This window comes from Ixodes scapularis, unplaced genomic scaffold (assembly GCF_016920785.2).
Source record: "Ixodes scapularis isolate PalLabHiFi unplaced genomic scaffold, ASM1692078v2 PGA_scaffold8__174_contigs__length_109621045, whole genome shotgun sequence".
Lineage (NCBI taxonomy): Eukaryota > Metazoa > Arthropoda > Arachnida > Ixodida > Ixodidae > Ixodes > Ixodes scapularis.
In genome coordinates this window covers 2890259-3026386 of record NW_024609883.1, presented here as the reverse complement: position 1 = coordinate 3026386, position 136128 = coordinate 2890259, and the positions used below count along the sequence as shown (strand labels likewise).

At 46.9% G+C, this 136128-nt stretch overlaps 2 protein-coding genes and 1 long non-coding RNA gene across 3 annotated transcripts; 1 reads left to right on the top strand and 2 right to left on the bottom strand.

Annotated features, from left to right (window-relative positions):
• Positions 1-35485: 35485 nt before the first annotated feature.
• On the bottom strand, positions 35486-69256 carry LOC115319155 (G2/mitotic-specific cyclin-B). Its single transcript, XM_029978993.3, has 8 exons — positions 69055-69256; positions 68682-68834; positions 62800-62907; positions 60389-60562; positions 58608-58769; positions 50546-50782; positions 43853-44095; positions 35486-35693 (listed from the first exon to the last, which is right to left on the bottom strand). Exons 1-8 carry the CDS (start codon positions 69082-69084, stop codon positions 35595-35597), a joined length of 1206 nt encoding a protein of 401 aa, XP_029834853.1. The 5' UTR covers positions 69085-69256; the 3' UTR covers positions 35486-35594.
• Positions 69257-69417: 161 nt separating this feature from the next.
• LOC8029053 (mitochondrial dimethyladenosine transferase 1) lies at positions 69418-114380 on the top strand. Its single transcript, XM_002402871.5, has 5 exons — positions 69418-69867; positions 78912-78994; positions 84353-84624; positions 86441-86594; positions 110999-114380. Exons 1-5 carry the CDS (start codon positions 69586-69588, stop codon positions 111183-111185), a joined length of 978 nt encoding a protein of 325 aa, XP_002402915.3. The 5' UTR covers positions 69418-69585; the 3' UTR covers positions 111186-114380.
• A 12313-nt stretch (positions 114381-126693) lies between these two features.
• On the bottom strand, positions 126694-130814 carry LOC115319162. Its single transcript, XR_005798484.2, has 2 exons — positions 128354-130814; positions 126694-127537 (listed from the first exon to the last, which is right to left on the bottom strand). It is a non-coding gene; the product is annotated as an uncharacterized LOC115319162 (long non-coding RNA).
• Between the last annotated feature and the right edge of the window lie 5314 nt (positions 130815-136128).

The following is a 136128-nucleotide window of genomic DNA, read 5'->3' as shown; positions in this document are numbered from 1 at the left end:
GACGTTTCAAACTCAGCTACGTTAATTGCTTCTATGAATCCTCATACACCCAGAAATCTGAGGCCGACTACAGCCATTTTTGAACTTCCATAAAGAGAACTACACTTACAACAAAATCACAGGTTACTAGATATTGAACACACTTTTGTATCCCGAACATTGGTCACTTAAACGACACACAAAAATTAACGAACGCTTCCAACCTTCACAAGGAACCACTTGTAGTTTTTGAAGACTGACCTTCCAAAAAGCATACCCTCTCCCTCACTTCTTGGTATTGTGGAGAGCAATATTGAGAAGCAACTGATGTAAAATTCGAACAAGGGACTTCGCTAGATTGAAACGTGTGAGGTTGTTGTAAAACGCTCGTGCAATGTGGGGTAACAGTAGATGCGGCTTGTCTGAATCGTTCATCAGAAACATGAATCTGATTAAAAGCTGAGATTTTTAAACTTGAATATATCAACAAATAAAACCTTGATTCCGCTCTTGCTTTCTTCTCCTGGTGCCCTTCCATCACGACCTATAAATTTGTATGTTCCCATTAGATGGGACAGATAAAAAAAACTGCCTGATCTAATCGAATATGGTATTCAGAAAAATACAAATGTAACGTATATGTAACGAAACGTTCCATTTTTTTAACTGTAACGGGATCCTTTCTCACAAATGGAACTTGTAACGGGAACGCGTTCCAAAATTCAGAAGGAACGAGGAACGAGCTGTCGTTCCTTTTTTTGAGGAACGTGTACAACACTGGGTATGTGTGTGTGTTTGGGGGAGGGAGGGAGTAGGGGAGGGATTCGCGAGCAGCACTTTAACACGCGAAGAGCCGCATGCGGCTCGCGAGCCGCAGCTTGGCTACCCCTGCACTAGAGCGACAGAGACAAAAGACAGCGACAAGCCTCAAACCCACGCAGCATGCTCGCGATGGTATCTTTGACAGTCGTTCGGTGCTCGTGAAGTAAGCACGAGCGATTGCAAGCCTGCCAAAGATACCCTCGCGTGCATGATGCCCGTGTCTGAGCATAGCTAGAGCCACTCTATATGGCAGCGTAGCTGCCAGAGTAGCGACACGACGCAAAATTATCTAGATACACGACGTCAGAAGCGCCTATAGTGATCTCCATTTTGGGCCTGGGAGGTTTCTATGGAAACCGTACTGCTAGCGACGCCGGGCGGCAACCTTTATCTAGTTGATATCTCCATTCGTTAATTGCAAAGTGGTAAAAGACCTAAAAGGCGCTTTGCATGGCGGTACGGCACGGGCCTCTGGAGGGGCGGTGTCTGTTTCTTCTGTGAAATGAGACGATTTGCAGCGTGCGCGGACAAGGCGAGTGGTTTTCCGCGCCGCCGGGATGGCGGCGGCTTCGTGGGACGAACGTACCGTCCTTGCACTTTCGGACTTCGCTCCTATGGAACAAAATCCGATTACGCCGCTCACGACAGGACGATCGCCTTGGGACATGAGTGCTGCTCGACTGCCCCATAGTAAGAGAATGTATGCTTAGCACCATAGTTCTTCAAGACCCAATCATTCATTCAAGATGAGATTATCTCACCGACTGGCGGGGAGCGACGTCGACGACGGGATCACCCTCGTTTCGGGCCGATGAACAGTCGACGGGGTTAAACCAAGAAGGACAGCACGGTGGTCTACAGAGGATTGTTAACGCCATCAAAAGAGACGGACGTCGGATATGAGGTGTTCCTGTCGACAGACCAAGTGGTCGTCAGGAAGTTTACCGGCATGCAAAATGTCAATATTTTTATCTGGTGTAGCACGTATACCCGTGTTAAAGGGGCCATGAAATGATTCTTTAACTTCTTCTTTCTTAGCTTAAATCCTCAACTCAAAAGAGAACTGTGGAACCACGCGGTCGTGACATGCTAGGGCACCGGTGGGATGACCCCAAGCTTCCACCGTGCTTTTTAAGCACACCATAGAACTTGTCATTCGCAAGTGCACTCATGTGCACTCATTGGCCACGAACGCGAATTCAAATATTCATCGACGAATTGATTGTTGACGAGCGCATACGTCCGAGTGACGCAGTTTTCGTGTCAAATGCGTGAGCTGTGGTAGGCTGGCGTCATTTTGGCTTCTGTAGGCATTGCAAAGAGCATATTTAGAACCATACACACATGATGATAGCATCATGGCACACGGACATTAATGAGTACCAAACGGGCCCAGCTACAGAGAATAAATACTACATTCGCGAAAAATAATTGTCTGTAACTTGTTAATTACAAAGACGAACACACCTCTGAGCATATAAAATTAATAGTGCGTGATGATGCATTCTTATAGAGCAGGTCATTTCATATACGTCATTTGAGCAAACGCCTGCTTGTCACTTGAAAAAAAAAAAAGCAAAAAAAACCACTGCGATCAAATGCAAGCTATTGCAAAGAAAGGACGTTTATCAAAGTCTTCAGAACTGTCAATTCGTAAAATCGTCGATTAGTAAAAAAGGTAAAAGGTCGTAGGCGCTTCCTCGCTTAAAGTTGTTGTGATTATTCGGTGACCCAGGGCTGAAACAACTTCCCCTAGGCCCTACACACGACGTATACCTTTCGTTTCGATTCTCAGAAATTCGAACATTCAAAGGAAGCTAGAAAATGTGAAAATGTTATCCTAAAAGCTATATCGTAAGATCGTTGATTAGTACAAGACGTAAAGATCGCAGGAGGTTCCTCGCTAAAAGTTTGTGATTATGCGGTTACCTGGGGCTGAAACAACTTCCCCAAGGTCCAACATGCGACGCATACAATTGGCATTGATTCTCAGACATTCTAACGTTCAAACAAGGCTAGGAGTATGCGAAAATTGCATGCAAAATGTCTTATCGATCCTCGAACACATCCAGGAATACGAGCACCGCTACGGCGATATGACTGATGCTGTCGCACAGGTGTAATATCCAGAGCGATCTTGCACAGAAAAGGTATAAAGTCACATTCTTTCAGATCTTCACGTTATACCTGCTTCAGAGAGCATGAAGAAGTTCGAAATCGTCGGCAAGCAGCGGCACATTACGACTACCGCGCACCGAACAAACTCGTATCCACCAGCTCTGGGCGCTACCGGTGACATCGCGGCTCTTGCGAGGTCACGTGACGACTAGTCACTCGGTTGCTAAGGAAACCGAGCCAGCTCAGCTCGTTGCTATGGTACCGCGTGTGACCAATCACGGTGAGAGGCGGCACAGGGAAAAGCGTGGCGCTACTCTGGCAGCTACGCTGCCATATCGAGTGGCTCTAAGCATAGCCTCCTTTATTCTGCGAAGCATCTCAAATCGCGAAAGACTGGTTTGAGGCTTGTCGTTGTCTTTTGTTTCTGTATGTCGCTCTCGTGGGACACGGCCAGGCAGTCGGGTCCTAACGCAGTTCTCGTGCCCAATCCATGAGCCCCGCTCGACTGTCGTCAGGTGGCTTCGATCCCACGATTACGTCATCAAGCTTTGCGAATGCAAGACTGAAAGAAATAGTCCCCTTTTATCCTCGCAGTTTCACCGCGACAAAGAAGCTTCTGAATCAGTGGCGTCTACATTACTTGAAGTACATCACCTAGCATTTACTTTGTACTCTAAGTATTTTCAGGTGTGCCCGAGTATTTACAAGTATTGTCTACAGTCTCTCTTGAGCATGCAGTTTCAGCAGGGACTGGAAGACGGCAAAAATAATCCCATTACATACATTTCTCTCGGATTGGAACACAGCATGAAACTTCGGACCCATTTCCTTAAAAGCTAAGCTGTTTTGTATTTGAATAAAAACACCTTCATTCAGCCACCAGGATCACGGATATCGAGATTATCTTTCAATTTGGTGCACGGAGGCTGCAGAAAATCATTTTCAAAGTATCGCTGAAGCTCCCGCTTCCCGGAGCGTTACGACATGTTTGTGTCGTAACGTTTTCAGAATCTCCGCCCTCGCGCATCTTTTCAGCGCCAAAGATATCTGCATACAAACCCCTGCCAGTGGCGTACCAACTTGTTTGTGTGTGTGTGTGCGGGGGGGGGGGGGGGGGGGTGCCCTTGGTATTCCTTGGGCACCGCCGGCCAGTGTCTGCCATGACCAGTGGCGGCTGTTTTAGTGGGAGAGAGGGGAAAAACACATGCCTTGCCCCCCCCCCCCCCCACTAACTGCGAGGGGGGGGAGGAGCGGCCCCCCTGCCCCCCCCCCCCCACCCGGTTGGTACGCTCATGCACTCCTGTTGTTTTCATAAAGGTCAGAAAAAGGCGTCTCGACTGGTGTCAGTGCGGCGGAATATAGACGCCTTGCAGCAGCTGTGCATGGACGCCGCCATAACTGACCTTCAGTTTTTGTTCCCTCTTATTTTGTTTATTTCACTTCATCTTTAGTATAGCAGGTCAGGTTATTGCCACATTAGATTCAACTGTGTCCCTTTCTAAAGCATCGGCCTTTGTAGAGGATCGTCAACTACCGTTTCAGTTGCTCGGCATCTCGGTAAGACAAGAGAAGGTCAGCAATGGCGGCTGTAATTTGGCGCGTGTGTAAAGCGTCTATTCCTGGCAAGCTTGCCAGCGCACGCGCTGCTCACACGAGCGGCACACGAGCGGCGCGGAAAGAACCTTTTATGATGTAACGACTGGTCGGAAGTTTTTCGTGTTTTCTCGCGTTTAGTTACATCTTCGAGGAAAGCGAACGTGATATTCAGATTCACGGGGTAAAAAATACTCTAAAATATACCTCTAACTCGTTTTTTTAAAGACGCTATTCAACTAAAAAAACATACACTAAAATTTGCAAAACAACATTTTTTCTAAAGGGTTTAGATAAGACATGTAATTTGAAAAAACACACACACACACACTAACGACAAAAAGAAACAATGTTTACGCCGTTAGAAGCAGTTTAGGTGGAAGAGTTGGAGGTCGAGGCCTGGCACCGTGATTGAACTGTGTTTACATCTCGTATTGGCTGGAGAGATGATTGATATGTGAACTGTTGCTTACAAAATTGTTTCTCCGTGCCGTAATATTATTTTATTGGACAATATTTTATGTTTGAGAAACAAATTATCCCGATAGGGTCATGGAACATTCATATAGTGCACGTAATTAGCGATGTTAACCGGATGCTCGGCTTTGGAGAAATTTTCATTTTGTTCCCTCGTTCCGAAAGCTCCTCCTCTAGAAATCCCAGGTTCGATCGAAGCTTGCGTACGCAGCCTCCGTCCGTCATACGTCATTCAGTCGCTAGAATCGATTCGAAACAAATCTGCACGATCTATTCTTTCTGACTATCATCGCACCGATAGTGTAGCCTCTATGAAGCTACCCTTATCTTTGCCTTATCTCGCTTTACGCAGACAGCTTTCTCACTTGTGTCCTTTTCATAAAATGTACCATCATTCTGCGCCCCGTGAAAACTTGCTAACATCCCCGTCATATATTTCCCGTCAATCAGATTATCGACCTAAGTTTGGCTTCTTGGATGGATGGGGTGCTATTCTGGGGTGCTATTCTGGTCACAAACGGTCACGTTCGTGTTTCTCGAAAACTCCTCCCCCCTACGAACCGCGCGCTCCTATTGGCAGTACAGCCCGCGTGATACTTCCACGCGGTTCCCATGGGAACGTTCGCGAAATACGAAAGCAACTGTTTGCCGTAACTGTCACTCTTCGAGCTCGGACCGTGACGACAAAGTGACGTATGACCACGTCCGACCTACGTAGCACATAGCGGAAGTCGCGCAACTAGATTAACTGCGGTATTACTCGACCCACCCTACTCTGTGTTTCACTATGAGTGCGAGCTATAGTAGGTTGCAAGCTAAGAAAAAACCGGAAATGCCTCTCAGAGGAAAATGTAATCCTACGCCGAGAAACGCCAGCCAATTGTTTTCATGACGTCACGATTCTGTGGACCAATCGCGATCCTTTTGAAAAAAAAAAAAGCTCAACATGGCTGCTGGCCTTAGCAACGCGATGCTATAGTTTCTCGTGACAATTATTCTGCTTTTTTGCACCGTGTTTTACGTGCCCGAGGTTACGCCACGAAATCTTGATGGTATCGGCTTGCGTTTGCAGCAGTTTTTGCGCGACAACGTGAGAATCCAGCGACGCTATCGCCAACGAAAATTTCGAAGCGGGCGCGAGGCTTCGCACTGCTGAGAGGTATGTTAGACGGTATGTTAGACAGTATCATGGACAGAAAATGAATTGGGAAGACGGTACATTGGACATGACTTTCTTTCTTTATTAAACAGCTATTTCGTTGACAAAAACGTATTCTAACTTATTTAAATGTCCTGAATGAATTAAATAAATATTGTAGTAGTTTAAGACAGGTTTCCTGGATAAAGAAAAAGCAACGTTGCTAGCGAACTATTTTCTCGACGGCGAAGGCACTTCAGATGGGCGCAATGCGCTTGTGGGTGGAGCTAAAAGATTGTTCTTAGGTTGCAACCGACTATAGTGCGGGTGTAGGAGCTACAAGAACGTGCTCCGGGCTTTCAACGTCCCTGTCGAGCAGGCGCGCTTGCGCAGTGCAAACCAACGTTCGTGCAAGCATCGTTTGGGGTGATGTGCTCGTGCTTTTAACTTCTGTTTCTATTGCACGAAGGGGAACAAGCTTTGGGCAGGATTCTAGAGCGTAGAAAATGGCGACGGTGCTTGTTGCGCAACGATGGCTCGATTAACGCGTACAATGACGGGTTTTCCGCGAGCACCCGGGTAGCCTTCGCGATGCACGACGACTGTTTATTTTTTTGTTTTTTTTTGGTTCTTATCATTCATTTTTTATTTGCCGGCGTCTTTCCGGCTCGCTTTCAGAATGAGCAAGATGAACTTCTTGAGGCTTCTAGAAGTATTACTGCAGAAACTTTATACATTTTACAAATGTCGCTGTAAATATAACGCGCAAAAGCTCGGGGTTTCGCATATTATAAGATACTATAGCTGGGAAATTTGAAATATTAAAGAGTGCGAAAATTGAATTGAATTGAATTGAATGAATGTTTATTTTTCTGGAACCAACCGAAATGGAGACAGAGACTAAAGGCTCAAAGCCTGACAAAGGTCTCTGTCCCCAAAGCAGCACTTTCCAGCAGCACACAGTTTACAAAGTTAACGCTTAGTATTAAACACTATATTCATTTTTTGAATATACCAGAAAAACAACTAGTTATTACATGCAAATACAAATAATAAGGGGTTATCACTGCCCACCATGAGTGTCCTGAGATCCCTTTTAAATTGACTAAAATTGTTATTAAAATTTATGTTGTCTTTAATGTTATTCAGAGCTTTACTGACTTGATATTCCATTGTTTGTGTTCCATAATTTGTACGGGTCTGAGGGGGCCGCCTATATCTGTGTCGAAGAGGGTATGCATGCGTTACGTCACTTAAATCCGTCACATATAGTTTTTGTCTGTGAATCAGTTGTAATAATTTAAAATAATATATCTGATTGACCTGAAGAATGCCATATTTTTTAAAAAGTGGTGCAGTATGCAGGTCTTGTATTTTACCCTTATAATTATCAAGTAAGCGCAACATTTTTTTCTGCAGTGGGAGCAACGAGTTATAGTTTGTGGTCGATGTCGTGCCCCACACTAGAAGACAATAACAGAGCCTAGAGTAAAAGAGCGAATAATATAAGTTTTTCTTTAGTCATGTTGGTATAAGGTTCCCTATTTTATATAGACATCCAACCGACCGTGAAAGCTCGGAACTTAATTTATTCACGTGTGTGTTCCAATTTAGCTCTTGATTAAGCCAAACTCCCAAATATTTTTGTTCGTGGACTTGTTCTATAATTTCATCTTTAAAATGTATAACTAAGTTGATACTGTCGCGTTTGTTTTTAGGTGCAAATAGTATATACTTGGTTTTTTTCGTATTTAAATTTAGCTTGTTTGCTTGAAGCCATGTAGCTAGGTCGGCAAAAAAGCTATTTGTCAATAGTTCTAACTGGGCTTTGGATGAGTCTGCAAAAAATACGCTGGTGTCATCCGCATACAAAATAAGCTCATGAGATCCCGTGATTGCTGTAATATCGTTTATATATAGAAGAAAAAGAAGGGGACATTACCGCTTGTCGAAAAGCACCGTGTGATCGCAGTGTGACCAGCTGCGCGACGAGAGACGGCGACGATGAGAGATGATGATCGTCGAGCAGCAGCAGACTAATTGAATCGCACTGGGATTTTTCGCAACGGGGAACTACAAGGGCGCGGTTACCCCCGATGATGACATAGCTAATGCCCAGTGGATGGTGATCAGAGCCGTGACGGCCGTCGTGAGTATCGCTGTCAACCGGCTGGGAAGAGGCGGTTGGGTCGACAAAACCCCGGACCGAGGCAGCTGAGGCATGTGCGAAAGAAGGCTTTCGTCGCCACCATAACAAGCACACCGACGTCGTCGGGTGCGTTGACTAAACGTAGACTCTAACTAAACCTTCGTCACCGTCATCATCGGTCTGAAGGAGACCGTCACCATTCTGAAGGACTCCAACACTTTGCCGCAAACACCATTTTGCCATTAACAACATGGCGGTAAGTTGACGTTTAAACTTCAGGGTTTCTACCGCTTCGAAGTTAATGCACGCTTAGTACCTATGTCTTCAGTTGACAATTTGTTGCAGTCTGTAGCTACTCTCAATCACGCAATAAAATCTGGATGGGTTGCTGATGGCATTTTGTTGTATCAATTAGATATTTTACCTTTTCACGCCAAGCTGCTGGAATTGCAAGTCAGTCATCGGAAAGTCATAAGAACACTTTTCGATGCCCTGCAATAAACTACCAACAGGTCTGTCCTAAAATGAATCGTTGCTTGTCTAGACAGCAGCAGTTTAGTCTGACAGAGTATGGTAACATTGTTACCGACTGTAGACGAGAAATTTAGCCAGTGTCTTGTGGATGGTTGTCATCTTCGTGACCAAGAAAAACAATAAAAATAGAATTGTCCTACGTTCAACACACGTGTGTTTAATGTAAAGGTTATTATAGCAATTAAATAGATTGTCGTTTCAAAAGTGACAGTAACTCATTGAAATTAAAGAGTAGTGTGAGCTGGATTTTTGAAATTTGCCTGTGATGCAGAGCAAACACGCACTGCTGGCTTATCACCATCAAGCATAAACGACCAGCGGAGGCAGAGTAGATGTGTGAAGGAAAAGCGAGCATATGTACTAAAGAAGGAACTGCTACGTAACGTGAAGAATGTCAGCAACTATCTTGCCATTGTGGTACGAGCTCAGTGGCTATGCACATGCTTATAGCAGCCTGTGAATGTAGGATGCTCCCCTTATGTGGCAAAGCCAGGGGGGGGGGGGGGGGGGGGTGTTTATGGGGCTTCGCTCCTTCCCTCCCCAAATCCGGCGGGCCCTAGAATATACACACAAATTCCGACACCATCCCCCCCCGCACCCCAAGTCATGAACATCCCAGCCACCTCAACCCCCCTCCATCCTCACCCCCTTAGAAGTTCCTGGCTACGCCACTACTATCAACAGCACTCAATAGATAGTCAACATTATCAAGATAAACGAAATTTATTTTATTTTATGCACCATATAGGCAGTGTTTTTTGTCTTTATATGCATGCAGCCAAAGCACACACTGTAGAAAACACTTGTCTGAAGCCTGCGTTCACAATGCGGTCCCCGTCAAACTTTCAAGGCGTTAACGAATTCCACAAATAAAATTTTCAACGAAACGAATTCGTTTTGCAAAACGCTGGCAAACTTACGTTGCGTTTTACATCATTCACCTTTGTCGTCCGATGAATCAGTACTCAGCACTACACAAACCTCAATGAGCTTGTCGCTTGTTTTCTTGCCGTTGGGGCGATCGCTGGCGGTCGTGGCGGCGGCACAACTCTTTCTCAGACCGTTGGCTGCTGCATCCGTGCCACGGTGGAAGAAATAAATTTAGGTGGTGACGCTGGCCGCTCTTCACGCGGGAAGTATTAGCCCCGAGAAGTTCGCCTGGCGCCCCCTTACGGCGAACCGGGGTGACGTCACGGCGAGGAGAGAATTTTTCCCCGACTCGCCCCGCTCGCCCTGTGGAGGCTATGACGACGCTAGCTGTCGGCGCGCTCGTTTTTATTTAATTTCTTTTTGCGTGTTTTTCGTAGGAAGTGTACATTGTTATATATGCCTTTATTGAGGTATGGCCTGTAGCTACAGGCGAAACTTCAACGAACATTTTAAGGATGGCTGACAGGCCAGGCAACGCATGAACCACAGCTGGTATGTGAAAATAAAGAAATATGGCCACAATTGCAGGGGCATCACTACAGATTTACATCTCGCACAATAAACGCTGCTGATGGTCCGAATGAATTGGCAAATTATGTATACTATTTTTTGTTTTTGTATCTCTGATCGCCGAAGCAGAAAAGCTGCATGCTGCTCGAGCAACGTGCTAAATACAGTCTCGACCATGGGGAGAGAATCACAAGTAAGACAGCCCAAGTGCAGGGGCAAAGTAAAAAAAAAAAAAACAAGGAACATTTATTATACACATTGCTCGCACTTAAAGGGCCCATGAAACGATTTTTGGGTTGGGATAAATCATTTTAGATTGGGATTTTACTAATAGCACATCGTTCAGTGGACCAAAAGAAAAAAGGTAGAAAGTCAAAAGCCTGACTTTCAGTGCGAAAATTTGAAAACAGAGCGGACTATTTCGTACCTCCTCCCCTTCGCAACCTTTCTGCCTTTTGACTGTGATACATCCGCGGTCCCAAAAGCGCGTTATCGGGTCCAAACTGACGTCACACGCAACCGGACCTCACTTATTCCCTTCACCCCTAAGCTGACATTGTGGTGGAAGCTACGCGCTTGCCGGACCAATCGGCCGCCTGCCTTTCATCACCTGCCTTCATTCTCTGCAGCCACATTTGCCACGCTCACGTGGCAAGTGTGGCTGGCCCAACGAGCACGTAGCTTCAACAGCACTGTCGGCTTCGAAATGAACGGGGTGGGGAAAGGAACTTTTGTCTGAATTTTGAGCGACGGGCTAATCTTCTAGGGGGAGAATGGATGTGTCCGGGATTACACAAACGAGAGTGCGAGCAAGAGGGGACTCCCCCTTTTCGTCTTTTTTAACTGTTTGGTGGAATGCGCGATTTATGAGTTGAGGAGGAAAGCGAAACAGGAAAAAGTTGGAAAAGCGTTTCATGACCCCTTTAACCTTTGCTGGATTCGGATAGCATTTCAATGGACTACACGGGTGGTATCTGTGGACTTGTTTATATCAATCCTCAAGTAATATATAGCAAACGTAAGTTAAGGTGTCTAGCTCGTTATTAGTCCATTAAGCCCTAAATTGAGATTTTACTTAAATCGAATTGTCCTGAAGCTAAAGTACCAGAAGCTTTTCTCACGCAGACTGCATGCGCCCTTAACAGGTTCCACATTTTCTGCTATCAGTGCTATATCTACCACTGGACAGACGTTCGAATGCTTGCTTTTACTCCTGTTTTCCTCTGTTGTCAGAGAGTCCAGTTGCAGGGAGTTTGGAGGCTGAGGAAGCTTTTGGGGACCTGCGGCAGTGACTCTTAAATGGAAATGACAATTCAGACTAAACGGCGTATTTTCCGAATACCAAAGGCTGGAATAAAAAATGTCAGGAAAAAGTATAAACATTCCAAATTACGGCACTATTGCTGTGCATATTTTGGGCAGTTTACTACATATCATAGAGGCAACTGGGGGAAATTCGTCCGTTTTTGCTGCAACCATACAAACTAATTTCCAGTAATTGTGAATCCTCTAAGAAATATGCCTGCATACGCGTATAAACTATATAATTAATTCAGGAAGAAGCTACATTTATGTAAAACAACCCTGTTCCATGAGCACTACAAAGATCATCAGACGCAGGGCCTTTGAAACATCTGCAAACCAGCGCATGCAGAGTGGCAGCGCAGAGTCGGGGTCGCGAGCTAATTTGCCGACCACCGAAAGGCCCATGATATAAAGGCCGCTTCAGATGCCTTGAAAGCGGGATGTAATATCGTCCTAAATCATAAACATGCAAGGAACAGAATTCCAGCGTCTGAAACACTTGTGTCACCGCTTCACCAACCCCTTTCAAGATTGCCCTGCGTCGCGTGGACGGACGGGGCGGTTCATCGGCGTAATTGCCTCCGCCGATAGTTTTCGGGATTTGTAACCCAATTTTAAAGGTAAAAGGGACAAGCAGGCTTATAAAATGTACGGAAGCACGTTAATATCGGCCTAACTCAACGTCTTGTACACCGGGTAAACGAAGTCCGGCTCCTCGAAGAGCTTGCGGCACACAACGCCAAACCAGGAAACCGGTGCTGGGAAGCGAGCCGATGCGAGATCGCGGAGCGGGGTACTCGCCCTGACGTTACGGTACACCTCACCCAATCAGGGCGCGGCGACCGCAGCGACGCTTGTGTTCGCTCTCGGGGCTAATAGCTCCGCCCACAAGCGTAAAGCGCCGCTTGAAATGCCTACGCCGTCAAAGAAAATAGCTCCCTAGCAACGCCGTTTTATCCCTCTCAAAGAAACGTCTTCTAGGCCAATACATAAATAATTTAGTTTATTCACGATACTTAAAGAAGTTGAGATACGTTATTGTCCACGCACGGGTTCAGTATTAATGGACAGGGATCATGTCTAATGTTTCGCCTTCTAACTGACTTCCTGTCTAAATAGCTGTCTGAACTTCTGTCTTCCAGTGGTTTCGGTTTCGGTAGTCGAGAACCAGACTTTTTTGAAAAACTAAAAAAAAAAAGAAAGGACATTATTATTTCGTAACTAATGCAAATTACCTTATTTTTCTTAGTTTTATATACTTTATAGATGAATAGTGTATGTTTAGTTGATTTGTTGAATAGAAAATCTTTTGCGTTTCCGGTTTCGACGAATTCGTGATTTGGAAACATAGAGTTATTACAATAAACGCTAGAGGCTCAGCTGGCGCTAGTGTCTATGGGACTTCCGGTTGCAAATTGAAGCAGACAGCATGCAGTCTACTTTTCCAGTCTTCCTGTGTATTCCTATGGGAAAACGCGCGCAAGTTTTGTCTCGTCACCGAAAAATAACATGAATAACTTTTGTTATTTCGGTTGTACCGGGTAGTATGTACCTTTATTAATATTGTGAAAGTGTAATTGCTTTAGTTACAGCACTTTTCCTTTACCACTGAACGATGCTAAACTTCGCTATATTTGAGGCCCAAACCTCTGTTCCAAGGCAGGTACGTAGAAAGGAGCGACGATTCTAAGCAAAATAACAATCGAAAGGAATGTAGAGTGTGTTCAAAGTTCGCCAGCAGTCCGTTGGTGCTTATATATTATTAATATGCCTGTCCTCTCACTATATGAAAATGACCCCGTCGTGCATCCTTACGAGTGGTTAAAAAAAACGTTCGAAACGTAAAGAATAAAGTACGTGGGCTACGAAAGGTGTGCTTTCTTATTATTTCTGATGTTGGCAGTTTTTATCGCGCACCTGTCCTCTGGCTTCCCGCTATTTGGGAATATTTGGAGCGTGCGGGTGATGATTTGAACACAGAACAAGCATCTTCGCACATATTCATGAGCAGAAAGAATAAAGCAGTACTTATTTATTGCAAATTGGACTATATTACGTGACTTTCAACTTATTTTGGTCGTCTGCAAGCACAAGGAGTTACTTACCCAGTGTTACTGCGTAGTTTTTGCCGTCTCTCTTGGTTTTCCACATGTCGTTCGTTCGTTTGGCACGTATATCCCCCATGCTGGAAAGCGTCGACGCCGTGTTCGCGCTAACAGTGTCCGACAGTGCACATAAATGCAGGTACGAAGCGGTTTTAACACCGTTTTTAATGCCGCGAACTTCAAATAAAAATGCTGCAACTGACCAATTATTTCGTCTGCGTAACTGAGAAATGTTCTGATGTGCCTTGTACGTAAAACTTATTTGTGATATATTTGCTCTTATAATCGAGCGCAGAGAGAAAATGCACTCGCTTTTTCCCATAGAAATGCATTACCGGAAGTCAATTTCTGACTGCTCGCTGTCTGCTTCAAAATGCAACAGCACACTAGAGACAGCTGAGCCTCTAGCGTTTATTGTAATAACTCTATGTTTGGAAAGTCGTTCCCCGGTTGTGTGTTCCACATGTTTTCCGTCATGGATCCCAACGAGGAAGCTGCGGAAAGTGATTCTTCGGATTCTTCTTGGTCGAGAGACCTACCGTCTACGCCAAAACGCTGGTTCAAGAAGCACAAGAGCGGCCACATCTTGAACAGCGGCCAACGAGAGCTCCTTCTGATCATGTACGTTCGGATGCGGCATACGGAGCCCGACCTCGACGTGATTGAGGCCTGCAAGGCAGTCAGCAAACTGGCAGGTGTCAGCGTGTCCAGTGTGCTTGCAATCAAGAAGGAGGCAAGTGCGAATGATGGGCAACTCGCGTCACCCTCTCGGAAGCGCCCAACAAATGCAGGCAAGAAGCGGCGTACTGTCAAGTACGGTGACCTCGTGCTGTGTGCCTTAAAGGGTAACTGCAAAGAAAAAAAAGTTTTTTTTTTAAATAGCCTAATTGGGACAAGCATGTCAAAAAACAATTTTTCCGCGAGAAAAATATTTTTAACAGCAATATTTATTGCGTGAGACTCGTTTTAGTTTGCGGCTATTTCGTCTGTTTTAAATCGCGCGCCACGAAGTTGTGATTATGTGACGTCAATCCCAAAAGGTTCTCATTGGCTAAGAGTTTGATTGACAGCTTAGGTCTTGGTTGTTAAACCTTTGTTATATGTTGCAATTTCCTTTTGAGCGGCATATTTTTACGTTTAAAGAATAACCCATGTGATGAGAGTTATTATTCTTTACAAAAGGTTTACAAGACGGGCACTTCCGTTTGGATTCATACAAACAAAAGCTTCGCCATTCTTTCATGGCCGCCGAAGTCTGCTCCCGCCTGTCTCGCCTACCTCGACTAATCGTTTCGCCGAAGTGATCAGTGTTTCGTCGTTTCGTGCTGACCCAGGTGCTTGAGTGAGACTTCTTGAAGTGAAGTAGTGTGTGTTTAGCAGCTGTCGCAGGTGTTAGTGATAGGAAGCGACGCGGGGTTTTGGCATTCATAGCGCGGTTCTTGCGTTTTCCTCTTTGCTTGCTTAGCGTGCTTTTTTTTTTTTTTTTTTTTTTGCTTGTTTGTGCGTGCAAATGCTGACTTTTCGGAGATGTCAGATGCGTGATCCCGACAGTGAGCCTTCCAGCAGCCATGTCGCCCCGAAAGGAATGCTATTTGGCTGGAGGCAACCGGGCGTTCGCGTAGCGACCAACGTGTCTAGTTCTCGTCATATCGCTCTGGAGGCCGTCGAGATTCGCCCCGTGTGCACCTAACGTCCGCGACTAGACAGAAAATAAAAAAAGCACTATGCCCACTACATAAAAATGGTCTCAGTTCATGCATCTGTAGGCAGGTACGAAATCGTGCCCAAATTTATTCACACCGCAAGATGCAACACGTCGCTGTGCAAACGCAGTCCAACACGAAGCATAAAAACGGCAGATTTAGGACAACAATGCGGAGTCCATTGTTCAATTAAAACGACGTAATTTTGTGAAAACGCCCGCAGCTTTTTACTCACGGTATGCGTCGGGAAACTTCCACATTTTGAAACAGAACGAGGCAGATTTACTTTTAAAAACGCTCCCAGCGTCCTCCCGGACCAATTTGACTGGATCAGCTGACGACGACGGGACTTAACTGGTTGAACGTCAACCCCACAACAACCAATTTGCGCTCCGTGTTAGCACCGCATTACACACACCACAAACGTTTCAGCTCTGTCGCATCGCCGTGTTGCACCAAACAGAACGAGATTGCCGAAACCAACGCAGCGCTGTCGTGAACCTTGGCTCGTGGTTGCGCACTCGTGGATTCTGTGACTCCCTTCGCTTTCAAAGCGCGCACGACGATTACGAACGATACTTTCCATCTTCCGGGAACATCACAGGGGCACTTCTCCGGTCACGTCTTCGCTACATGTGTTCCACCCTACCACTGTGAGTTCAACCCAATTGAACTCATCTGGGCACAGATCAAGAATCGTGTCGCAGCCCGAAACACAATGTTCAAGATTGGCGACGTTGAGAGACTCCTCAAAGAAGAAGCTGAGCAGGTCACGGCTAGTAACTGGTGCAACGCTGTGAGGCATGTCGTCGAAGTGGAAGAAAGCTTCAAACAAGGAGGAACGACAAGTGCTCACATCGAGCCAATCGTCATCGCTCTTAATGAAGGTGACACTTCTTCTGAGAGTGACATGTCCAGTGTGGGGCCCCTCGACGACCCGTGATGTCAACATCAAGGGGGATCAACCCTAAAAACAAAACGGTCCTTTTAAGGACCACTCATATGCTGTAAAATCGGATGCGTGTCGTACACGTCTCCCGTGTCTCATGTTGTTGACGTGATGTTGTGCTTCATTACCTCATTGCACTGGTCAAGGCTTTTTGAGGTCTTTAAGGTCTGCCTTACATATTCCACTGGGCCGTAAGTGAGCAGCATAGAGTTTCCAATCCCTCAGCACTGTTCCACTTCCTCGAATCGGCTGGCCCAAAGGCTTAGAAGGTGCAACTCAGAGCTTGGAGTTCCTCCATGCACCTCGACCAACTGCACTCTAAGAAAAAAGGGAGGAGAAAGGTAGCAAAAGCGACTGTTCCTCCTTGTTGCGGACAAGTTGCCCAGAGAAGGGAGGAACGCAGGTTCAGATGAAAGGAGGAGGGCAAGTTCCTCCTTGTTCAGTTGGCGCAGGGGTAAAACATCGCGCTAAAGGTTCGATCCCCAAGGAGCGGTTTTTTTTTTGGTTGTTTTTTTTTTTTTTTCGTAAATTATTATTATTATTTTTTTTATTATTTTATTTACCAAAACACGCATAAACAAACCCAGACCGATGAAAGGAAAATTAAAGTCCTTATTATTCTCAGAGACGTTTTCCTCCTCCAGGCAGACCGGAGAAAGCTTTCACCCTCCCGACCCATCTTCTTTCGGTTTCGGTTTTCGAGCACATCGCGCACGTTGTTTAATAAATTAATGTTGAGTTGATTGAGCTTCAGCGGCAGTGAAGGCCGCCTGTAATTCCGTCTTCTAGTCCAAACGTGCAGAACATTTCGGTTGCATTGACGTTTTTACCACTAATTTTATCAAACGAGCTAACGAAGCCGCTACAAACAGCGAAGTTCCGGAGCAGTGCCAGCAGCGCTACATACACTGGGTAAGACGGCCGTCTCCAATTTGCGGGACACACGCGGAACTACAGCAGCGAAACCACGAGGAACTGTTTCGACGTTTTCGACGTTATGGAAGTCGCGGGAACTGCGTCCAAGGAAGGCAGGTTTTCCTGCCGGCTGCCTGGGTGCCTTCCGTGCTGAGTTCGGTTCCGTTGTCTTATGCCGAGTGCCAACCGGCGTTCAACGTGATTCTTCTGCGTGTCAGCAACATCGTCAACGTGGTTCTGTATTTCTTCGTGTCAGCGACATCGTGATGGCAGTGTTGTGGGTTGTGAACAGAAGACTGAAATTATCGCCGATGTGACCGTGTGTTCGCGTATCAGTGGTGTAACAACAAGATGAGATGACGTAAACTGTCGGGCATTGATACCGCTGGTCGGGCCGTTATCGGAGGGGCCGGGGTGTCGCAGGATGACATTCCGCTTTACATTAAAGAGTCTAAAACCACTTGAGGGATTAGGTGCAGTCGATCGACGTGTGGATAGTCATGTTGGAACGCTGGTCTGAACGGTAAGCTCCTATCGTACAGTGGCCAATGTGACTGTCGGTCCCCGAGAGCGATTGCGCTCTGGGGAAAAGACAACACTACGAAAGTATGACGGAAAGTACGTATATTTATAATGGAAGTTTAGCATAAAAAAAAAAAGACAGGCAAAATCGAAAAAAACAAACAAAAAACGCTATCCTTTATTTTACTGTTTAAATATATTACGGTTCCTGTAGAAACTGCCCTCTAAGTGGCGCGCTGGGATGAGCGCTAGAAGTTTTCGAGCTCGCAACGGCGCAGCTCCGTACACTTAACAGTTGTCGCCAGTCGCGGCTTTGACTGCATTCAAGTTGATCGAAAAGCGATTTCTGTGCCCGTGAAGCATCACTTCCAGCTGAGTGGATATCCGCTCTACAGAGATTAATTCAAGACGGCAATTGCAGCTTTGCGCGAACAGCACAAATAGAAAAACGAACACTACAATATAAATACTGGCTACGAAGGGCCATGCGGGAAAACAAACTCATGGCTTGGAACCACATTGGAGCGGCTCGATTTATTGGCTTTCAAATAATTATGGCATGATCGAGCGTCTTCTTTTTAATAAGAGATTCATCCCCTGAGCCATTAAAAATAGCCTCAGATGTATGACATTGCTGGAAAAAAATGAACATGTTCGGAATATTTTTTTTTGCTTAGGGAGTCACCGAAAAATTCCGTACGTTCAAAACGACCACTATAAAAGACGGGAACGCAGGGCTCGGTAGTAGTTAGGGGATCGGGGTAGTGTGCTGTTGTATTGATGTTTGTATGTGCGATGCCTGTGTATGCGTTCGATATATGTTGACCTGATGTTTGTAGTGTGCGCAACGTGTCTACATGTGTTAGAGATTCCGAAGTAAAGGAAACGCAATTGTGGCGTAAGGAAATAAAAATATTTTTTTGTAAAACATGAATTGGGCGGTACCTAGCGCCACCTAGCCTAGCTACGTGCGATTACTCTACTTGACCCTGCCATCTGGTGGCAAGCGATTTAACATCCTTTACGCTACGCGGCTACGCCATAATTTCGTGTTACCGTGCTGAGCTAAGCCAAGAGGTTGCTTCGGATTTGCTTTTTTTTTAGAGTGGCTTTTGGTTTTGTGGGCGAATGATTTTCACTCCTCCGTGATGTGCGGTTGACGCAACGGTTGACGAAGGAATTGTGGCTCGAGGAATAGCAAAGGTAGGACATAAAGTGCGCGAACTGAGTGCCGGTTGTCTCCGTTGAACATCGCAGTGCTGACGATGAGAAAACTGAGTGACTGCATGCTTTCGAAACGTAAGTTTCTTTACCTGCAGGGGTAAAGAAACTTCGGAAATAAATACAGTTCGCGGAAAGGTCGTGTTACGTTTTTATTTCCTGCTCCTCTCGCTTCGTGCAATAGACTTGGTGTTCTCGTTAAGCCTTACCGAGCTCGATTTGCTCGATTCGTGGCCGCCATAATGAGATGCAGTCGACGGAGGAACTTTTCCTCCCCTGCTTAAGGGACGAAAGTTTCTCCCTTTCTGAAGGAACGTATGTGTCAAGAGCGTTCCTCCCTTTAGGGAGGACTATACTGACCCTTTTTTCTAAGAGTGTGGGTCACCGCCTGTGGTAAGCGCAGTTAGAACGGAAACGGAGAGTCCGTATTGATATCTGTATGGATATCACCCCAATTCACAAATTGTGCGGTGCAATAGGGAGGCTGAGCTTACAGGGCTTGCCTACAACCTCGGTCTCCTACTATCATGCCGAGTTTTATGGTTTACATTCTCGTAATGCCGAGCATTACGAGAACAGCGACTCGTGTTAGAAATGGGGAGAGTTAACTTTAACTTGCCAAGATTCGCGCTATTTAACAAGCTTTGCACTTTGTCTGTTTACTTCTATAGCTCGTTTCTTTTAGTACTGTTAATGTTTTATAGCTCTCTCGGATGAGCGTTAACACAAAGAATGTCAGTTCAAACGACACCGGGAAAAGGTAGGTATCGTGCATACCACTGGTTTTATCCTCCCTACATGCAATCGAAGGTGCAAAGGAGGCCGCTATAGCAATCGTCACTTACCATTTGATTGATAGCGACGAAAACTTGGCAGGAGTTGCACGGTTCACAACTGAGTGAATGACGCCGTACAACGTCGTTTCAGTAGTTGCACTTCGTTTATTTATCCACCGTTGCAAGCGAGGGCGCAGGTAATGCCTAGCAAAGGAACCCGGTGCTGGGGGTGCCGGCAGTTCACTCGTGCTGCTAATCTCGCTCATACATACTGTTGTTATCACTGGATGATGAGCGCTGCATTTTCATCTCGCCCCACGGAGTCCACAGGGAAGAAAAACGGCGATACCGGCACTGTATTGACAGGCGACTCGAGGCAGGGAACGCAGACCTCCAACGAGAGGAAAAAAAGAAGACGACGTCAGACGGGGAGGCACTCACTTGATCGAATGACGTTTTAGCGAACGCCCACGTTTCATCGAACGACACTTTAGCGAATAGTCGGACGCCGCGAAGCGGCGTTTTCGGGTGGGCCAAGTGAGTTCATATTTTTGTAATGAGTTGCCGTAGACTGTCGCCGCGAAGCGGCGTAAAGCGCAGCGCGACGGATGGGTTAACGCGCGCCCCCGTTATTCGCTAAAACGACCATTCGCTCAAATGTCGCCGTTCGCTAAAATGTCATTCGCTCTTGTGATATGGACCCGTCAGACGAGCGGCCCAGCGATGCTAAGCCTTGCGTCCGCTTCGAACTTTCCGATGGCGATACCATCGCCGGATCATCACGTCGTCGCACAAAAGCTACTGCGAACGCAAGTCGTTACCGTTGAGACTTCGCGGCATGGCCTAGCGTTAGTAAAATACCGTGGCAAGACCAGCATATTCGCTGAAAAATGCTGGTGTCCTGTTGCTAGGTCCAGGCTGCCATGTTGGAAGCTTTCGTCCGGAAAAAAATCAGGATTGGTCCGCAGAGGCCGTGACGTCACGAGGACGCTCGGGCGCGATTGGCGGTAAGTTGACGGCGGATGAATACATATCGATGTGCAGCTTTTTTTCTTAACCTGTAACTGACTATAGCCTCGAACAAGGAGTATACTCTGTTTCATTTTATAATGTACCGAAGGAAAGGCTACAAGCGCGAGCTCCTTGCTCTGGGGCACATCCCGGCGGCACAAGTTCTCGTGGCTTAAAGGGCCCATGACACGATTTTTGGGTTGGGATAAATCATTTTAGATTGGGATTTTACTAATAGCACATCGTTCAGTGGACCAAAAGAAAAAGGTAGAAAGTCAAAAGCCTGACTTTCAGTGCGAAAATTTGAAAACAGAGCGGACTATTTCGTACCTCCTCCCCTTCGCAACCTCTCTGCCTTTTCACTGTGATACAACCGCGGTCCCAAAAGCGCGTTATCGGGTCCAAACTGACGTCACACGCAACCGGACCTCACTTATTCCCTTCACCCCTAAGCTGACATTGTGGTGGAAGCTACGCGTTTGCCGGACCAATCAACCGCCTCCCTTTCATCACCTGACTTCATTCTCTGCAGCCACATTTGGCACGCTCACGTGGCAAGTGTGGCTGGCCCAACGAGCACGTAGCTTCAACAGCACTGTCAGCTTCGGAATGAACGGGGTGGGGAAAGCAACTTTTGTCTGAATTTTGAGCGACGGGCTAATCTTCTAGGGGGAGAATGGATGTGTCCGGGATTACACAAACGAGAGTGCGAGCAAGAGGGGACTCCCCCTTTTCGTCTTCTTTAACTGTTTGGTGGAATGCGCGATTTATGAGTTGAGGAGGAAAGCGAAACAGGAAAAAGTTGGAAAAGCGTTTCATGACCCCTTTAAGCGCAGCTGCTAACGCTATGAGCTCGCGCTTCTAGCCTTCGCTGCGGTACAACATAAGGTGAAAATAGGTGTGGTTGTTCCGCGCCGCCGCGGAGGGCGCTGAGGTGTGAGCACCGTGGGTGGAAGGTCTCTCCTCGGCGGCCACGGTGTCGGGGGCGTAGCTGGCCCGCCTTTTTCGCAGTGTGGTGGTGGTGAGCGGTCAGTGGCTGGCCTCATGTTTTGCTTTGGTGCTGTGTCAATCACCGGTGCCACCATCGTGCACGAAGATGAGCCTTAACCCGAAGAAGTTATGCTATAAGAATGGGGAAGACGTGCTTCGTTCCCAACTGCAATTCGGGGTACCGGAACTGCGCAGAGCGAGTATCCTTGTTTAAAGCTCCATCGAATGGCGCTCGCCTAGAGCAATGGCGTCGTGCAATCCCGAGGGCCGATCGCAAGTTACTACCTAGTCTCCTCAACTCGTTTACCAAGTGAAGACCAAGCTTGACAGTCTAATTTCTGTCGAAGACTGGGAATACGAAGATGTCTGGACAGAAAAGGCTCAAGAAACCAAGGCTGTGGACTGCATGCTATCTTATATAACTGGGTTTTTAAGCGTGAAAATAAAAAAAAGCTACACGCTGCTCTGCATGCCGATCAGCTTTCAGCATCGACAAGAACACTTCCACTGAAGCAGCCCTGACAAACGTGAAGAGAGCAAGCCTTATACACAAGAACCTTTTCCAGCTACTGAAGAAAGTGGAACAGTTCTTCGTGGAAAACAAAAGCTACCAGACTGTCTACTGGGACACAATCGACAGTGTTCTTCACACATCCACAATAGCGTTTCCATGCGCTGAACACAAAGAAGAAACAACTGCCCAGCTGCTCCACTACTACTTCAGCATGCGAATGCGACAACACTGTAAGCATATTACGATGAGTATTAACAAACAAGCTCAAGAAATAAAGAAATCAGCAAAGCAGCGCTCTTCTTATTTTAAGGGTATGGGCGAGAAACACAGGATATAGGAGGTGGCGTTCTTCGGTACTATGCAGTGAATTCAGCTTTTATGTACATTTTAAAGCAAAAATACTTGTCAGGTATATTTTTACCTGTAAGACGGGGTGCCACCATATTGTGAGAGTATAGATAAAAAGTGATTTATGTCTTATAACCGCTACTATTGTTTGACTTTCAGTTACTGTGTCATCAGGTCAATCAGTATGTCATCATACTGTGTCATCGTTTCAGTCACTATGTCGTCATATATAGGATTTTTTTCTGCTCACAAGGTTTGTATGTTCCATGTTTATATTATGTATAAAGTTAAATCATTTGTAACGCTAAAACCTTTATGCGCATGTAAGGAATTATTTAGGCCCCACTATGTAACATTATTAGAATTTTGTTTTTTTCAATAAGGCAGGAGCAGGGGGAAAAATCATCCGACCTCATATAAAGCCACGCAATGTGTGTAAACAAGTTACGGAACTGTTACCAAAGATGTTGATTGACAAAACATGCTAGTACGACCCAGGTGTTTACTCTAAATTACTCTAAATTATTGAAGGCCTAGTAGATTATGCCGGGAAGTTTTTTATTTATACGAGTATTTTTGTCACGTTGAGTCATCATCGGAATGTTCTTGTTAAAAAAAAAAAAAAAAAACTGGAACCGCATGGCGAAAAGGCATTCAGTGCCAGTGCGCCAACATAAATCCATCATTTCACTACACAGGGACCGAGGAAAGAATGCATAATTTCCTTCACAAGCCCTCATACACGCCTTCACAAGCCCCTCTATACTTGGGCGCCATCTATCCCCGTGCGCGTGAAGCGCGCTCGGTGCGCCGAACATAATGGGGTCACCGCGCGAAACAGAGAGTCATCACTTAAATGCATTTCTTCCACCGTGCTCCGTGCTCGCGGAAACGTGGTTCCTTTTGTGTCAAGGTGAGGTTTTGAATCTTAATGCACGGCAACGCTGAATAAAGGTCTATCACCGTCTTCATAATCTCAGCAACGCTACCGTACGAGCCACAACAACACCACCACTTTCAAGCTTCATAACAACGGCACAAATAGAAGCCAAGTCTTGCATCTCGCCAAGCGTTACATCGGAGACGTTAAACGCCAGCTCACTGTGCTCTTCGACCCGGTCCTGCCGCCGAATGGGCTCATCCAACAGCACGAAAGTATTCGTGTGCGCGTTGATCAAGTGACCGATCGCATGTCAAACCCCAGCCGCGGTCGATCCGACGAGCATCGCGGCCATGTTCTTTCGAGTTTAACTCGCCAAGGGTACGGTTGTCGAGTTAAAACAATGCAAACAGTCCCGTGCATTTTTGTTCTTACGTCATTTTGTCGTCACAACCCGAACTCGAAAAATGACTGTTAGCGGCAAACAGAGGCTTTCTAGTTTCACGAACGTTTCCATGGCAAATGGCGTTGAATCGCCACGCGCAATGAAGCCAATGGGAAAGCGAGGTACCTATGTAGGGACGTGTAAAAACGTAAAAGCCGTTTTTTTTTTTTTTTTGCACGAGCTATTCTGCAAATAAAAATAAGTAAAAAAGACTGCCCGAGATTATGCCGTCGCGTGCATTTCTTCAGCGCCGAAAGAGAAGAGCATGGCTTATGGAGATTATACCGGCATAATCACTGCAATGAGCAAAGGAGCAAAGCATTATTAAAACTGCCCGAAGAAACTTTCCTGCATCATCCACAGAATGCTCACAACCGTTGCACTCTGCGTCGATCTCATGATTTGTCATATACTACCATAGAGTCGTCGTCAGCTCTGCATCCATTTGAAGTCTCCTTCACAGGCAAACAGGAAATTTCATTTGCAGCTTATGTTCACGGCGGCTTCACAAAGGATGATCGGTGTCGCAGCGCACCTTCACGTAATATTTTTTTTTCTCGTAATGTCATCCGTATCGTGCAGAAACAGGGAAAGCAACCACGCAAGCGAGACACAAACAACACAAGGTCGTTACCGCGGTTTTCGCCATGTTTGTTTTCAAAGACCGTAGCGAAAGACTTTGAGAAAAAAAAAAAAAGCTGAGATATCTTAGCTAAATTTACTTTACGTCATAATTATTGAAATAATCTTTCGTATTTTATAAAAGGATAATAGTATTTTTCTCTGTTTCCTTCCATTTTCCGGAAGGTAGCCTTTTTTCCGTTATTCGCTCGTTCTAAGTCCCGGAGGAAAGGAAGAAGATAACAAAAAGAACAGGGGGAAATGCAGGGATTTCTTCGCCCCAACTGGGTGGACACGTCACCGCGACGTAGGGCATCGTCAGATTCTAGCTGACCGCGTGCGTGAACCCGAACGTTGGGGTGGAGCCTCAAACAAGAATCATTCTAGTTTGAGGCTCCGCCCCTTCTCTCTCGATACGTCCCAACTCGAAAGGTTCCGTTTGCGACCAGAGTAGCACCCTTGCTGTCTTACTGAAACTTGGCACACTTCTTGCAGAAACTTAGTGGACATCTCACTCGCCTCCAATATCATCGTTGCAGCAGTCCTACGTTTACAGCCACGAGCGAAATAAATTTCCCACTCAAAGCAGTTATGGTGGCGGCCATCTTGCTTTCCGGAAAATTGCTCCAACTCCTTTTTTTGGCCGCAACTAGAGAAATTCCCCCGAATAACGATTAAAACTCAATATATAAGAAGAGGAGAACAGCTAAATGCCCTTCTTAGGTCTGCCCCAGCATTCATGCAACGTCACCCTCAACGTATCGGCTCAAAAAGCAAAAGTTCCGTCCGTGCGCGCTTCCGCCGCCACAGCTTGGCATGCCAAAAAGGCGCCGCAGGCTGCTGAACGCGCCTCACGGTCGAACGCCAGCTCCTCCGCTAGCGGCGCTGCGCGCGTTTTTCAAAGCGCCCCCTATAGTTCATGCACGGAGTGTATACCGACAGCGATTTCGTTATTTTTGTTCCTCAAGTTAAAGTTTATTTTCCTTACAAAATAAAGTTCGAATATGTCTTTGCGCTTGCATACAAAAAAATAAAACTAACCTTTTAGATAAAAAAAAACAAAAAAACGTTGATTGGACACGGTTGTTTGATCCTATCTGAAAACGCCCCAATGCAGACAATCTCAGTCGATCGAAATTCTTTTTTCTTTTAAAGGGCAACTCCGCTTCATTTTTGATATTTAGAAAACTATGTAGCCCTCTTCAGTATCATATAGGAAGACCCCATGTCAAATATTACGATCTAATTCCGTCTATATATTTAATAAACTGGCCAGCAAACCTTCAAGTGAGCCAAGTCGCCGAAATCTGCCAACTCTAGCGTGCGACGCGAGGCGCATTCGTCAGCGCAGTCAATGCGACGGAGTTGAAGCGGCAAACGTTGAGCCACTACGTCAGAGGCATGTGTACGTCATTCTCACGCTTTGCTTGTTTTTACTTCTCAGAGCGAAATTGAACGATGACGTCATGAGTTTCTCCTCCCGGTGTTGGCTGACCGGGCGTTCACGTGGTCACCGCTACGCGGATGCGCTAGTTTGCGCTGCCCTGCGCGCTTATCGGTCTGTTTCTCCGCTCCCTTTCTCTTTCGTCTTCTCCCCTTCCCCCTCTCCCCCGGGCCGTCACCGTCCACGCCACGCGACCTGCGTGCGTCGCGTGTCCTGTCCCTCGCCCCATTCCCGAGCGTCACAAGACCACGTGGTTCGACGTGACGTGCCCATGACTGACCACACGAGACCAATGTTGCCTGACGCAACCGAATTTTCAGTTTCGTTATCAGCTGGTGTTTAAATTAGGATTACACAAATAATATTTCACATTTCGCGAATCCGGAGACGCAGAGTTGTTTAGTAGTGCTTTGTGAAATGGAATCACATGTAAGCCTAAATTTTTCGGAAGTGAGCGGAGTTGCCCTTTAAGTATTTTTATTTTCTAAGCGTTGTGCAGTCACAGGCGGCGCAGGTTCAGGTTCTGCCGTGCCCTACCTCCTATATCATGTTACTGCCAAGGGTGTAGGTTGATATGTTTGCAGAGTCGCTCTCGTTGCTTCCTTTAGGTCGTGTAGACGGAAACAGGTACAGCGAAGCATGTTACAGGGTGGCGCACTTCGATCGCTCGGGCCCATGGGTCGGTTGTACGAAAATGTATTAGGAATTTTCCCTTCAAAACTACCGCCCACCTCTGTGCTGTCAGTTTGTCTTTTCCTGACCACCACGTAGCGTTTTTACGTTTTTCTTTTTTTTTTAATAATAATGATTGTGAAAAATTGGTATGTGCATGCCCCACTGATCTCAATGACAATTGCTGGATCGCGCTTGCCGCTCCCGCAAGTGAAGCCACCGGGCTTCACTCGCTTGGGATACGATTTGCCGTTTTTGCTAGCCTTTGCTGCGGTTTTCCAGCGTGCTGACGACACGTTTTCTACTCGTTCGTCGTCATTCGCCGAAGAAGTTTTTTGAAGACTCTGTGTATTGTTGAGACTTGCCGTTGTGAACACGTGGAAAATTTTACGAAAGTGTAGTGTCGCAGGAAAAAGGCACAACGCGTCGAAAGGAAGGGCTGGCGGCGTGTTCAAAGCTTCCTTGGCACGCCGAAGTGCCGTGTCTCTGTGCCTTCGCGCGCTTGGATACCGACCAAGAACCGACGCCGTGTGAATGTGTTTAGCGAGTGCAATGTGCGTGAAGCCGTATCAAAAGGTACAACTCGTCGAAAACGTGTCGCCGGTGTCGCGGCGTGATCAAAGCTTCCTTGGCACGCCGAGTGATGCATCTTTGTGCCTTCGCACGCTTGGATACCGGTCAAGAATTGACGCCGCGCCAAAGTTCTGAACGTGTGTCGCGCGTAGATGCCTTTAGATCATTTATATATATCGGCCACGGAGTTCTGGATCGTCCAGCTGTTCCGGTGAGTTGCTATCAATAAAAGGGGGAGATCTGTACGTGTTCTTATGTACTATATTAACCATGGCTATGTCCCAAATCTACTCTAATAGATTCCGTGGGAGCACGAATAGGGCAACGTTGTGGAGCCAGGGGGGTTTTCGAAAGCAAAAGTACAAGACGGCGAGAATGAAAATCTTTGAAGCGCGGCCGATATGGTCGTGTGCAATCTGTTGTTGACCAATTACAATTAGGCGAGCCGCGCTCAAACGTCAAGTGCAATTAAGTAGGTTGATAATAAGCCAGCACTGATCAGTGATGAGGAGCTGTTGTGCACGGTATTGTGTAAATCGTCTAAAGACGAAAAAAAGACGTACCTTCTCCCCATCTTCCGTCGCTAGTGGACGCTGGATTAAGCTCGTTCCTAAACCGCGAGGGGAAAAGATGTTGATCCAGAGGCACGAACAGCTTCACGCACATTGCACTCGCTGAACACATACACACGGCGTCGGTTCTTGGTCGGTATCCAAACGTGCGAAGGCACAGAGACACGGCAGTTCGGCGTGCCAAGGAAGTTTTGAACACGCCGCCAGCCCTTCCTTTCGACGCGTTGTGCCTTTTTCCTGCGACACTGCACTTTCGTAAAATTTTCCACGTGTTCACAACGGCAAGTCTCAACAATACACAGAGTCTTCAAAAAACTTCTTCGGCGAATGACGACGAACGAGTAGAAAACGTGTCGTCAGCACGCTGGAAAACCGCAGCAAAGGCTAGCAAAAACGGCAAATCGTATCCCAAGCGAGTGAAGCCCGGCGGCTTCACTTGCGCTGCAGCGAACAAGCGGGAAAGCGCGATCCAGCAATTGTCATAGAGATCAGTGGCATGCCCCATTTATGGCAACAGCGTTAGCATCAGTTTGGTCATATTTCTCGCTTTATAACTTCAAAGCCACACAAATATTGCATTATGTTTTTAGAGCGCAGCTCTTAGGGGCCCGTTCCTGGCTTGAGCGGCGTCGGCGTCGGCGTAACCAAGGTCACCCCAAGGTCACGTGACCCCCAAGGTCACGTGACCCCCAAGGTCATCCCAAGGTCACGTGACCCCTCCCCCCGAGGTCACGTGACCCCTCCCCCCGAAGTCACGTGCCCCCCTCCTTCAAGGTCACGTGACCCCCCCCTCCCCGAAGTCACGTGACACCCCCCGAGGTCACGTGACGTCCCCGATGACGTCATCGTCACTGATGACGTCACCGGCATCCTCATCATCACTGATGACGTCATCAGTGACGTCACTGACGACGTCACCGGCATCCGCATCGTCATCATCAATGATGACGTCCCCGGCATCCGCATCGTCATCATCACTGATGACGTCACCGGCATCCGCATCGTCATCAACACGGATGACGTCACTGATGACGTCATCGGAATCCGCATCGTCATCGTCACTGATGACGTCATCAGTGACGTCACTGATGGCATCATCGGCATCGTCACGTGACCCCCCCAGGTCACTTGACTCCCCCCCCCTAGTACCCTTCCCTCCTCCTCCTCAAGAGCTGCGCTCTAATTCGGTGTTACAGGGAGTTGTAAACGGCTTTCACTTTTTTTGCAGATTCTGTTAGTACATATTATAAATGATAATTTCGGAGTTAAAAAAAATCAAAGATTTTTTCAATGATTTTCAAATGTGTGAGCAATTCTTGTAAATTTCTCCCGCTAACCAGGACATATTTCATGCCAAGATGAACTATATACAGGGCAACAGACTGGCAAACTTTTAAGGCCTTAGCTTTTATAGATACGGAGAAAAAATATCGTTAATCCAGAGCGTTATTGCGCAATGTGCAGTGTTTGCAATTTTTTTTCTTAAAATAACGACCCTAATAATTGGTGACTAATACTTTCTGTGCCTAATTTGTCATTGAATATTTCAAGACCCGTAGCCAGAACAGTTGTTTTAGGGAAGCCGCCCGAAATGTGAACATCGCGCGATACGCAAAACGCGCACTTGACTGAGAGTGTGCTTACAAATGTTTTTCGCAAAGACAATTGTTTTTTTTCGAAAACAAGGATTGGTTTTATTTTTTTGGGCATAACGTTAGCAAAATATTTTTTTTTCATCAAAATTAAAATTGGTTACCGGACATGGTTGTTGGGTCTTATCTAAAACAAGGATTGATTTTATTTTTCTGGGCACGACGTTAACAAAATATTTTTTTAATCAAAATTAAAATTGATTACTGGACATGGTTATTCAATCTTATCTGAAAACACCCTTGGGCATTTTCCCTTCAAAACTACCGTCCAGCCCTGTGCTGTCAATTTTTCTTTCCCTGATTACCTCATAGGATTTTTATGCTTTGTAAAAATAATAAAATTGTGAAGATTGGGCAACCGCATTAGCGTCAATTTGGCCAGATTTTTCGTTTTAGAACTTCAAAGCCACATATATATTGAACCATGCATGTTCTTGCAAATTCTGTTATAGTACATATTATAAACATTCATTTCGGAGAGTCTAAAGATTATTGAACAACCTTTTACTTTAAATATTTTTTTTTTCAAAATAATGCATATTTAGTCCAATGCCTGCATGAGCAATTTTCGCAAATTTCTCCCGCTAACTAGGACAATATTTTATGCAAAGATGAACTAAATACAGGGCAACACACTGGCAGATTTTGAAGGCCTTATCTTTTACCGGTATGGGGAAAACTAGGGATGTCGCGAACCACCCTAGGTTCGATATCGAAAACTTTCAATATTTTTGTACTTGTATTTTTGTTTCGAATTCGAAAAGTTCGAAGCTTTCACGGTTTCTAAAATTTCGGATTCAAATATTTTTTTACTTCAGGTTCGATAAATTCAAAGATTTCAAAATTCTTTGGAAATAAAATTAGAAAATTTCGAACGCTTCGAATTTTTATAGAGATGAGGTTCGAACGATTCGAAGATTTTGAATTTCTTTCAGCATAAAGTTAGAAAAATCGAAGGTTTCGATTCTCTTTTACGCTAAATTCGAAAAAAAAATAAAATAAAAACAACTTCGAAGATTTTGAATTTCTTTCTAGTCCAAGTTTCAAAGTTTGAAGTCCGGTTTTCAAGTTCCTCCACAGTTTCAGTTTAAAATGACGTTTTCACAAAATCAAGTTTAGAACAGTTAGGGTGTGATATCTATATTCTGTGAAGTTGGTCAGGCAATTAAATAAGACAACGATGGTTTTGGAGTGTCAGGAGGCACTACTCGTCACATACTTAGTGGTTCGGAAGTTCAAAGCTGTCTTTTCGACCTAAATACCTGTGCCAATAATAAAAAAAAAACAAGCAAAAAAAAAAAAAAAAAAAAAAAAAGATAAAATGCGGGGATAAAAAGCTGGAGAAAAAAAAACTATCAAGAATTCGCCGGCAGTGTCGTATTCTTGCATATTCAGAGGTTCAGAACTTCGAAACAAGTTTTTTTTACCAAAATGTCTACAGGCTAAAAGAAACACGTCCCAAGAATGTGAAGCGAAAAAAAAAAAAGTTTTCTTTTAATGACGTGCTTAACTTGAACCACTATTAGAAATCTTCTCCCACGAGTTAATTTATTCCTTAACGAGAAAAAACAATAAATACATTTTGTATTCTGCAGATGGCAATGAAATGTACTGTCTGTGGTGTTAATTTAAATGCGATACCTCAAACAACTTCGACGAAAATAAATATCAAGTTTAGCGCATAATTGCATGTAGATACATGTTTGAAAATTTATTCGAAACTCACGTTGAATAACAATAATCACATCTTAAGACGGCACTTACCTAGGCTATACATAGATCATTCTTAAAGGGCAACTCCGCTTCATTTTTAGTTTGGTTTTGAAAAAACAATGCAGTCCTCTTCAGTATCGCCTAGGAAGACCACACGTGAAATGTTGCGACGCAGTTCTGTCTCAATGTTTCTTAAACGGTCCGGCAAACTTTGCAACTCGTCAAGTTGCAGAAATTGGCTGACTTGAGCGGGCGAATTCAGGCGCAACCAACAGAGCAGTCAAGGCTACGGCATGGGCGGAGCCAACATTGAGCTAAACATCATAACCATGGCCCCCTTTTGCTTGTTTTCACTTCTCTGGGCGAGCGTAGCGCACGACGTCAGCAACGTTGCCTCTCGGCGCTCAGCAGTGTCCACGTGATTGGTGTAACGCGCCTGCGCAGTGCGTTTCTTGGGAGCCGTCCGGCCGCCCGCCGTGGTCCCGCCGTCTTCCGCGTCACAACCGCCGTCATCGTCTCACCGACTGTGATTATTGCCTCTCGGAGTTTCGTCCACACTACGGACACCACGTGTGCAGACTTATGCTGCAGTTGTGCAGACGTCGTCGAATGCCGTAGACACCAAAACGCGGCGAAGAGTGTGGTGCAGACGACACTTGCGCCTGCCACCATGCCCGCCCCAATCCCGCCCGTCGTTCGGCCGAGGATCACGTGACATCTCGTACCACGTGATGCCCACGTACTTGGCGACCCGAGGCCAATGTTGCCGGGCGGAGCCGAAGTTTCGGTTTCGATTTCCGCTCGTGTTTAAAATTAGATTTAAAAATATACATTTCATTTTTCGCGAAGCAAACGACGTAGTGTGTTTTACTAGGGCTTTTTAATTCGAAATCAATCATTATCTTGAAATCTTCGGAATTGAGCGGAGTTGCCCTTTAAAAAGTATAACATCTCTACCATAAATAGCTTCGGCTACAGCGTGCTTTAAATATGGCACAAACGATAATCGTCAAAAACCCGTCGTCCTTCCTAGCCCCTTCGGGAATTTATTTCTAAAAATTTATTTCTAAAAGCATGCCAGAACATTGAAATAAACGGCATCGTCTTTCGTAAGGAACGCAGCACCGCGTGTAAAAGCTCGAGAAAAAAAAAACGAATGTACCTCACTACTTGAATTCAAATGAAACCATCCGCCGGTCTTCCGTCAACCTTTCGGTTGGTTTCGGTTGAAAGGTTGACTTTCAGTCAACCTTCCGGTTGACTGAAAGGGTACTTGCAAAATTTGTTTCGCCAAGAATTTTTTTGTTTTTATTTTTAAACATGGATTGGTTTTATTTTTCTAGGCACGGTGAGCAAAATATTTTTTATCAAAAAAAAAAATTGTCGCCGGACATGGTTGTTCGATCTTGTCTGAAAACGCCCACTGTCCATGATGATGTAGATGGTTGAACGGTGTTGGTTTCTAATTTACAACAAGAGGGAAATTGAAGACAAACAGAAGAGACAGGCTTTCCAAGAAAGCCTGTAACTGACGATGCCTGCGCGTTTGTGAAACTGCTAGGAAGCAGCGTCTCCGCAGGGGATGGGAGGATTAGGTAAAATTTTAGAGACAGAGGTCGGAGAGGATAATTGGAGAAAGAGGGCAGTGTGGGGACAAAAGGTGGCAGCAAATTCCTCGCCGCCCGCCGCCGTGGAAGAACCCGATTCCAGCCCTAGAAGACTCACTCTCTCCTTCGCTTTGGACAGTTGTGAGGGTTCTCAATGCAGTGCCACTCTGTCCGTGTAACATTTGCGCCCTTCCAAGATGAACCCATACCAAAGCCCAGTAATCCCGTCTCCGATGCAGCAGATCCGAACGGGCAACACTAGGCCTACATGAGAAACCTCAAGAGCTTCCTTGTGAAGTTCAAAGTACCTACAACATAAGCAGATATAACCGAGTTGTTTACTGCAACATAGGCAGTTATTTTAAATTTGTTCCACTTTCTGTTTAGCGTTTTAAGCGATTCTTTGAGTACCAAAGTGAAGACCTCATTGTTGTTTTCGGGCACAGAAGAGATATTATAATAAATGGCCCCTCTAAATTACAGTAGTCCCTCGTTATAAAGAAATGAACGGGACTGCAAAAAAGTTAGATTGAAGCGGTAATTCAATAAAAGCAATGGAGCCGAGAAAGCTTCAAAGGTGAATGGAAACACTGCAGAACACCCCGACCATGTATTTAATTGAACAAACTGTTACGAACATCTTACAACAGCTTTACCGAAAAAAGTAATAAATTGGAGTTTGCCGATAATTTCATCCGGGCACGAGTTCTCAAACTACTCCAGGCATCGCAGGAACACTGCACCTCAGGAAACGCCTTCCGCGTTTCCCGATGTGCCACTCGGAGGTTGCTTGGCGTTTACCCTGGCCGCACTCCAAGTCAACGGTCGCACCATCTGTGGCCGAAGCACCAACGGGAACGTCCGCATCGACAAGCGAGAACGAATCAAAGTTACGCTCGGTGGCTTTTCCAACATGCTTGCACGCACGTCTGTAGAGATCGTTGCAGCTGTGGAAATTGTGCACCGGCTCGGCAACCATGCTTGCGAGGAAATCGGACGCGAACAAAACGGTTGGCGATGTTGCAGGAGTACTTTCTCTTGCATGAGAAACTTCTCTAACCCGTCCAATATGCCTCGCTTGTTCCGCAAAATGGTGGACAGTGTCCGACAGCTGATGCCGGAATATCGAATTCTTTGGCGATTTGGGACTTGGGCCGGCCACTTTTCTCAACATCAAGCGACTTTTGGTAATTTCCATATGACGCACGTGTGCATGTGTAGTATATTGCAGGTTAAGAAGGTAGGACGAGGGAAAGGAAGGTGGGAGAGGACGAAGCAATGCCGGTTAGAGGAGGGGGTTTCCCCTTGCCAGCTTTGCATTCATGTCCTCCTCTCCCGCCTCTTTCCCTTACCCTACCTTCTTGAGTTGGCAACTATTGTATGCCGCAGGTGTGCGCCTCTGGGCTCACGAAGGGATGATCTCCAGACTACATTAGCCCCTTGACCTGATTCCGGCAGGAGTCTGGCAGAGTCAGCCGCGGGTGCCGTAAGTAGTGTCGGAACGTCGATGCTGCTCCCTGCCCGCGTTGAGGCATTGGAAGCGGCGCTCTGCCAGCTCTGTGCGCTCGGCCCTCCGCCTTCCTCCGTGGAGAAGGGGCAGGGATGCCAGGGCCTCCCGTCTGCCTCCGTTTAAGCTTGCCTACTTTTAGCGCTGCGGCCTTCGTCATATGCCCGGTCGGCTGCCGATGTACCAAGAATAATCCGGTTAAAAATGTGCACATTTTGGTCTGGACCACGTCAAACTTCGATAAAAGTGATAACTAAAAAAAATTTATTTTGTTGTAACGAGGGATTACTACAGTCTAAGACGGGAAAATACGCGACTAAGGAGAGGCTTAGGAAATATGGGAGCTCTGCGCAGATGTCTACTCGGGCCGACATTTAGAACTCCGTCCCACTGTCTCTCGGGCCCGGACCTCCCCACGGTCCGCTATTCATTTCCAACAGCCAACCCAACCCAACGCTAATTTTCGGGGCCCGCCGAGGCCCGCTCGATTTAGCTCCCAAGTTGTGTGGCATGGCAGCTCGCTTGCCACTGCTACACGCGTTGATTACAATACCCGATAGTCTATGCTAACGCTGGCCAGGCTGGCCCGGCCCAAGAGCCGCAAACAAAACCCCGAAACGTCCAAGAGCCGCGGGGGGGGGGGGGTCGGGGGAAGGGAGCGTGCAAACTTTTGTCCATAGCAATAAACGAAACTTGAACTACTTTCAATCTATCCGAGTCAAATGCAGTCCAAGTGTACGTAAGGTAGCAGTAGCACAAGACTACCAAACCGGAACCAGTCTTTCGATTTAAAACGCGTTCCATTTCTCTTATTTTTTTTTTGTGGGGCGGAGTTGCGAGCCGCACTTTATTGCGCAAAGAGCTGCAGTTTGGCCACGCCTGGTCTATGCAGTAAAAATCCCTTTTTTGCTATTATCAGTCGGACCCATCTGCGGGCTAGGCAGTTCGTTAAAAAATATTGCCCATTTGCGACCAAACCCGCGTATCGGAAAGGAAGGAAACAAAAATGATAAATAGCAGTAAAACAAATCATGTGTCAAAGTTGAAAATGAAGAGAAACATCGCAACGGGTACGGACAAAACATGGACAAAGTTCTAAATTGCCCAGCCCAGCTGCATACAAAAAGGCATTATATTCGAGTAAAGTATGTATCGCCAAGACCATCAATGGTGCTCAAAGAGGGCGGAGGTTGGAGCCCCCAACCGACAGGGGTCTAAAAGCAGTTTATACACGTAGTTGTACAAAATGATGCTAAAAGCTCTGGCATTGAGTTGAAGGTGCAACCCGACGGTCCGAGCTCAGGTGCGTCCTGCAATCTTCTGGAGGGCTGCACTGCGCAACAGTGCCAGGGTGCTGACCGCCTCCAGCCGGCTGCTCTTGAACTTCTGGTAAGTGGTCTGCGAGGAGGAGACCAGAGGGTTGAGCGCAATGCTGGTCCCAACGTAGTTAAAGGGACACTGACAGGGTATTTATGCTCGCCGAGGTTTTTAGTTGTATGTGACATATGAGAGCTCAACTACCCAGAACAGAATTTGCGGCTCGAAATTCGGTTTCTTTCCGCCCGAAAACCGCCGATCAAGAACTGGCCGGTTCGAGTCTCGCTCAATCTCTTTTTCGCGGTCACGGGCCGTTTTCTAAGGTATCGATGCGATTACCAAATTTAATCAAAGTCGTGCGTCACTGAAGGCACACACTCAATATTAGAAATAGAAAAAATTATGAAACCCATTTTTTTGTGGCTTCTAAAAAGCTGTAAATACATTGATTGAAAAAAAAAAGTTCCACAGACAACCGGAAGCATTCTGTGCGTTTGTCGTTTCGCGTATCGTGGGACTCGCGGGGACGGCGATGGCAGCGGACGACGGGCGTGGGACCTATTTCAGAACTGTCGTTTGCGGTACCGGCGAATTCTGTCTACCGTTAAAAAAGAAATTTGGGACTGATCAAAAGAATTGGTATTCATCCCGTACGACACGCCCGGCCACCAAGCCGATTTGCGCGAAGACGTCGCCGAGCCGTCACTCCCTTCTCGTGGCTGAAGACATCGCGCACGCAAACGTCAAGCACGACGTGTCTACTTCGAGTTGAATATGCACGCGTACGATTTCTTTACTAGGTGCGAATGTCCCCAAAGCATGGTGCTTCCCGTGTTCGACCCGGGAAAGCTTTTACTAGAGAAAAATCGACAGCAAACTTTCCAACTTACAGTTTACCGGCTAAATTATTACTAAGCAAAGAGATCCACCTTAAAAGAGATGCCCCAGTAGCTCAGTGGGAAAGACGTCCGGTTCACATGCGGTAGGTCCGGGTTCGATCCCCCGTGAAGCTCTTCTTTTTTTCCCAACATTTTCCGATGTTTACATATCTTTTTATTTTTTTACAATCATCACTGAAGAAACAAACAAAAAAATAACAAACATATGTTGTGAATTAAATGGTATGGGATTTCCGTTTTGACACCTGCGAACTCAATGTAATCACTTTCCACAAAATGCAAGGAGCATATAAATCAGGTAGCGTCCGCTTTCCGAGGTGCCCGCAAATGTTCTACAGGAATTGCAACCAGCCATTGGTCCCGATCCCGCTGATCTTTCGGAAACTCTGTCGCACAATGCCACTTCTGTTTCGGATGCAGGACATGTAAGCCAGCTCTTCACGCAACATCTTGGGTGTATTCTTTTCGGAGCCGATCAAAATTCACCACGAGCACTCACTACTCATCTCCAACTCCTCAATGTACAAAACAACTCATCTTGGAGTACATAACAACGAGCGGAACAAACATAACTGCAAAAGTATCGCACGGCGAGCAGTTCCTGCACGCCGCATGTCGTGTCGTCTGCTACGGAGAGGAGAACTAAAAAAAAACAAAAAACGCACGGTCGGGTGTAGCCACGTGACTTCCGCCACTCACTCTCTTCTCTCCCCTTCACCGACATCAGTCGGGTTTCGGTTTCGAGCAGTTGCGTCTTTTGGCTTTATTAAAAAAATACGCTACTCTGTTGCAAAATATTGATTGGGTAGTCCCCCGACACCCTAATAAAGCGCCTGGCAAAAAATAAAAAAAATTTTTTGAAGGGTGTCAGTGTCCCTTTAAAGTGCCTTATGCAGATACTCCCGTTATGATCATAACTATCCATGGGCATCCTAAAACCCCCGAAATTACACTCGTGCGCGGCTGATTTGCTCATTAAAGGGTAACTGCAAAGAAAAAAAAAAGTGTTTTTTTAAACAGCCTAATTGGGACAAGCATGTCACAAAAGAAATGTTCCGCAAAAAAAAAACAACCTTTTTAGCAATATTTACGCCACAGGACGTAATTTAGTCAGAGTCGGAACATCTTAACATTTGAAACTCCCGCTCTTTCGACCCCCGCGGAGGAGGACTACGCCCCACCCTTCACTCTTGGATTTGTCTTGGGTTGACCTGGCTGCGGAGGTGAATGACGCAGCGTCTCGACTTCCGGTAACATCTGGCAACAATGCGCGCTAAAGGGAAGCTACGGAGCTTCCTGAAAAAAAATGAGTTAGCAGTGAATTGTAGTGTAAATTTACCCCGTGAACCCACATACCCAAACCATTTTCTGCGCAAGTATTGTAGAACGCAAGAAACCGCGAAAGACAGTCGCTGTACGTGACGTCATCGACGGATCTTTTGGCTGCTCAAGGCTAGGGAGGCGGGGCCTCAGCCCTATTTTGAAATTGCCCTTGCAGCTCTCCGGCGCGTCGCATTGAAACATAATTGGGATATCTGTTATTCCAACGGCCAAGGGAACACAATTCAAGTGTTTTTTCTCAAATGCAGAATCGCCCCATCTTTCCTTTAAACATGGTGCCGGCATTGTTTCGGTTTGACGGAACACGAGAAGCTGCGCGGTTTGCAAGCGCATAGCGAAGACGTGACCGGAGAAGTGCCCCTGTGATATTCCAGGAAGACGGAAAGGGGAGGCACTCACTTGATCGAATGACGTTTTAGCGAACGCCCACAATTCATCGAATGACACTTTAGCGAATAGTCGGACGCCGCGAAGCGGCGTAAAGCGCAGCGCGACGGATGGGTTAACGCGCGCCCCCGTTATTCGCTAAAACGACCATTCGCTCAAATGTCATTCGCTCTTGTGATATGGACCCGACGGAAAGTACTATTCGTAATCGTCATGCGTGCTTTGAAAGCGAAGGGAGTCACAGGGTCCACGAGTGTGCAACCACAAGCCAACGTTCACGACAGCGCTGTGTTGACTTCGGCGATCTCGTTCTGTTTGGTGCAACACGGCGATGCGACAAAGAACTGAAACGTTTGTGGTGTGTGTGGTGCAGTGCTTGGAAGTAGACACCCAACACTGAGCGCAAATTGGCTGTTGTGGGGTTGAGGTTCAACGGGTTCAGTCCCGTCGTCGTCAGCTGATCCGGTCAAGCTGGTCTGGGAGGACGCAGCGAACGTTTTTAAAAGTAAATCTTCCTTCTTTCCGTTTCAAAATGTTGAAGATTCCCAACGCTTACAGCGAGTAAAAAGCTGCGGGCGTTTTCAACAAAATTACTCCGTTTCAATTGAACAATGAATTCCGAATTGTTGCTCTAAATCTGCTGTTTTTACGCTTCGTGTTGTTGGACTGTTTGCACAGTGACGTGTTGCGCTCATCGTGCGGTGTAAATAAATTTGGGCAAGACTTCCTACCTGCTCACAGATGCATGAACTGAGACCATTTTTCACGTGGTGAACATAAGTTGTATCTTTTTTTTTGGGGGGGGGGGGGGGGGGGGGGGGGGGAAGAGGCGTTGTGCATTTATTAAGGTACAATCACTTGAGAGTTCAGAAATTGGGGAGGGTGAGCAAGCTTTTCGAACTTTGTCTTTGCTCTCTGGCACTGCCCCTAGTTTCAAGTTCCAGTTTCAGTAGACATACCTACTAGCACCTAGCAGGTACAAACTGCTCTTAGGCAGGTTGAAGACTGGGAAGCCGGGACGGTACGAACTTCGTGTTTCGCGCTTTTCGCAAGGTACGCGGAATATGCAACAGATTTTTCCATGCTCGTTGTTTTCGTCTCTCCAACAAAATTAATTATTTCTACAAAGGCGTAATCACAAGCCAAGATTTACGATAACAGTACACATTCATTCCAGCAACTTTACATAAGATGGTTCGGAAGCGGAGAAAAAAAATCTGTCGGCTAACGCAGAATTTGGACGTCCGAAGGCTTCTGTGGACAGCCATTACGTAATAACCTGGCTGTGCCAGGTTTTTTTACGTAACAGCTGTGTCTAGTCGCGGACGTTCGATGCACCCGGTGCGAATTTCGACGGCCTCCGGAGCGCTATGACGAGAACGTAACTGGACACGTTTGTCGCTACGCGAATGCCCGATAGCCTCCAGCGAAATAGCATTCCATTCGGGGCGTCATGGCTGCTGGAAGGCTAGCTGTCGGGATCACTCATCTGAAATCTCCGAAAACTAGGCATTTGCATGTACAAACAAACAAGAAAAAAAGCACGCTAAGCAAGCAAAGAGGAAAACGAAAGAATTGCGTTATGAAAGCGAAAACCCCGCATCGCTTCCTATCACTAACACCTGTGACAGCTGCTAAACACACACCACTTCACTTCAAGAAGTCTCACTCAAGCACCTGGGTCAGCACGAAACACTGATCACTTCGGCGAAACGATTAGTCGAGGTAGGCGAGACAGACGGGAGCAGAGACTTCGGCGGCCATGAAAGAATGGCGAAGCATTTGTTATGGTATGAATCCAAACGGAAGTTGTATAAGCGTTTTGTAAAGAATAATAACTTTCATCACATGGTTTATTCTTTAAACGTAAAAATATGCCGCTCAAAAGGAACTTGCTACATATAACAAAGGTTTAACAACCAAGATCTAAGCTGTCGATCTCTCAGCCAATGAGAAGTATAGCAGCCAATCAGCGCTAAACGTCACGGAACCCCAACTATGTGTGCATGAGATTTAAAACGAACAAAATAACCGCAAACTTAAATCAGTATCATGTAATAAATATAACTGTAAAAAATTTTTTTTCTCACGGAAAAATTGTTTTTTTGGCATGCTTGTCCAAATTAGGCTGTTTAAAAAATCTTTTTCTTTGCAGTTACCCCTGAAAAAAGCGATGAAAGGTTTCAACACTTGCTGTTGGTGTAGAGCCACAGATGGTGCTTCGAACCTTGCTGAATATGGTCGAACGACGGACGGCGGTCTCCACGTGGACGAGAGGCCTATCGCGGACTGGTTGGCCGTCCGCCGTTCAACCATATTCAGCAATGTTCAATAGCACCATCGGTGGTTCTGCACTAACGCTCGCTTTTCAGGGGTGAAGCACCTTAGGGGCTAGCCATGTCCGTATGTCCATCCACCCTCGGGTGCACGTGCTCTGGCTCGTGAGCTCACGCGCTCAGGAGCACGTGCTCCCGTGCTCGTGCAAAACAAAAAACAAAAAACAGCCGCATCTTCACATGGTGAATGATGTTGATTGGGGTGAAGCTCTGGTAGTGCTTGTCTGCGTAGACGCTCAGCCGCAGCATGCCGAGCCTTTCGTTCGTTTTCATCCATATAGGAAAGAGAATGTGCGATATGAAACGTGGTTATATACGCATTTGACCGCAGCGTGACACGGATGAAAACGAACGAAAGGCTCGGCCAGCGTGCCAGAAATTTCAAGCGCAGATTAGCGGATTTTGATATGCAAGTTATCGTATAATGCTATGCTCAATAAATATTAAATAATAAAAAAAATAAACAGTTGAATTACGACGTTACCTGCACGCAAATAAAAAAGAAATGGAATAACTGTGTCAAAGCAGCCGGTTGCTCCAGCAAAAAGTAAATCCGGTTGCTGTAGCCATTTTACTACACAAAGGTTGTACCGGTGTAGGCCTTATGCGGAATGAGTGGAAATCGGGAATAATAAATAAAAACGTGCTCTCCTAGTGCAATAGACACAGTGGTTGAGGTGCTGGCCGACTCTACTGCGATTGAAGTAACTGAACAAAGATACGCTAGTTGACCATCTACTGAAATAAAACAACAGAGCTCTAAAGGCTGATTTTGGAGTAGCCATAACCACTGGAACCACTTCATAAAAATGCCAGCCATGAGCGAGAGTTCGATGTTCGTTACAGCCCAAAGATGGAGAACGGCAACCTCCTGGTTTGTTGTCTGCTAGCCGAGTCAGGCGCTTGCCCTCTGGGGGGGAGACAGGTCAAACAGATTTTGGAGCAGAAAAATCTGGATTTTGAAGCAATGTAAGCGCACAAAATTCTAGTTTTGGAGCAGCAGTTTATGCATTTTGGAGCAACTTCAAAGCACAAAAGTCTACAGTATGAAGCAGATAATGTTAGAGCAGCTTATCAGCAATTTAAATCATAAAAAATCTGCTTTAAATCACATGTCCGATTCTTCTTTTTTAATCCTTATTTTTTGTCCATCCTGGTTTTAACAAGTCATCAGCGCCGATATGCACCGAGATGAAAGTTAAAAGAAGAAAAAACAAAACGGAAAAGGCATAGATGAGGACAGGAAATGCAGACTTGCTGCAAAGTCTGCACCAGGTACCTCAAGCTTATATGAACTGGTGCCAAAGCGCAGTTGTAGTGCAAAATTTTCTGAAGCGGTGATTCGAGAACATGAACAGGGAAGCACAATTTACCAGAACCAGACATCGATCGAACGCTCGTAGAAAGCATGTGCAGATAGAAAAACTCCACACAAAAGTGAGCCGCAAGGTAAATAGTGAATTGGTGGAAAAACTGAGCTTTTTGGAAATGTTGCATAAAATTAAGGGGTGACCTAAATAGCGACTAGAAAGTTTCGACCTACATTTGCGACCCAATTTCAGGATGTTAGTGGGTGCATGGAGCCATCCAGTCATCGAGCTGACTTTGCCGAAAGCTTTTGGTGTTTTGCCCCCTCCCTCTCTCCCTTGCGGATGTGCACTAAAGAAAACAATACGGAGGTTACTTTTGCTTCTTGCGATGTTGGTTGCGTCTTTGTATGTCATCTCTGGTCGCTTCTCTCCACCCTCTTTTGTATCTTGGTGTCATTTTGCGAGGGTGGCAGTGAGGTTTTATTGCAAATTTGTGAGGATGTTGATGAAGCTGACAAAGCTTCCGATGACCATGACATTTCCGGAAGTTCCGACGACGATTGCAAGAGTGCCATTAATAAAGGTTAGTTTCTTTCTTTTGCCCAAACTTGTTCTTTCACAAAAAAAATGAAAGGTCAACCTGTTTTTTTTTTATTATATATTGTTTTTATTCTCTGCGAGTTTAATATAAAGGCATCGACCTTATTGATGGTCGACTTATATTCGAGTACATACGACATGTGTCTCAATCACGCTCAATTGGTTCGCTGGCACGTGTTGAATCCAAATAAAGATGATGGTTTCCGTGAAAGCAGCCCCGTAGCCCCGCGAATTGTGCAACCATGGTTGCGTTACCCAGAAGATACCCATGCAGCTAAGAATTTGAGAGCCATTTCGGCCCAAGGCAATCGGGCGTTCGGCTTGCATCGAGGCCGTCCGGGTATGTCCCAGTCATTTCGCTTCGAAAGGCACGCATAGCTCAAGTTTTGCGGTGTACCTGGCCTGCCAAAGCAAACATCTTTAGGTCACGTTTCAATTGCGCCTTACGACGCTCACCCAGCTTGCTCGCAGGTGTCACGTGAAAATATAACGATCGTAGAAGCCACGCGAAAAATATAACGAGAATGTAGGAGCTGAAAGGATTACACATTTGTTTTGCCATTTTTTTTTTTTAGACCTCTCCGTCGCTTTTTACTGCGCATCGACAGACGGCAACAGATGTTTGTATTGGACCGTCGCTCGGGCACAATGAAACTCTAGGATGCTGCTTTTGTGGTCGGGTCTGACGAGCAGCAGAAAAGTTTATAGATGGGGGCGGAGTAGCAGACGAACCGAGGCAAGAATGGACGCCAACGCATAGCGTGTCTGCCTCCTACGGGCATTGCAGACGATAAGCGGCGGCGAAATAGCGGACAATGCTGGAGGCTACAGCGCCCACACTCGTGCAACTTGCCAGCGGCTGTCGCACTCCAATCTAAACGTTGCAAAAGGGAGACACTAGGCTTCTTCGCTTGTTTGGCCGAGCAGCCAAGCCCATCCAGTAGCAATGGGCGGGGCAACTCATTTGTGGGGGGGAGGGGCTTAGAGTGCGCTGTGACCACCGCAGAAACTGCGTTGAGCGGCGTAAATGTTATGCAACATTTTTCCTTTGGAGAAAAATTTAGAGAACAAAATGAGCTGTCCCGCGTAGGCCCATTAAAAAGAGGATTCTTTCATTGCAGTGTCCCTTCAATTTGCAGCTGATGATAGCCTATTTATAACCGATCAAACAGCGTCAAAAGCGCAACATCATGGCATTGGTCATACTTGCCCTTTTATCGGCTAGACCAACCAGGTGCAGCGAATGACCTGTGCTTTCGTTGTGGGTGTGTTCGAGCATTTGACTGTGGTCTTACCAACTACTAGAAAAAACTGTTATAAAGGCAAATGTGTGAATGTAGTTCCCCGTAAGAGCGGAAGAGACCCACCGTGTGCTTTCCCTTGTCGGCGTCCAGCATGAGGGCGGCCATTTTGGCCACGGTGGGCGCCAGTTGGGCCTGGCTGAAGCGGCCGTAGTGGGTCAGGGTGGGGTCCCAGGCCTTGCCGTCCAGCTGCAGGGCCAGGCAGAGAGCCGCCGCAGCCTGTTCCGAGGGACGCACCCAGGACAGCTCGTAGCACAGCAGGGACAGCTCCAGGGCATACTTGGCCAGGGAGTGCTCCACTATGTCCACCTGTGCAGAGAGGGCCTTCAGTATCCACTCTGGAGCGCACATTCTCTCTTCTCAACAAGGACCAAACTGCTACCTACCAAGAAACTGTCATTGAGGCTACAACAAAAAGAGCATTCTGCTGGAAATATGAGGGGTCCAATCTGAGTTTCATCGTTAACGCTCCAACAAACCAAAAGTAGACATAATTAGACACACTAATTTTCCGAAGTAACAGCCATGGGTGAGGGAGAAGGTTCATATATTCCAATTCTTTTTTATTTGTTGTTTTTTAATCTGACCCCCAAGGATTTTTCGGACTCCCATAATTCGGACCTGAAGGAGGAACCGTGACTTAACCCATCAAAGGAGTGTATATTCACGACCAATGTATCGGACAGCTCGAAGTCAGAAAGTTTGATTATTTGGACAAAATCGTCGCGAGCAATCGGAGGGAAACAGCATTGAGAAGCGGCCATTTTTAATTCCACGGTGGCTGCATACAAATTGGCGTGGCAACGCGACTTGAGTACTGCCGAGTCTTAACGCAAGGTGACGCTATGCTAACCCTTTTTTTCCATTTAGCCGCACGTCATCATCATCATCATCATTTTGCTTTGTTTCCTTTCACTTACACATCGCCCTTTCGCGCTCGTGGATTTGCGCCTCCGATCTCGTTCCTCGCATCAGCAGAAAATGAGACTCCGACGACTACTACTGCCCGCAGCCATTGACAGCGGACATCACAAACGCATTAACATTGCTATTGGATGTGTACGACGAGAACACGACGCTCGCCCAAATGCAAGCAGACGTCATCGCGAGCAGGCGTAACATGAAGCAAGCAACTTGACGGATTTTTAAATCCTGCTTGGGCGTAATAAAGGCAAGTTTTTTCACCTGCCGAATTTTCGGACTGCTTGATTATTTGGACCGTTTCGGGGGTCCCCTCCAAGTCCGAATAATCGGTCGGTGATTGTACTTTTAAAAGTTTTGGTGTTTATGCGCCTTCTGCAGTAACATCGCATTTTCAAAAAATCAAATTTCATTTTTTTTTACATTGTGCTAACTTTTGTTTAATTTGAAGGAAAAACAAATTGGCCACATTTTTATGCGTCATATTGCACGACAGGCAAAGTATCTAGGAAAATAAAAGCGTTTGGGCGGATCCTTCGAAATTTGGCACTTTCCCTGAGGTCAGGAAAGCGTTAAGACCACTGCGATAGAAATACTTCAGGTGGCGTAACGCTGCGCCTCCACCGAAGAGCCGTGGCGTCAAAGATCGGCATGCGATTCTCTCCCCTTCCGCCAGGACGTGCCACCGACACGGAGGTTGGCCGTTGCCGTCCTTGGTGAGCAATAGCGTGCGCCGGGCTCATTGTTGCACAGTTTATCGCTTTGTTTCCGGTCGGTCTCGGCTACCAAAAGTTGACGGCAATGGAAAAAACGTGTTTCGTGCCATGGTGCAACGCAGGATATAAAACATGCACAAAAGAAGACTACCGTCTGAAGGTATGGCGTCACGCGATCCCGCGCAAAGACCACCTACTGCAGCCGACAGACTTAGTCTGCGAGAGACATTTTGAAATAAACTTTGTGAGCAAATCATGGGAAGCCGTCTACAACGGCCACATTCTCGTAAGTGCGCCAAGGAAAGCTGCTCTGGCAAAAGATGCAGTGCCAACAAAGTTCCCGGGGTGCCCCAGATACTTGACAAAGAACGAGAAAAAAAGAAAAGGACCCGCAAACCGTCTGTGCCTACCGACCACCAAGCAACACCGTGTCACAAAGGAGTGCTCAGAGAGCTCGCATGCTGGCCACAAAGACGATTCGTCACCTGAAGCCTTGCAAGAGTGCACCATGGTCAGTGAAAGTGCACCTGCAAGTTGTGCCGAAGTTGCCGAACCGACTACCACCCTGCCAGTCACAAAACCGTTCGAGAACATCTTCGAAAAGGCAGACAGTGTACCCCTCCCAACTGGCGCCTGGGAGTGTCATAAGGTTGAGGTCGCCGGCTTCCAAACTATTGTGTTCTACGAGTTTTATCCGACTAGAGCAGCGACAACACAAGCAAGTGATGTGGAAAACGAAGGTGCCTACAACTACTTCTCTGCCCCACCGACTCACATGGTTGCAAGGAAAGTGGTCAGCATTGATGAAGATTTAGGTCTCAATGTGGCTCCGCTGGGTAAGCGAGCAACACTCAAATTCCTCAATCTTTCTGGTGACGTCAGCTGTGTCGAAATGTTGAAGAGTTGGTTGCAGATATGCACCAGGCCTGTTCGTGTGCTGGTGGACCAAGCGTTAAGTCATATCCAAATGTCCACCCAGCAGGTGCTTTTGTTAATGTCGCAGGTCGGTGGCGACACAAGCAATGTGCCTTATTGCTCAAGGACAGTGAAAGTGCGTGCTCACACTGCCAGTGCCTTGTGACTACACTTCGGATTCATGAAAAATGTACGCTGGACAAGACCAGGGATAAGACGTCCTCAATATATCTGCCTGACCACTGCCTGGAACAGCAATGTGCTTGCTTTCAGAAGAGCCCAGTATGCATTGAAGAAATCAGTTGTTCGTCTAGCAAAGAGAGCGCAGTCACTTAACTGCCAGCTGAAGGACACTCAAGCGAAGTTGTCCAGAATTTCTGATGAAGCTCTGGAGGACAAACTGAGTGATTTGCATATGCCCGAAGCACAAGTAACAGCTATAAAAGAGTGCATTGCAGCTGCCAAATGCACAAACAAGAAAAACATGCTACACTGAGCATTGGCTCCCGCTCTGTCTGCTCTTGCACATCCGCAGCCCGTTGGCATACTCCTTAAAGGGGCACTGACACCCCAAAGGTCGTATTATTTTTTATTGTCTAAAACAATGCAAGTTGTAGTCATAGACAAAGAAAACCGCATCGCGAAAAAAAATTTCCCTGCACGCTCCTTTTTATTTTTGGCGTTTATATTTCCCGCGCTCACCTCCTCGCTGCTGCTTTTGATTGGCGACGTCAAAAATCAGGAAATTTAGAAGCTTTGTAGGCGACATTTCTATACCATTTAATAACGGCAATCGTAAAACATGTTTTCTAACGCAACTGCGAATGCACTACGGCCCCTCTTTTTGAAATACCAAAAATCGGATTTCGGTATGATGTCGCTACCTGGATTTGTATTCTCCTTTGGAAAACTTGGCGGCGCTCAGTCGGGGAAAAAACTTTTTTTTTCCCGCGCTGGCTTCTATCCCGCCCGCTCATCTCCTCCTCCCCTTGGGTTGCTGTGGCAACGGCAGAGGTCCCAACGAAAGTCGAGTCGCAGGAGACCGCAAAATTTGACTCACTGCACTGGCGCGGATCACGCGGGAACTTCAAGTTCGGCATTTGGAAATTATTTTTTTAATTCAGAAATACTGAATTCCCAAGTTTAGAATTTTGAGGGCAATGTCCCGGCATCATTTTCAATCGTTTCAGATAATAAAAATATATATTATTTTGATGTGTCAGTGCCCCTTTAAGAGACAACAACATCCTGCCGCTTCCTTGTGTACCAACTGTAAGGAAGTACTTACCTATGGTTCGTGTCAAGTGAGGCTTCGACACTCGCTTTTTCTCCGCTTTCAAGAAACAGCTAGTAACAAAAGATACTTCCAAGAGGCACGGGATCCTTATGTTCGATGAGATCCACGTCCGAAAGGAGATGAGGGTGAATGCAAAAACTATGACCTATACAGGCCATGCAGACTTTGGAAAGGAAGTGGAAGCACCGAACCAACTTGCAGACCATGGACTAGTGTTTACATTTCGCTCTTTTGGCAAGAGCTACTCGCAGCCTGTTGCTGTTTTGGCCAGCCGTGGCCCTAAAAAAGGGACTGTGTTGGCACAGCTCATCCTGAAGGCCGTTCTCCTCGAGGATGCCGGCGCATTTGTGGATGCAATTGTTTGTGACGGTGCTGCGATGAACCGGTCTATGCGGAAACAGTTTGATGAGACAGGAGTGTCAGAGGGTGCAAGGAACACCTTTGTCAATCCTGCATGTGAAGACCGAAAGGTTTTTGTTTTGTTGGATGCACCGCACCTTATCAAGTGTGTACAGAATCGCCTTGTGAAGCAGAAAGTGCTTTGTATTAACGGTGCCTGTGTCTTTTGGTCACACTATGACAAACTTTATGTAGAAGGTACGAAGGCTGAAGGCAAGGCGAGGGCTTGTTTGAAGCAGACGTTTTCTCATTTATACACTCTTCGAACACTGAAAAAATGCGGGTCAAGCTTGCAACTCAGGTGTTCACCCTCAGTGTTGCAAGAGGTCTGGAGTTTTACTCTAACAGAGGAACCGCTGGACTTGGAAATGTCTAAGGTACAATTGACCTTACAGTGCGGATGAATACCCTTTTTGATGCGCTAAATCGTAGGCACCCAAAGGAAGGTCTAAAGCTAGAAGGCAAACATTTTAGAGAACTTGAATCCTCCTTGAAATGGCTCAATGACTGGGAGAAAAAACTGAAGGCAGGAAGAATTAGTCCTTACAACTTTTTATCACAATCGACTGCTGAGGGACTGCAAATGACCATTCTCTCAACAAGTCACCTTTCGGAGTATCAGTTGACGAAATGCAATTTCAAGTTTGTGTTAACTGCAAAGTTTAATCAGGGTGTTCTCGAAAAATTTTTCAGAGTGATACGCCAAGCAGGTGGACCAAACAAACATCCCCGCATGCCTACGTTTTTGCAACTGTATAACATGCTTTATATTTACAGTCTTGTGAAGCCGCCCAAGTACGGAAACTGTAAAGTTCATGCCAGTGAAGAGCTGCATCTCCTAAGCTTGTCTGATTTAACCACAACATTCAAGGAAGATGTTCTGTGCGAGTCGCGACTAGGAGAGCTCGAAAGGAAACTTGACGGTTGAAGATGACGTTTAATGTGAGGATCTATTTGATTTGCCCCTGCATCAGCCATTGAATGCACAATTTATTATGTAGCAGGCTTTCTGTGCAAGAAACTGCTAAAAAACACAAGCTGCTCAGCATGCAAGACTGGACAAACAGCCACAACTAGTGCTGCATCACTCGTACGACATAACCATTGAGCATGTCCTGGACAATTTCCACTTATTTCCTTGCCAGGAACACAAAGTGGAGGTCATGGTGCACGTTTTACACTACTATGTTGGGATGCGAAGCGTCAGTACTGCAAACAGCTCAACATTCACCAGGCAAACAAAACTCAGTCTGCGCAAGCACTCGGAGGTAGTTCAGTAGACCGCTTCTCCTGGAACAATCCATAAAGTTTGAAGAGCAGGAAAGGTTTAATATGGCAGACATTTCAGAAAAAGAAAAAACGAAAGCTTACGAAACGACTGCCTTATTAGATATCTTCAGCTCTTGAAACTTCTTTTATCATTATGTACATTTACTCGCAAGTATTTTTTTTTAACAGAATCAGCGTTACTTTACCTGGAAGTGCACGAGTAGTGCAGTGTTGCCTTTTGTTTGTCAAATGCTGCTCTTTCCTAAAATGAAAGGCTTCTCTAACTTCTCTAATAAACAAAATTTATAAATCAAAGCATATCTCTGCCACGTTTCGTTTATCTGCCAGAACTAAAGTTCAACGAGTCCTCACTGTCGGTAGGCCAGCTGCATCAAAGAATTTTAGTTGATCGTTTTGGCAAAATGTTGCAATAAAAAAAAAAAAAAAGTTGCATGCTGCCAGAAGGCACTTTATGTATTAGTTGCAAGTGAGGCTCATGAACATAGACACCTTTTAAAACTTATACCAAAAACGTGCCGTTTTTATTTTAAAATAGACTTGTTTGTACAAACGAGAGAACTGTTTTGCCGGCGGTGCCCAATTGGAGCGTACTTAATACGCAAATAGCGTACCGTCACCACGGCGTCCTGTTTTTCGCAATCGACTATGAGCCGCTTGCATGCCGACAGAGCGCTCGAGTGTTCTTTGCTTCAGAAAGGAAGGAAGCACGCGCCATACGCACAAACGCTGGAAATGACGCCAGCAAAAACCCCTTTTTGGAATGGTTAATAGCCTTATATAATATCAGAAATATCCACTGCCGCTTAAAAGTACTTTTCCCTACACTTTAGTTTGTGTAAAGCTTCGCTGCAGTTGCTGAACGCTTCACTCCGTGCGTAGCAGGTGGTCTCACCGCCTCGCGTAGACCTTGATGTGTGTGGCGCCATCTGGTGGCGCGTATGAGAACCGGGGACGAAAGTTTGACGCCTTCGAAGGACGTCACACCCCCTGACCTTTCTTACACAGTGGTTAAGACTAAATCATAGTCGCCCATTGATACTTAGCCATGCACCAAACACTCTGTAGAGTGCGCATTATCGATGTCCCCGAGGCTTCTGCACCGCATTGTCGCATCAATATCCGGACTGGGATCTCGCCCATCAACCCGAACATAGATTGCCAAGAAAAATGGCAGCTTTAAAGAAACATTCGACGTTTCCCTGGGGCAGGTTAGGAACCGACCTGTCCGGCCTTGGAGATCCTGCGCAGGAAGTGTAGGGGGATGGGGCGGCCCAGGCTCCAGTCCAGCCTATTGAGGATGGCCTTCTCCATGCGCAGCACCTCCCCCTTGGAGTAGGCCCCGTCCGTGACGTAGACAAAGTCGTCCACCACGGGGGCGTACATCTCCTCGTACTTGGCGGACAGGAACATGGAGGCCGCTCCCACCAGCTGCAGCTTGGAACGGGGCACACACTCCGCCTGCACTCCAGGACGGGTGGCACTCTCAGCGTGCGAGCCAATCTTTGCTACCACTCTACTTTTCATGCGTTTTCCCCCCATTAGCATCACCTTCTGTTGCTCTGTCCCGACTTCTGTCCCAGAAACATCTCTGACCATTTGTTTACGTCGCGCTATGTTACAGGGGCATGTGCCTGCTTAATGCACGAGACGTCCCTGCCTTGTTCAAAGCTGCAGTCCACCACAGACCGATGTATCGAGGGTAAGTTATAAGCCGAAAGCACAGCTTGCAAACAGTTCTAAAAATCCCCCAGCTCCAACACTTTTCTGCGTTGGAGCTGGGGGATCCTCTCCTGGGCAGGAATTCTGAAGAAATTTTAGAGTTCCTACAGGGAGGAATTTTTAAGGGGACAACAGGTTTTTCCATTGACGTGGAGGACCTTTTCTATTCGGTCCCTCATGAACATCTTTCTGAGGCTGTCAGACCTTGTATTGAGAAAAAATGGAGAGGTTCCATTTTGCAATGCGGGCGGTCTCTCAGTCAAAGGTTTTTTGGAGCTGCTGAACCACTACCTTAACTCCACTGTTGTTTCCTTCGAGGCAGAGCTGTTTGTGCAGAAACGTGGTATCTGTATCGGTTCCGCTGTGGTCCTGTGTGACATTTTTTCTCGCAAATTGCAACGAGCGTATATTTGAAAAAATGCAACAGAAGGAACAAGTAAAAGTTGTTCGCTGCATAGATGATTATTTGGTGTGCGTGTCCCGCCCTGTAATTGGGGATGATCGAGAGATTGCGGGTTTTCTTAAACTGTTCCCAAGCTGTGCTTTCGGCTTAAAATTCAGCCGACCGCAGACATGGGCCTGTGGTCGGCTGCACTTTTAGGATCTTGGGTTGCATTTGGGCGTGGAGTGTGCCTGCTGGGTGAATGAGCCCCGTTAAAAACGGAATGGTGCCGTTCAGCTCGGTGCACTCCAAGTTGGTGAAGCGGGGCGTTTAGGGTGTCTAGCAAATTATTATCTCGAATTTCCCCGACTTTTCCAGGTATTCCCTGACAATTTCAGATGAAATTCCGTGACCACTGCAGAGGCAGATAAATATACAAGACCATTACAACACAGTGCATTGAGCATTGGACACTGTGAGGATCATTTAGCATAAGCTCAATCCAACTTGCACATTTCAAAATATTTGGGTTCGTCCAGTCCGGATTAAACGAGCACTTTCTTGCCACTTCCGTAAGGGAACATGATGAAGACACGACACGCAACCACACACGTCAATAACCGAATGGCAGCATGACCGCCAGATTCACACTTTCGGATACTTTTTCAGCTTGGGTTTAGGTTGGATTGGGGTTTGTGGCTTTCCAATTTGTTACTACATCTGGTAGCTCTAACTGGATCTAGCCTAGTGTCAAGCCCTCAATCCAATCCAAGGCTTGAAATGGATTTATCGGCTGTTCCCTTTGCATCGTGTAGCAGACTACATCGGGTAAGCAGAGCCTGCGCTCCGCTCTAAGCAGAATCTATTGCCTATTTTTCTGCCCTCAAGTCCTCAAGTCTTAGCTCAGGGAACTCAATGGCATTTCCGGCTCCCTGACTGGGCTCATCTTTTTGACGATATCCCCGATTTTTCGCGGCAATTAAAATTTCCCTGACAATTCCCGGTTCTCCCTGGGCATTGCTTCATCTTGCCTAAGGGCTGAGGTAAGGAAATCTTGCCCGCACCGGATGAAAAACAGCTTTCATCCTCAGCTCAGCAGAGGAAGCACGTTCTTCGAGATGGTTCCGAGACCTTAGCAGAAAAGACGAAAAACTACAACAGTGCAGTGTGCGAAAGGACTCCCAGGAGGATCGGTAGGCCTGTTGTCTCGCCTCACATTCACAAGATGTCCCACAACCTGAAGAAGATGGCCCATCGCTTTGACATACCAGTCGTTTTTTCTGCACCGAACAAACTGTCTTCACTGTGTAAAAGGACAAGCAGATTGGGAGAGGAATCGGTTGTGCCGCAAGAGTCCCGCAGAAAACGACACATCACTAAGCTCCGCAAGTGTGCCACTAGCGTCACGTACAAAATTCCCCCGCGGTAAGGTGTGCGTTGGCCAGCCGGGGAGGTGCATCAATGATGGGGTCGGAGAGCATGCGTCGGCCATCAGGCAGTCCCCCCGTCTGGCCACCTAGCGGTCCACTGCGACCATTGCGAATGCGGGCCCAACTCTGGAAAGTGCAGCCCCATCTTTGGCGACACCTGCGTCATGGGCCATTGCAAAACAAAAACTGCCAGAGAAATTCACGAAGCCTTCCGGATTAGGTCGCACCAGGACAATTCTTGCGTAAGCGCACCCTCTTTGTCCTTGCCTGATAAAGAATTATACTTCTTGAAGAACCAATGATGCTGGCACTTGAGGGGGGTGTGGTTTTAGACCGTCTCTTTGTGCTCTGCCAAGTGTGCCTGCTTTTATATTATTAAAATTGTGTCGTAGAAATAAACCACTCAGTTCAAAGTTACGCCGTGTCCTATCCAGTTCTCTCTTCGTCCTTGTTTTGGCATTGCACCAGAATGCCCATCGTGAGGTGCAATGAGCGAGAGATATGCAACCACTTTTTACAATCAGCCGTGCCCTTTCCTCACCGAGTTTAAAATGGCTGTCTCGTGAGGAAACTCAATTCTACAATATGAAGCCATACATAGAAATTAAGTTAAATATATGAGCCTCGCAATGATGCAAAAGTTCAAGCAGAGACTCCAATTCAGTTTGTCAAGCACTAATTATTTCGTAACAATTTGCCTACACCAGGTACTGTATCCCGAGCAAGCAGGCACAAAAAATTTGGAGAATCGTGCAAAACTGGAAGACGAGTGCTCCTTAGGTCAACATATATGAGAAGATACACCCTACGCATATTTTGCCAGTATTACAAAACTGAGGGGTGGACGCTTATCGTAGGATGGGCGGACGCTCTGTATGGTACATCAGACCTAGATTTCGAAAAATGAAGAATATATAAAATGTTCCCCATTTTGACGACAAAAAGCTCCGCAAAAACTAGAGTTCTAGCCTAAAAAGGTTTTGAGCTACAAAAACTCGGGTCAACCCCCGTGACAGAAATGCCACGAGCCGAGCAGATGCCCATTGGGGTGAACCGCAAGACGAGAAGAAAAAAATGTCGCAGGATTCGCGCGCTCATGAGCACCCGTTGGGCCCGTAGGAGCCACGGCCGTCAATGACCGGTCGTCAGTTTCACACTCAGTTTATGTCACGTTCATCTGGGGCGTGCGCGGCACCGAGAAAATGCTGCCCTCAAGGCCATGCCACTGTAGGTGCACCACATGACGCGCTACCAGGCGAACGCAAAGCATCCCGCCGTGCGACGCGCTCGGTGCGGTCACTGCAAGGGCCAGACATGAACGGGTGGACGGTTAAGTGATTCGCAAGAGTGGGGCGGCGGCTCGCGCCATCTAGTGAGCAATGAAAGTAACATAAAGTAAGAACAAAAACACATGGACCATGAAACAAAGCGTTTATACATACGGGTGGTTTCATTTGGATTCAGGCAACGAGGTGCAGTCGTATCTTTTATTTTGCTTCAAAATTTTGTATTTTACCCACCATCGGCATTTGCTCTTTTTTAGCATACTTAGAGGCTTAAAACTCAAAACCAGTGCATATACCTCCAACGGAATGTATGCTGGGTAAAAGAAGGGTGTGAAAAGAATGCAACGTGAGAAAAAGAAAAAAAAAAATTAAAAACATTTTTTTTATTATACAGCATGCTGAAATTGAGCAAAAAGTGAAAACCCTCTCCGTTTCATAATTTATTTCTCAATACTCGTACATGATAGAAATGCAAACTTCGCTTAATTTGGAAGGCAATGAAAGGTGCTACACGTGGTATTATTTTAAAAGCGATACTAAACATAGTCGACTCCAAACGAAATCCGCAATTTAGGTCACAGTCGTTCGCGGAGGCATGTTTGAGGATTTTTACAAAGATTGGAGCGACAAATAATAAATAGTAGTTATAATGTCGTCTTAGCTACTTGCAAATATAGCACACTACAAAAATGTAGACACTCTCTTTTGAATACTTAGAGATTGAGAGCGATTAAAAAAAAAAAGGATTGTTCTTCTTGGAACATGTGCCACGTAATATAAAAATTTGAAGCAAAATAAAAAAAGATGACCGCATTTCGTTGCCTGAATCCAAATGAAACCGCCAGTATGCAATTTCATTGTCGGATTGGTGAGAAGCGATAGGTCCACGTCCGGTGTGAAAATCAACAGAGGCGGCGGCACGCGGGGGTTAAAATATAAACAATAAATGTATGTGCGATAAAAAGCAACACACTGCGAGAACACGACAAAACCATCAGGACGAAATGCGAGCACGGGTTACTCCAACAACACACTTGCTGCTCGCGACACAAACTGCAGCCGGGAAACAAGTTCGTCGGTGCAAAGAAGACGAAAGTTCCGAAAAAAGGAAGTCCACTGCGGGACCCAAAGTCCAGGGAAAAGTTCGAGCAAAGTCCAAAGACTCACCGACGTCTTGGGTCGGAAGAAAGACAAAGGCTTCATGCGCCCGGCGTGGTAGGCTGGTTGCTCGGCGGCCGACACAACGCAGCACCGCACACACACACACACTTCTCGAAAATGGAAAAACCGATGTCTGTCATCACTGCTGGAATCTTAGCCAGAGCAGAGGGCTTGAGGGAAAGAAGATAGCAGCAAATACCGTGGAAGCAAATACTGGCAACTCCCGCGGAAAACGGGCGAAAAGTGATTGCAGCGCCCCTGGCGAGCTCGGAGTCTCCGCTGGCAGACAAATTCGCCAAAATGCATTGGTTTTGCCTATCTCCGTGCGAGGTGAGCAACGAAAAAAACTTGTCACGGACATTCGCTGCTTTGAAAGTTAAAAAATGGGTGCCAGCTTATGAGTGAAGGACATTCTTTTCGCGTGGGAAAGATGTTACAGCTTTCTGGGTGCAATCTCGGAGTTCTCCCGAAGAAAACATTCTGTCACAACTTATGTAAACCAAGCAAAACACGAATGCATGCCTTCACACTGTTTCGTGAAAGAGGGAAGTGTACAAACATTTCAGAACATAGCTTCGTTTCAACTTTATTGTTCTTACCAGTCAATTCGTTTTGTTGTTGCAATTCCCATTTCTCATGAATGTCTTGCTTACAACCGTTTCGTCGAACAGGCGAGCTGGCTAATCCCGTTAAGATCATCTCCGGATGAAGAAGCAGAAGTCAATTTCAAACCACGTAAGTTACGGCGATGTTAATATGCTCCGAAAGAAGGCGTTGTGCATATGCAAATCTGACGCGATTATAGATTAACAAAAGCGGAGTTACGAAAAAAGCTGACTTCTCGCGCTTGCAAAGAAAGAAGGGGAGAGCGTCGTAGCCCCGCGAAAAAAGGTGATTTCAGTCACGTTATTTAAAGTGCACAAATTCAGATTGTTAGCGCGGGGACGACCAACATCTTCTGCTTCGCTGCTTCTTTACTTCTACGATAAAGGCCGACTTTCGTTGAACCGTCTCCACTCTTTCCATTTTTGAGTCTTCTTTCTTTCATATTTTTGAGGCGCCGCCACTCTGCCGCGTTATTTCTTCCTCCTGCCTATATGTTGCTGTGTATATTTTTTGTTTGCTTTTTGCTTTTTTTTTTTTTTGCCCGACGTGTAAACCATCACGTATCCGTGCTTTGTTTGGCTTAGCTTTTACTCCCTTTCCTTCGCTTCGGCGCTTACTGCCCCCGGTTCGTCTGCTAAGCTAGGCCCGGGCATTTTAAGGGCCGTCTACAACTTTGCTGTTGCTCTTGTTTTCTTCCACTGTCGTCTGCCATAACCTCCTATTTTCGCCTTCGATTGAGTTTCTAATCTAAAATCGTTATATGCGCTTTTTGATGTTTTTTTTAATATATTAAGAAGTGTAAACTGGTTATCCATTTTTATTCGAATTTTATTTGTGTACTCCGGCCGGCACGTCTGCTACGGGTCATCGTTTGTTGATCAACCGGCCTCATTTGAGCATACACCAGAGCATACTTAGAGATGGCAGGCATGCCATGTGCTGCCTACCATTGCAAGAACAAGTTTGTGCGATGTGGTGGAAAATCTTTCTTCTGCTTCCTACGTCAACCTACGGACACCTACGTCAACAAGTACTTGAATGTACTTTTAAACTGCTTCGTCAAGCGAGCGAACGAACAACCTGCCAAAGTCACTGGAAAAAGAAATTCGAAAGCAAAAAAAGGTGACTCACTGCTAGCACATATTGAAGATTGCTGCATGCGACCAAAACATTTCTGCGACTTTTTTACCGGGCAGTGTGAGCTGCACTACGTTATTTATTTCCCGTGTTTTGTTTTTAGTTCGTACCTACGCCGCGAAATCAAATAAACAAACGTAAAACAAGCAGCTGAAAAAAGGAACGCTTTCTTCTTTATTCATTAGTTTCGTGTGTTGCTTCCGCTTTGTTTGTTGTGAACTCAACACCGGTGGCGACCACCAGCTATTCATTTGCTGCTTGCCATTTTTCTTTCTTTTTTTTCTATAAGCGCCGCAACGATCGTCGTCGTTGAAATAGTTTTTTGCTAGCTTCTTTGTTTTATTCGCCGTAGGTCGCTTCTCTTTCCCGTTTCTTTTTATTTTCGTCGGAAATGGCAACACCATCTTTTCTGCAAAGTTCGGTAAGTGGTTGCACGGTCATTTTTATCCTTACTTTTTGTTTTGTTTTTATACTCCAGCAGCTCGTGCGCTTGCTCTGGTAATATTAACACGTCGTTTTTGCATGTTTTAATGATTACAACGTAGTTCGAGTAGCTAAACGCCTTTTTTCCGCTTCCCAGATGCGTTTCAACCGCATGTGATCCCCTGAGAGGCGTTTGAGACCGCCAAATAACTGCTCTATCTTTTGTTTATGCGCGCGTTGTTATTCGATTGTCGTTGCAGTTGCGATCAGTGGATTCCGCTTTGCAAGCGGACTGACCGCAATAAATTGTTTCTGCTGTTAGGATGACGAAACGGGGGCTCGTAAAGCCCGAGGAAGTCGCGGAGCCTAGACTTTTCCATTGCGTCGACTGCTTCCGTAGACTCCGAGTCCGCTAGAGGCGCCACTGTCACGTTCGCCGCTGCTCCTATGGGTTTTCGGAGGAGTTTCCAGTATTGGCGAAGCTATATTGTATTTGATAGCAGTGCCGACATCGCGTTCTCTCGGGCCGCCATGTTTTGCGAGACGAGGAAGGAAGGCCGACGACGATGCGAGAGAGAGAGAGAGGTGCCGAAGGAAGCGGAGAGCGTTCACTCAAGGACCCAGTGCAAGGACCTGCATGGTCTCCTTCAGGGGCAAATCCAGAACTCCGTTTTGGGAGGGGGGGGTGGGGGGCGAAAAATTTGTGGGGATACTTTTCTCCCATTCTTTCTTGTGAGCAGGCGGGTCCACCCATGTCAAATTGCCCTCCTAGAAGGGGGGGGGGGGGCCCACCCCCGTCGCCCCCCCCCCCCCCTTGGATTTGCCCCTGGCCTCCTTCCAACGGTGCTGCACGCCGCATAAAGTTCCAAGCGAACACAGTGCGGCCGCACTGATTCAACCAGGCGAATGTGACGCGTGTGCCGGTGCAGCACAGTACGCCCCGGACGAACGCGACATTAAAAAGAGACATCGCGAGACACAAAAAAGAAACCCAGAAAATCAAAACTTCACTCGTCAAGCTATCGACACGATGGCAAAGCGAGTGTTCCGAAACGGGCCTCCACGCCCACCAATGGTGTCCGAAGGACGCTCTTAGGGCAGGTGCCAAGACTACTGAACTATGGGGAGGGAAAGGGCACCTGAAGGAAGCGGTCGATGACGGACACAGTGAGGAAGAGCGTCTCGGGCAGCAGCTGGAACCTCTTGTGCACCTGCATGAGCCAGTTGACCAGGATGGCCCGCATGTCGCCCGTGATGTGGGGGCTGTGTCTCAGGTACTGGTCCTTCACCGGGAACGCCTCCTGCGAGATCCAGGCACAGCTCTACTCACTGCATCCTCAAAGCCCCCCCAACGTCCTAAAGTGTCCATCCCGGCAGACATCCATCCTGCCCCAAGGCCGCTTCCAGATTTAGTCGGATCAACGGAGGCACAGTGGCTATTCTCACATAATCAAGTAGCGACTAGTGCCACCTTGGGCAACTTCACTCCATGCAGTCAATCAAAAATATTCCTCGCGCAATTCTCGATCGCTTGTCCGAGCTTACAAATGTTTTATGGCATCCCTCGCAATTTCCGCTCCCAAAGGGTCGCTCCCAAAGTAATGCCTCCTATTCTATTGTTAGCCCGAAAGGGCACGAGCGGATGTTGCTAGTATCGCGGTAGAATTGAAATCTTCTCAACAATATTCGGTCAATTTTCTTTGCCACGCAACAGAAGGCACTGCGGGGACACAGACCAAATGGCGCAGCCATTTACGTGCATGTGAAGCAAATTTGTGCAATTGAGCTCCTGTGCGCAGAAAGTAGTGCACCCATTAAAATGTGTCTAAAGTTCACGAAACATTTAGGCAAATCCAATGGCAATGGGAGGCAAATTTTAGGACCGATTCTAACGACGTTAAGGCCACGTTAAGGACGGCCATGCACAGCTATTGCACAGCAAAATGATTCTCAACCAGCTCATCTGATTACGGCCACACTAAACCAGAGAAGGAGACATTGCACGTCTGACTAAAAGGCCCCAATTTCCAGGGTCTGTGAGCACACGAGGCCCCGTGGGTGATTTCATCTTAAATCGCGAGAGAAAAACTGATGGGTTCTCAAATAATTCGAAAAATAGAAAAAGCATTAACTGTCCCATGGAGCGAACTAATGTTATCAGCCTCTACAACCGCGCCAAACAGCCCCAAACCTCCCCTGTCCGATGGAGCGTGTGGTCTGTAGCAGCGAATTGATGGATAGACTCCCATCGGCTGGCGAGAGCACCATACTTCCCCACTGCCATGGCGCAGTCGCCCGGCCATCACTAAGAGGGGGAGAATGGCCCGACTCTGGAGAGGTGCTGGCCACAGAGTACGCCCTGGCAGCACCCCCACAGGTTGCCCAACCGGGCTCGGCGCGGCATGCAGCTTGCAAGAATATCCTATGTGGTATACAAATGCTTTCACATTCCAAAACGTTAGCAGTCTCGAGCGTCTTCATATTTTTATTTTATTTTATCAAAAATGGGCTTACATTGAATAGAGCTAGCTTTCGATGTACAAGGTTTACTTCGCGAGCGCGAAGAGGCTAAGAGCCTACCAAAGGTCACGTTGCGTGCATGCTTCTGCTTCTCACTCTAGTGGAACTACGGCATACAAAACAGTCGAGAAATGCGATCAAAGCAGGTGCTGTCTGCACAACCGACAAGGTTTGTTTCCCATCATAGTTTGTATCTGGCTGACATTCAGCTAAGGTTTGTGTTTGGAAATCAAATTACAATAGCCACCATTCTTTCGAAGAAGGCCCGGTTCATTCGAACCCCGGATAATCCGGCCCTGCCACTACAACGTGGTTCGCCTTAAAAACCCGGGGCTAGCGACGGTACCAGACCGGCCAAACGACACAGGACCGAGGCCAGCCAGGCGGTAAGGGAGCCCACCTCGAGCGAGACGAGGTAGTCGAAGATGTCCTTGGCGTACTGGGCACACAGCTGGGGCTCGTCCCGGTCGCCAGAGTCAATGTCCGGCACGCCGTCGGGTAGCAGCAGCTGGCTCGAGAAGGAGGGCTTTTCAGGGGGCTCCACGCAGAGCCCGGCCACGTCCAGGGACGCCACCTGCAACCACCCGTCCGTTCAATGGTCAGGGGTGGAACAGCTGCGCCATTTTGCGCCAGACGCATATGTCTGCGCCATCCTGCGCCATGTTGCAGAAACTGCGCCACAGCCAATACCTCGCGCCATTATGCGCCAGATCGCAAAACGTGCGCCAAGAAACTTTTTATTTTGTCTTGGTTTCGGTTTTATTGACTCGATTGGCAACAATGAGCGTGTTCAGCCTGGTCGGCCTTGCAATCCTTTGTTCTGTTTATTCTCCCTGTGTATCCCGAGTCGGAAGCGCGCGAAAAAACTCGGATTCTAAGCGCCACACCACCTGCGACTGGATTGTTATTCTTCAACCATAATTAACGGTTAAGCAAGTCGGCTGAGGTGAGGTCGAGTCGTTAAGCGTCAGATTGCCTGAGGCTCTGCGGCCCGGGATCCGGACGTCAGCCAGTTGAAAACAAATGAGCAAGATATTCCTTTTAGTGCTTCGTCGTTAGAAGTTGGAACTGCATTCTCGCAAGATAAATCGTGATTTGATTGAACTGAAACGCGGTCCGATCCGAAACCTTGCCGGCCAGCAGCTCTTTTGCGAGTGATAGATCTGCTCGGCGTACTTTAACCTTGCTCCTGCTTATCGCTTCAAATACGATAACTTCGTTAATCGTAGTCTGCTGCTTCGTAATCGAGTTGCACAATAGGATAAACGCGAAATTTGTTGCCCTGTTCCTCTGTGCAACTGCACGTCCATTGCTTGCGCACGTCACGGGGTTCGGACATATAATTACTATGTCGAGCATGTGTGGGTTGTGCGATAAGCAGTGCTGGTTTGCATTTTGAGCAGCTGAAAGCCACTCGGAAAATATCAAGGACGCTATCTTGAGAAACAGGGTACTGGCTTTTTGATTCTCATTAAGGCTCACAAAGTTTCAAGTTTTCGCATCTGTTACACTGTTATCCCATCTACCTAGGTTCCTAACCATTCGTGTGCATCTGTTCTGCTAAGTACGATTGAAATCGCTCCCGTGCTTGCCTAAGACGCAAGCTGAAGTGCAATGAAAACTGATCTGAGCTGCTCCTAGCCTGCTCCAGAACGTAGTTTTAGCTGCTCCCAACCTGCTCCAAAACAGCTGTTTCAGCTGCTCCCGTGGCTGCTCCCAGGTACATTTCATGAGTTCCACCCCTGATGGTACAAAATCAAAACGGACTGTACGTGGCTAGCACGCGACGTCACCGCCAATCCTCGCCGAGGAAAACAAATTCGACAGCGCGCAACGCGCCCCTCGGAAGGCGCGCCTCGGCCTCGAGCCTGCCGCAATGGCCACCGACGAGAGGTTGACAGAGCCACTTATAATGCGCCGAAGACGTTAAACGATCGATCGACAACGGTGCATCCGAGGCTGTATATCAACACAACTAGTGCGTGCACTACTTGTAAAGGCGTGCACGCGGGCAGAGTAATGTGTTTGGGCAATAGAGCTTCTCAAGTGGTCGGAAGAACCTTAATACGACGATGCCTCGTTTATATGGACAACTCCGTTCCTCGTAAAACTCGTCCGTAATAATAAAATAAAATGTGCCCAATTTCCTAGTTCGTCCCCGCAAATGGTGTCCACATAGTGCGGTATTCATGTTAACGGGGACCATAGTAACGGGACGCATCATTAGAGTAAAATCAGTGCCGTCAAAGCTCGCACGGGCAGTTGCGCGCCAACCTGAAACCGAGAAACAAAACGTGCGGGACATCCCGCATTTTAAGCTACTTGCTCCACCTTCGAGCGTGTCAGTAATGCCACGCCACCGGAAAGCACGAAAACATTTGCGTGTTACTTTTGCCATCACATTTTCTCCGAAGTTTCTTTATAGGCAATCTGATTTTAGATACAAAATAGCGGGCCAGGAAGAGCAAAGCTCAGCGATTAAGAAAACAGTTTGCATCTAGCTTAAGGAAGTGGCGGAGTACACCCTGAATCTAAAAAATAGCCATCTTAAGTCCTTGCACCCCTTGAAAGTTTGTAATAAATATCAATTCAGCCGCAACCGAGTGTTTTTGCATTGTACTTCCGTTTTTCTCCAGTCCTGGGGCTTCGTCTCGTTTCCCATCTTTTGAGACATGGGAGTGTGCCTCCACGAAGCAAATGCCATTTGGGGATTGTGATGGGTAGCCTGCAAATTTGCGCTTTCGAGAAAAGCTTCGAGCTTGTTTCACGGCCCACCAGATACCAAAAACTGAGGAATTTTGATCCACTTACAGGGTCTGCCGCTGGCACTTCCTTGGATGTGGCATGGTTTGCACTGACCGCCGCACGAGCCCGAAGTGTTGGCTTCTTGGGTTCCAGACACTTTGCTGCCGTTGACGACTGCGAAAAAGACGGCAGGGTTCAACATTTATTTTCGTAGCTGCAATCCCACGTGAAGAATATGCTGCTTTCCCACCGCAAAACTATACATCGCTCAATGCCTCCAAACGTAGTAATGGGGTTCAGATGACAAAGTTTCGGAACCTATAATCATTGAATGAAAAACTCAAGCAACGTTTTGGAAATTTCCCATCAAGAAATGGGGCCAGCTTCCAATGGAAGATGCCATTGTCTTCATTGGTAGTTCCTCAATCTTCCAATAAACATTCGTAACGTTCGATTTGAACATTGGCACGTTCGAAAACTGTTCAATTTAGAATTTGTTTCCCGTTGTACACATTGCTAACACTGTAAAGCAAGATGCAGTAAGCCAGGCTGTAAATAACAGAGAATGACACGTGGCACCCTTTTGGGCTCTACGAAAGGAGGTTGTAACGATTTAGAGATTAAGAAGTTGAGCGTACAGGACCAAATGCACCTCAAAAGAATTCACGAAACGCTGCAAACCGATCGCACGTTTTCTCCGTGGCACAACAATAGGAACTCTTTCCTAAACTTGCAGTTGGTGACAGGTTAAAGAGCCAACCCCAGCATGAATACTTTTATTGTTGCAAACAACCGAAATTGATTCTCAGGAATCGCCCAAAATATTTTAAGCTTAGACACTACATAGCTGAAGAGAAAACTTTTTTTCTCAAAAAGCTAGATTTGAAAACTTTGCACATATCTGCAACTAGAACCCGGCATATCAGACACTCTTTTAAAGTGTTCATAAAAAAAAGTATTGATGCTGGGGCTGGAAGTGGCCCTTTAACTCTTCTCATAGCACGCCCATAGGCAATCCTGCGATCGATGGTTTCCGCCCAAGTTGGGGCTGGGCACGCACAAACACATCCCGTGGATAGCCAAACTAGTCTTGGTTTGGCTTCGTGCTTTCTCCCAACCTGGTCAGAAAATCCCTGTCAAGTGATTGTTAAAAATTGCATCCTGCTGACATTGAGGATGATTACAAGGGTAGGCTTAGTTGCCCCATACGATTGGCCTCGAGACCGACCTAGAGGTAGTGCGACTGTTGCATTATCATCATCATGATCAATGCTGGAACAGAAGCATGGCCGCCCCCATGTTTGGAGTTTGGAGTCTGAACAATTTTACTATGTTGCGATGAGGAGAGAGTACCTCTTCTAGTTACGATCCTGAAAGTGTTTGTCGACAGGACAACTGAGACAAGTGCAACAAACTATTCTAATATATCTGCCGCGAGTGGAACAAACAAGTGTAATCGAGCAACACTGTAGCATGAGTGCTATTAGATGCCTTTCTCGGTAGTGTGGGTTCACCGCTTCAATTTTTTCAGTGAAGGCCGCGGATGGCAAGAGGCTAATATTATGAATTTCTGGCTAAATACTCTTATATTCAAACATAGTAGAGCCTGCGACTCCAACGACCGACCTGCACCAGGACAAAGACAGCATCGGCCGCAGCGACACCGTTTTGCTGTTCAGGCCTAGCGACTCCCACGAGACTTTTGGGACACCTTCCGGGACTGTGGAGTTCATCGATTAACCTTCAGATTATTCGAGTGGTGGTTACTTGTTTGTTTTTTGCATTTATATGAACTTTTCTGTTGGAGAAAGTAAAAAATACCTGTTTCAATAATTCTGACTGTTTTTCCTTTTAGGACACAAGCTTGCATGGTAAACCACTTCAACATATGAACAGATGGCAAAAAGGGTACAAGCACTCGTCTTAAACGCAGCAGGATATCAAAATTTATTCAGCAGAGTTCGACATATCTGCGTGTGTCCCATTTTTGTCATTTCTTTGACTTAAAAATGTGTCCCAGTCGAGCTCTTTCGACTTCATGGCAGATATGTCAATTAGATATTGAAGGCTCCCCAGAACCTGACGAAAATACACCCGAAATTTCTATCGTTCATTTTCCTTGCCCCATCAATGCACAAACGGAGTGCTGAAAGGACTGAAGGAATGAATACAATGAACAAAGTGAATAGCTTCACAGAGCATTTTCTTTCACGCAGCATCACTTCCGCCGTCGCCTTCGAGACAAACCTCGACAGAAGGCACAGATGAAAAAAGGTGGTCAGTATCGTTTTGTAGACTTCATAGAGACGTGTTTCGCCGACACCGCAAGGTTCTGTGGACACAAGCAACAGCAATGTCTTGTCGACAGCATATTTTCATTACTAAGTGGATTAGGCTGGATCGCTGCCTTAATTTCGTTCGGTGGAAGCTCACCATAACTAGAGCCGAGTCATTTAAATGGCTCCGAATAGAAAGCTTCACCAGCCCCAATTCTAGGCCACCCATCTTAGGCCAGGGTTTGCACCGGGCCTCATCCGAACCGCCAAGGGCTCGAGAAGCTATGCTACCATTCAGATGAACAAGGCAATGTGTGCGTAAAGATGCTTCCAACCAGGTGTGGAATTAAGGGACTATACTAGCCTTTTTCGTTGTAGGTGGAAACCTGAATTCTGAGGGTAGCATACTGTACTTCAAACACCCCTCAGCTGACAGTACTGGGAAAGTTGCGTGCTTGCCAGACCACCTCCTTTTTATTAGCCCCCACTCTGAAGTCAAGGTCAAAGACAGGCGCATGGTTGGTCCACCGAGCACATAGGTTCCACTGCACTTCTGGCTTGGGGGTGAATGGAAGCCGATCGTGTCTGTGCTTCCACCGATTGCGGCTGAGATGGAACTAGGTGCAGGCGTCTCCAAAGCGTGTCGTCTGAATGGAGCACTGGAGGACAGCCTTCGATGTTGGCCGTCCAAAACGCCTGTCGGCCCGCGGCACCACATCCTTTCAGAATTGCCCTTTCAGAACCAACTACCAGACTGCCCTGGTAGAGACCAGACCTATTCTACTCCCCCTCCTGCACACTTTTTACAATCCCTTACGTCACCCACCCAGTCTTTCCACATTAGCTAATTCTGGCCTTAAAAAAATGAAAGCCGTTTACAATTCCCTGTAACGCCGGTTAGAGCGCAGCTTTGAGGAGGAAGATGGAAGCGTACTGAGGGATAGGTGACTCCTTGAGGTCACGTGACCTCGGGAGTCACGTGACCTCAGGGGGTCACGTGACCTCAGGGGGTCACGTGACTTCTGCGGTCATGTAACTTCTGGAGGTCACGTGACTTCAGGGGGTCACGTGACCTCGCGGTTACGCCGACGCCGCTCAAGCCGGAAACGGGCCCCTAAGAGCTGCGCTCTAAAACAGCATTTGCTCCCAACGCTATTTATTGATGCGTGCTCATCTTTTTGTAATTTACTAAATTGGAAAGACCGCCCCTTGCCGCTAGCCAGAGACAAATGGCATCAGTTTGTGCCTCCGTTTTAATGTCTCTTCCGGTGAACAAAGGCAATGGGATGAAAAAGAGTGAACGTGTTGAATATGTTTAGACAGCAATGACAGAAATAACATTAACAGACATGCGGTTTCACCTCAAGAAGAAAGGAACTTTTGCGCACTTTTCGTACGTGAAGTAGTTCTCGCAAGATGTTTGAGAAAAAAGCGATACTTTTGACCTTTTTATTGTGTATGCCTCAAAGAAACAACCGAGTGACCAGTGGATGAACTTCAGAAAGCATGAAAAATCTGGGAGGCACTCACTTGATCGAATGACGTTTTAGCGAACGCCCACGTTTCATCGAACGACACTTTAGCGAATAGTCGGACGCCGCGAAGCGGCGTTTTCGGGTGGGCCAAGTGAGTTCATATTTTTGTAATGCCCGCTTCAGACGGGGCAACTTTTCCAGCAATTCCGGTGTTGCTGGCGGGTTGTTCCCTAGCTTTCCCTAGATCGACACGAATTGCTGAGATCGGGTCCGACTCGAACGAGCGAGCAACTCGGAGCAATTCGAAGACGTTTGAAACGGCTGCAGCCAATCAGGGACGCGATATTTTCACGTGACACCCCTGTGGTGGTGATGATGACAGCTATAAACTTGGTTCTGGCTTGAGATGGATTGTTTTTGAAAATAAACCTTTTCAGAAAGATGAGTTAGTATTCTCAACACCATTCAAAGATATAAAAACACCTTTTTAGCGCGTAGCTGTGCGTCTAAATAGTGTAAGAAAAATCAAATTTCATGATGATGATAGCAAGTCGGAGCAATTCGGTTGCTGCGTGTGAACGCGGGCGGCCCGTGTTGCTGGAGTTGCTACATCAAGTTGCTGGGCGAAATTGCCCAGTCTGAAGCGGGCCTAATGAGTTGCCGCAGACTGTCGCCGCGAAGCGGCGTAAAGCGCAGCGCGACGGATGGGTTAACGCGCGCCCCCGTTATTCGCTAAAACGACCATTTGCTCAAATGTCGCCGTTCGCTAAAATGTCATTCGCTCTTGTGATATGGACCCGAAAAATCTAGAGGCGGGGTAGTGAGCTCAGCGAGTGCTCACGGCTGCCGCACTATGTCAACTGCTCGAGAGGGCACCACTAAAGCATGCGCTGCATAGGCAGGATGAAGCGGGCAGCCAGGGCATTGCATTTGCTGCGCGATTAAAGACTAATTCGGCACGACACTTCATTGGCCACAAACGACAGCAAACACAGGGTAAAGATCAGAACAAGAGCCACTTTGTGCTGCCATAATGCCAAATGTCCAAAACGCAAGCCAAACCTTCTTGCCAAAGGCCTTCGGAACACTCTGAACCGGACTGATCTTCAGGCCCGCATACGACCGCAGCGCCGCCGCACACATCCGAAACCTTTCTACGCTTGCCGCTTGTCGGTGCCCGATCCCATTACCCCTTTCTAGTGAGCCGCATTTTGCATCGGTTGGTGGCGGGTATGTCAACAGGGAATTTGTTTCTTTTTCAGATCTAAAATATTAAACAAAAGAGTAATGCTATACGCACTACGGAGTGCAACTCGGCCGGAAATTGCTATATGCACTACGTTTGTCTCGTATAAAATGAATGATCACAACGAGTTTTCCAACCGGTGGCACAGCGTAGGGGTTAGCGTGTCCGTTTCGTACGCAAGTGGACGCAGGTTCGAATCGCGGTGATGCTACCTTTTTTTTTCTTTTTCTTTTTTTCTTGAACGTTGTTTTGACGAGGCATTTGGCGATATCTATATTTCTTTTTTGCAACGAACACTAATAAAATAAAAATAAAAAACACCGAATGTTGTCGACGAAACTTCGCAGACTTCGCAGATCGGGGACAGCGGGGCTTGGGTTGCCGGCTGGATGCCGCGAAGCGGCGTGTACTGGTTAACTTTTCTAATTAGCAGCCGCATACTGTCGCCGCGAAACGGCGTGAACGCAGGCGGGGGGCTGGGTTAACGAGCTCCCCAGTGATACACGCGCAGTTCGAAAAAGGGTGGCCCGAGCGGCATGAGCTCTCAGCGTAGTGCATATAGCAATTTCCGTCCAAAGTGCACTACGTAGTGCATATAGCATCGCTCTAAACAAAAACTACTTCCATAAATATTTGAAACTGTTTGCGACAGTTATATCTTGTATTTCGACTAAAAAGAGGCTTTTAGCAGCTCTGACCAGTAGTAAGCCCAGGGCCAAAGACTTGACATATCGCGCGCTTTCGGCTTTACGGGCCGCCCCCGTAGGTGGAGGTTTCCGCGTCGTCCGGTTAAAATATGACGAAAATTACTCTCTCGTTCCTGCTGGCCTGCCCGAAACCCAAAAGACGTGGAAACCGCAAAAAAGACGCTTAGATCTGATTGCAGGGCACTGAACCGATTGCTAATGGAAGAAAACGGCAAGCCCAGAAAGGGTTCCCCTGCTCGCTCACCGTCTGCAGCTTGCTCGGCTTGAGCGCAGGTTGAACCGGCAGGACCTTGTTCGGGGGACGTAGAGCGACTCGCTGGGTGCCTCGAGTAACCTGAGGCTTCTTGAACCCGCCGCGCTCGGAGGCGTTTTCCGTCGACGAAGCCGCCGACGAGGCCTACGGATGACAAGAGGCATGAGTCATCATTCGTTTCCCCAACAGGCTTTCGAAAACAGTACGCCACCCCAGAACGGTCTTCTTAACAAACGGAAGGACAGAGAACTCTAGCTGAACAGGAGCGGCTAAAAAAATGCGACAGGCGAAATCTAACGGCCGTCCGGGAGAGCCACTGACCTGAGATTTCAAAGAGCCATGCGGCACAAACAAAGCGACTCACCCAACGTGCGGAACGCGTAAAAGTCGTCATGGTCCTTCGTGTGACTGGCAACGAAGAGCTTGGGCCGTACAAAGTTTACAAACGATAAAAGAAAAGCGCGTCCAACTGCACGGTCCTCCCAGTGCCTAGCGACTGCGCACTGCGCTACACGATGCTCCACCTTCGCCAGACAAACGAAAACTGACCGTTCGTTTTAAAACCGCCGCCCGAGCGCAGTGCGGCAGCCGGCCATTTTTACTAAATTAAGCTTCTGTTAGTAAATATACGTAGGTTTTAAAATAATAGTTATTTTTTATTCAACTGCACCAATTAACGACAAATGTATGTGCAGAAACAAAAAACATTTTTGTTTTCTGCGGCATGGCAAGATGGCGGCGTCCATGCTGCTGGTGTTCCCCAACTCGTTGCTCCGACGACTGCAGCTCTTCACGGTCTTTCGTGCTTGATCTTTTCGATTCATCGTCCGGCTTGGTCGTCCTGCTGCGGCAGCCGCTCCCAAACCGCCGTGCTGAATCGTGGTGCAAAAGCAGGATGGCGGCGGCTCGGGAAGCGGCCCTGCGGCTGCCGCCGCTGCCGACGGTGCGCGACCTGCTCCGCATGTACCGTATCCGCGCCATGCGTCAACTGTCCCAGAACTTCCTCATGGACCCCAAGTTGACGCGGAGGCTGGTCAAGGCGGCGGGCAAGATCAGGGACCACCACGTGATCGAAGTGGGGCCCGGACCCGGATGCCTGACCAGGCCGCTGCTCGAGCTCGGGGCTCGCCAGGTGGTCGTCATCGAGAAGGACCCGAGGTTTTTGCCGTCGCTCCAGGTGTGTACGTCGCCCTGCATGTGCGGGAAGGTCCTTTAAATCGAGCGGGTTTTCAGTACCTTGCTCGGGGATCGGGCTGCAGGTGCGTTCGTGCAGCCCAAGCACTTTCCGATGCACTCTTGTTATGCGAACACTGACTAGATGACGTAAGCCGCCACCTGATGTTCAGCCGTGTGCAGGCAGACATAGGGCAAACAAGAGGCAATCATGAGTGCTGCGTTCTACCGAGACTCGTGCGCTGAAGACCCTGAGCCGCTGTGTCCCGCCTGTCTAGGTTCCCACCACTAGGGTTGTCTGGGAGCTTGTGCACGCTGTCATCTCGGATGAAAGAGGATGACACTTCGGGAAAGATGTGAAAGATTCCTTTTCGCTCTGGGATTGCACTCCTAAGAATAGTTTCTTCCTTCTTTCCGTACCTGCCAGCTTTATGGCAAGACATTCAAATGATGAACAGATTTCGCTTAGGCTTGTTTGTTTCATTTTGCGTTAGAAGACTGCGGCTCGTGAATTGGGCACAAACTCCTCAACTTGCACTGGAATGTTGTATTGGCAAATGTTACCCCAATAGCTGTTGTACACAAATGCTCGGATGTCACGCTGCTGTCAGTACACGCGTGTTACCTCACGCAGTTTCTGTGCACGCACTGTGCTTGCACCTGCCGTAAGCAAACGTTTGTCAACGACATGTTGGTCTATAGGGACTTGCGAGCTGCATTTGTGACATCGCGCTAGGCAAAAAATCATGCCGCCACATTGAACCAGACTAGTCAGCAGCGACGCTGTCGCTTGCCAGAATAGGAATAAAAATATGCGCTCGAGAAGAAGGCATCCGGGAGCGTAAAGATTATACCGGCCATTATCTTCTCGAGTCGGAAGAAGAAATGAAAGTCTTCCTTGGACAGAGAGAAACGCCAGAAATGTTGTGGTTCCTGGACATGGGGAGAAATGCTCGAGCCTCGAGCCGTCGCTGAACTCATCCAGATTAGTGCCTGAATCCTTTTCTTAAAGGGATACTGAACCGAAATTTGGATTTCGCAAAGTAAGGCTGCAGAAGTGTTGAACGGAACGCTACGAACCCCTAAACATCACTCGTACATCGATATCTCAAACGGGTGGCCATACTTTTGGAAAAAAAGGGCGCGATCAAGCAAGTTCTTTGACGTAACTGTTCTCCGGGAGAATTTCAGAATGAGGAGAAGCGGCCTCGCTTCTCTCCTCCTCGCTTCGGTTCACCAGCGTGAAGGGACATAGTGAGGAGGAGAGAGAATGGGAATCGTGACGTGCCTTGTCTCGTCGGCCGGGTTTATTGCGCACTTCTTTTCCAAAAAATACGGCGATCCGTTAGATATATCGCCTTATGAGTGATATTTTTTGGTCTTACAGCTTCTCGCCTATCCGCCCGGCCTTGTTTAGTGAGCTTGAAATTTCGGTCCTGTATCCCTTTAAGCTCACTGGAGCTCGTTAAAGCAGGTGCCCAGCTATGGACACACGCATGCTTGGGAGTGACCTCGAGCGCCAAAGGTGAGGGTGACCTCTCCCCCCGAAGGCCCCTATGATGACGGCGTGGTGGAAGTTATGCTTTGGAGAGACCAATTGACCTCTTCCCTTTCTCTTTGTGTGGCTATACGGGGCGGGAGCGTGATCACGTGGTAAACAATAGACGCACAACTGGCCAAACTGAGCACGTAGCTTGCACCGCACTGTCAGCTTACGAGTGAACGGAGTTGCAAGAGAGAGTGAGAAGTATGCGAGTTGTGCCTCCACTATTTTTACGGCTGACACGTGCCGAGATACGAGCGGGAGGAACCTCGAGGACCGCGTTTCGTGTGCTGAGTAACGAACAGTTACCTGATACCTCACTGTCACGTTTTTGTTTTTGTTTAATGGAGACCACGGGCACATTCGATGTACGATTGCTTTCCCAGGGTGCGCACAAGCCTTTGAAACCCTTGGAAACCATTGAATTTAAAAATTGGGTTTTCAAGGCTCTTGAAAGCCCTGGATTTTTTGGCTAGACCTTGAAAATCTGTGAAAAGCTATTTATAATAGGAAATGCGGGTATATATTGTACATTTTTGTTATGCTTATCGATTGCTCCTTGTTTCAGTCTATGTTATCTCAATTTGTTTAGATTTAGCCAATGTTCATTGGCTGCTTGGCCATATTGGAGCAGATCCGAATCCAGTCTGATCCGGGACTGCCTGGCAAAAGCGGGTTTCAAGGCGCTTGGCTTTTTAGTGATGAATATAAGGGCTGGGTGGCGCCACATATGGCAAATCAGCATCGTGCAGGATGCAAGCCGTGTGGAAAAACCTTCGATGTCGCCGCCATGGGCGAGTCGGCGTTGAAGAGTCTTATGAAGAGCGTGAAAGATGCCGGCATCATAAAGATTGCAGCCAAGAGCTCGATGCAAAATTACCTTGCTCCGGGCACGAGTGAACAAACCACTGTCTCGCCTCTACCGCATTCGCCAAACCTAAACGCTGCTTGCAACATGCACGAATCGGTGACAAACGCCGAAGTGTTGTGGACTCTGAAGGTTGTCACATCCCACTGTTCCTACCGGTCATTGTCAGAAGCGGGTAAGTTGTTCCAACACATGCTCCCAGACAGTGAGGTGGCAAAAGCTTTTTTTTTTTTTTTTTTGAGTAAAGAAGTGCGCCTGTGTGACGTACCATGGACTGAGGCCTTTCTTTCTAACGGCCTTGCAGCAGAAGATTGAACAGTGTGAGCACTACACGGTGCTTTTTTATGAGTCTTCGAGCGACTATTTGCATTGTAAACTAATGGATGTGCACGTAAGGTTGGGACTCGTCTCACAAGGTGACAACAAGGTACTACAACTCGGTGTTTATGGGGCACTCCACGGTCGGGGACATACAAGGAAAGCTGTTGAGTGCACTCAAACCACTGCCTCTCGAGAAGATTCTTCAGATATCGATGGATGCTTCCAATGTTAACTTGAAGTTCTTTCAGAACTTTTAAGTGCACCTACAACAAATATACCAAAGTTTTGTTTAACCCGAGACTGGGGTATTTCGGAAAAGGGACGAGAAGGAAAGAGGCCACAAGGAGGCGACGTCTCAAACACAGCTAAGGATTTTATTCCATCGTATGCACTTTTATACACCACGTCCACACACCACCAACCAAGTCGACCAATGACAACATAACACCCGGAATACACTAAGCCAAACATAGGCCCAAAACATTACAAAAGAAAAATCTTTCAGCCAGACAAAAGGACAAGATAAGCCTCCGACTACACAAAGTCAACAAAGAACCGTTAAAAGGTTTTTTCAAACCCGCAAACACACGGAACCAAAGGGAAAGAGGGCATACAAGACCTAATTACACAAAGCCAAGCAACAAATCATTAAACTAGCCGGTACTTAATTACCGTAAAGCAAAAAAAAAAAAAAAAAACGGCAATTGGTCATTCTAACCCGCACTACACATTGAAGGAAAGCGGAAGAGGGTAACCATGAACCAAAATACACAAAGGGGAGAATGCAAAAGTTCCAACCTCAACTACACACTTGAAAGAACTAACAAGGAATACCAGAACAAACAATATGTCCTGCACCTGTACTGCATCTTTGTAGGCAGCGCACAAAGTGCTGGATAGCTAAAAAAAAAAACAAAAAAAAAACAAAAAAAAACGGGGGGTTTACATTTTGAGGAATTTTCTTGAGCTTTCTCCTATATGCATTGATGGCTGGCTAATACAATTTCCCATCGACTTAATTCGGACTGTTTCCTTCACTACCCTTTTTATCTCATTTTCCTCTCGATGTATCACCTCCGTTTCCGACCAAAACACCTTACAATTGTTGCACTCAGACACGTGCTTGGCGATCTCCGAGTTCGGTGCCCCGTTTTTTACATTTCTTTTATGCTCGGTCAGTCTGTCATTCACGCACCGCGAAGTTTGCCCCACATATCTAAAACCACATGCTAAGGGTATCTCATAGACTACACCTCCTTTGCAAGCCACTGACCTGTCCTGATGTTGCCTTCTGCATTCCTTTGGAGGTGCAAAGAATGGAGTCATCCTGTTTAATTTGTAATCAGATGAAAACACTACGTCAACTCCAAATCTGTGAGCACTCGCTTTAAGGTTATGCGAAACACTGTGGTAGTACGGGACTACGGCAACCTTTTTAGTTCTTTCTCTCGTTGTTCCATTTCTCTCGCCGAAACTTGGGGAGAGCTGCCTCGTGATGAAAACTTTATCATAACCCGCATCCTCTAACCTCACCCACTGCCTTTTGAGGGCTTGGCCTACATAATGAAGACATGACTTCTTTAGAGCGTTTCCGATTATTGATTTGACCACCCCAGCCTTCACAGTCTTTGAATGGCAGCTTCTTCTACTTAAAACTGGCTTTGCCGATTCCTTTCCGTACTCCCAGCACACTCCTTCTTGCATGTGAATACGTAAATCTAAAAACTGCAAAACTCCTCTGTCTGGCCCTTCAACAGTAAAGGTAAGTTCCGGTGCTGAGGCTCTCACCAGACTCTCTATTGCTCCCGTATCCTTCCCATGAAAGCTCATGACCACAATGTCATCAACATACCTTCTCACTAAAACTTCACCAGACCCCCAAACTGCCAGCCTTTCCGAGATCGCGTTATCCAAAGAGTTTAAATAAATTTCTGCCAAAATAGGTGCCACCGCAGACCCAATACACACACCCTTCTTTTGAATCCACATGCGTTCCTTGAACTCCACTACCGTGGCTTTAAGATAGAGATCCAGGATCGCTAAAAAACTATCTACCGGAATCCCCGTACCTGATTGAAATTTTACCAAATTACGTTCCAAAGCCTCTCTAACCCTACTCATCAACAGCTGTTTTTCAAGAGAATAGTACAGATCTTTAATGTCCATCGAGATCAACGAGCATTGCCTCCCATGGTGAGCATCTAAAATCTGAACAAAATCGTCTGAGTTTCTTAACGAAAGACTGTTTTCCAATCTAGCGAAGTCCAAACCTTTTTGAAGAAACTTCGAAACCATGCTCTGCCACGTTCCGTTCTCATTAATAACCGTGCGGAACGGCATTTCCGGCTTGTGGTCCTTTAAGAAGAATTTTAAACTTAAAGTGCTTCTCGGCTGATTCAGGACTTTCCTGGCTAAGGTCTCTAAACCCTCGTCTTTAAGTGTAGCTGAGATGTCCTTCCTTAATTTTCCCAACTTGCCTTGCCATGTCATGAATACCGAGTCTAATGCCTCTGTTGACTTTTTTTCAAAAACCGCCAATGGAAGGACGGCAAACATACCGCTCTTATCGGTCTGTAACAATTCCAGTGATCTAGATTTAAAGTCCTTTCTTACTTCTGCGATAGCCTGAAAATTCCTCCTGTCTTTTTTATACGAATCATCCACAACTCTTTCCATTCTACTGACCGCGTAGTCCACAAAAGCAACCCTTTCGTCTAACCCTACTTTTCTAGCAATTGTCTGGATCGCGGAAAAAACATCTACTCTCGACGGTTTTACATTTACACAAAACTTCGGTCCTCCTCTCAACAATCCCTCCGTCCTCTCTTTAAATGCGACTTTACAAGGATTCACAATACCGCTCCTCCGAGCCCCAGCGGATTGGTCACCATTCACAAAACTACAACTATTTCCAAACCCAACATTCAACCTTTTTACAGCGTCCAACACTAATCTTCGTCGCACATTCCAGTTTCGTTCAAAATGCTGTCTTCTTCCTGTGTCCCACAGTCGAAACCTCTGGTGGTTCCTGTAGCCACCAGAGGTTTCGCCTCCTTGTGGCCTCTTTTCTTCTCGTCCCTTTTCTGAAATACCCCAGTCTCGGGTTAAACAAAACTATGGTTAACTTCCACCAGCTCGCCTGCACCCTTACAATTTTTTCACAATTTTAAATATACCAAGTTCTGTGTGTTGACATTGGCACCTGTGGCCTCCACACAATGCACATTGCCTACAGAGTAGGCATCACAGCAAGTAGATGGGGACTAGGTTGCTTACTGTCTGGTCTGAGCGCACCGTTTGAGGCCTTTCCAGCAAGGAGGGAAGATTTTACAACAGTTACTGGGCAGGAAACATCTACCCTAAACTTTGCTCAGTGCAATAAAAATTATATCTGCAATCTGTTGACAACAGTGTTTTATTGAAATCTGGTACGTCCAGCATTGAGTTAGGTCCTTAAAAATACTCCTACAAGGCCTTGAAATTCCTTGAATGTCTTTGTTTGAATCTTGTACGAACCCTGTTTCATACCTGCCAACTCTTTCGAATTTTTCGTAAAATGTACGAATTGGGACTAATTTTACGATTTTACGAATCTTGTTTCAAATCTTACGAAATATAATTTTTAATATTTTTTTAAATTTTTTTTGTAACTCTCTTGTTGGCGGTAGCTTCATCGCCACAAGAGGACAATAGGTAGTGTCCACAGCAGCGTCGTGGTTTTTACTATCCGTCTATCCGGTGGCCACGGATCGAAAGCCAATCCAAAGCTCAAAGCCTCTGTTCGTGTGTTCGGCGGTGCAGGGGTGCACGTTGGTTCGGCGTGTTCAGACGTTGTTGGGCCTCGTTGTTTAGGCCAGTTTCGAGGCGAGAAGTACGGCGTCTTTGTTTGTTGCATGTGTAACTGTAGCATTCTCCTGGTCACTGTGGCTTTGCGGCGCAATGCTGAACTCCAAACCTCAAAAGAGGTACTTTCAGGTGTTCCTGAAGTCCTACACGTCGAAATTTCCGTGCTTCGTGCCGCCCAAAAAGCGAGAGAAGTTCGGATTTTGGAGCACGCGCACGTGTGATGTAACCGTTTCGCACGCTGGCCAGGCTGACATTAAAGGCGCATTCCCACCGGCGATATAAGCAGTCGCGCAATGCGACTAGATCGCATCACAAAAGAAATTAGATGGTCACACCGGCGTGTGCGATGAGCGAGTCCAACTCCTTCGTTTGCGTTGGCGAGTCGTTTCTCGAAAACTCTTGCTCCGAACGCCGTTGATTGGCTCAGCCACTCCGCAACTAGATTGCATCGCAAAAAAGTCGGGTCGAGAAGCGACTGCTCAAATCGCGTCGCTTTTTGCCCGCGATGGTCACTTTTGCGATGAAAGTTATCGCGCGACTAGATCGCATCGCCGGTGGGAACGCGCCTAACTGCGCATCGCTTCGCGTAACCCCCCCCCCCCCCCCCCCCCCCTTCCCCGCCGCAGCCGCGGGACTTTTACGAATTTAAAAGTCCACAGGTTGGCAGGTATGCTGTTTCCAAATGAAGCGAAGGCTCTAATCGGAACCTTTGTCAGCAGGCACAACCGCATCGTCCGAAGCCATCCGGTCACTCGCACTTGTTGTCGAGAGCAAAACCTTTGTCTATGACACTTATTTATTGCGCGCTCTTTGGGTGCTCGCGCGTTAATGTGTTCGCTTAGCCATTTAAGGTATGGAGTAGCACGTGTGCTTGTCTTTTTGTTATGTGGGGATCACATTGAGAACGTGAGGTGAAACCGTTTTCATAGGGTTTTGTTCATACACACTTCCTTTATCTCTTTTTACCTCAAACTGCACCACCGAAAGAAAATACCGCCCGAAAAATATTTCTGGCTATGCCGCTGGGAGGTAGCGTAGCAAAAACATTATTTTTGTTAGTTTGTTACTCAGTTACACTTCTGCGCTGACTTACATTGTGGTACGTTACAAGATTGAGTTATGCGGTCCTCTCAAAGTGGGCCCGTAGTTCCGCCAAGCTCCATGTCACTACAGGCAGCACACGCTTGTCTCGGTTGCCGTCGTTTGGTTATGATCTCGGGGACGTGAAAGGGACTCCAACTGTAAAACAAAAGCGGACGGTGTAACGAAAGATTTGTTTGGAGCGTTGGGTGTTTTATTAAATGGTACTCTGCCAATTTTTTAGCTACCCACGCCACGTTTTCCGAATATTCTTCATTGCTTTACTCTTCTTGGCACGCTATTTGGCTGCTTTAAATTCAGAAAGGCTATAGAGTAAAGGCATTCCAGAAACATACAATCCCAGTTTTTCACGCTTTCCAGAGGCGTGCCTTCAGTGACAGGCCTGAAGAGGCAGCCTCTGAATATCTTGTCCATTTGTTTTGTGCGTGTGAGTGAGGGCTGGAGTGAGCGAGGGGCCAAGCTCACAACCAGGCCGGCGTCCCTGTAGCCTGTGAAGTTAAACGTGTCGTCACAAACGCGTTTGGGGCGCCAGATCTCCCGAGACACGTAACGGAAATTATTGCCATCCGTTCATAATACAAACTTGTGATTGTCATTAGCAGATTTTGTGGTCATGTTTCAATTATTTCCGAACGTTTACGTGAGAGGTGTATTTCAATTTTCGTGTCAGTATCCCTTTGATGTGTTGAATTGAACTTGAGGCAAATCAGTGACTATCAAAATTAGCATATTTCTATGAGTTTGCAATACTGTTAACCGGCTCTATAACAAACCCGAGACTAGAAAAAAAAAAAAGGGCAACCACGCAAAACACTTTAAACGCAGCAACTTCACTATTTGAGGATATGTACACGCCGTCGGCCCTCTCCGAAGGTTGCCAACACTTTCTTGCGATTAAGCTAGTGAGAAAAAGAATGCATCAGAAAGTTTGGGTGCAAACGAGCTGATGATGGCTGAAAACCCCGTGACTAGAGAGAGTGAGGGATGACGTGATGCAGAGGTCTCAAAAAAGGGGTTATTTGCCGTTGCTTTCACTTGTCTCCTACAACATGCTGTTTCTTTTTGTAACCATTATTTTTTTTTGGTTTCTCCCAGTGCAGTTTGTAGATCCATTTCTCTGTCACCTTGTTTGCAAGGGGTAGTGGTAGCCCTTTGAGAAGGTTGACAGTGTGGATAAATTGTGACATGAGGAAGTATAGCAATAGCTGTGTTTTGAGACTTGTGGTTTTTCCCAGCCTGGTGTTTATCACAGAGTTAGGTGACCAGCTTGCCTGCATTTCTAGCCCTTTTCACCATCTCTCGTTTTGGATGCCCCAAGAAGGGACTGTTTTGTGAAAAATGAAGCCTGAAGGTCCACGCTGTCGCGCAGTTGCTGGCAGAGGCTGCAGACAACCGGCTCAAGATCATCATGGGGGACGTCTTCAACTACAGCATGGAGGACCTGATCCCTCAGTGAGTGCCCAACGCTGACGGGAGCACGCATTCCTCTGCCGTCTGGGTCTCATTGAGGTCCACACGCATCTAATCCACTCAAAATAAATCTCAGAAATCAGTATCGCATGCTCCAACACTAGGGAACAAAAAGTATGCCTAGGTGGTGCATTTGTTTCCTGCAAATATTGATTCAAAATTTATGTAAATTTAAAGGGACACCCCCCAAAAATATTTATTCATTTTTTGCCAGGCAATTCGTTATGGTGTCAGAAGAGTACCCAGTCAGTATTTTGCTACAGCGTTATATATATTTTTAATAAAGTTAAAAAAAAAACACAAAAAAAATGCAACTGTTTGAAATTGAAATCAAAACTGGACTGGGGAGGAAGAAGAAATATGGAGGAGGAGAGAGTTACCGGAGGTCACGGGGCTGTGCTACTTCTATTTTTGTCAATTAATGCATTTGCAGCTTTTCAGAAGCCACAAAAAATAGGTGCCATATTTTTTGTCTATTTTTAGTATTGAGTGTGTGTCTTGGATGACCCATGGCTTTGATTATATTTGATGGTTGTGTCTAAACCATAAAATGCGGCGCATGACCTCAGAGGAGAGAGTGAGTGTGACTCGAACCACTTAGTTTTCAAGCAGAAACAAAAAGAATTTCGAATTACAAATTGTGTTCAGGGTAGTTGGGCTCTCATGTGTCACGTGCAAATAAAAACCTCGGCGAGCATAAATACCCTGTCAGTGTCCCTTTAATGTTACAAATATAAACCAAGATTTTCATGTCACTCAGTACAGATCTAAGCCTTTTAAAAGTAAAGGTGAAAAAGCATTCTGTTGGGCAACTGGGGCATTGAACCCAGCGGCAGTGGAACAGGAGGGTGATCGGCCCCATAGAAGAAAATTGAAAGGGATACTACAACTATGGTGCCTGGATCGCGTCTCCAACTGGTGTGCTTAGCGTCCTATGCTGCCCATACATCAAAAGTGGTCCCGAAGTGGCAACAAATGACGTCACAGAAGCCAGAGTGTCATGTTGTTGCCTGTCATAGATCCTGGCGGTTGGTCATAGAAATACTGGCGAAAAGCACGAGCGAACGGGAGTGTCGCTGTCGTCACGGCGTCACAGGCGTCCCAACTGCTGTAGCTTCCGTGGACTGTCGCAGTGAAGAGCGACCTGCAGCAGAACAGGCGTCTGCACATCCACCACAGCTGCTGAGACTCCACCAGGGTCGCGACCGGCGACAGCATGGCACTTGTATGACGTCATCAGGCGGAAATCGAGAGACCACTTTTTGGCCGCGGTAAACACGTCAATCGGAGACGCGTTCCAGGCACACTAGTTCTGCAAAGTTTTGTCGCTTATTCTTTGGTCTATACGACACACCAATATCTTGTTAAAAAAAGTCACAAACAGGAATTAAAAAAAAAAATTTAACAATTAGAAAGAGCACCTGGTGGATGTCGCTAAAGCCTCCTTTGTCATGCCCGTCTGGAAACCTTGACAGGTAGTGACGATAACTGTCTCAACATGCTTTGAACCTGACGTGATCCCAACAGCTCTACGGCCAGCACAAGAGAAGAAGGAAGGGAGGAACTCCCCGCTCAACGACACTGTCTTTTGTGTGACCCAGACATTGCTGTTCTCCCTCTACAAGGTTATAGAAGATTAACTTATCACTCAAAATTCACACAAAAGAAGCTTTGCGGTTAGTTGCGGTGGCCCGATCGCTGGCGTGCTTCGACCGTGTCACGTGTCACTATGTCATGATTGCGCCGGATGTGACGTGCTCTCCGCTGGCTTCTCTCAGGGCGCTTAAAAGAATGAGCCGTTAATAACAAGAAATACAGCCATCAAGCTCAAAATACAAACGTGCGATTGTCTTTTACAGATAGTTTGGATCATATTCAGCCTATTTCTGAACATGACTGGTGTAATTCGAATTTCGTTGAAGTATTCCTTTAATGTAAACAATACGGAGGAAAGAGAAAAATTACATTGCACCCCCCCCTCTTTTCCTCCCTCCCTCTACTGTCACTCTCTAACCTCTCAAATAGTTGTGACTCCTCTGATTGTATCAGAGAAAACAGGGAGTACTTTTTTCTGGTTTCTTTAAATGAAGTGTCCCAGCGGCCCACAGCATTCCCATTCACATGAGAAGGCTTAGATGAGGTCGAAATTTCGCAAAAATTCTCATTTCAGGTTTTAGTACAATTTATTATCCTTAAATTTTTATAGTTTATGTATAAAAACGTAAAGACTAAATATGGTCGCGAAATCAGCCAGATTTGCATTTGGAAACCTCCCAGCGACTCAGAAAGATATCCGTGATCGGATGCGCGGTTCTTCAAATTGTCACATAGCCTGCCATTACAACTGTTTCGAAAAGTAGGCCTAGCCATCTCCTCTCCTTTGCAATATTTTGCAGCTTCAATTTCTTAGAAAAGACCATTTTAGTGTTGTTTTTTTCCCGCCACGAAGGAGCGTGTACCGCTTTCTGATCTATTGTAATAATCAGACATTTTTTTTAATTTTGCAATTTTGAGGCATCTTCACAGTTAGTGCACAAAAATCTTTTTTGCTTCTTCATATTGTCCTATGACAACCAAATTTGGCATTCATGGGCTTGAGGATCCATAGAATGCAACTATCCAGGTTAAATTAGATGGTATGTTTTTTATAGTTATAAAAAGTACAAAACATTTTGTTAGTCCTTTAAAAATTGTTTTTGTAATTTTGATTTATTTAAAAAAAAGTCTTTTGCAGATTTTTTTTGTTGTTTCTTGCCCTCGGTGCTTCAAAAAGAGTGAATTAGACTATTTTATTATGCTCTTTTACGTGTGTTGACATGCCCTTCATCCATGCAATAATTTTTTTTTTTGCATGTGCATTGTATCTAGAACACTGGATTTATGAAAAGGAGATCAAGCACTATAAACTGTGAACATGTCGTTCAGTTATCGCAAATAATAAAAAAATGTTTTGGGGGCTTTGCTTATGGTCAAGGCCTGTGTGAAGAAAACAAGCAAACTTTGACAAAAAAAACATTCCCACTGGGAAAAAACGGACGAAAGCGGAGCGCCGCATGACACGATGGTGTTGTGTTGCCTCACGATTTCTGAAGTGTCCTATCTGGACGAGCCTTAACAGCGCTGCTGCCATAAATGCATATCGCCGTTTCAGGCATGCCTCCATTTTTCTACTCTTGGGCACACACTGAGCCGTGGTCTGGAGAGCGCGACCGCTATTATGTGCGTCTAATAACACTGAAATACCTCTGGGCCCCCCTGCCGTTTTCGCAAATGCTCAGTCGTGAAGCGAGTCCCGCAGGTTCTGCCGATCACTGATGTCGCGCAAATCCCTACCCGAATAGCACTCCTTAAACGACAAAGAAAATCCAGCACCGTAGCCCGATTAACTAAATGGTGCGCTTTCTTTTATTTATTTTTATTTATTTCAGCGATACCGCGACTCTGGACTGAAAGCCTTAAAGGTAGTGGTACAGCTTTGAAACACAAAGAAATGAAAGAGAATACATTAATTCCATTTATTTTCACCTTAAGGGCCCAGTTAGGGTATTACCTACATTAATGAAGGGGGGGGGGGGGTTAAATACGAGGTGTGATCAAAAAGTTTCGGGACTGATCCTGTAGCATAGACAAAGAGGGCAGCACAGTGATGAGGGTGCAGCGGTTGAGAAAAGTGACTACTGTGTCCCATTATACCAAAAAGTGTCGCTTTGTGAACACTTGCAGCTGTGCTACGCAAGCTTGTTTGACCGCATGCACAACCACACTGGCGATTTCACCATAGACAGCAAACCGAAGCGAAAGTGAACATCAATTATGCGTTAAACTTGGCAAATATAAAACAGAGGTCTTTGAAATTATTCAGCTGGCCTGTGTTAAAGCCAGTGAATTTTACGAAGTGTTTCAAGTGGCACTTGCGATTCTGGAACGGCAGAGCGTCGCTGGAAGACGAAGAGCGGTAAGGCAACCTTATCCCACCTTTCCTTGACTTCAGTGACATTCTGCCGTTCTTGAGGTGCGAGTGCCACTCAAAAATACCTTGCACACCTCACTGCTTTTTTACATAACCTTTTTGAATCATTTAAGAGGTTTCTGCTTTGCGTTTGCCGAGTTTGACGTAAAATTGATGTTCGCTCCCGCTTTGGTTTGCAGTCTATGGAGAGATCGCCATTATGCTCGTGCATATGGTCAAATAAGCTCATGTAGCGCAGCTCCAAACGTTCACAAAGTGACGCCCTTTGATATAACGAGGCACGAAGGTCCCTTCCTCCGACTGCTGTGTGCGCATCATTGTGCTGCCCTCTATTATTAAGTTATAAATTCAGTCCCGGAACTTTTTGATCACACCTCGTGCATGTTATACAAATCGAGACAAACAAAAAAGAAAAAAAACATGGGCTAGTTAATACATCCAGGTCAAGCTCAATAATTTTGTACTGCCTCCAGGTGGTTGATGAGTTAGACCTGATGGGGACTCCAGATGGAAGCCGCATATTCTCATTTGGTTTGATGAATGTGTCGTATGCCATTTTGTGGACAAGTGGAGGAGCATTACACAGGTTACGGTTATGAGTCAGAATGTAGGGCTTCAATATGGTTATTCTATGAGATGTCTGACGTTAGTCTTGCACCAAGGTATTCATACGTTAAAACGGTTTCAATTAGGTCAGATTCGAGGAAGTACCGATGATATGTGAATGAGAACATTTTCGACAGATATCTTTCTGGTTGGGGAAAGACTAGGTGATCAAAAAAATTTGCTCCGACTTTACCCAACAAGATTAACAATGGACCTTTTTCCAGTAAGCGTCTGCGCACGCGCACACCCTTTCCACTTGACCTTGACCGCCCTTTCGCCATTTTTGGGGGGCACTGTTTTCTTGCGACACTAATCTGTTCCCATGGGAGAAGGCGAGTCCGGTTGCCCTCCATTTGTAGTAGGCGGCGAAACCGTCATGGGGCACTCCTTACTGGAAAGAGGTCCATTTAATCAAACGTTTCGTCTCCCATCCAGGAAACATCGTCAGTGAAACCAGGTTTAGACTAGGTTTAGACGGAAGAGCTCCAACCAAAAACCAAAAAACGGTTCAGCCCGACGTTTTAAAACCTGCTCAGTTTTGAAACCGAGCAGGTTTTGAAACGTCGGGCTGAACTGTTTTTTGCTTTTTGGTTGGAGCTCTTCCGTCTAAACCAATGCTATAGGATGGATTTCTCTCTTGTGAAGCGGATTAATTTACATTGGGATTCGTTTAGTGACTTTCAGGAAAAGTGATCAAAGAAATTAGATCATTAGCTGCAGAAGCAAATGAAGGAACAGAAGAAAGCATTTGTTTTTGCCCGCAGGGAGCTGGGCGTGCCGTGGGAGGGCCCCCCGCCCCCCGTTCACGTGCTGGGCAACCTGCCCTTCAGCGTGTCCACCCCGCTGCTGGTGCGGTGGCTGCGCATGGCGTCCCAGCGGAAAGGCCCCTTCCTGCACGGGCGGGTGCCCCTCACCCTCACCTTCCAGAAGGAGGTGGCCGAGCGCATCGTGGCCCCCGTCATGCACGTCCAGCGCTGCCGCCTGTCCGTCATGTGCCAGGCCTACTGCAGCGTCCAGCACCAGCTCACCCTCTCCGGTCAGTTGGGACCTGCGTCTGCTGTCTCTGCCGTATCACTGCTAGCTCAAGGTCTTTAACGTTACTGCAACCCCATCGAAATGGACAGGAAGAGGCGGTTGAACCCTGTGGCGCGAGCTTTTGTTCCACTTTCTCCGAGCTGCGGTACGCCGACGTGCTCAACCACCTATCTTCATATTACTAATACGTTAATGGTAGCAGATTAAAAGCGTGTGACAAGTAGGCAGAGGCACGGTCCGGCCCTCGGCGAGGTCGTGGCTTCGAATGAGTGTCAGCTTACCCGAGCACCGTGCTGTAGAAGACGTTCACTAACTAACCTCTTTCACGCTAGGGGTGAAAATTGAAAACGTAGATCCGCTTTGTGCGCTGGCAAAAAAGCCCGCACTCATCCGATTCACCGTAGTTGTACTGGACCTTCCAGTGAGCGAAGAGCTGTTCGATAAAATGAGGAGCGAAAAATATTTTTCACGTTGCTGTTATTAATCGCCGACACCGGAAAATGTCGCCCCGTACTAGAAGCAGATTTCAGTGCAGATATACAAAAAACTTGGCAGTGAATCACCGTCGTTGCCACTTTTGCTTAGAGGAATAATAATAATAGGTTTATTTCCAACAACAAAGGTACAGTGTTGATGGGGGCTTTGGAAAAAAGCTGTTTTACCCCCACAACCTCAGCAGCTACAAGCAGCATGCATGAAAAAAAAAAAAAGAAATACCCTGAGAACACTAAACAAAAAAGAGATTGAACAGTCGGCAATGAGATATATGAAACTAAAGAAAATAAGCAGACACTATAGCAAAACGTCACTTGCATGCATCGTTCAAGGCACTATAACAAAAAAAGATTCTGGCATACAATATTTAAGAGTAGACAAAAATACCACTGCCCCACATCATTCGAGGAAAAACCAGAAAAAAATAGTCTACATGAATTAATTGTACAATATACAAAACACAAGCATATTCCCCTTTACAAAAAATATTTAGAAAATACACACAAAAGCACTGTCCAATCGTGGCTGATTTGCCCAGAGAGTGTCATGTCCCGCAAGGTACCCACCGATAGCGTGTCAAGTTCTATGTTGTGCATATGAAGGTGGTTAAGGATGGTCGCTAGTGTGTATGCTAGGGTATAATGGCCCTAATTTGTTCTAAAAGAAGGCACTTGCCAGGGTTGCAGAATGTGCGTTTGGTACGAGTGTGCTTTTTGTGTTAGATTCGCTGAATATTCAAGATGATGTACGTGCATGTTTTTTTCAATTATATATTTTGGGCAAAGGTGGTATCTATACAAATCAAAAATTTTAATTACACCCAGTTGAGTAAAAAATGAATCCATTCGATATTGCAGTGCAACTTTGCAAATACTTCTTTGTATCTTTTTTTGCAAAATGAATATTTTTTACAGTTAGTGAAAGTAGTTGTGCCCCATACTAGATGACCATAGTTTATATGGGAATAAAATAATGATTTATATACTAGCGACTTTACCTTAAGTGGAAATACGTATGTGTTTATTACGATATATCAAGCCAACAATGCTGGACAATTTGGATATAATGTAATTAACGTGATCATGCCATGACATTGTCTCTGAGAAAAAAAATACCGAATTGTAGATTTAAATGTGAGCTCTACGCAGTTTTGCGGGTTGAATCCCGTGAGAACACAAACGGAGCAATGGTGGATGCGGGCAGCTTTACGCATGTCGGGGCACGAAACCCTTACTGTGGAGCGAGCGGGAGAAGCACGGGCACGCGGTAACTTGCTGCCGAGCCCCCTTTAGGTGTCAGAGTGGACAGGGTGGTGCGTGCAGGCGGTTCATTCTTCCCCAAGCCGGACGTGGACGTGGGCGTGGTGCGGCTGGTGCCCCTGGTGGAACCGGTCATCCAGCAGCCCTTCGACCTGGTCGAGAAGGTCTGCAACTGCCTCTTCAACGGGCGCCAGAAGTACCTCAGCAACGGCCTCAAGTCAGTCCCCCCTCTCTCTTGTCACGAGGAGTTTTTACGTATGAGAACCCTCCGCTAGCCTTTCTTGCTCATCTCACTGCACGTCATCACAGTGCCACGTGACGTCCATTTCCTTGCTAAGTTTAGTGGTAAATAGGGTGTCGCTTATGTCTAGGTGTCGAGTGACCAAACATAGCGTGAGTGTACTCGTGAGGCATCAATTTCTCCGCCAAATTTAGTGGGGAAACCATTATGGTGTCGTGTTACGTCACGGTGTTGCGTGATGTGATGTCGTAATTTGCCTGCTAAATCTAGCTGAGAAACTTATCTATTTATAAATACCGCTAACCTCCTCTTGGAGGTTCTGGCAGGTGTTAGTACATTTTACCGTGCAAGAAGCTAAACAAAAATGTAATGAAATGTAGTACAAACGCATTACTAATATAAAAATGCATCGACAACAACCACATTTAACTTTTCATGGTTAGCGTTCTAAAGCAGTGGTCGGCAATCTTTTGGCACAGCGGGCCGAGTCGCCGCGAAGCCAGAGCAGAATGGGCTGGTCGGCAAGCAGCAGGCCGGGGGGGGTTAAAGCAAAAAATGACAAATAAAAAAGCACTTGCACGAACTTACATTGACGTACATAAATTGAAAATGAACAGTTTCTTTATTTCACGCCACACGACATGAGATGCAACATTTCCACAAAAACCTAGAGACTCCATTCAGTGAGACCTCTGGTGTTGAACTGCGCTCGCCAAACTACAGACATCCACATTCAAGCTACTGACTGCGAGTCGCAAAACATTGAGAAGGTTCTCGTCAGTCATTGGTGAGCGCAAGTTGGATTTTATGCACTTCGTTTTTGAAAAAGTCTGCTCGCAGACATATGTGCTCCCGAACACTGTAATCATGGTGGCTGCGGATTTCTTAAGATTCATGAGCGTAGAATCCGCAAGGCCAGCATAAAATGTAACAAGGTCGTTTGCTTCAAATGCGCTCTTCAAATCATTATCTGTTTGCAGATCGGCCAGCTCTATCTGGTAACACTCTCGCACCCGGCTAAGATCTGCATTAAATGGATTTCGAAATAAACAAATGTCGCTCGAATGCTTCGTGAAGTCCGCAAACCTAACTTCAAACTCTCTTCTCAATTCGCGCAAGATTTCGCCGAGTTTTTCCGTGGGAAGTGACGTTGCTGTCTCGCCTGCAAAAATCTTGCAGCAAGGAAAATGATAAAAATTATACTCTCTAGCTTGGTTTTGGAAGAGACTGAGCTTCATCTCGAGAGCTCTCACGTCTGCGAGCATCGTGGACACGAGTTTCCCCTTCCCTTGTAATTTTACATTCAGGTCATTCAGGTGCTGAGAAACGTCAGCCAGGAGTGCCGACAACGCACCCAATCATGATCAGCAAGCTCTTTGAGAGGTTTCCCTTTCCCACAAAGAAACACTGCGATCTCACGAAGCTCAAAAAAACGTCGCAAAACTCTTCCTCTGCTGAGCCATCGAACTTCTGTGTGGTACAGGACATCCCCATACTCAGCCTCTGTTTCCGACAAGAACTGTTGAAATTGACGATGGTTCAGTCCGTGACTGCGAATAAAATTGACAGTAGGTACGACCACCTTCATCACGGACTCCAAGCGCGTCACTTTGGAACACAGTGATTGCTGGTGGATAATACAATGAAGATGAATAGGAGCAACAACGCCCAGGCGTGTCATTTCTGAGTTGATGCGTCCGATGACACCCGCTTTACAGCCAATCATATTTCTTGCGCCATCAGTCGTTACGCTTTTGAGGTTTTCCCATTTTAGCTGCAGCATTTCCAGACACTCGCATAGCTTGTTAAAAATATCTCCTGTTGTTGTGCCCTTCAGGCTTTCTAGAGCAGCTAGCTCCTCCGTCACTTCAAAACTGGTGTCGATTCCCCGCACAAAGATAAGCAACTGAGCAGTATCAGAGACGTCATTGCTTTCGTCAAGCGCCAAAGAGAAGCACTGGAAAGCTCGGGCTCTATCCTTCAAACTACTGAATGACTGTTCACCCATGTCTTCAATTCTCCTTGTGACAGTGCAAGCCGACAGACTAAGCTTCTTGAATACATTCTTCTTATCCAGGCAAAGATCGTCAGCCACTGTCAACAAACACCTTTTAACAAACTCCCCCTCTGTAAAAGGCCGCCCACTCTCTGCGATCAACTTGGAGTTTCAGTAGCTGGCCTGAACCAGAGCCATCTTCTCCTGGACGTTCTTCTTGAAGACGTCTTGCTGCATGCCCAGGCTCTTCTTCAAACTTTCGATCCTCGCGGCTCTGGCTCCTGACATCAGAGAGTCGTACTTGTCGCAATGGTGGGACTGGTAGTGTCGACGCAGGTTATATTCTTTAAATACTGAAAGCGCTTCTTTACAGTCGAGGCATAACGCTTTATCCTTATGTTGAACAAATAAATGATTTGTCCACTGATCATTGAATGTCCGGCATTCCAAATCTATTTTTCGCTTCTTGCCGCATTTAGACGGTGACATGTTGCAGACGAACATTCTGAAGAAAAAAAAGAAAGAAGATAACCTGTTTTAAAGGCGAATTCTAGAAAACACATTTATGTGAGTAACAGGTAATGTTGAAACTTACTTTTTAAGTTGTCGATAGGGCCCTTGAGACGACCGGACTGCCCGAACGGATACAAAGGAGTGACTGTTCTATTGAGCCCAAGCAAAGTGCTCACCATTTTGCCCTCAGTGGCTTTGTTCTGATTGGTCGTGTAGCAAGTATCCAATCAGAACGAGTTTTGCAAGTGACGGTCACAAAGACAGGGACCCCGGAACCGGGGGGAGGGAGGGGCAAGGGGGGCTTGAGCGCCCGCTGACATTTCCCTGGGGGTGCTGGGCAATACGCAGAGCCCCCGCCCGTGCGTACTGAACAATGCCTGCACCCGCCCCCCTCTCCCCCCTGTGTTCCCACTGTAGCTCAGCTCCGCCAAGCCACATACTTGGCTAAGGACAAGCACGTGGCTCTGTTTTTGTTACGGCTGGTTACCCATCGAATCGCGGCACAACCTTTGTCCGTGAAATTCCAGAAAAAAATTACAAAGTAAAGCAAAGTGTCAGGAAACCGCGGACGACGCGGCAACTCTGAGAACACAGAGAGAAAAAGTAAAAGCCGGCGCCTGCGGTCTGCATATACTATCATGGAGATGTCCTCTCTTCCCCTGTGTAGGGATGGCGGGAAAGATCCCCTTTGAGAGGTAATAGCTTTTCGACCCCGCCAGCCTTGGTGCTTTCCAATTAGGGGCTCCCCGATGTCTCATCCAGCTTTGACGACTTTTCGGAAGGCGGCATTGGTCTTTGCGCTTTGTGTCGCGAGCCCCGCTAACCGCAGAGCACAGTGTACCGCAGAGCAGGTCTCCGTCCCTTGAGTGGGGTTGAGAAGAGCCCTTGCCAACAAGGTCACTGGGTCGGGAGATTGGGGAATGCCCTCGGGGCATGGTTTACATCCAGCGGGAAGGGAAAAGATGAGCCTCCACGGCCTCTCTGAGATTGGTGGGGGGAGGGGAAAAAGAGGGTCAACTTTTTAGAGCGCAGCTCTTAGGGGCCCGTTCCCGGCTTGAGCGGCGTCGCCGTCGCCGTCGGCGTAACCAAGGTCATCCCAAGGTCACGTGGCCCCCCAAGGTCATCCCAAGGTCACGTGACCCCCAAGGTCACCCCAAGGTCGCGTGACCCCCCCTGAAGTCACGTGACCCCCGAAGTCACGTGCCCCCCCCCCCCCCCGAAGTCACGTGACACCCCCCATGTCACGTGACCACCCCCAGGGTCACGTGACCTCCCCGATGACGTCACCGGCATCCGCATCGTCATCGTCATCATCACTGATTACGTCATCACTGATGATGACGATGCGGATGCCGGTGAGGTCATCAGTGACGTCACTGATGACGTCATCAGTGATGATGACAATGACGATGCGGATGCCGGTGACGTCATCAGTGACGATGACGTCATCGGGGAGGTCACGTGACCTCGGCGGGGGTCACGTGACCCTGGGGGTGTCACGTGACTTCGGGGGGGGCATCCGCATCGTCATCGTCATCATCACAGATGACGTCATCAGTGACGTCACTGATGACATCACCGACATCCGCATCGTCATCGTCATCATCACTGATGACGTCATCGGAGTCCACATCATCATCGTCACTGATGACGTCATCAGTGACGTCACTGATGACATCATCGGCATCGTCACGTGACCCCCCCAGGTCACTTCACCCCCCCAGTACCCTTCCCTCCTCCTCCTCAAGAGCTGCGCTCTAATTCGGTGTTACAGGGAGCTGTAAACGGCTTTCAATTTTTTATTTAATATCTTTTTTTTTAGCTGACCGCATTGGGGGGGAGGTGCAGGGGGCTAGGGGCTGCACGATACTGCCTCGCGGGCCCGCTGGTTGCCGACCACTGCTCTAAAGTATCGCTCGATCCGTTCGAGATATCACTGTATGAATAATGTTTTGGGGCTTGTAGCATCCTGCTGAACACGTCTGTGGCCAGTGTTGGAAAGTACTTTAAGTACATTGTACTTAAAGTAGAATATACTTAAGTACATTGTACTTGAAGTACTACTTATATTATATTTAGGAAACTTGTACTTCACTTGAAGTACATTCTCTGAATATGTACTTGTACTTTACTTAAAGGATTGTTTCTGCTCCTTTCCGAGGAAAGTACAATTTTTAACTTCAAAGTACATTCCCCAAATTTGGTTTTGTTAAATTTCTATCACAAAGTGATGCCTTGTCAACTCTGAAGAAATACCGGGAGGGCTATTCTACTCTCACCAGAAACGTGAGCAGACGACGCATCGCCCCGTTTGTACTGGGAGCGGCTTTCCCGTAGCTTTTTGAACTCTCGCTACTTCTTGGTCGGTCAGCGCAAGTGAGGAGGTTTAAAATATTAGAAGAGAAAAATAATCATAATGTAGCACCTGAGACTATGGTGCGAAAAAACTAAATTTTCAAGTTGAAGTAAAAGACAAGTTTATTTATTTATTTATTTCATAATACCTCGAAGGCCCCGTTACAGGGCATGACACAAGGGATGGGACACTAATAGTTTCAATGTAAAAACAGTAATACAAGCTTGTGAGCAGCAACACAATGAATGACAAACTGAACATTTCAATATAAAACATAGTGATGCAAACCCGTGAGCAGCAATAAAAATACAAATAAACTCAAAAAATAACAAAAAAGTAAATGAAGGGCACGATATTAACATGTTAAGACTCAACATTATTTGCACAGGGATCTAAATGTTCACCTAGTAGCTTTTTAAATACATCCACATTGTTAGTTGTAACTATGTTATCAGGTAAAGCATTCCATTCTAATATTGTCAAAGGAAGAAAAGAATTGGCGTAGGAGGTGGTGGAGGCAAATATAGGCTCTATTTTACAGCTGTTGTCTAGTCTTGGGAAAAACGAATTGGGACGTGGGAGTAAAATTTTTCTAAGCGTAGGGTTGTGGTGGTAGATCTTGAAAAACTGCGTCAATCGAGATATCTTCCTTCTTAAAGCGAGCTCAGGAATATTCGCTCGCTCTCGCAAACCAGAAACACTAGTGTAAAAAAAATTATCAGAATAAATAAATCTCAAACCTCTGTTTTGCGCACTTCCAAGTTCTCGTTTGAGGTAGTTCTGCCACGGGGACCATACGGATGCAGCATACTCTAGCTTGGGGCGGACTAAATTTAGGTATGCGATCTGTTTCACTTTAAGGGAGGGGCGAGTCTTAAGTTCCTTCGTAGAAAACTTAGTGTGCTATTTGCCTTAGCGATTATCTGATTAATATGAGTGGTCCATGTTAAATCGCTTGTTATGTGAAGACCAAGATATTTGTAGGATGAAGCACTACTGAGTACAGTGTCGTTAATATTGTAGGTGTAAGAAGATAGTGACAAAATACGAGAAAAGGTTAGCACTTTGCGTTTATCTAGGTTCAACGACATCTGCCACGTGTCACACCAATGAGCAATGGATGATAAGTCGGTTTGCAGGGATGAATGATCGTCAGTAGTCATGATTGTGCGATAAATTACGCAGTCACCTGCAAAAAGGCGGATGGTGGAAGAGACACAGAGAGGGAGATCATTAATGTAGATTAGAAAAAGAAGTGGTCCGAGTACGCTTCCTTGAGGGACGCCTGATGTTACGTTAGTTCGAGATGACTCGGAGTTATTTGCGACGGTGTATTGAGAGCGATCAGAAAGAAATTGTGATATCCAGGCGATGATAAGGGGATCAATTTTAAAATACCAGTGATGTGATTGCTGCGCCAATTGTGCCAAACTGCGCCGAAGGGCTAACCCTGCTACATCCTGATACATTTCGCCAAAATATAGGTAATCTGCGCCAAGCTTGCGCCAAAGAACCAATTTTGCTCGCCTTTCAAAACCAAATCTAAGCTGAGTACTGTAATGAGCACGCGTGAGCTAAATGGCGCAAGCAGGCACCCGACACAAAGTACCCTGCATCACTCGTTCATCCGGTCTTGCATGGTTTTTCCCGCCGTCTCTCATTTCACGCTCTCGTTGTTTCGCGTTTTTTCAAAAAATTTCAACGATAGACGCGGGTGTCTGCGGACGCTCCGACACCAGCGTGGGTACCAGCCATGTCATCATGCTCTGAAACGAAACCACGTTTTTGCGCGGCGGGAGTTACTTTGTGAGCTGAAGCACTTGCTCCTGAAAGCAATGGCCGTGGGAAAACTACATTTGGTACCTGCCTGCCAGTCGCCGTGGTCGCGCGACGTCGAGTGTTGCCGTCGCCACGTCGCTGCAGATATGGCGCTTTCTAAACTGAAACGTAAGGACCGCCTTAATCTTCACCAACATTCTTATTCTTGTTTAATGCTCTACTAAAAAAATTTCCTCTAGATCAAAGACTGCTGTGTCGAAGTTTTGCTTGGGTTTCTCTCGGTAAGCTTTTTTTCGAGGGGTCGCCGGTACTTGAAAAATCTGCCGCAAGAGAGTTGGTGAAGAGAAGTGAGCTAAAGCAAAGAAGGCAATGTCTGTTACGCTGAACTCGCACAGCGCGCTTGCTTGTCTCGAGTTCAGTCGTTGCCCAAAGCGCTCCAAGAACTTTCTGACCCTGGCTCGTGATATCTTGCGTCGATGTGCTCAGGTTCTTTTTTTTTGTGTGTGTGTTTAGCTTGTACCTCGCCAGCCGCTCTGGCAAGCACGTGCGGCTGGGCTGTTTTTTGTCGTATGCTGGACAGTTACATTTTGTGTACAATTTTGGCAACCAGTTGGCGACGGAGCGGAGTGGCATGGTTTCGATCGAAGAGCTATCTCCGCTTGCGTGACAATTTCGTATTGCACTGCAGTGGTAACGTGGATCAACAGTTAGAGACTGCTCCTGTTTATTATATAACTAGTCAACCTAATGCTGCGATATTTAATACTAAGCTGCATGGTCACTTTAAAATAAATTTTAATAGATGCAGTTTGGTTTTTAGCTACCTATAGCAGGTACATATATATGTACCATTTTACTGAAAGGAGCAGAGCAACAATATTCAATTGGAATGTTTTTCACTTGACACAAGCTTACTGGCACACCTGGGACTTAAGGATACTCACACGCAATGCCACTGGCCAAGAAACTCCTTTGTTGCGGTGTAATTTCAAGGACAAAAGCGATCATTTTCATTCAATCTCTCCTTTGCAAAATTTGATGACGTAACTCGGGGATCGCAGTACACCCAAGTGACGATATTTGAATACGGCTCATAGATTGGACCCGAGCATTGCGTGGGTACTCGACTTGGGCTCATGACAATTGCTAGCTCGAGAAGCATTCGGATAGTGGCCCGTGTCCAATCGCTGCAACGACGACAACAGCCGAGCCATAACAATGTCTGGAACTCAGCGCGTGTCCTGTGCCTTGCCAACCCCAGCGCGTGGCTATGATCACTGGCGGCATATAATCAGCTCCAGATCACGTGGCCACTTGTTCTGGCTACGAGTTGAGGGAGTGAACGCTGCTGGTTTTTCTTTAATTTTTTTCTGGGACTTCTTTTGTGTGAAGTGAAAAACGAACGCGTGTTTCATAGGTCATTAACATCAGGGATCCGTTTTAAGCGGTATTTGCGCAAAGTACAAAAATTGTTCCATCGCTCCTTGAAGTATTGAATTATGTTTCATGTGATTGGCATTTCAGTTACATGTTGAAAGACTCCCAGGTGGTCTAACTTGACTATAATATGTTTACTGCGGCAAGAAAAGTGTCCTTCGTTTGTCCAGCACTTAAAACGAATAATTTTATTTTTCTAAGAATATCTGCTCCAAAGTGCTCTTTTGCTGCTCCAAAACACTGTTTTGGCTGCTCCGAAAGGTGCTCCAAAACGGCTTAGGTCAATCAGATCACTGAAATACTGAAGTTTGATCAAAAGACGATTATGAGGTACTCTATCGAAGGCTTTTGCAAAGTCAAGAAAGATGGCATCGACTTGTTTTTTATGGTTAAGGTTAGAGTGAATGTTATGTATGAATTCTAGGAGTTGCGTTTCACATGATAGTCCTTTCCTAAATCCATGTTGATTAATGTTGAGAAGGTTATTGGACTCAAGGTATTTTATGACGTTTGAAAATATGATGTGTTCAATAATTTTGGATGGGATAATAATGAGCGATATGGGGCGATAATTAAGAGGTTAATTTCGGTCTCCGGACTTGTGAATAGGGATGACACGGGAGATTTTCCAGTCAAGGGGAATGTAACCAGAAGCAAGGGACTCACGGAAAATGTCAGACAGGAAGAGAGATGATATGTGTTTGGTGTTAAATAGTATCTTGGAATTGATGAGGTCATCCCCTGTACTTGAGGTAAGTTTCTGATTTTCGATAGTTTTTAGGACACCGAACGGGTTAATAGTAATCGCTTCCATTTGTGGATGATTAGGAATATGAAGCTTCGGAACAGTGTTAAGGTTTTCGTTGGTAAATACAGAACAAAAATATTTATTTAGGCAATCAGCACACTGCTTGTCAGTTAAAGCCAGTCCTTCGCTGTCAGTGAATGCGAGAAAGGTGAGAGGTTTAGGATTGATCATATTTAGGGATGCCGCGAACTTTTTTTGAATCGAAGTTTCGATGATCGAATCAAGCGGTTCGAAAGGTTCGAAAGATTTCGATTTTTCGAATTGTCTATATCGTAAAATTCGACGGAGGTCGAATTTTCGAACTTGTTAAGCTAAGAAGTTCGACGCTTTTCGAACCGTCGAACTTATTACGCTAAAAAATTCAATATTTTTCGAACTTTCGAACTTATTGCGCTGCAAGGTTCGATGCTTGTCGAACTTTCGAACTTGACTGACCAAAAAATTCGATGAATTTCGAACTTTCGAACTTATTTATCAAGAGAATTCGAAAAGTTTCGAACTTTCGAATTCTGAAAAGTCAGAAGTTCGACGAACTTCGAACTTTTAGGGTAAAAGTTCGACGTTCGTCGAACTTCGAAAGACCGGCGGACGGTTTCATTTGATTTCAAGTAGTGGGGTACATCCGTAATTTTTTTTCTCTAACTTTTACACGCGGTGCTGCGTTCCTTACAAAAGACAATGTCGTTTATTTCAATGTTCTGGCATGCTTAGGTTTAAAGAAATAAATCCCCGAAGGGGCGAGGAAGGACGACGGGTTTTTGACGATTATCGTTTGTGCCAGATATGAAGCACGCTGCAGCCGGAGCTATTTATGGTAGATATGTTATACTTTTTTTAAGAATGATCTATGTATAGCCTAGGTAAGTGCCGTCTTAAGATGTGATTATTGTTATTCAACGTGAGTTTCGAAGAAATGTCCAAACATGTATCTGCATGCAATTATGACCTAAACTTGATATTTATTTTCGTCTAAGTTGTTTGAGGTATCGCATTTAAATTAACACCACAGACAGTACATATCATTGCAATCTGCAGAATACAAAATAATGTATTTATTGTTTTTTCACGTCAAGGAATAAATTAACTCATGGGAGAAGATTTCTAGTAGTGTTCAAGTTCAGCACGTCATTAAAAGAAAACTTTTTTTTTTTCGCTTCACGTTCCTGAGACGTGTTTCTTTTAGCCTGTACACATTTTGGTAAAAGAAACTTGTTTCGAAGTTCTGAACCTCTGAATATGCAAGAATAGAACACTTCCGACGAATTCTTGATAGTTTTTTTTTCTCCTGCTTTTTATTCCCGCATTTATTCTTTTTTTTTTTCTTTTGTTACTATCGGCACGGGTGTTTAGGTCGAAAAGACAGCTTTGAACTTCCGAACCACAAAGCATGTGACGAGCAGTGCCTTCTGACAACGAGTTTCTAACAATGACCATCTACGCAACCTTTTATGCAGTGAAGAGCGACATTAGCTATACATATGCATAAATAATTTCAGATTAAAATAAGCTCGACCACGCCCTCTTTCCCCGTATTATTTTCTTTAACAGTCCGAAATACCTGCAAGGGGGAGAAGGAGGCTGAAGCCCCCCCCCCCCGCTACCCTCTTTCCCCCCGTTTTTCCTGTTCCGACGCCACTTGTATGGTAGAACGCTCCTCGACCTCGAGTTGTGTCGGCTTTTGTGCTTTTTGCGAGGCGATTCCTCCATCCCAGAAAATAAACCTCCAGGACAATTATAAACTTCACCGGATCGGATTACTACTAGCGTGCAAGGGGTGGCGAGCTAGTTTGCCAGGTCGCTTCAAGGTTTTTCTGAGCCTCAACCTCCTGCTTGCCCCTGGCCGTTTCGAAGTGGAAGAGTCTCGTAAAGCAGTGTGTTCGTGCAATCACTACTGCGTGATGCAGGTTAAAGAACCCCCCCCCCCCCCCCCGGGGCTGGCGGTCACAATTCTGCACTGGCAAATATTCTAGCACGTCCGGGACACTCGTCGTCTCATTTAATTGCCTGACCAACTTTGCAGAATCTGGATATCACACCCTAACTTTTCTAAACTTGATTTTGTGAAAACCAGTGAGTCGTGAAAACGTTATTTGAAACTGAAACTGTGGAAAAACTTGAAAATCGGACTTCGAACTTTGAAAACTTGGATTAGAAAGAAATTCAAAATCTTCGAAGTTTTTTTTTTTTTTTTTTTTTGAATTTAGCGCTAAAAGATAATCGAAACCTTCGAACTTTTCGAACTTTATGCAAAAAGAAATTCGAAAATTTTGAATTGTTCGAACTTCATGTGTATAAAAATTCGAAGCGTTCGAAGTTTTCGAATTTTTTTTTTACAAAGAATTTCGAAATCTTCGAATTTATCGAACCTGAACTAAAAAGATATTCGAAATATTCGAATTCGAAATTTTAGAAACCGTGAGAGCTTCGAAATTTTTGAATTCGAAACTCCGCTGTGGACAAAAGTTGCGAATTTTTCGAAATCGAACCTCGGTCGGTACGAAAATATCGAAATTTTTCGAAATCGAACCTCAGTTCGCTTCGCAAATATCGAAACCTTTCGAAATCGAACCTAGGGTGGTTCGCGACATCCCTAATCATATTCCAGAACTGTTTAGGATTATCAGACAATACTTTTAATAGGTCTTTTTCATAAAATTTCGATTTAGCTTTTGTAATTTCTTGCCTGTATAATTTTTCACATTCTTCATATTTATTCTGTGCTTCCTTATCGGCGGGTGATAGCTTAACTCTTTTAAATAACCTCTTCTTTTTGTTGCCTATTTTTCTAATTGCTTTAGTAAACCATGGATTTTGTCCATCGGTTTTAATATTAACCAGGGGTACGTATTTCCGGGCTAAAAAGGATAACTTATTTTTAAATTGGATCCAATTTTGTTCAACTGTGCGCAAGTGAAATGATTCACGAAATTGATCATAAAAGATTTCTAATTCTGCGTTAATTGAAGCGTAGTCAGCTTCATTATAATCTCTAATCTGTTTCTGGTGAGGGCATTTGTGTTTAATAGGGAAGGAAAAATTAAAATGTGCTATGAGGTGATCACTGAGCCCAGGAAGTAATGAAAGTTTATTAATAATACTACGATCTGTAGAAAGACAAAGGCCCAGTATGTTGCTGCTCTGAGCAGCGATTCTTGTTGGTTGATTAATAAGCTGTTAGAGGTTGAAATCTAAACACATATCCATAAATTGTTTTGATTCATTATTGCTGGTAGATAAGGTGTCCCAATTAATGGCGGGATAGTTAAAATCTCCGAGAAGTATAGGAGTTGCCTTGGGAAATTTTGAGCATAAGTTGCTAAGACACTCGTGTAATAAAGAAACAAAATCTCTACTCATGTCAGGTGGTCTGTAGCAAAGGCCAAGCAGTATCTGTGTTGAAGGTGATGAAATATGAATCCAAACCATCTCCAAGCCAGTCGCTGTAACCACTAACGACGATGACAAGCGGTTGTTTATCGCTATCACTACTCCCCCGCCCCTTCTGTTAATCCTATCGCATCCGTATATTGCATAATTCATATTGGAAGGAAATATTTCAAAGTCAGGAACCTCGGGGGTCAGCCACGTTTCGGTTAGAAGAACGAAATCGGCTTGCAATGAATCGATAAGAGAATACAGAATGTCACGTTTAGGAAGCAAGCTCCTTATGTTAGTAAACAAAACCGAGTAACAGCAGAATGTTTCGTCGGCTCGCTTTATTGACGAAGAAGAAGGAACAAAAGAGACGTGCTTTTTTTCCTTAATTTTTCGCACCCCAATTTCAGGTGTCACATTCTGATTAATTATCATCAGCTCGCATGCACACTCATTTTTTTTCTTTTTATTAAGGAGAGGACATTTTTCTATGAGAGCTATGGGGCTGATGTCATGCTCCATCCTATTACATTTAACCCCCTTGGGTGCACAATGCAGTGCAAGGGGCTCCAAATTCAGAAGAGGGTCTTCTGAATTTGGCTCCATTCCTGAAAATAACTACTCTGTGGCCACTTGACTTAATCAAATATTCGCCGCTGTTTTTGACGTCATGCACCCTTGATTACCCGTGGGCAATACATACCAATTAAAAAAAATCACCGTACAGGGGAATGAAAGGGCATCATGAAAGATTGTGTTAAAATACTTGTACTTTACCTTAAAGGTACATTGTACTTGTAGTACTTTACTTCAAGTACATTGTTCCCAGTGTATTTAATACAAATCTACTTAAAGTACATCACGTCTCATTTACTTTGTGCTTGAAGTATTTTCTTATTTTCTGAAATCCGAATTTCAGTCCAGCATCCCTTTAAGCTGGTGGCATGCACTTTTCAACACGACTTTATGAAGCTGGCCTTTCGCGTCACCAACAGGAAGGAGCGAGCGTCAGTGACAGACACGAGCCTAGGAATGTATGCATATACTACAATAATCAAGTGTGAAAGAGGTTGTGTAAAAGATGTAAATAAAATTTGGGCTGTTTTTCGTCTTCTGTGGTAGTTTACATTCGCAATCCCCCCCCTCCCCCACCCCCTCGATGATCCCTGTTTTTAGCGTCTGCATGAGAGAATTCACCGAAAAGCTCTGGTATTGGTGAAATAAACAAACGCTGATAAACATCCGCAGATTTTTGTTATAAATAAACACCGGAAAGTATGCACCCTATGATGTATAATATGTTACTTCGCTCACCCTCTTTTAAAATCGATTTTGTATTTCATTGCTAGTTTTCCACGTTGAACAAAAATGTAAAGTGCCAAAAATGCATTGTTTGCTTTGTGTCATGACAAATTTTCGCATTGTTTCACGCCAGCCATGTCTGCTCTTGAATCACAGGGAAATTGCACCAGAAGTATCCATGTACTCAGACATTATTTAATGTTAAAGTGCCTGCGCCGTTCAGCGTTGATTCATTTGATAGACGTGACACAGCGGCTTGAAACGTGAAATTTCGTCACAGCTGCTGATACCTTGGTGGACGTTTCACATACTTCGAAAACATAGTACACGAGAGAAATTTAAGAAAAAAGATTGCCCCATTTTTTCATATTACCCCGAGAGCGTTGCGGTGAAAAGAGAAGGACTCCAAGTGCGCATTTACCTTCGTCGACGCTTCGAAAATCGGGTCGACTATCAAATCTAGGTTTATCAGACTTTCTTTATGCTAAGCCAATTAACTTTGTAAAAAAAACATAGCCGACAAGTGGCCGGGAAAAGATCCGCACGCAGCGCATTTCGGCCCCAGCGCAGCCAGAACACCGCGGTCGGATAGCATACAGGCCTTCCGAGGCGCCTCCTGGCGACAGATTTCCCTTTTGGTGCTGCGCGCCGGCCGCCGCTCGACACACCAACTCTCTAGCCACCATAGCTCTAGGGTTTGTTTTGAGATGTATTACACTCACGTTGTAAGAATATGTTTATGTAATAAATTGAGCTGCCCGGTTGTGGATTACTTCAGGGTTACTGGTGAGGTAGGTTTGTGAAGGATGTCAGAGGACGATGCAGAGTCTAGTTTTTGGCGGACCAATGTTATGTAGGCCAGTTTTCTCAGGTGAGAGGCTGCTGTTTTCCGGTGGCGTTTTAAGTATCCGGGGGGGCTGTAACAGGCTGTAACAATGTCGATATGCTGAATTCGTGAAAGTGAAGGAACCAAATGAACACAGCGGTACCTATTTGATGAAGCAGTGCCGATTATAATGCCGCTTACAGAGTATGGATAAATTATAGTAGAATTTTTCCGCGTGAATGATATCAGTTCGCTTTTCTCGTGGTTAAGAGGTATAAGCCATTTATCGCACTGAGCGCCAATTTGTGTTAGGTCATTTTGCTGTCGGTTAATTGCACTGATCGCAAATAAAATTTTGGTGATAGAAGCTGCCAAAATTGAGTTGGATTTTTGCGAAAAATTGATGGTGTGTCATCAGATAAAAATTTTCTTCTAGCATGTTTAATGTTTTTGGAATATTCTTTTGAGAATTCACTGTTTGCTTCCCAATCTTGGATGAGGCCAGTACATTTTGCTTTGCTATAGAGGTGTTTCTTTTTCTTACTTATAGCTTTGGAAGGTCTTATTTAACCGGCGATGATTTCTCCTGGATTTAAGGCAGATGGTTGGAATAGAGGCATCAGTGAGATCAGTCAGCTTATGTCGAAATAGGTTCCACTTTTCTTCAACAGTTCTGGAAGTAAAGTGTTCTCTGAAGTCTTTGTAATAGGCGTGAGGTTCAGTATTAATAGATGCAAAGTCTCCTTTTTTGTAATCTTTGATAAATTTTGCGTGGCAGTGATGTGATTGCAGAGCCCATTGTGCCAAATTGTGCCAAGTGGCTAAACTTGCTACATCCTGCTACATTTTGCCAAATTATGGGTAATCTGCGCCAAGCCTGTGCCAAAACACCGATTTTGGTCTCCTTTCAAAACCGAAACTAAACTGAGTACTGTAATTGAGCATGCGTGTGTTATGTGGCACAAGCGGCCGCCCAACACAAAGTGCCCTGCACCAATTATCCATCCGGTCTTGCATGGTTTCCCCGCCGTTTCGTGCTGTCATCGTCTCATGGGTCTCGTATTGTGTCTTTTTTTAGATATTTTCAACAATAGATGCGGGTGTGTGTGAACGCTCCGACGCTAGTGTGCCGAGTACCAGCCACGCCATCATGCTGTGAAATGAAACCATGTTTTTCCGCGGCAGGAGTTACTTTGTGAGCTGAAGCACTCACTCATGAAAGCAACGGTCATGGGAAAACTATTTTTGGTCTCTGCCTCCCAGCCATTGTGGTGGCGCGATGTCGAGCATTGATGTCCCCACGTCGCTGCAGATGTGGCGCTTCCTAAAATGCAACTAAGTGCCGCCACATGTTCATCAACATTACTGTTCTTGTTTAAATCGTACGTTGCTACAAAAATCCCTCTTTAACTCAAAGACTGTTATGTCAAAGTATTGACTACCTAGGTTTCTCTCGGTGGACTTCCTTTCGAGATCGACCCCTGTACGTGAAAAATATGCCTCGAAAGAAACTTGGTGAAGAAAAGTGAGCTAAAGCAAAGAAGGCACTGTTTGCACGCTGAGCCCGCACAGTGCGCTTTTTTGTCTCGAGTTCAGTCATTGCACAAAGCACTCCAAGAACTTTTCGACCCTGGCTCGCAATGTCTTACATCGATGCCCTCAGGTTCTTTTTTTGTGTGCGTTTAGCTTGTACCTTAGTTGCCGGCCTGGCAAGCACGCGCCGCTGGACTGTTTTTTGTCATATGCTCGACAGCTACATTTCGCATACAGTTTTGGGAGTCAGTTGACGACGGTGCAGAGTGGCATGGTTTCGGTTTTGATCGAAAAGCCGTTGTCTCCGCTCGTGCGACGAAGCACGCTCAACTGTAAACTTGCCAAAGTTGCTCTCACGTGCATGCGAATATGATTGCACTACAGAGGCACCAGCTGGGATGCTTGCAATTCATTGTTTTACGTTTGCTTACTTTTGACGAAAATCTGGCACGTCGGGAGCCAGTAAAATGGTGGCAAGTGGTTTTTCAGAAGTGCTCGGCAACGGCTGCAGCACTGTACACTTGTGGGATGTCTCAGCAGTAAAAACACAAGCAGTGAGTTCTGTCAGAACACGTCACGTCAGAACACAATACAACACAAAGTGCCCTGCGTTTGGTTTGTGCAGCACTTAAAATAAATATTTTTATTTCTCTGAAAATATCTGCTTTAAAAGCCACTTTTGCTGCCCCGAAACACTGTTTTGGCTGCTTCGAAAGGTGCTCCAAAATGGCTTAAACCAATCACATCACTGGCGTGGGAATTTTTCTGTTGATGGGAAGTGACAGTGTCATGTTTAAGATTTGGTTATCACATAATCCCGACAAATCAGTGACATTTTGAATATGCTCAGGGGTGGGTGAAAACAGGAGATTGAGTGTGTTGCCGAGCCTAGTTGGTGTGTTAATGACTTGAGCGAGGGTGAAGTCAAGCATTAAATCAAGGAACCTTTTAGATTCATTTGCGACAGTTTTTCCTGCAAAAGTGAGTGAGGTCCAGTTGAAGTCTCCAAACAGTAAGAAGGATGCTTTATGATGTGTGCTTCCGAGTTTGTCATGGGCATCTTGTAGATGACCAGCAAAAACCTCGCTGCTGTCTTGTAGCCAACTCCAGGGATTAGTTGGGAAGTAGGGGATCTGATGCAAACCCATATTAATTCGATTGAACTGTTTCAACTGTTGCAGTAGGGCAGTGGTTCTCAACCGTATATGTTTCGCCGATCCACAGGGGGTCCCCCCTGTGGATCGGCAGAGATCATGGAGGACCCCGTTCGTGGTAAGGAGAGGGGAAAGGTATACCGTAAAACACCGGGCAAGCGCCCACTCAAACTCCAGAAATAATGGAAAAAAAAAAAATGGGGGATGGGCGCTTGTCCGGTCATCCATTTTACATATAAATGTAGTGTGCGTATTTTTTCAGATTTTACCAATTCGGTAATGGGCGCTTAATGTGGAATGGGGCGGATGCGCGGTATTCTACGTAGGTTAAATATAATAATGATTTAATGAATTGATATAACTAAGGGCTAGTGTGAACGAGACCTCTGTTATTGAAATACACACGAGAAAACTCGCCCGAAAACTGAAACATTTCTTCTCGACCTCAAAAATTCAACTTTTATTGCCGGACTTGACTGATGAGGCAGGGCTTTCCGGACCCCTAGAATGCCTTCGTGGACCCGAAAATGTCCGCGCACCCCTATTTGAGAACCACTGCAGTAGGGTGATAGGTTATTTTTTATTGCAACCAGAATGCCGCCTTCGCTTTGCGAGTGTTGATCACGACAATAAATAGTATAGTTTATGTGAGGAGGAAATATTGCACTGTCATGCACATTAGCACTTAGCCGTACATTTCTGTGAGGATGACAATGTCAGCTGTGCAATTATCAGTCAGTTATGAAATACCACAGTACCACACAGTACGAACAGTACCGCACAGTGAAACAGTCCTCAATAGACAGATCAGAAATTAATAGTGAGCAACAAACAGCACCTGGAGGCCAAATGAATCTGTTGTTTGTCACGCAAATTGCCAATTTTAAATAAAGTATTGCCGCGCGCAGGGCTGAGAAAGCAACGCTCGGTCACGGACCCCCAGAAAGTTCTCGTCTATTCATGTACCACACGTAACTTCTATCATTTATTCCTGCTTTTGTTTTCTAGAAAGTGCGTGTTCATTCTCGCCCCGATCACGCGACGCTCGAGCCGCTTTCGCCGAATCTTCGAGATAGTGACACACTCTAGATAAGAGGCCGCCCGCTACCTTGTCGAGTCAGTTTCGCTTCAGCGTTCGACTCTGCTGCCATGCCGACTTCGACGCCCGCGACGCTCTATTATTATCTTTTGTACTCTTTTATTTTTGGCACAAGTTCGCCACATTAAACGTTTATTTCTTCCTGTTTATTTGTTATTTTTGGTCACGTGACATTTTGGTGGAGGTGCGGGGTAATGCATGCCCCTGCCGCGTACCCCTCCGAGGGACCGCAGTGCAAGTCCGACGCCAAGCCCACGAAGAACCAACGAAGGCACTACCGAGATCCGGTTCAGTCGTCGCACCCAAGGCCTACACCCGGAATTCGGACTTCTGCCGCCCAGGACCAAGCAGCCAACGAAGCCGACGATGGCCAACCAGTCGCCGACCCCCGCCGCTCCTGCCGTCGTCTACCTGCTCGCCGCCCCTCGTACGCCGACTCCCTTCCACGGCGAGATCCATGAGGATGTCGAAGACTGGATCAAGCACTACGAGCGTGTGGCGCGGCACAACGGATGGACTGCGGAGCAGTGCCTCCAGAACCTCTACTTTTCGCTGGAGGGTACTGCGAGGTATTGGTTCGAGAATCACGAGGCTTCGCTTACGTCGTGGGACATCTGTGTGGCCGAGTTGCAGCGGACGTTCGCCACCCTACACCGACGGGAGAAGGCAGAAGATCTCCTCCGAATTCGAACGCAGGGCCCCGACGAAAGCGTCACAAGCTTCGTAGAAGATGTCCTCCGCCTGAGCGCCCGTGCCGACCCACGAGCTACAGACGACAAGAAGCTGCGGGTCCTCATGCGCGGGGTGAGAGACGACATCTTTGGAGGCCTCGTGCGCAACCCGCCGGGCACCGTCGAAGCCTTCGTCACCGAGGCGACAAACATCGAGCGCGCCCTCCACGCGCGCGCTTCCCACTACCAGCGACATCCAAGTGTCGCTGCAACCGCGCTGCTTGGCGGTGAGACCGCTCCTGGTACGGACATCCGCGAAATTATCCGGGAGGTCGTCCGGGAGGAACTCCGCCAGTTGCTGCCAGCCGCAAGTCGACCAGCGACACTCTCCATTGCCGAGGCTGTGCACGAGGAAGTACAACGGGCGCTCCAACCAGAGGTTCCCGTCACCACGGTGGCACCGGAGGAACCGACGTTGAGCTACGCTGCCATAGCCCGACGACCGCCGCAAGCTCCCCGCCAAGCCGCGGCGCCACCCCGAAGAGACGCCCCAACGCCGCAGTATCCCCGACGACAGGAAGATCAGGCGCACGTTCACCCAGACCGACCTGCGCCGAGGAAGACAGACGTCTGGAGGACGGCCGACTGACGCCCGCTGTGTTACCACTGCGGGGAAGCTGACCATGTGTACCACCGATGTCCATACCGACGACTCGGGCTGCGCGGATTCCACCCAAGCGACCCGCGCCCCAGGTATGGTAAACGCCCTCGGGAGATCGACGAGTATCTGCGACGACCCCAGTCCCCCGAGCCTGCGTCCCGCCGAGAGTTCCGATCGCCTTTACCACGACGTCCAGCTTCGCCGATGCACCGACCCCGACGTGAAAGCCTGTCGCCCCTCGCTCCACGCCGGGGAAACTAGGCGCGGCAACCCCTGGAGGTGGAGTTGCCGAAGACGACCGACGCCAAGATCCTCCACGAACGTCGGAGGGCCCCCACTCGAACACTACCGGAGACCGAAACGACGCTCCTGAAACGGTGTCCAACAACCTAAACGTCATCATCGACGGCCACGACGCATCGGCACTGGTGGACACCGGAGCAGACTACTCAGTCTTGAGTGGGAGGCTCTCCCGCCACCTTCGAAAAGTCACGACGCCGTGGGATGGACCGCAGATACGAACCGCCGGAGGACACCTCATCACGCCTGTTGGAAGGTGCACCGCTCACGTCGGAATTCACGGCGAGACGTGTCCTGTGAAATTCGTCATTCTACAAGACTGTTCCAGAGACGTCATTCTCGGCATGGACTTTTTGTGTGAATACGGCGCCGTCATCGACCTTGGAGAAAACAGATTGACGCTGCGGACACCTGTTCCGCCTTCAGAGAAACTCCAAACTGCGTCAGCCGCCGTCCGAGTCGCTGCCGACCACGTGAATCTGCCGCCGCGATCAAGTGTTGCCGTACCCGTCGTGACCGATTAAGCTACCCATAGCGAAGTTCTTCTGGAAGGCAACCTCCAGTTGCTCCTGGGAAGAGGAATAGGCGTCGCACGAGGAGTAGCCGAACTTCAGGATGGCCGCACTGTGGTCCTCGTGACGAACTTCCGGAATGAAACGCAACACCTCACAAAAGGTGCAGCCGTTGGCCACGTCGAGGATCTCCGAAACTCCGCCGAAATTGCCGCCATTACTGATGAATCCTCGCCACCTCAGCAAGACGGTACGTCGCCAGCGCAACTCGACATCGACCCTAAGCTTCCGGACCCGAAATGACGGCAGCTGATTAACCTCCTCGCCGAATACCGTGACTGCTTTGCGACGTCGTCGAAGGTACGCCAAACAGCCGTTGCGAAGCACCGCATCATTACCGAGGACGACGCGCGCCCTGTGCATAGATCACCGTACAGAGTCTCCGTTAAAGAAAGGGAGGTGATCCAGGAGCAAGTTCAAGAGATGCTGAACGACGACATAATCCAGCCATCAAGCAGTCCGTGGGCCTCTCCAGTCGTACTGGTTAAGAAGAAGGACGGAACGCTTCGGTTCTGCATGGACTACCGGCAGCTGAACGCGGTGACGAAGAAAGACGTCTACCCACTCCCCCGAATCGACGACACGTTAGACCGGCTGCGCCACTCTCGATACTTCTCATCGATGGACCTGAAGAGCGGCTACTGGCAGATCGAAGTCGACGAACGGGACCGAGAGAAGACAGCTTTCGTCACGCCAGATGGGCTGTACGAATTCAAGGTGATGCCCTTTGGACTGTGCACGGCTCCAGCAACTTTCCAGCGTGTTATGGACACCGTACTGGCAGGACTGAAGTGGCAGAGCTGTCTGGTCTACCTCGATGACGTCGTTGTGTTTTCCAGCGACTTCGACGAGCACTTGCGACGACTCCGAGCTGTTCTTCAAGCCATACGGACTGCTGGACTCACCCTCAAACCGTCAAAGTGTCGGTTCGCCTATGACGAACTGAAGTTTCTAGGTCACGTGGTTGGCAACGAAGGAGTGCGCCCAGACCCTGAGAAGACTCGCGCCGTCGCGTCATTTCCAGCGCCGACAGACAAAAAGGCCGTGCGAAGATTCCTTGGACTTTGCGCCTACTATCGTCGCTTCGTTCGGGATTTCGCACGGATTTCCGCACCGCTCACAAACCTCACGAAGGACGCCGAGAGGTTCGAATGGGCCGAGGAACAGCAGCAGGCATTCGACGAGCTGAAGAGACGACTCCAGACGCCTCCGGTTCTTGGACATTTCGATCAGGATGCGGACACCGAGATTCACACTGACGCAAGTAACGCAGGACTTGGCGCGGTACTAGTTCAAGTACAAGAAGGCACGGAGCGAGTCATCGCCTACGCAAGTCGGACATTGTCCAAGGCGGAGAGAAATTACTCCACGACTGAGAAAGAATGCCTTGCGGTCGTCTGGGCAGTCACGAAGTTTCGTCCGTACTTGTACGGAAGCCCGTTCCGCGTAGTCACGGACCACCACTCGCTCTGCTGGCTTGCGAACCTCAAGGACCCGTCAGGACGCCTCGCTCGATGGAGCCTCCGGCTACAAGAGTTCAACATGACTGTGGTTTACAAGTCAGGACGCAAGCACAGCGACGCTGACTGCCTGTCCAGGGCCCCTGTCGAAACACCTTCCGGCAGCAGCGACGACGATGATGACGAGTGCTTTCTAGGGGCAGTGAACACCGATGACATGGCACGACGTCAACGAGACGATCCGGAGCTGCGAGCCTTAATCGAGCACCTAGAAGGGCGCGGCGGTACCGTACCCCGTGTTTTCTCACGAGCCGTGTCGACCTTCGCCATTCGACAAGGTGTACTCTACAAAGAGAACTTCGGGGACAACAACTCGCCGTGGCTGCTGGTAATCCCGACCGACCTTCGAGGGGAGATCTTTCAAGCATGTCACGACGACCCGACATCCGGACACCTTGGATACAGCCGGACACTGGCCCGTATTCGTGAAAAGTATTACTGGCCCAAGCTCCCCAAGACCGTCCACCTGTACACACGATCATGCCACGAGTGCCAGCGACGCGAGAAACCTCCGACGAGGCCGGCCGGACTCCTGCAGCCTATTTCTCTTCCAACTGCACCCTTCCAGCAGATCGGAATGGATCTACTTGGTCCTTTTCCGCCTTCGACGTCGGGGAACCGCTGGATCATCGTCGCCACAGAATATCTCACACGGTACGCCGAAACGAAAGCTCTTCCTTCGGGGACTGCTGTGGAAGTTGCCAAGTTTTTCATTGAGTCCATCGTCCTCCGGCACGGCGCTCCAGAAGTTCTGATTACAGATCGCGGATCATCGTTCATGGCACAACTGACCCAAGAAATCCTCCGACTCAGTCATACCAGCCATCGTCGTACAACTGCGTACCACCCGCAGACCAACGGGCTGACGGAGCGACTCAACAAGACAATCGCCGATATGATCTCTATGTACGTCGACGTAGAGCACAAGACGTGGGACGAGGTGCTGCCCTACGTCACGTTCGCCTACAATACGGCGGTTCAAGAGACCACTGGATTCACCCCTTTCCAGCTGGTACATGGTCGGAAGGTAACGACCATGCTGGACGCCATGCTGCCCCATGAGCCATCTGACAACGAGAGCGACGACGCCCAGGCGGTTGCTCAACGCGCCGAAGAAGTTCGCCAGCTCGCCCGACTCCTGATTCAAGACCAGCAACGCGTCGACGCCGGCCGCTACAACCTTCGTCGCAGGGACGTCCACTTCCAGCCCGGAGATAGGGTGTGGGTATGGACGCCCATCCGTCGCCGCGGCCTCAGTGAGAAATTGCTGAAGCGCTACTTTGGGCCCTACAAGATCATCCGACGCCTCGGCGATCTGAACTACGAAGTTCTACCCGACGGAACGCGCCCATCTGCAAGACGTCAGCCGCGACCCGAGGTGGTGCATGTCGTCCGGCTGAAGCCGTATTACGAACGATAGGACTCTCCACTCTCGTCGACGAGCGAACTGTGGACTGTGAACTCCGGCTAGCAATTCTGCTGTCCTTTTGTTTTTTTGTTTTCGGTTTTTGTGCTGCATCGGGACGATGCACTTTTAAAGGGGGGGATAATGCCGCGCGCAGGGCTGAGAAAGCAACGCTCGGTCACGGACCCCCAGAAAGTTCTCGTCTATTCATGTACCGCACGTAACTTCTATCATTTATTCCTGCTTTTGTTTTCTAGAAAGTGCGTGTTCATTCTCGCCCCGATCACGCGACGCTCGAGCCGCTTTCGCCGAATCTTCGAGATAGTGACACACTCTAGATAAGAGGCTGCCCGCTACCTTGTCGAGTCAGTTTCGCTTCAGCGTTCGACTCTGCTGCCACGCCGACTTCGACGCCCGCGATGCTCTATTATTATCTTTTGTACTCTTTTATTTTTGGCACAAGTTCGCCACATTAAACGTTTATTTCTTCCTGTTTATTTGTTATTTTTGGTCACGTGACAGTATTGCAATATGTGTTATGAAAACAGAATAAAAAATAGTCCTTAATGGGTTAACCATAGAGCAATTCGTACAAGAAAAAAGGGGAAGTGCAGCTTATGTAGAATCAGGCTTTCATCATCTGAATTCATGCTTTTCAATGTGTGTTGATAGCAGATGACAACAAGGCGTCCATACAAGCGGACATTTGGTTGCAGCCTGGTATCGATTCAATCTTGAGCCGAATGAGTGTTGCAGTGAGGCATCGAACAGTGCAGCATCATTTCCCATTAAGATTGCTTTCTTCCATGCTGCAGAATAAACGCCAAAGTGTATGGCTCCTTGCACGCGGGCGTGGGGAGCTTCTGAGGTGGCCATGTTTCTTTCTCACTGCAATGATGATGATAGAGCAGAAGTAGCAACACCATAGGTTGATTTCGTGGCCAGCGGGCAGCGTTCGGCTTTGTCATTGCCTTTACGTGCTGCAGATGGGATGGAAGTTGTTGCGCACATGTGCCAACGTTCCGCAGAGTGTAGAGAGCGCAGTCAACATGAGGGTCCTTGTCCGCTTGCAGGAACCTGTTCCCCAGCGGCCATCTGGACCTCGCAAAGGACCTGGTCAAGCTGGTCGAGATTGATCCGCAGACCAGGGTGGTGCAGTTGACGGTGGAAGAAGTGGGACGCATCTGCCAGGTGTACGAACATTTCTGCCTGGAGGACGCCAAGCTGTACGAGTACAACTTCCGCCTGGGCAGGTGGTAGGAATAAATGCCCGGGAGCTGGATGTCTGCCCGTGCTGTACAATCTGCAGTCACCATCAGGTTTGACTCGCTGCTCGTGACTAGTTTATAATATAAATTTTTCACTCGGTGGTACATACAGTGGTGTGATTGCTGCGCCAGTTGCGCCAAACTGTGCCAAGAGGCTAACCCTGCTACATCCTTTTTCGTTTGACTGAAATAGTGATAATGTGTGGCAAGCCTGCACCAAACGCTCGTGTGCATCGCCTTCTGAAACCGAAACTGCCGTAATATTACGAGACATCATCCATCCCCTTGCCGCCTGAAATTCGTAAAAGGGGAGGGGTGGGCTGTGTCTCGATTCAAGCCCCTTTATACTGAAAGTAGCGCCAAGCCCGATTTCGCTCGAGAATCTCTTGCTCTTTCCTCCTCTCCGCGAGTCTTTCTCTGTTTCATTCCGATGCTATAGAGTAAGCTCTCACTTGAACGAACTTCAATGGACCCAAGGAAATAGTTCATTTAACTGAAAGTTCACTAAACTGAATATATTCGCTAAAGTATGGAAGAGCATAGGGCACAGCGTAGATCCAGTCAAAAGTGTGAAATACAATTTATGGGGTCATGTACATCGATACAGTAAACTTTCGTTAATTCGACCTCGATGGGACCTTGAAATTGGGTCGAATTATCCGAATGATGGAATTAAAAAAAATGAAAGCCGTTTACAACTCCCTGTAATGCCGAATTAGAGCGCAGCTCTCGAGGAGGAGGGATGGGTACTAAAGGGGGGGGTCCACGTGACCTTGACAATGACGATCCGATGACGTCATCAGTATGATGACGTCATCAATGATGATGACGATGACGATGCGGATGCCAATGACGTCATCAGTGATGATGACGACGATGCGGATGCCGATGACATCACCATGTTGCATGCAACCTGGACTGCATGCAACAGGTTGCATACAACTTGTTGTACGACAGTTGCATGCAACGAGTTGCATGCAACCCGTTGCACGCAACTTCTGAAGGAATTTGAGGTTCTCCCGAGGTCCTCCCAGAGAAACCCGAGGTCTTCCCGAAGAAACCCGAAATCCTCCCGAGGTCCTCCCGAAGGACCTCGGGTTCCTTCGGGACGACCTCGAGTTCTTTCGGGAGGACCTCGGGTCCCTTAGGAAAAATTTACTCATAATGCATCGCGCAGTTACGCCGACGGCGACGCCGCTCAAGCCGGGAACGGGCGCCTAAGAGCTGCGCTCTAAAAGCACAGAAAAGCGGTTAAAATTAAACTTCCTTTTATTGTCCAAAGTACTCACGGATGATCTGCTGCCGTCTGCACTTAAAACTCGCGCCCAAAAGCATGCTCCGGAGCAGCGTAACTAAACGTCACAACCCAAAAAAACCGCGTTTTAAAAAGACAAAAAAAAGTAAGTTTTACAAGCCTATTTTGGCACCAAACAACAAAACAGTCAAAAAAAAAAAAAAAAAAAAATTTGCGCTTTTTGGCACGCAAGAGGGACCGCACACAATGCTACAGAAAAGCGCTTTGAGAGTGTGCGCTGTCTCCGCGCTTGACAACGTGCTATGTTCTCCGCGCGTCCTCCACGCGAGATGGGTTGCGCTGGCTCGTGTCATTCGCTACGGTCCATCTCAACGGCGTAGAGGAGCAGGCGCTCATTTGCGCACGTTCGGCTTTGCAGCAAAGGGCCCGTGTTTCGCCGTAGGTTGCTGGTTTTTCTGCCGTGGTGCCATGCAATGTGAGCCCATGCGCATTCGCTCGGGACGAATGATCCGATGTGGAGTCTTCCCGAGTTCGAACTATGGAACTTTTCTCCCCATAGAAATGTATGGGCACTTGTCGGGACTTTTGAACACGATCAAATTAGACGAAAGTCGGAATTAACCGAGGTCAAACTAACGAAAGTTTACTGTATATCCAAAGTGCATAACAGTTACGTTGCTGCCTCCTCATTTTGAAAAAAATAATCTGTAATTTTCATTTGCACCGGCACTCTTAAAGCCCATGAAGTAAGAAAGCTGTCCAGAGAGTATGTTTTTTTGCACTCCTTCTGGCACAGCTTGTTGCTGTGACGAAGCCATGCCGCGACGGCATCGTCCTCTGGCTCGAAATATCCCATGCTGAGTCGTTTCCCGTTGGGATTGAATGCAGTTTCTCTTTCAAGCTTTGAATTCTGCTTCACTATCGTTGATAATGTTGACGGTGAAATCCCATATTCCTTCGCAACGTCCACTTGCCTTTGACCGTTATCCAGATGCTGAAGGATTTTGAGCTTGTCTGATAGAGACCACCGCTTCCGTTTCGTCTTACTCATTACGAAAGTGGGCGCACAAACTGCCGTCTTGCCTTTGTTACCCAAAACTAAGATGGCCGAACGGAACCCATTACAAAGAAAACACAGACACACTGCGTGGTTGTCTACCGCACCGCCGCTTTGCCTCGGCGGAGCTGTAAATGCCAGCGTTGATACGCCGCCGCTGCAGAGGCGGTGGAGCAACGGGCATCGGCAACGCCAGCACTGCAGAGCACAAAACTTTGTTGGATTGTAAAAATAATCCTGGGTCCGCAGATCTAATTCGTTGAACTGAAATATTCGCTATTTCGAAATTCATTTAACTGAAACATTTTCAGTTGACAGAAAACCATCGGGGATTTTTTTAAAAGTTTGTTATTCTGAAATAATCGTTAAACTGACGCTTGCTGAAGTGAGAGTTTACTGTATACTGTTTCACCTTATGCTGTACTGCAGGAAAGGTTACGAGTGCAAGCTCCTTGCTCTAGGGTTGGCGGCACAAGCTCTCTTGGATTAAGGCCAGCTGCCAACGCTATGAGCTCGCACTTCTAGCCTTTGCTGTGGTGCAACATAAGGTGAAACGGAGTATAGCGCCTCCTAAGCTGCCCCTCCACCAAGTGTCGTGACAGGTGACTGCTGGCAAACCTTTGCTGGATCGGTGTTTTCTGAGTGATTTCGACTCGCAGCTTTCGTGTTTTCCTTTGGATACCAGTTGCCGGTGTACTGACATCTTGGCTACTGGGTATATATGTCTTTCCATTGCTTCACGTCTGGAGCAGGTGTGAAGCAATGGCATTTTGTCCAGCCTTCGGCTGCACGTCTGCTCGGATTGTTCAGTTGGATATCAATTGCAAACTTCCGCTTTATAAACATTCATACAATAAAATGAACTGTGACACAGATCGTCCTAATTTTATTTCCTCTTCGCCAGAGGGGGGCAGAGCCCAGCGGATAAGCGCATGCACATGTCTGATATCCCTGCAGGGGGCACCTAGGTTAGTAGATGTTTGGTGAGTGGCGTCACCACAGACCCCAAGCCCCGCAAGTCTGTGGTGATGCCACTCACCAAACACCTACATGCAAAGATTGCCCGGCCTCGTACGTTGGCAAAAGTGAAAACTTCGCAGAGAGGCTTACGCGACACAAATATGATGTCCGGAAGAAGGATGTGGAGGCGAGCCCCCTTGCGGAACACGCAGGAGCAGCCGACCACACAGTCGACTTCGAGGGAAGCACCGTGCTAGCCTTGGAGAGGAATTGGCGAAAGCGGCTCTTCGTTGAGTCCTGGTTTATCCAGAACACAAAGGGGAATGTGAATCGTTCTTCGGGCTCCCTGCTCAGCAGCTACGTCTCGGGACTGCGTGACGTGAGCAAAGCCCCCAACATCAGTATATGCATTTAGGCGACGCGTGCCTTTTCTTTTCGTCACTCACCCGTGAACAAGGGACCGAACTGGTCGCGAAACGTCAGGCAAATGTTTATTAAAGTTTTGGTTAGAGTCCCTATTTTTCGCTTCAAAACACCCACTAACCTAGGTGCCCCCTGCGGGGATATCAGAAACGTGCATGCGCTTATCGCCTGGCTGTTCGTGGCTTTCCCGTGTCCGAGTAAAAAGGGCACCCTGGTGGTTGAGCCCAGCCTGGGTTAGGCTTGGACCCTTCAAGGCCCTCCAGGTGGGGCACTACACTACTTCGGCCCCGCCTCTTGTAGACGGGAGTCCTGCTGAGGCTCGGCCAGGATCATTCAGTCAGTCGCTGCTTTTCTCTCCTCCTCTTCTTTCCACTTTCATCTTCTTTGGTGGCAAGGGCTAACCATGGGTGGTGATGGACCCCTGTCTGCCTGGCAGCACTGTTAGAGTAATGTATCCAGCAAAGCTTTTTTTGCTACGGTGCGTTACCTGACCCCTTGTTGGGCTCAGTGATGGTGGTGCACGGGAATCCTTAGCATTTCATTGCCCTTCTACCCTCCCTGCCCCTTTAAACCCCATTCAGTGAGATCCTTTAAAGGGCACTGTCCCGAACAACTGACCATTGTAAAAGATCCTGACTCAGAAACGTTCGCAAAGTTTTTTTGCAGGGTGGAACCAAACCGAAAACTGGAAAAAAACGTTATTTTCGCGCGAACCGGAACGGATATCTTTTTCATACGGTTTTCAGTTCATACACGAAGTCAGGTTGCGTGAAAAGTATATGGCGAAAAACGCAGTAACCTGAAAAGTAAACTAAAAAATTAAAGAAACATTATTTTCGCACAAACCGGAGTTGAAGCAGGCCGAAATGTTTATTTTTTCGTTCCTGGACAAAATTGATCAATTATTTTTGCGCCGTTTCATTCATGCGGGAAGTCAAGAAGCGAAAAAAATAGGTAGCGGAGAGCTCTGTAACATTGCATTATCAGGTTTTCGCATAACCGCCATCTTTATAATTTATGAAGTTTGTCTCGAGAACTCAAATGAAATGAGCACGGCAGCTATCAATTCTCTGGGATTTTTGGTCTTATATATTTCTTTAAAAAGTGCCCACATTTGTCCGAACCTTTTCTAGAGGATCGGAAATGGTTCATCAAAGAAACGTTATCACTAGAACATACCCAATTCGTTTGTCAGCAAAAGTGACCAAATAGTGGCAAAATGGTGAGTTGAACTAGTTGGTTTTTCATCTCAAACTAAATGCAAAAAAGAAAAAAAAAGAAAAACAAGAACAAATAGAGGTAGAGACAACACACCTAGTGTTGTCTATACCTCTATTTGTCCTTGTTTTTTTGTTTTTTTTGGCGTTCAGTCCGAGCTTCTTTTGGTGTTTCTTGTCTTCAATTTTGTAGGGTTGTGTGCAATTTAGTTTAAACATCTTGATTTCATTGTACAACTGATCGGATAAAAAAGCGCCGCTGGAGATTTTAGAACCTGCACTAGTTGCTATACTGTTGCGCATCTAATCTGCTTTTAAAATAACTCGGCGGATTTAATAATTTGTCCGAAATTAAAGTCTAGCACCGAGAAGGGGAGGGGGGATTCAATCAACAGTTACAGCTGCAGAAAACAGCAAAACAGCTTCGATCTCTGGTAGCAGAAACAGCAAGGACCAAAACGTTTTCTCCTCAGAAATGCAAACATCAAGGCACACAGCTCTTCTCAGCATTGCTTGATAAGGAGATGCGGTTTTCAGGGGACGCTAACGTGTTGCAGTTTTGGGAGGAGAGAAGGGAACGCCATCCAGAACTCTGCCCATTTGCGCAAGTAGCCCTGGGAGTGCCTGCGACCCAGGTCAGCGCGCAGCGAGCCTTTTCTGCACTGAAGTTGATTCGATCGTCTCATAGGTGCCGTCTTTCCCCGGATATCCGTGACGACATCCTGCTTCGTCAATCAGCTGCCTGACATTGAACCACGCTTTCACCCACGTCCCGAGGTGCCCCAGCACTAGCTCGTTTGTTCCACAAAGTAATGTGACCCTTTCCTTTTTATATGTAACACTTTTATAAAAAATGCATAGTTTATCTTTTGCTGCCGTCAATTGTTTTTGCAGCATATGAGTATGAACTGATTTGAATCTTTCTTTTTGCACTCCGGAGTTAACCAGAGCTGAAACGTTTTCCCTGAACCGGTATGAAAACCAGAACGAAGAGCATTTTGGTTCGACACCCTCGTTTTTTGTAATCGAAGTGTCTAGGGCAGGGTGGTGAAGCTGACCCGGCCTAAGAGCCGCAAACGAAACTACGAAACTTCTAAGAGCCGCAGGGGGGGGGGGGGGGGGGGGCAGGGCGGGGGAAAATTTAAATTTTGTTCAGAGTCTGGCTGTACGTATGAGTGCACAAGGCTGTACGAGAGTACAGCCTTGTGCACTCATAAGTAATAAAGTAGCCAAACCGCGAGCCGTACCTTATTCTGCCTGAAATCCCTTCTTTTTTTTACTGGGGAAACGTGCAAAGGGGCGGGGGGGGGGGGGCAGTCCCTTACGAGGGATCCGCGAGCCGCACTTGGACCAGCAAAGAGTGGCATGCGGCTCGCGAGCTGCGATTAGGCCACCCCTGGTCTAGCGTTGCATCCGACGTAACCCAAGTTACGTCCAAATCTTCGCCTTCCCTAGGTTCACGGGGGAGAGAGAGAGAGGAGGGCGGGGGGGAGGGTTAGGTATCGTATTTACTCGATTCTAAGCCGGCATCGATTCTAGGCCAACCCAACAAAAACGGCAGGGCCGAAAAATAAAAAAAAATTCTCGATTCTAGGTTGACCAAAAAGTATAGGAAAAACGCCATACCTTAAACACGGAACGGAATTTATCTGCAATGTACAGCACTATTTCGGTCACGAATCCGACGGTATGCTCACGGTTAATGTCCGCATTTTTCCTGATCATTCGTCGTCCTCACTGGTATCTTTGTCACTGTCCACTTCCCACAACGCGTGGTCATCCGTACCGTCCAGGGCATTCGAGATGCAACACTTTCGGACCGACTTTACTACCAGTTCCGCCGGGATGTCATCCCATGCGGCCGCGATCCAGCTCGTGGTGCCTTCCCTTCCGTGGTCCTGAGAACGCCATTCTTGTTGCCGCACATGCAAAGAGCTGACCACGCTGCTTTCTCCAGCAATGCACATTTTTTTCGTCCACGCCGAAGTCACTCTGGGCTTGCAGGTTGGACGAGTGTTCAGCAGCCAAGAAAACTTTCCTCTTAAAAGCCGCAGAGTAGTGGCATCGACTGGTCGATGCCATAGCGTCGAGTAGAGACGAACGTTTTGTGTGTTCCGTGGTACACAGCTTATCTTTCCGAAGCGATGTAGACAAGATGGTGTCCCGCGGTCATAGCGGAGCCGGATCCTCGTATCTAGACCGACCCCCGAGCTTCGGATTTAATTTTTTTGGAAAAACTATCAGGCCTAGATTTGAGTAAATACGCTATATGCGTTTTAGTGCTTCGTCCGGACGTAGCGCTAGCCACAGCGTTTTGTAATTCACTCTGAAAATGACTTGAAACCCGGAGCAAAAATGGCACCGTTAAACCGTTAAACCAAACACACATTAAACATTGTGCGAAATGTGCTCTCAGAGGATGACCTGCTTGACAGTAGTAAGGAGAAAATTCTCGAGGGCCTTGGACATCGAACGTAGTCGTGGTAAAGCGCATTATGTTTCGACGCGATGGAATGGAAGCACCAAGCACCTAATCGTCACCTTCCAGCGACACACTCTCCCAGCAACCGTCAATACAGGATATTTAAACTGCCGTGTTTGGCCGTATGTGTTAAACTCTCAATGGCGTTTTTGGTGCCAGCTGTTTGGCCATGGTTCGACGAGTTGTCGCGGCAAAGACACGTGCTCCAAGTGCGGGAGCTTGGAGGACGTTGCAGACGTTTGCGGAAGAGCCGCAAAATGCCCTAACTGTAGTGGCCTGCACCCGGCGTACTCTCGTGAGTGCCCCCTCTAGAAACAAGAGGAGATCCTTTCTTAGAAAGTGAAAGGGAACAACTCTTGTCCCCAGGGCCAGGAAGCGTTTCTTCTTTCTTGCAAGAGGTGGTTTCCTCGAGGTGGTGCGCAGGAGTCCTGCACCAACCTTGGAGTCCCGTGCCACCCAGGTCTTACCTGAAGACCCGGGGGTCCAGGGCCCAGCCCCCAACTCCCAAGAAGCCAGGGGTGCCAGGGGGTCTCCCATCCCATGAGAATGACTTTTCTGCCCCTCCCACTGCCCAGGAGAGGCCTCCACTTGGTGTGCCTGGCCTGGTCCTCCGGTCTCCTACCAGAAGGAGGAAGCGAATTTCTTGCTCTACCCTATGGAGGAGACACCCATGCAGCAGCACGCTCCTCATGTCGCTCCTGGTCTTTCCTCTCGGGAGGAAAAGATGCAAGTGGCTGCCCCGCCACCCACCCCACCTATTCCTCCAGACTCGTCCGAATCGACAATCGAAGCACCCAAGAAACCCAAACCTAGGGTGACTTCTCCCAAGCTGCCCCGGAACCCGTAGATGAAATGTTCTTGGTTTCAGCGATAAATATACAGTCTAAGCTCATTACAACAGACCTGGCTACAACAGACATTTATATATAACATACTGATTTGTGAAGTTCGGTTGGTTTTCCTCTACATACCATTGACTCAACCTCATATCTGCACACAACATACTCTTCTTATAACAGACTGAAATCTGGTTGAAACTCGAGGTCTGTTATAACGAGCTTAGACTGAATCTTATTCGTGAACAAAACCGGATTCATTTGGTGGAACTGCCGAGGTCTACTGCAAAAGAGAGGGGAGGCTGCAACCATGTCGCACGTGTTTTCAACAACCCAGACACAGCGAGAAAAAAGTTGTTTAAAGAAAAGTTGAAGGAACCGACAGGTGCTTCTCACTGGAAACTTGGGCTTCGAGTTGGGCAGCTCTGCATGTGAGGATCTTTTCCCAATGTTTCCCCCGACGTGTCTGAGTGTAGATTAAACATCGTTGTCTGCCCATTTTACCACCAGCATGATCAGCGAGAAGGAGCAGATAACATGAGATACACGGGAAGGGCCGAATCGGTGACCAACTTTTTGTTTCTTCGACATGCCGGCAGCAAGCAGTACACAGGCCATGAAAGGCAAGGGGGAGCGGGGATGAAAGACAGACGGAGTGTGTGTGTTTGTGTGTGTGTGTGTGGGGGGCTGAGCGGAGGGGGCTGAGTCCCGTAAAGGAAAACTCCAGGGGGGCTCGAGCCCCCCCTGCCCCCCGGTTCCGGAGTCTCTGGACGACATTCATGGTTTCCTCAATGAGCTACGGCCTATTGCTGTTGTTCTTTTTGCAGGAAATGTATCTTAACTGCACTCATGAGATATGTTACACCATCATCACATTTTTAGAAAAGAAAGCTTATTCTGCCCATTCTTTTGGTGATTGTGCTGTTGTCGTGCAAAGAGGCATAGCATGTGCGGAGGAGGTACCTCTTTGTACTTCACTTGAAGCTGTAGCAACTTTGTTACAGCAGGTCGTCTCATTACCATTGTGTCTAATATATCTTCCCCCACATGTTCCGCTTTATATTTATGAACTCGAAGGCCTTATTGATCAACCGAAAGAACCATTCTTAATTTAAGTGATTTCATTGTCACAATCATACAGTATTTACTCGCATAATGAACACACTTCTTTTTCCGAAAAATTGAGCCAGATTTGGGAGAGACATTCTTTACACGGGGTAAAATCTTTGCATTTACACACTTTGCGCAAGTGTCATTTTAGGTGCCTACTATGTAATAATGCATTTGTGAATTGACAGCACCGCGTGTCTGTCTCCTTTGACTCGGAGAAGGCGTACAACACAGCATGGAGGTACGGAATCCTTGGGTTCCTGTTCCCATGTCGTTTACGTGGTTGCATGCTCCATTGTATAAAATGCTTTCTGTCTGATGGCACCTTAGACTAGGTGCTTCCTATTCTGACCCTTTTACTCAGGAAAATGGTGTGCCACAAGGGGGAGTCTTGAGCCTTACATTATTTGCTGTTACGTTTAACTCTTTCAGAGCTCATACCAATCACCATCTCATATTCCTTGTACGTTGATGATGTCCAGATTTCAGTTTCTTCCTGCAATTTGTCCAGCTGCGAGCGCCAGCCACAGCTCACAATAAAGAAAATGCGTAAGTGGGCCGATGAGAATGGCTTTCAGTTTTTGCCTGAAAAAAGTCTGCGCGCACCTTTCTCTCTTTGTCGAGGAATAACACTAGATCCGGCTTTGGAGATCAACAGAACTCCTACATCCATATGTTGGAAATGCAAGTTTCTAGGCCTCATCTTTGACAGGAAGTTAAATTTTATCTCTCATCTGAAACAGCTGCAACTTAAATGCCTAATGTCTGCTAATATCCTCAAGGTCCTTTCGCATAAGTCACAGGGATCCGACAGAAAGTGTCTGTGGCTTTTGTACAGTTCTCTCTCGAGATCCTGCCTCGATTATGGAACAATAGCGTATGGATCAGCAAGGTCGTCAGCACCAAAGATGTTCGATCCTGTGTACCACTCGCCTAGCAACAGGGGCTTTCTGCGTGTCGCCTGTTCCCAGCTTGTATGCTGAATCTCACCAGATATCCCTTTTCAAACGACGACAGTATTTGAGTCTATCTTATGTTGCCAGGATTTTATCTGACCCCGATCATCCAACATATTCTGCCCTTCAGCCTCCCCGGTTTTTCCATTTTTTTAAGAATGAGCCAAGTATAGTGCGGCCGTTGAGTTTTCGCGGTTTTACTGCCGAGGCATCTCTTGGGCTCAATGTTAGGGGAGTTAATTTTTTTAAGAATGCCGAATACACCGCCTCTTGGAATGTGCTCCCAGTTTCATGTGACTGGTCGCTCACCTTGGTTGAGCAAACATTGCGTTTCCCCACTGGTCCTACGTCAAAAGTTTTGCGAAGATTAAAAAAAACAAAATGTGGAGGGCCATATTTAGTTTTATACAAATGGTGCAAAGACCTCGTTTTTCTTTTTTTGTAGGCATGGCTGTTTACTTTGATGGTTTCGAAAAAGTTTGTCGACTGCATAATATTGTGAGTATTTTTGCTGCTGAGCTCAATGGAGTTTTCATTAGCATTGAATACATCATAATAATATAATAATAATATACTTTATTTTCTGGTAGTGTCCAAAAACGGCCACGAAGGCTTAGTACTTATTGGTACACTATAAACGAAATAACCATTGCATTAAAGATGCATCTGACTGTTGAGGCACAGGTTAATCAATACTAGCCACAAAATTGACAAACGCAATACACTCGTATACCAAGACGCTAGAGCTAACACAAAGCACTAAAATCAAAAGAAAACACAATGCTAGAAATGCAAACAAAGTTTGACACTCTATAAATGCTTCACCATTTTTAAAAACGTATCTGCATAGTAGATGTCAAGATCAGGAACAGAAAGCTCGTTATGAAGGTGCTGGATCCTAAACATTGGCAAGGCATGGTGTGGTGTATTTGGGTAAAATTGCTAAAAAAATCTACGAGTAGGAAAAGGGACATGAAGGCTCACAGATGATACGAGTGAAATACTATATCAATTCTACAAAATGTTAAGGTGGACTAGTTGGATATGCATTTTCGAAATAAATAGCGCGAAGTTCAAGTACAAATTGACGGAACAAGTGCTAACTCACAAGTGTCGTTTTAATAATCACACAGAAGATGAGAAGGAGGTAGCATTTCTCTCTCGTCTTTCTTTTTGGCATGAAAAAATTTCCAAAATGAAATTGCTTTGATGGGAAGAGGAAGTAACGTTGAAAGAACTGAGAAATAACAATAAAGGAAGAGCAGGGCGTTACATTAAAAAAACGGAATTAGCAGAAAGAAAGGATGGAAGTTGTTCACAGTAAACCGATGAAACATCTTCAAGTAGGAAAGTTCAGGTAATGAAGTTCTTTGTCAGTTAATGCCACTGATGGTGCACTGACACTCGAGTTTTCCTTTTCTTTTATGGTCATTGCCTCGTATAGCTCCCTGGATTTTTTCTCACGGAACCTTTGCAGGACCTTAGTCTCTGTAAGTATTGGTTTGCAGTGACAGTCCCTTACGTGCACTGCGAGATGCCCCGATGGTGTTGATTTGAGTGACGCAGCATGTTCACGTAGCCTGGTGTTCACGCACCAGCCGGACTGACCAACATATGCTCTGCCACAGGTGAAAGGTATTTCATATATAACCTGGCTTTAGCAAGGTATATATGTTTGCATGTGCCTCTGGTCGCATTCTTTGCGACATTCATCTGGGGAATTTATCATAGGACAAAGCTTCTTTAGCTTGTCTGGTGCTGCAAAGACGACAGGGATGTTATACCTGGCAGCCACCTTTTTCATGTTGTGTGATACCCGGTGAATGTAGGGTATTGCAGCTGGGCGTTGTCCTTTGTTCTTGGCTTTTTCTTTCCGTCTGCGGGTGTTGATCATTCTTTCTACTGCATCGTACAAGGTGGTACTTGGATAACCAGAGGTCTTGAGTCGGGGTATTTGTGTCTCGAAGCACTGTCTTGCCTTGTAATCATGACTTTTTGAGGGCTGTGCTAATACACTTTTTGATAATTGCCATTTTAATGAGTTTTGAATGGGAGGACTCATGTTGGAGTATATGGTTCCTTGACCACGGCATGTACAGGGTGTCACAAAAGAAAATTTACACGGTCTTTTTTACCACAAAAAGAAACTAGGCATCGCCGAACGCTCATTCTCCGCCCAAAGGTAGAGCTAGAGGTCACAACCAGATGCCAAAGTTTCAACCCGATCCGATAACTTAATCAAAAGTTATAAATGATTTTCTGAAAATTTCAATGGGAAAATGGCGGCCGACGGAGTTTTCAAACACATGGGGCTCTATGGCACCAGAAACCGAAAACGGGCGAAAATGGGCTCCTTTTTCCCATTGAAATTTTCAGAAAATCATTTATAACTTTTGATAAAGTTATCGGATCGGGCTGAAACTTTGGCATCTGGTTGTGACCTCTAGCTCTACCTTTGGGCGGAAAATGAGCGTTCGGGGATGCCTAGTTTATTTTTGCGGAAAAAAAGACCGTGTAAATTTTCATTTGTGACACCCTGTACATCCAGCAAGTATGGTTTAGTTGGAATATCATCCATAGATCAAGAAATTGAAAGCTGTTGCCTGTCGGTAGCTCGGGTGTAAAGTTGAGTCCTTGTGCGTTTTCAGTGAAGATTGAACGTATTGCCGCGCGCGCAGCTGGCCAAGTAGGCAGTGCGTGCGTGGAATGGTTATCGCGCCTGCCTCCCACGCGAAAAGCTAGGGTTCGAATCCTGGGAGCGGTGTGTCGTGTTTATTCCTGCAATTTAGTGTTCTGGAGAATTCGAGAATCATGTTGCTTGTTCCAGGCCCGAATGTTCTACGCGTCGAAGTTTCTACGCCGATTATTCCAGAAGACCACGCATGTACATAAGGGGCTCCGCGTGGCGAGCCACAATCAGTTTCGCCCCAGCGTTCGACTCTGCTGCTACGCCGTCTTCGACGCCCGCGACGCTGTTATTATCTTTTGTACTCTTTTATTTTTGGCACAAGTTCGCCACATTAAACGTTCATTTATTCCTGTTTATTTCTTGTTTATTGGTCACCACCCGTGACATTTTGGTGGAGGTGCGGGGTGCCACATGCCAGTGCAGCGTTCCCCACCCAGGTGAGAAGACCACTCAACGCGGAACCTGAAACTCGGACCAGTCGCCGTACCCAAGGTCTACACCCGGAATACGGACTTCTGCCACCCCGGACCAGGCAGCCAACGAGGCCGACGATGGACAACCAGTCGTCGCAAAACCCGTCCACCGCCGCCGTCGTATACCTTCCCGTCGCACCCCGGACTCCGACGCCATTCCACGGGGAGGTCCACGAGGACGTTGAAGATTGGCTGCAACATTACGAACGAGTTGCTCGCCATAACACATGGACTCCGGAGCAGTGCCTTCAGAACGTCTACTTCGCTCTGGAAGGCACGGCGCGCACCTGGTTCGAGAACCACGAAGCGTCGATTTCGTCGTGGGAAGAATTCCAGGCCGAGCTGCGACGCACCTTTGCCAACCAGCACCGACGACAGCGTGCCGAAGAACTCCTGTGAGCGAGAACCCAAGGGCCGACCGAAAGCGTCACGAGCTTCGTCGAAGACGTTCTCCACATGATGAATCGGGCCGACCCAAACGCTCCCGAAGAGAAAAAGCTCCGGGTCTTAATGTGCGGCGTCAAGGAAAACATTTTCGGAGGCCTTGTTCGGAGGCCTTGTTCGGAGCCCGCCTACCACCATCGAAGGTTTCATCACAGAGGCCACCAACATCGAACGTGCCCTCCAAGCACGCGCCGCCCACTATCACCGAGTTCCCAGCGTCGCTGACTTCTCATCTTCCGGCTACAACCCCACGGACATCCGCGAGATAATCCGGGACGTCGTGCGGGGGGAAATCAGGAAGATGCTAACTGCTGCCACAAGCCCGGCTACGCCCTCAGTCGCTGAGATTGTCCGGGAAGAACTTCAGCAGGCGCTGCAGCCAGAAGTTCTCACCAGCAGCGCTCCTGAACCACCGAAGCTGAGCTACGCCGCAGCTACCCGACGACCACCGCCCCCTGCTCACCCGTATACGGCACCACCTCGACGTGAACCTCTAGCGTTGCAGTATTCACGACGCCATGAAGATCGGGCGTACGTCCACCCAGAACAAGTTGCTCCACGAAAGACCGACGTGTGGAGGACGGCCGATCGACGCCCGTTGTCCCAAGTAGCACTAAACGTAGCCACAATGTTACTGGAATGTTGTCAGGTAACGTTGCCGAACGTTGCTAACGACCGCGGATTCTACCGTCCAGTAACGTTACACCACAATGTTACAGTAACGTAACTGCATACGTTACCTGGACATTACCCAAATAATGTTACTGGAACGTTGTTAGATAACGTTGCCAAACGTTGCTAATGGCCACCAGTTCTACCTCCCAGTAACGTCGCATCAAAATGTTGCAGTAACGTAGCTCTCTACGTTACCTGGACGTTAGATCAGTGATGTTACTCGGACGTCGTCAGCTAACGTTGCCAATTGTTGTTAATGGCCACGAATTCTACCATCCAGTAATGTTACACCAAAATGTTGCACTGACATTACGGCTTACTTAAAAGTGAAGGAATAAAAACGCGAAGAACATGCACAAACAAGCACTCTTTCATTTCGCAACAACATTTATTTTTTCAGGAGCAAAGAATTGCACACAGGTCGAGATCAACTAGATACCGAAGGCGGGAGGGAAGAGAGGGATAGGGAGATAAGGGCCAGAAGTGGAAGAATCTGGGAACCTTGACTAAAACACATGGAGTGTCACTGACTCAACCCTTATCTTCCTGAAGTTCCCTCGATCCAGCCTTCCATTTGCAGTTAATCTTGACCTGTGTGCGAGTCTTTGCTTCCAAAAAACAAGCGTCGTAACTAAATGAAAGAGCGGTCATCTGTGTTTGTCCTCACTTCTTTTATTAGTAAACATTTTAACAAAATGCTGGCACTGGCCAGATATTACTGCATGTGTTACTTGGACATTATTGAACAATGTTACCCGAAAATTACTAACATTGACAAGCGTTGCCAGGAAACTGCATATATGGTTGTCATGAAGTCATTTTTTGAGCTGGTGCCTGATATGAGTAAATGGATGAGCATTACAGGCCATTAATGAATCAGCATTTTGAAGTCCTAGAAGCAAGACTCCAGAAGAAAACAAGAGGTTATTGGAATAAATTTATTTCAAAAACGAAACAAACATTACAAGTACCAGTGTATTCTTCTGTTTCTTACAAGCTATTAGATCTACAAAATTGTAAAGAACACACTAAATTACAAGGCTGATCTGCATGGAAATAAAAACGCAAAATATTAAAATTCCCAGCAACATAAAGCAAGCAGCTTGAAATAAAATTCTAAATATATCTCAAACTACACCCGATCTTGGGCTAGGACATATAAATAAATAATGGAGGCAATAAACCAGAAAGGACTAGAAAAAGAACATAGATTTTAAAACTTGTAAAAATACCATACTAATGTGTACATAAATTAAATAAAAGAAACCACTAGCTAGGGCTAAAATGTATACATGAATAGAAATAAAAGGTAACATATGCATATTAAAAATTGCCATAAAAAATTCAAACAACAGGCACTCACTCATGGGATGGTTGTAAAAAAAAGAGAAAGAAATCATTAGACAAAAAAGCTTTTAAATGATTCAAATAGCATGATTTTTTTTTTTCGATTCCATGCATTTAACACGGTTAACCAATTCCATGCTTCCAACAGGGATCAAAGTAACCAACTACAGACATTTAAAACTATAACAGAAAAATCAAGGCAGAAACATGCTGAAAAACAGTGCAAAATGCACGGATAAGAGAACACACAGGACAAGGTGCTGTGTGTTCTTTTCTCTTTGTCTGGTTTTTGCACCGTTTTTCAACATCAATTCTTACCAACTAGCCCAGCCCAACTGTCCATTCTTGTAATCAGAAACATGCTTGCCTTCTCCCCTTGTGGCAGCCCCTCAGTCACTCCTGGGAAGAGGCACGCTGCTCCTGCAAAAAAATAAAACAAAAACGTTGGTTGCGTTCAGATAATGGGTGCCTATTTCAGTGCAGAGAGTGTCATCAAGATAAAAAAAAAAGCCTACCTCTGTTCTAACACAGTTTTGCCTCAGTTTCTTTGCATGCACAAGCCATTCTTTTCATCCAGTTTAGACCTTTTCCGCAAAGTGTGACCTACCCACAAGGAGTGATGCGCCTGCTCAAGCATGTTTTGATGGCTGAGCACTGGCAACACGTTCGGCCAACAACCTGATATGGCAGTCCCACAGAAAACCATGCCATGTGTCTGATTCTCACTCTCCTTCTAGGCCTCTTTCAACTTCTTTACACTGAAGCATAAAAAGCAACCTGCTAGCAAAACAAACTCTCTAGCTAGCTGAAGCCTAACGTGGACCTAATGATAACATGCTAGAAAGATTTTTAGGCAGTAATTGGGGGCCCTGTCCAGAAGGGTGTACCCCTCCCCCCTCCCTCCGAGCGGCGTCGCCGTCGGCGTAACTGTGAGGTCACGTGACCCTCCTGAAGGGGGGTAATGTGACCTCGGGAGGTCACGTGACCCCGCGGGGACGTTTCGGCACAATGCCGGAACGTCGCCGCGGTTATGGCGACGGCGACACCGCTCAAGCCGAAAACGGGCGCCTAAGAGCTGCGCTGTAAGAGACACCAAAACAGCAGGTGCTCAATAAACAATATGGATACCATTCACTATCACAATTGCGGCTAACCAAGCTGAGGCTAATCACATAAAATAAAAAATCTAAAAGCTAGAAAGCGTTAAGAAATTGTAGCAACAAAAAGCAAACATACACGTGTGCGTTTTTGCTTGGGCACTGGTGCACGTTCTGGAAGTTGAGGGGCTGGCTGAGTGCTAGGTCGTTCCTGCAGAAGAGACAAGCTTGACGGAAAAGGAGCAGTCTCTTCCTTTTTCTTTTCTCTCCCGCTCTTCATTATTCGTTGATAGGTCGGACGCCGCTTCCGGATTTTTTTTCTTTGAACTTTGCATCTTCATATGTCACTGAAACAAGAAAGCCGAGCACACCAGTCAAATGTTTAACCACCACAAGCTCGTTTGCGCCCCAACCTTTTGTTCATTAAATCAAATATGCTCGCATTATGCTTAGACAGTTTTTAGGTTTTAGGCCAACTTTTTCGGGCTCATGTATACAATCTGTCAGGATCGGGCCAAGCTCAGGCTTATATTAAACAAAACAAATATTTTGTCGGGCTTGGGCCGGGCTCAAGTTTCTGTCTAAAATTCTGCCGGGTCCGGGCCGGGCCCGAGCCGTGTCTCTTCAAGGCCAAGTCTGGCCGGGCCTGGAAATGAAATATTCTATCGGGCTCGGGCCGGGCCCGGGCCATGCCTCTACCGGGCCGGGTCGTGCCGTGCCTAGAAATTCTGGCTCGTACAGTACTCTAGCACACTCTACATTAGGTGAGCAGAGCCCGCGCTCTGCTCTAAGCAGAGCGCGGCTCTGCTTAGAGCCTATTTCTCTGCCCCAAGGTTCTCAACTCCTTGCTCAGGGCACTCAATGGCATTTCTGGCTCGTTTTCCTTGACTGGGCTCGCTTTTTGACAATATCTCTGATTTTTCCCGGTAATTAAAATATTCCTGACTATTCCCGGTTGCTAGACACCCGCTATACTTACAACATGATGCCATCACCTGACAGGAGAATGTGGCCCAGTCAGTAAAGGGCTCTTCACGCTCTCAATTACCATCATCAACCGATTTGATCTGTAGGGTGGCCATGCCGTGCGGCCATTGCACACCCAACAGGTAGGAACAACTGCAACATCATTTTCCGCCAAAAAATGGACCACAGAGTACATTTCCTGAAATCAACAAATAAAGCAACAAATAAATGGACAACAGAGTACATTTCCTGAAATCAACAAATCAAGCCTGTATTACCTCAAAGGCCACTCATAAGCCACGAAAAATAGTTTTTGAATTAAGCACAACCAATGTGCAACGGTTGCAAACATGGATCCCACTTGCAAGTGAAGTAGAAGAAAAACTGCATAGCCCTGGTTATATTGCAAGCAGACGCACTTCCACCTGATGTCCTGCACACTCCACACTGAATACTACTTGGAGAGCCCTGTAGCTCTAAAAATCCCTAGCTCTGATGATGGCAACTTTGAAGTATAAAGGTTGCCGAGATTTCGGAAAAACTGTCCGCAGATGCTACGGTTCCCATCTGACTCAATGAAGTTCCTAACAACAGCAATGTTGCCATACTTCAGTTGAACACAGTTGAACACAGTGCAGTGAGCTAAAACAAGCTCACTGCACTGGGTTTTCTTGAAGCTTGGCGGCTCAGGTTGTTGCTTGAGCAGAGCACACTTCTGTTGCACAGATCTTGACACGGTGGTGGGATTCACTTCTGAGTGCCTCTTGATAACCTGCTGCAGTGCCAAGGAAGGACCCCTCACCAACTTCTTGATCTTCCCAAGGAAGTTCTCAAAGGGAAAGGCCGAGAAGGTGTTGACAGGGCCGAACCTTCGAACGTCTTGTCAGGTGGATCAGGGAGTGCATGTTGTAGACATAAACCCCCTCATACAAGGTACCAGCTCCAGAAACAAACTCTCTCAAGAGAGATTCTGCAAGATCACAGCGTGTCAAAGAAAATTTAATTGGGGCTGGCTAGGATGGTCATAACACAGCTCAGCTTTATGAAGTGTCCATAAAAGCGCTTTTCCAAATGCTTTCTAAGGACCACGGGCCCGGGGGAACTGATAAGGGGATAAAGGAAAGGGGGTTTTGAAGGCCGGGGATTTTGAAGAGGGGGAGGTAACGCGGGGAATTCGCAGCGGGGATTTTGACACAGGTGTTCTGAGATTAGGTTATTTCGTGCACCACTCGTATCACTCGACTCAGATTCACACTCGGAAGCTCGTTGGTATTCAAACTCTCCGGAAAAACTTGCATGTGCTGCCACGGCCTGTTGTCCAGGTGAAAGAGGGTATGCTTCCTCACTGTCCACCGACTCCTCACTGCTCGTACCGCAACTTTCAAGTTCCTTGCGAACACTTTCGGCTACTCTACGTCTTTTTTGGCGATCGGCTAGCTCTGATAGCGAACGCTTCACCCGCTCCATTGTTCAGCACAAGTAGTAACAACAACGAAAATGAAACATACCTTTGTTTACGTTTCCTCCACGCCGAGAGATCGGCAGAGCGGTCCGATGAAACCACTATTCTGACTATTCTCCATGGATGAAAGAGGCCTTGACGGCATCGACGGTCCGTTGACATACGGTCACGTGGTCAACCTGGCTTCGACCTTGCTTGGCTTGAGCTACTTGCACTCTTGGCATCTTGGCTTGTCAACAGTGTGCGTAAACAAGTAAACAGCAAGTAAACGACTGAACATGAAGTGTCAAGTAGGAATAAACTCTGGAAATTTATCTGACAGTTCTAAATTAAGTTTTCTTTAAGAATTATAAAACATGAGATTGGTTGGAGAAATTGGAAATTAGTTTAAGCCGTACAGCCAGTACAGCTGGTACAGCTGGTACAGCCATAACCGTAAAGCCGTACTTGTGCAATCATGGTGGACGGTGGTGATGTGTTGATCTTGCAACGCCTTGGAGTGAATCAGTGGATGACCTCGACCGTAATATCGGTAATGATAGTGAACTGTTAACGTCGAAACGGTAGTACCGTAGCTATGCGACTGTGCTGTGCCATTGTGATGTGTCCAGATAACAAATGTAGGCATGGTCCACGCAGAGCGAGCTTCGAAGCCTCAAACTCAAATATTGGAGCTTTATGTCCCGAGATGGTTTGGTTTTGTTCTGACCACTTGTGTCGACAGCTCTTTGGCTAGAAGTGAACGAGGACAACCTATGTGTGTGCGATTATACTCGTTTCATTTTAATTGCGAGCGAAGCAGAAGCACACGAGTGACGCACAGCCGCCCGTGCGCTGGAAATATTGTTCATCAACAATAGTATGCGCTATCATCATCACTCACTCGTCCGCACGCTTCACTTCTCTTCTTTTACGGTAATGGCCGTGCATGGCCCTTTCGGCCATTCATTTTGAGTGGTCGGCGGAGTGCGTCCGTGTATCCGTGGCCCTTGATGCTGAATCTCCTTCCTACCTGCCCCCCCCCCCCCCCCCCCCTCTCTCTCTCCTCAATCACTGTTCTTTCACCTCACCCCATTCCCGTCCCATCTCTCCTATGTTGCCTTTCCTAACCTTTCCCTCCTCATTTCCTCGCATGATTTAATGCCAGCGGCCCCTCGCTCCCCCTCCCCTACCTCCATAGGATTTTATGTTCGTTGCCTTTAAGCTTTGATCTCGACTTCGGACCCTTGAATGCACCTCCTCGCCATCTCCCCTACTATCTCCTCGGTCTCCTCATTCCTCCCTCCCCTCTTCCTCTACTCTCCCGTCCACCTTCCCCTTCCCGCTACCCATCCACCTCACCTTTCCTCCCCTCTCCCCCTTCTCTCTCGTTTGAGTGATTTTGTGTTCATGGCCTTTGACCTTTTCTTTTTGGTGGCAGGTGCATATGGCTCTTCATTTTGATTGGTCAGGGATGTGTGATCTTGACGTTCGTGCAACCGTGGCCGTGACGTAAAACATCACAGCAATACCTGTGATGTTTTACGTCTTACCTGGCCCCACCCCACTTCATCTCCTCATCCCCTCCACTCCTTCTCCCCCATCTTTCCTCTGTGTGCTCTTCCTCCCCTCTTTCCTCTCCTCCGTCCGCTCTTGCTCCTCCCTGCCCCACTTCTCTTCATCTTTCTCTTCATGCTCCCTCAGCTTTTCATGTTTAGTCCCCTTTTCCTTCTGTCCCCTCTCTTCCTTGTGTGAGCGTGTGTTTTCGGCCTTCGACCTTCATAATTGACCTCTTTCTTCCTGCCTCTATTCTCCTTCCCATCTCCTCGCTCACCTTCTCCTTCAACCGTCTCCCTTTTCCCCTCCTCCGTCTATGAGACAATGGCTACCGCCAGTCGTCTCACTTGCAGTATGTTGCAATGAGCCGCCACTTTTTGAGTTTTCCGAATAAATATAGTGGTGAGCTGTAAATTGGACTGATATATGAGCTTCCGCATGTAACTATTTCAAATTTTCAATCGGGGTGTATTTTATACTGCACGCTCCAAGATTTCTCTAAATCTCTATGGCAAGCACTGGCGCAGACAACCAAGACAGGGCAAGAGTAAGAACCACCCAATCGCTCGATTTGACCTGAGTCCGTTGTGAAAATAGTCCTCGCTTCTATTTTAAATAGTAGAAATCATTTTGCAGCAAGCTCGGGTCGGATAGAGTAGTCAGTCGACCCCAAGAGCTCTCTGCGACCTGGCCGTAGGGTAATCATGTTCATATTTTTCACAGAAACAGAGCTACGCTTCGAATATAATGCAATAGAGCACACCACTAAAATACACCTTTGGTGATAATTTCAGCTAGCTACGTGTTCCAAATTAATTTACAGGCTACCACTCATGCCATCCTATACATGTTCGGGAGGTCTTTGGGTCGTCATGTCACCAGCGTGAGTTTTCCACCTTCGATATCACAATAACACCCCATGACTTCACCCTCTTGTTATCTTTAGCATGCGTTCCAAAAGCTGGGCATCCGAATGACCCTAACCTAAAAGCAACGATGAGGGTGCATGCTAGCTCGTGAATATTGAGCAGACTCGCCAATCCGAGACGGGTGAAGGGCCAGGAAGGAAACCAGCTCAAACAGGCAAGTCTTAACAGACTTCTCGACAAGATCTGTTGGTTTGTGTTTTCGTTCGTAGTATGACGAAAACCACAGTAGGGTGCCTTAGTGTGTTTACGTCTGCTTTAGTGTGGCGACATCAAATTATTTTGTTCACCTTAATTATCGAGTTGAGGCTCACTGGACAATTCTATGGCCCCGAAATGTAAGCCATGATCATTATCAGTTTGCCAGCCTTGCACTACCACTTAGGCCATTATGATGTTAAACTTGATTATAAAATTGTGCAGGGAAATGCCACACACACAAATGAATTCAATTTTATTATAAACCTTTTGGACAGATTTTTTTTTAGTTTTCTGCAATCTTTCTAGAGTACATTTTGAACATTTGTTTCAAACACGCCAGTCACAAGCATTAGAGCGGTCTTTCTGTTTGTATAAAAATAAAAATGTTTGAACAAGAAAATCAACATTGAACTATTCCAAGTTTGGTATCTTCGTGTATCCTTGACCAGCCTCTGTGTGATGTGGTGATGCGTCACATTTCGTCACATTAGGCCAACATCGCTGCAAAACATTGCCCGTATGTCAGGATGGAAATGTTACCAAGAGGTTATTTCTAAACGTTGCTCCAATGTTGCTTCTCTAACATTCCTGGAACGTTTGCCTATGTGATGTAACGTTACATGACGTTCAATGACAGTCAAACAATGTTACAGGAGAACGTTCCTGTTACGTTAGTTTTAAAACGTTGCTATAACATACCCAAATGTGCCCCAACGTTACATTACATTTGTGACATTCCAGTAACGTTATGGCAACATATGGTGCTACTAGGGGTGTTACCAGTGCGGTGAAGCGGGCCACATTTACCGTCGATGCCCCTACCGACAACTGGGGCTGCGCGGGTTCCACCCGAACGACCCGCGCCCAAGGTACGACGAACACCCTCGTGACATCGAGGAGTACCTCCGACGTTCGCCATCTTCAACGCCGCTCCGCCGTGAGTCCCGCTCACCGTGAGTCCCGCTCACCGTCGCCCAGGGGTTCAGCGTCTCCAGCGCCACGACCCCGCCGAGAGCCTGTCGCCCTTGCGTCGCCGGGAAAACTAAGTGCGGCAACGCCTGGAGGTGGCGTTGCCGAAGACGACCAAAGTGAAGAGCCTCCAAGAACGTCGGAGCGCTCCCACTCTCTCGACGCTACGCATCACAACGACGTCCCTGCATCGGTGTCCAACAACCTAAACATCATTATCGACGGCCACGATGCATCGGCACTCGTGGACACCGGAGCAGACTACTCAGTATTGAGTGGGAGGCTCTCTCGCCGCTTGCGAAAAGTGACAACGCCGTGGGAAGGCCCTCAAATACGAACCGCCGGTGGGCACCTCATCACACCAGTCGGGCCATGCACTGCTCGCGTCGAGATCCACGGTGAGACGTGCCCTGTGAAGTTCGTCGTTCTGCAGGACTGTTCGAGGGACGTTATCCTCGGAATGGACTTCCTCGGCGAGTATGACGCCGTCATCGACCTCAGAGCAAACCGGCTAACTCTGCGAAAACCTGTTTCACCACCGGAGGAACCCAAAGCGACGTCATCCGCGGTCCGAGTCCTCGCAAGTCACGTAAACTTACCGCCGCGGTCGAGTGTTTTCGTACCTGTCGGGATCATCGAAGCTTTCTGCAGCGAAGTTCTGCTCGAGGGGAGCCTCCAGTTGCTTCTGGGAAGAGGAATAGGCGTCGCAAGAGGGGTAGCTGAACTTCAGGATGGCCGCACTGTGATCCTCATGACGAACTTCCGAAATGAAGCGCAACACCTCACGAAAGGGGCAGCCGTTGGCCACATCGAGGAACTCCGAAACCCCGCCGAAATCGCCGCCATTGCTGACGAATCCTCGCCACCTCAGCAAGACAGTACGTCGCCAGCGCAGCTCGACATTGACCCTAAGCTTCCGGGCCCGAAACGACGTCAGCTGATTAACCTCTTCGTCGAATACCGCGACTGCTTTGCGACGTCGTCGAAGGTGCGCCAAACCACCGTTGCGAAGCACCGCATCGTTACCGAGGACGACGCGCGCCCTCTGCACCGATCTCCATACAGAGTCTCCGTCAAAGAAAGGGAGGTGATCCAGGAGCAAGTTCAAGAGATGCTGAACGACGACATAATTCAACCTTCAAGCAGTCCTTGGGCCTCCCCAGTCGTACTGGTTAAGAAGAAAGACGGGACGCTTAGGTTCTGCGTGGACTACCGGCAGCTTAACGCAGTGACGAAGAAAGACGTCTATCCACTCCCCCGCATCGACGACACGTTAGACCGGCTGCGCCATTCTCGATACTTTTCATCGATGGACCTGAAGAGCGGCTACTGGCAGATCGAAGTCGACGAACGGGACCGAGAGAAGGCAGCCTTCGTCACACCGGATGCGCTGTACGAGTTTAAGGTGATGCCCTTCGGACTATGCACGGCGCCAGCAACTTTCCAGCATGTCATGGACACCGTACTGGCAGGACTGAAGTGGGAGAGCTGTCTCGTCTACCTCGACGACGTCGTAGTGTTTTCCGGCGACTTCGACGAGCACTTGCGACGACTCCGAGCTGTTCTCCAAGCCATATGGACCGCCGGACTCACCCTCAAGCCGTCAAAGTGTCGGTTCGCCTATGACGAACTGAAGTTCCTAGGTCACGTGGTTAGTAACGAAGGCATTCGTCCAGACCCAGAGAAGACTCGCGCCGTCGCAGCATTTCCAGTGCCAAGAGACAAGAAGGCCGTGCGAAGATTCCTTGGGCTATGTGCCTACTATCGGCGCTTCGTTGGAGATTTCGCAAGGATTTCCGCACCGCTCACAAGCCTCACGAAGGACGCCGAGAAGTTTGAATGGGCCGAGGAGCA

Bases quoted from the DNA above. Each gene is read 5' to 3' on its own strand.
- LOC8029053 (XM_002402871.5), top strand. From the start codon at position 69,586: ATGGCGGCGGCTCGGGAAGCGGCCCTGCGGCTGCCGCCGCTGCCGACG. The intron at 69,868-78,911 runs GTGTGTACGTCG...GCTGTCGCGCAG, and splicing joins GGTTTTTGCCGTCGCTCCAG to TTGCTGGCAGAGGCTGCAGA. The intron at 86,595-110,998 runs GTCAGTCCCCCC...GTCCGCTTGCAG, and splicing joins TACCTCAGCAACGGCCTCAA to GAACCTGTTCCCCAGCGGCC.
- LOC115319155 (XM_029978993.3), bottom strand. From the start codon at position 69,084: ATGACGACTTTTACGCGTTCCGCACGTTGG. The intron at 58,770-60,388 runs GTGGGCTCCCTT...TGGATCTCGCAG, and splicing joins ACTACCTCGTCTCGCTCGAG to GAGGCGTTCCCGGTGAAGGA. The intron at 44,096-50,545 runs GTCGGTTCCTAA...CTCTCTGCACAG, and splicing joins GGATCTCCAAGGCCGGACAG to GTGGACATAGTGGAGCACTC.